Source organism: Rhipicephalus microplus, unplaced genomic scaffold, assembly GCF_043290135.1.
Source record: "Rhipicephalus microplus isolate Deutch F79 unplaced genomic scaffold, USDA_Rmic scaffold_18, whole genome shotgun sequence".
Taxonomy (NCBI): domain Eukaryota; kingdom Metazoa; phylum Arthropoda; class Arachnida; order Ixodida; family Ixodidae; genus Rhipicephalus; species Rhipicephalus microplus.
This window is the reverse complement of record NW_027464591.1, coordinates 5,471,320-5,615,498: the sequence shown is the minus strand read 5'-3', so window position 1 is coordinate 5,615,498 and position 144,179 is coordinate 5,471,320. Positions and strand designations below refer to the sequence as shown.

The 144,179-nt window shown below is 48.8% G+C and overlaps 1 protein-coding gene across 1 annotated transcript; it reads left to right on the top strand.

The window, feature by feature from the left end:
* Positions 1–34,312: 34,312 nt before the first annotated feature.
* On the top strand, positions 34,313–127,125 carry LOC142785099 (acetylcholinesterase-like). The gene is made up of 5 exons (XM_075883517.1): positions 34,313–34,418; positions 35,161–35,956; positions 36,960–37,735; positions 99,026–99,201; positions 126,627–127,125. The coding sequence occupies exons 1-5, from the start codon at positions 34,384–34,386 to the stop codon at positions 126,851–126,853; spliced, it is 2,010 nt and encodes a 669-aa protein (XP_075739632.1). The 5' UTR covers positions 34,313–34,383; the 3' UTR covers positions 126,854–127,125.
* The last annotated feature ends 17,054 nt before the right edge of the window (positions 127,126–144,179 follow it).

The following is a 144,179-nucleotide window of genomic DNA, read 5'->3' as shown; positions in this document are numbered from 1 at the left end:
CCCCTCCCTCGTGGCCGAGGTGCCGGCGACACCGTATTGGCTGACGATGCGGACAAGGCGCCCAGTGTCAACAACGTGGCGCTATAAAATGCCGAAGACGTTTTGTATCACAGGCACTCTTCTCTCTTCGGGTCAGTTGACCACTTCTCCATATGTAAATAAATCTCTGTTGTTCGTTCGGGCGCTTCTTCTCGCTGAATTGTTGGACGATGGATCCTGCGACGGGGCCAGCTACCGAAAACGATACCGGCAGGACCCGGAGTCCCAACAGCGTTGGTGTTGTTGTGTGACGTAGCCAAGCACATGTGAGGTATTCATTGTAAGCCATGACGATGGCGATGACGCTCACGACTATGAAGATGATCACAATGATGGTCTAAAAGAGTTGTGTGCCACCATGCCACGAACCTTGGAGATTGTGAGAGCCTCCTGACCTTGGACACGGGTGTATACTGAGGCGCCTACGAACGCAGATCCACGCGCACGCCTACACGTGCTACAAGTGCGGGAGGACAAAGTGATGGTCCAGTGGAATGTGCACAGACATCGTCTTTGCCAACTTAAGGCTCCGATACCACAAATCAGTCTTAATGAAGGCAAAACGAAATTTGCAACTGAACACAACATACCATTGATGACCAATATACATTGTATATAACCGCACATGCGTTAGTGGTCAATGTCCCGGGAGATTTACGTTAACACAGTATGATCCCACTGCTTCGCCCACTCATCATCATTCCCTTCGTGAATACGCCATGATTTCTTTTCTTTTTGCGGCAAGCTGGTACATTGGCAACAATGGCGCGCGTGTGACGTCGAAATGAAGCGAAGGAACTTGTAGCTAACTGGCCGAATTTCTTGGTCAAGAAATGTGCAAAAAAAACTTTCACGTTGTCTAAGGGTTGTATGCGTAGATAAAAATAAATAAAAATTAATATAGTAATAATTGAACAAGCAGCATAAATCCACTGTACCTCAATTCAACCGCAATCTCAACGGAAAAACAATGGCATTACAAGCACCGTTTGATTCTCAAGAGGTGGCTCTGCATTATCGGCGTCAAAGGAAACCCAAACAGCGGCAAGCCTTCATGATGGTATAGTGCGCGCCGTGCACATGTCACCATAGACAGACACGCATATATGCGGAAAGCTGCCGAACAGGATTCGCGCGCCTGTCGATGGAGATAACTGAACGGCGCGCGCTATACCATCGCGAATGTTTGCCGCTGTTCGGGTTTCATTTGACGTGGATAGTATACATTCGATGAAACCATGGCGCTCAACATACAACCAAGAAAAAGGTTAGGGTGCACACTCAACCTGTCCTCTTTCTCCATTCTTGTTTTTTCAGCGCTGTGCCTTCAATGAATTTACATTATTGGGTGCCGAGAGTCGCGTCCGGGTTCAGTCACCCCGCTGCAAGCGTTTTTACGCAGCATAGTGCTACAAAATTCTGCATTGGTCATGGAAGCCATTCTAACGCTAATTCGGAGAAAGAATTGCTGAATGGACAACATGAACACAAGATACGTGTAGTCGTCCTCGTCCTACCATCTATCGCTTCTAAATGCTAACTGCGAAATGTACCAACATGCGCAATCACTAACATTTCAATCAGTCGAACGTTAGATATGTAGGGTTTAACGTCCCAAAACCACCATATGATTATGAGAGATGCCGTAGTGGAGGGCTCCGGAAATTTCGACCACGTAGGGCTCTTTAACGTGCACCCAAATCTGAGCACACGGGCGTACATTATTTCTGCCTCCATCGGAAATGCAGCCGTTGCAGCCGAGATACGAACACGCGACCTGCGGGTCAGCAGCCGAGTACCTTAGCCACTAAACCACCGCGGTGGGGCAATTAGTCGGAAGTTTTCTCGCCTATACGCAGTGAATCGGGGGCTGTGCCTTCACCGTCTTCGTTGGTCGTGGTCATGCCGATATCTGACAATTATTCTCGTACTGAATACGGGCATGTAAAAAATCTGATAATACCTTACGGAATCACGAATATAGTTGTGAATGATGTAGCGAAGTGTAAAAGTACAAAGCTTCGCGCGACGCTGAGTTTCTGTGGTGTCATCCACAGCGGACAGAGAGAGCATAGCCCTTTCTTTGCTAGAGTTGAAGACTGGTGTAAGGAAAGGACTTAAAGACGCCGAGGAGCATCAAACCAGAACTGAAGAAGACGAGCGGAGAGCAGGTGGCACGAAGGCGACAACAAGAAATGAAGAAGAGAAGGCACGTGCGATTACGAGGCAACTGTGCGCCAATCAGCTGAGGACCTGTGGTGGCCCATAGAGGTGGCGTGCCACGATTGGGCCACGGGCGACCATCACGTGGCAGTGGGCTTTGTGGCTGGGGACGAGCCGAAGCAGCGGCAGACGGGAGACAGCGGGCCGAAGCGTCGGACGCAGGTGATCCAGGTTCCGGCCAGGGAACGCGGCCGTCCACGCTGCTGCCGTCCAACTACCAGCTGGGGCGGCATTGCCGGCACGAGTACTGCATCTCGGGGCACGGCCTGGCCTGCTGTTCTCTTCCTTGCCGAGGGCATCGCGGATCTCGGCGAGGCGTCTCCACGGTCAGCCGTTCGACACAGCGATGAACGTGGCCTGGCTAATGGTCACGGATGCGTCGAGCATCGCGTCTCGGCGCACGCTCTTCGCTGGACGGGCTGGCCATGCCCCGCATGGAGCATCGCGTCTCCGATGCGGGTTGACTGCTCCGTGGCCGCACCCATGCCATCAAGCGCCGGTGTCACGAGAGCGTCGCACTTCGGCAAGGGACGAGCGAGATGTTCTGCCGGGCGAGACGCGGGAGTGCGCACAGAGGAGCACGGAGCCGGGTTAGGATTCAGGGTGGCCGAGGATTCAGATGCCAGGGGAGAGACTGGCTGAATCTAGGATCGCCGAGCGGTGCCGAGCGACGCGCCAGACTCGGACGTGGGCCACGAACTCATGAGCTGCAGGGTGCACCCGAGGGTACCTGGCGGTGCCCTGGCCAAGAAGGAACGTGCGGAAAAGAGAGCTCGAGGGTGGAGGCCACGAAGGCAGACGAAGCAGTGCGCCGCTCGAGAGGACGAGTTCCTGGGAGCGTTCCTGAGCCGGACGTGAGACCCGTACGTGTCGGTCAGGTCGAGCTCCGGTGTGTCTGTTCAAGGTCCAAGGCCGAGACCCGCCGAACGGCTCCTGCCTGGGTGCAGTGGCCGGGAGCAGGTTCGTGGACGAGGCCTACCGGGTGTGGTCGTCGTGAGCCGTGGCCTGATCCTGAACCTCAGGAGTTGCGACCCTGACTGCTGACCGCGACGTCTGACTAAACGGCGCTGCACACGGTAGCGTATTCGTGCGTCGTCAGCCGTTCCACCCATGCCATGAAATAAAAAGTTCATGTTAATGCTTTCTCGTCCGCTATCAACAAACATAGTGACGAACGTCTCCCTTCACCATCACAATAAATGGCGAGCCTGCCAGGATTAAGCTCTCGCGTTACCTCTGAGAGCCTTACGTTGTTTGTGTGTGGCGGACGAGAATGGACGACAAGAGAAAGCTAGTTGAGCTAGGGAAGGAGATGGAACTGAGTGGAGAGGCTTTGCTGGCATGGGTGAGCGCTGAGAAAAAAGAAATGAGGAACCAGAGAGCGAAAGATCGAGAGGAGGCACGTCTAGCAGCACAGGCGGAACATGAGCGTGAAATACCTCGCATGGAGGCTGAAAGGCTCCTCCTCGAAGAGCGACGTCTGTTTATTGTTGTGTGAGAAAAGTTGTTTTCCCCCTAAACAACTTTCTTGAGCAAGGGGATATTGTAAGGAAAGGACTTAAAGACGCCGAGGAGCATCAAACCAGAACTGAAGAAGACGAGCGGAGAGCAGGTGGCACGAAGGCGACAACAAGAAATGAAGAAGAGAAGGCACGTGCGATTACGAGGCAACTGTGCGCCAATCAGCTGAGGACCTGTGGTGGCCCATAGAGGTGGCGTGCCACGATTGGGCCACGGGCGACCATCACGTGGCAGTGGGCTTTGTGGCTGGGGACGAGCCGAAGCAGCGGCAGACGGGAGACAGCGGGCCGAAGCGTCGGACGCAGGTGATCCAGGTTCCGGCCAGGGAACGCGGCCGTCCACGCTGCTGCCGTCCAACTACCAGCTGGGGCGGCATTGCCGGCACGAGTACTGCATCTCGGGGCACGGCCTGGCCTGCTGTTCTCTTCCTTGCCGAGGGCATCGCGGATCTCGGCGAGGCGTCTCCACGGTCAGCCGTTCGACACAGCGATGAACGTGGCCTGGCTAATGGTCACGGATGCGTCGAGCATCGCGTCTCGGCGCACGCTCTTCGCTGGACGGGCTGGCCATGCCCCGCATGGAGCATCGCGTCTCCGATGCGGGTTGACTGCTCCGTGGCCGCACCCATGCCATCAAGCGCCGGTGTCACGAGAGCGTCGCACTTCGGCAAGGGACGAGCGAGATGTTCTGCCGGGCGAGACGCGGGAGTGCGCACAGAGGAGCACGGAGCCGGGTTAGGATTCAGGGTGGCCGAGGATTCAGATGCCAGGGGAGAGACTGGCTGAATCTAGGATCGCCGAGCGGTGCCGAGCGACGCGCCAGACTCGGACGTGGGCCACGAGCTCATGAGCTGCAGGGTGCACCCGAGGGTACCTGGCGGTGCCCTGGCCAAGAAGGAACGTGCGGAAAAGAGAGCTCGAGGGTGGAGGCCACGAAGGCAGACGAAGCAGTGCGCCGCTCGAGAGGACGAGTTCCTGGGAGCGTTCCTGAGCCGGACGTGAGACCCGTACGTGTCGGTCAGGTCGAGCTCCGGTGTGTCTGTTCAAGGTCCAAGGCCGAGACCCGCCGAACGGCTCCTGCCTGGGTGCAGTGGCCGGGAGCAGGTTCGTGGACGAGGCCTACCGGGTGTGGTCCTCGTGAGCTGGGGCCTGATCCAGGACCTCCGGAGTTGCGACCCTGACTGCTGGGTTGGCCGCGACGTCCGGCTCAACGGCGCTGCACACGGTAGCGTATCCGTGCGTCGTCAGCCGTTCCACTCATGCCATGAAATAAAAAGTTCATGTTAATGATTTCTCGTCCGCTATCAACAAACATAGTGACGAACGTCCGTTAACCATCACAACTGGGCTTGTTGGTAAAGCACGACTGTACATTGTGCACTGAATGGACGGGACGCAAGAAACATACACACACAATAAGGGCTTGTTGCATATATCTTCCTTGCGTTCCGTCAATTCCGTGCCTATAAAATCTACGGACTCCTTATCTTAACACAGGGAACTATTCTGGAAGACATATGGCGCCTCCATGTTACTCTGTAAAAGGAAAGGGACTGCGCATGAAAAATCCCTAGGTGCTGAAGTGCAGGAAAGGCAAAAACAAGAAATGGAGAAATACAAAATACGTGTTCTCGACATTTGCAGGTTACATAATGAATGAAACCGGCTTAGACCTTATCGGTTCATTTTATACCTCCCACCAACACGAAAAAAAAAATGTTAGAACTTGGTTCTCTTGTAGAGAAGGAGACTTGAGACACAGTGTCTTCGCAAGATCTGATCGAACTTGCGGAGCCCATTCTACTACGGAGAAAAGTTGTTCCTTATTTGTACACCGCGGCCATTCTAAGATCGGTAAAACAAGCGTTTGGACCGCACACTCTCCCTCAGGTGCATAGACGTACAGCAACTACCCCCCCCCCTCTCGCGCCCCCCTCGGCGACTGGTTCTCTGGGGAAGAAACCAAGGTTCCCAACAAGTGCATAAATAAAAATATCAATGGATTGATGATGTCCTCAAAAATGACCATAAGTCAGCAAGAAAACTGGAACTTACCCAGACTCACTCAAGAAATATATTTTGCACTTTGGACTCGCTAGGACTCTTCCTCACAAAAATGTTCGTTAACCGGACTTACTCGTACTGAAATTCACCAAAATATGGCTCAACTGAACTGCCTCAACTAACGCATCGATCTGAGTCTGAATTAGCTCGATTAAGCCGACTGATCAGCGAGTTTGCCGACCTTTGCAACGGACGTCCTTCGATCCCGGGATTACAGGTGTTAAAAATGCTAAGTAGAGAGTTCTTAGAACGCAACGCCAGATGTTCTCGATGGCTGTCAGGTACCTGCATGGCCATAATCCTGTATTACATGACTATATCCGACTAACTAAAACTGCGGAGCCGTCCTTTGACGCCCCGCCTATATATGACCAAAGCTGAACGGCGCGCACGACGGTATACGTTCGGGTGTACGTATTCGCGGAGCTACAGCCGCAATTATACCCTCCGAACACAGGTTGACACCACGGAGGGACACTTAGAGAATATAAACGCTTATTGTGAGGCAAGTGCACTGTTCGTCCAAGGGCCAAGTTCTGCGATGTACCGGACGCCACGGAAAATAGACCTTTAATTATAAAGTGGTCAACTTAGGATACACTTCGTGCGGAAACAATGCAAGTTTATAACACTCCCCTGTTTGTTTGTTTTTTCGTTCTTTTTCAACGAAAGCTGCGCACGCTGATATATTGCACAGTGAAGTCCACGAATGCTCTCGCGATGCGGAGAAGAGGGCGAAAAGAGATGCTTGCGAGCGAATGCCGAAACAAAACCGCCACTACATGCGATGACGGCGCAGGAGGAAAGGAGTTGCTGCTAAAGCTGGCCGATTTCCCACGCCCTGTTCTCCCGAACGGCCGGCCGGCGATGGCCCCTAGCGAGCGTCATACGACAAGCGCGCAGTACCGGCAGTTTTTCTTTGCCGGAGGCGCAAAAAAGAAAGAAAGAAAGAAAGAAAGAAAGAAAGAAAGAAAGAAAGAAAGAAAGAAAGAAAGAAAGAAAGAAAGAAAGAAAGAAAGAAAGAAAGAAAGAAAGAAAGAAAGCGGCGATGGTGGTAAGGGAGAGTTGTCCTTGCGGGACCCCTGTGTACCGCTTTTGTTTCTATTCGATGACCACCAACTCCTCCTTTTTCGTCTTCTCTGATTTCTTTTCTGTGGCTTTTATTTTTATTTTTTCGCCACTGTCCGTTTCCTCCGTATCGTCGACACCGAGCGACGGAAGGAGTTTTGTCGATTCCGCGCCACGCCTGGCCCATAAATCTGCCGCCTCGATGCGAGCGCCCGTGTGCGAACTTGTGCTCGTACGAGACCTGGAAAAAGAAAACCACAGGGACTGACCGACGTATACCTCGCCGGTGGCGGCTGTTCTGTTCGTTCGCGTGCGCTGCCGTCTTCACCTCCCGAAAACCGGTCGCGGTTGTCGTGGCTGCTCTTGATGCGGCCCGTGCAATCTCGTCCCGGCGTTCTCTTCTCACGAGAGAGCGGAAACCAGAGCGGGCGTTGGACCGCCCCGGACGTGGCGAAAATGCACCTCCGTTTTTTCTAGCCGGACTCCCACACGCTCGTCCATTTCTTTGTCTTGCGGGGATACACAAGCTCAGGTGGGTTTAAGGGGTTCGCCATCGCGTTGGTTTAGTTTGGCGTCGAATCCCGGGCGTTCGGTTTCGAGGTTGCGAGTCGATACACAGTTTGTCCGTTGGTAACACGCTGTGCTCTATTGCACTACGTGTATATGGCACGTCGCCAGCAAGCGATGCTAAAAACCATTAAACGTGCGGGTTAGCATTGTTTGCTTCTTGTGGTCTATTTTCGTTTTTGTTTTTATTGTTTATATATTTTCAGCCGTAATTAGTGCGTTGCTTGAACGCGCAATGCGCGCGTGTACTTATAACAAAACTTAAAATTGCGGATTGGGATAGCCGGTTCAATAGTTACTTACACGTTCCCGTTTATGTACAATGTAAATACACCCCCCCCTCCTTCTCTAAAACTTCCTGTACTTACGGTGGCCCTACATTGCATTAAGACCAGTCCACCTTTAACTAAGTAACAATGCAAGCCCCGCCGTGGTGGTCTAGTAGCTAAGGTACTCGGCTGCTGACCCGCAGGTCGCGGGATCGGAACCCGGCTGCGGCGTCTGCATTTACGATGGAAGCGAAAATGCTGTAGGCCCGTGTGCTCAGATTTGGGTGCACGTTAAAAAACGCCAGATGGTCAAAATTTCTGGAGCCCTCCACTACAGCGTCTCTCATAATCATATGGTGGTTTTGGGACGTTAATACCCACATATAAATCAAGTAATAATGTGATGACGTCACGATGAAATCCCAAATTTCTGGCCTACGATGTCATCATGGTACCATAGGATGGCCTCATCTAATTAAGTTGATACTTTTTTGGCGGCACTAGTGACACCAACAGTCATGTTTCGGCGTTTTACGAGCCATCTAAGGTTGTCACTTTAATTGTGTCTTCACTGACACGAAATACACAAGGCAGTCACTGAGACAGTGCTGTTGCAGGGAAGAAAAAAAAATGGTCACGCGGAATAACGATGCTGCATAGCGAGAAGGTGTCCGGAAAAAGCACTTTGTTACTCCTATACAATTAAGTAATGCTCGAAATGGCCTCTGCCATCGTAATCAAACAGGAAAGCGTCATGGCCGACAGGCCGTTGCCTTCACCTATTCGTTTACGTTGATAAAAAAAAAAGTGAGCGCGTCCTCTACTTTTGCCTGTATGTAAGTGTTGCTTTATACGTTGCTTTTATAGGAGGTTCTACACGTTGCCAGTTATGACTTCTCGACACATGACAACAGAATCCGCCAAACACTGCTTCGCGTCATACAAAACACCAGCCTAACGGCGCACACCTGATACACTAATGCAGACAAAATAGTACGCCTTAAGGGCAAGTTGACGTCGCAATAAAGAAAAGAGCGACATATAAGGAAGCGTGTTTAACCGCTACTACAGGAAACCAAAGATCAATGAGTTGCACCTATGTTGCGCTGGTTTGGGAATATTTATATGACGCTTAATAGGATACTGTAATTACATCCAAGTTCTAATAGTCACGTTATGGTTGCGTATTACTCTTTATAGTGTAAATTATATATATATATATATATATATATATATATATATATATATATATATATATATATATATATATATATATATATATATATATATATATATATATATATATATATATATATATATATATATATATATATATATATATATATATATATATATATATATATATATATATATATATATATATATATATATATATATATATGTGTGTGTGTGTGTGTGTGTGTGTGTGTGTGTGTGTGTGTGTGTGTGTGTGTGTGTGTGTGTGTGTGTGTGTGTGTGTGTGTGTGTGTGACACTAGATATGCTGTCCGCGAAGGCGAAGGCTGGCTGCCTATATACCAATGTCAAGAGAGCGCATACGTAAGAGAAAGCTACGTGAATTTGACCTGCTCTGATTCGGCATTCCCTTCCTTCGAACCAACCGCAATCGTCGTGCCGGATCGACGTCCTGCGCACCTGCCGCGTGGTGCCGAGTCGACGTCCTGCCCTCAAGGACGCCCAACAGGCGAGCAGTGGAAGTGAAAAGAGGCGCACGGCACGTCCTTCGCGGCGCCTAATATTCACGGCGAAACAATGTCTAACGCACGCGCGCGGGCAATCAATTAGCTCTCCCAAGCGAGGCATCGCTCGTCGGCCTGCGGTGCTTAGTTTTTTTTCCCGTCGTTCGTCGTCGTCAGCTATTACCACACACGCGAGCCTCCCCCCGAGGCGTCGTGTAACATGGCGAGAGGCAAAGGAGCTCGCTCACAGCGCCACGATTTGGCGAGTACGCCGCACAAACTCCCCGTCACACACAGAGAGAAGCGGCTCGAACGACTATCCGCATCCTTGTGCTGAAAACGCTCGCTGACAGTGCACGGTTTTGTCGACCTGCTGGTGGCGTGTACCTGACGCTGGAGTAACCACGTGTTGGGTTGCGTTTCTAAGCTGGCAGAGTGAGTACGCGGAGTCGGTGCACGCTCGGATGCGCCAAACTGTCGACGCACGTTTCGTCGGGGTGTTTTACTTTTACTTCGGCGGCGAGCCGTCTTCTAAGCGGCTGACGCGTACGGACGTGGATGGTGTGTGTCCTTCGGGCGCGGCTTGCATCACCGGTTCTGGCCCGTCTTTCAGGAAGACGCCGTGATGACCTCGGCTTCTCCGTCGCCTCCACCTCCTCCTCCTCGGCGGATTGACTGCTCCTCCTCCTTGGCGGATTGACTGATATGCAGTAAGCGTCGTCGTCGAGTTTCACTTTTCATGGTAGCGCACTGCGCTGCCCCAACACGCTCGCTCACCCGACGCCCCGAGAAAACGGCGGGTTTTAAAATAACTGGCTGCGTTGTTTTGGAGCTCCTCACCCGCGCGGGCGACTTCTCATATTGTGACGCGGTGAGACCTGCTCGCATGGGAATCTATATAAACTGCGATTATTATACGCGTGCACAGGGTTCCTCTCGTAATGGGGGTGGGGGGGGGGGAAGGCTCGTTGCAAAACCCGCCCCCTCTCACCATTGTGTCAATGTATGGGGCCGACCATGCAACCCTCCCCAACGAGTAGCAGCACCCTTCTCCCTATTATGACAATGTGCGGGGCTGACCCTGCGCCCCCCCCCCCCCCTTACTTAAAAAAAAACTTGACGTGGGAGCATTCCACACGGCTCCCCCTCGCCATGCGCCCTCCTATGGCTGTGCCTAATGTGTGCACGATTATGCGTATTCAAGATGATAGATCGCAGACTCACACATTTGTCACTTCGGGTGCGTGAAGTGAGACGATCTAAGTGTACTGGTGGCCCTTTTAATCAAATGTGGCAATCTGTGGTTTAGTAGCGTCACATTTTTCTGTTTGTTTAGCGAGTATATAAGTTTAAAGGCGCGCGCTCTCGTTGTTCCCTGACTGGCTTCGCTTGGCTTTCATTTACTGATCATTTCCTGCGCTCTTGAGTTCATCATTTTACATCTGTATATCAATGAAACCATCTAATAAGAATTATTAAAATAGCAACGAGAAATATAGGTCTGACACATTAAAAACGCATGAAACAGCTTGCAACGAAAGTTATCTCAGAGCATACAACCTAAACTTAGTCGCTGTTCTCGCCTGTACAGTGAACAGGCTTTTGTTGAGGCTTATTTTCAAAGTCAAGGCTATGCACTTCTAAATCAGATTTATTTATTGATCGCTTTATTTATTTTCTCTTTGTGTGCACGCATGCATGTGCAGTTGAAGACAGTAGTTGACTTCCGACAGCAGAGATGCTATAGCCATTTCACTCAAACCATTCAGCAGGACTTAATTTTTGTTCGTGCTTTGCGGTTTGAAGGAACGCTGACGACGGAGACACCATTTCACCACGTGAACAAATGTACGAAAAAAAATAAGTGAATGTTAATTCAGCATATTTCGGCGAGCCTACAGCATTAACTGTCCAATCAGTGGCACCGTTTGTGACCTGGGTTAAAAGCACTTGCAAACGGCATGTATCACCAGAGTTCGAGTATACCAGCGTATATGTCATATATTTCGCATGATTGACGCATACAGCTGCTTGATTTTTTTTTTTTTGCTTTGCATTAGCATGCAGTTTAATGCTTTGCACAACGATGGCATTTCATGACGCTGCGGATCACAGCATTTGGCCAGATGCGGAAAGTGCGTACCAAAGGCTGTACACGAATTGCCCCATACCGAGATGTGCGCTCCTGAAGGCACGTTTCTTCCGTACATAGGTTTAAAGAGAACCTTGAATCAGATCAAAAGAGAAAGAGAACAGTCCGGAGTGAAGTCGACACTGTTACCACCCGGATACGCGAACGATTACGTTCGTGGAGACGATTGCAACAGTTCTTTCGTTAACTGTACATTAACTATACGGAAGCGATCGGCGGTCAGCCTTTTTGCGATGACCACAGATTCCGTTTCCAATGTTGTTCGGATTTCATGGAGAGATGTGTACGCATTCTTTTACAGGCGCTGGGTGTAGTGCGTTCCTGACCTGACGCCTAGTGAATAATGGCGTATGTAAGAGCTCTCTCGTTTACATTCCATACGCACGCAACATGTTCAAGTAATCTGGCATGCGTTAACCACTACGTCGCGGGCGCACATGCCGCACCAGGCATAATAGAGCGCGTCTATAAATGTCCCTCGTGCAAGCCTAAGAAAATTAAAAGGTCAAAACCGCTAGAGGGCATGGGAGCTGTCGCAACGTTTTGTCGGCAAAAGCTCGCAGAATCGAATCCCGGCTGGGACGGCCGTTGCAGTTTTGATGGAGACGAAAACTAGAGGTTCATGTACACTTAAGTTTAGGTGCATGTCAAAAAACCCCAGACGGTCGAAATTTCCGCATCCCTCCATTGCGGCGTCTCTCTTATTCATATCGTGATTTTGGCACGTGAAACTCCCAACAATTACTATTAATTAACTGCAAATGTAAAGCCATGATTCGCCTTTAAGCTAGCTCCACCAATCTTTGTACAAGTCTCCTCTCTTTTGGGTGCAATCGAGAGTCCACCACAACACCTGGTTTGTCCCGGAAACATGCTATTTCCCGAGTGGTGTCCACTTGAAAATGAAACTATGAATTCTTACCGAAGACCAATGTCCATGATCATGATTAAATTTTAGAGGTAGTTGAAACAGTAAACATACATCTGGACACAGTGTATGGTAGACTACGGGCAAAGATGACTTCAACAAGCACATAATAAACACCAGCACTCAGTATGTACTCATTCAAAGCGTCGTCATCGGACGAGGAAAACGACCAGGTTAGCGCTACCCGGTAGTAGGAAAATTTATGCCTCTGCTCCCGAGTACACTATACCACATAATGCTTCAGGAACGTGAGATGGAGAGCTCGTTGCTTGGGTCGTGAAAGTTCGTCAACTAGTTAACGGCGTGGCGGCTTGACGAGGTAGTGTGTGAAAAACGCCATAAATTCATTATTTTCCCGCACTTTCTGCCTGGAAGAAAGGTTGTCTTTATAAATTTCAGGGCCCAGTCTTTCAATTTAACTGAAAATCTTGGCGGCAGACATTTTTTTCAGCATCCCTTCAATGTTCTTGTTATTGTTCTTGTTGCCCTTTACTTGTGGCTCATACCACTGTGGGGGATCGGCCAATAATTTAGCGGTCTTACCTGAAGGCCGAAATGCCGATGCGTGTGAATGATTACTCGTCTTTTTTTTTTAATCATGCGATTTTTTTTTCAGCACGGGAACGTTCAAAATTGTCACCACAAAAACAAACTGAGAATTCGTAAAGAAAGTCTGATAGTCTCGACTGAAGGCTTTCTGGTGCGAGCGCCAATTTATGAGCTGGCAAATCATGCCTTAAATATTAGCGACCTTTAGGCTTACCGAAAATGTTACTGTGATTTGCTCTCAGAATACCGTGCTCTCTGCAGTTGTATACTCTGTGAGCTGTTGACAGTGAACAATAGTAAGCTTGTTGCATTGTCTCAGCGAAGACCTGCATACGTGTGCGTCGTGACTTCGCTGAGACAGCCCCGAACGAAAGCGAAGCGTGCTACGTGAATTGAAGTCATTGTATACGCACGTCAGGAAAATGAGAAGACTGATCGTGTGACTGTATAGTGGATGGGCTTCCTCTGCTCTCTACCATCCCATTTTTAGTCCATCCGCCGTAGTGAGCATACGTCATTAGACAAATAAAACGAACCTAAGTTATCTTTGCACGGTCATTCGTGGATTTCTGTGTCATACAAATAATACATAACTCGCGTATTCTTCAGCGTGGTTACTTCGGCAAGTCGGGGAACATGCGCGCCTGTCCATTACGCGCCTGCACAAGTGATCGCTCGGGCCGGTCTATTTTTAAAAACAGTATCAATGCCCGCGTCACTGCGCTGGCCTGCGATGCGTACAGGCCAGCAAAGAGCCTCTTCTTTCTTTTATTTTAAACCTTCATCCGTTTCCCTAGTGTAGGGTAGAAAACAGGAAGCGCATCTCGCTGACCTCCCAGCCTTTAATTCATTTCCTTCATTCTAGTTTAGTAAGCAAGTACTTCATCAACTTGACGATCGTGTATTCGAAACCGTTTAAGCACCACTCTGCATTTCTTATGTGTACGAAATTGCGAATAAAATCATCAGACTCCAAAATTACTCTGTTCTCAAATTTACTGGACACGTTCTATACCTAATCAACCTTATCTTCCTTTTAATGTTTTTCATTCACTTTATACTGCAGCTTTCTGGTCAATAATCTGTAGTAGATATTAGCAGTACACTGTATAGCAAGTATACTAGCAGACTGATCGCAGCTATACAATCGACAGTACAATGGTTACGCCGGATTCTCGACCCTGTTGTAAACATGTGCATACGATGAGGAGCCCGAAAATTTTGCGATATCAATGCATGGGTTTCATCAAAATCCTTGGTCACCCTAAATTCGCGAAAGGTAGTTTTCGTGGCATTCCGTATAAGCGCGATGCTACCGTACGTTTCAATTCCCATTCAACACGTAAGAACCTGCGTAAGTATGATCGCTGTTCGTACGTTTGTTGGGCGTCAAAGGCGCCTTCCAACTGTGCTAGCAACGTCTTACTGCCGCGTAGTACACGTTAAGAGGCGTACGCGAAGTAGCTTCTTATGAATGGGAGAAAGGCGTCACGAGATGACGAAAGAGGCCTGTCTGGCTTGCGTTTGAGCTGGCAGGGCAAACTCAAGTGCGGCGACAACCTTGAAAGCGTCGACGGGCGTAGAACGCCAACAATGAACGTCGCGTCGATAATGGACGAGCTATGACTTAGTAATATTTCAACCGTGTTTATTCGACCGTGCAAATAACGCGTGACTAGCGGGCGTCATAGTTCGACGCGCACACAATGAATTTTCCTTTGTGGAGCGCCATGCTTGCCGAATCAAGGACGCTAACCGGAAAAACATGGTGTTTCGTTCGCTCGAGCTGTATTTGTATTTTTGTTTTGCGTCTCCGCATACGCCGTTCACAAGTGCATCCAGGCCCCGTTGTTTTTTCAGTTCGTTCGAGAAAACTTGGCAGAGCATTTATTTCGCGTGAAACCAGCTATAGTGTGTCAGGGAGTTGGTGAACGATGGCCCGTAAAAAAAGAGAGTGAAATAAAGAAAGTTCTGTCTCCTTGCGCTACCCACGATGGTTTTTCATCTCCTAACACCAACATGACCAACAGTAACGTCGTCAAAGAAAGAAGCTGGCGACACATACAAGTTCCGGTAGTTTTGCCTCCTAAAATCACGCTATGATTGATTGATTTGACTGATATGTGGGGTTTAACGTCCCAAAACCACCACATGATTATGAGAGACACCGTAGTGGAGGCCTCCGGAAATTTCGACCACCTGGGGTTCTTTAACGTGCACCCAAATCTGAGCACACGGGCCTACAACATTCCCGCCTCCAAATCGCGCTATGATTGTGAGGGGCGCTGCAGTGGAGGGCTCCGGAAATTTCGACCATCCGGGGTGGTTGAACTGGCGCCTTAATCTAAATACACGAACATCTGGTGTGCTGCCCTGACTAAAATACGGCCGCTAAGGGCAGCATTTTATCCAACGGCCTTCAGGTCGGCAGCCCCGCACCGTAACACTTGGAACACCACGGCGAGGCTGGTAGCACTCACGTGTACGAAGCCAGGTTACACAAGTGGTTGCGGAGCGCGGACGCTGACCGGAAAGTCTACGTAAATTAGGACGTAACGGTTGTGTTCAGAATATAACCCAGGACCTTGCTGAAAGTGCACGCACCAACAGTTAGCTATGAAAAATTTAATTAACGATTTCATAAAGCTCCGCTTCACACGGATGCTTACATGTGTGTTAAATCAGCATGACCTTAACAAATTACTTCTTTTTTTATAACAGGCGTGTATAGTTTACAATATTTATGTTTCACTCATCTGGTGTGTGTTTGCGTGTGTGTGTCTTTCTGTGTGCTCAGCAATAATTTCGCACATGCGACATTCAGACACATATTCCTTCCGGATGCGCAATCTAATGAGCAACGCAAGACTACGAGTAGTTACGACGTAACTACAGAAGAAGTGACAAGGACAGAAAGAGCGCTACGACAAGGGTATTAGGTTATCACATTCCGGTGACTCATTCTGGGGCCACCGTAACTGCTCATTACGAGTGCCGTAGATGGCATATTGGATGGAAATGAAAAAAGAAAATGAAAGATAATATATAGGTCGAGGCTCGAAGGGGCGTTCGTGGAATTGGTTTAAGTCTTATTGTGAGTTTATACATAATCTTACAAGGAAACGTATAATTGCTGATATTTACGATGTTTACTCGCGATGGCAATGGCTGACACACTAGTGGGCTGAAACCAGTCTCTATCTACTTCGTAGTCTTTTTCTTTCAGGCAGGGACCCTCTACCGCTTTATGCCCCAATCCCACTACTGCCTTGTGGCACTGCCCCGCGGCGTTAAAGCGCCGACCCGGCGCTTGTCACGAAAGGGGAGTGTTGGGTGACTAATAAGGCTTCAGTCTTACGACGTGCACAACAGTGGATGGTGGTGGCATTGAGTGCGCTTCGTCGACGACTCGCTGTATCTCGTAGGTGAGGTTGGTGATCTTGCGCAGGACTTTGTATGGTCCGTCATAGCGAAATAAAAGTTTTTCTGAGAGGCCGATGTGACGACATAGGGTCCACAAGAGTACGAGAGAACCTGGTGCATACGAAACTTCGCGGTGGTGACGATCGTATCAACCTTTCTGAGAGGCTTGAAAAAGTACGAGTCGTTCTCGGGCAATCTGTCATGCTTAGTCGGCTCGCTCTATGGCATCGCGGACGTATGTGACAGGGGACCTTGAACCAGCGGGAAGGAGTGTATCAAGAGGCAGAGAGGGTTCCCGTCCTTAAAGAAGGTAGAACGGGGAATAGCCTGTGGTGTCATGTCTGGAGGAGTTGTAAGCAAAGGTGACGTAGGGTAACGTTGTGTCCCAGTTGCGGTGGTCTGGAGAAACATACATCGACAACATGTCGGTCATAGTGCGATTCAGGCGCTCTGTAAGTTCATTAGTTTATGGATGATATGCCGTAGTGAACTTGTGGTTCGTGGAACAGGAACGTACAAGATCCTGGACAAGGCGAGATATAAAGTATCGGCCTTGGTCAGTAACGAGCTGTCGAGGAGCACCGTGATGCAAAATGATGTCGTGCAGTAGAAAGTCGGCGACATCGGTAGCGCAGCTGGTTGGGAGAGCGCTGGTGATTGCGTAACGTATCGGGTAGTCGGTCGCCATGGCAACCCATTTGTTCCAGGATGCAGAAGTGGGAAATGGCCCGAGAAGGTCGAGCCCTACGCGGTATAATGGTTCAGCAGGGATCTCAAAAGGGTGAAGGAGGCCAGCTGGAAGCGATGTTGGTCGTTTTCGACGTGGACAAAGGTCGCAGCTGGCGACATACTTTTGCACAGAGCGACATAGACGCGGCCAGAAAAAACGGCGCCGTACGCGATCATAAGTGCGGGTGACTCCCAGGTGACCAGCGGCAGGTTCATCGTGAAGCTGTCGGAGAACATCTACACGCAAAGGGGAAGGCACGACGAGAAGGCGATCAGGACCGTTAGGGCGCATGTTGTGGCGGTAGAGAACCCCTTCATGAAGGAAATACAACTTCAGAGAAGTGGGTGGAGCAGCGGAACTCAGGCTTTCTATGATGGGAAGTAAATCCGGGTCGCGGCTTTGCTCATAAACGATATCAAGAAAGTCTGATATTGATAAGACGCAAGCCTCAGTAGCTCTCTCTGTGGCGTTTGGCGGATCCACTGGATACCGTGACAGGCAGCCAGCGTCCTGGTGGAGGTGACCAGATTTATACACGACCGAGCAGGTGTATTTTTTGAGGCGGAGAGACCAATGATTGAGACGTCCCGCGGGATCCTTGAGCGACGAAAGCCAGCAGAGCGCATGATGATCAGTTACAACAGTAAAACTGCGGCCGAACAGGTGCGGGCGAAATTTAGTGACAGCCCAAACAAGAGCAAAACACTCTCTTTCGGTGATAGAATAGTTCTTCTCCACAGGGGACAAAATGCGGCTGGCAGAGACGATGACGCAGTCACGTCCATGCTTACGCTGAGCTAAAACAGCCCCAATTCCGTGGCCACTCGCGTCAGTACGAACTTCTGTCGGTGCGGTCTGATCGAAGGGGGCTAATATTGGCGTAGTCATGAGGGCTGCCATATACATGTGCTGCGCAATAAATCACTGTTTCTCGGGTTGACGCCATTTGAACCACCCATTTGAATCACCCAGAACCACTCAGCAGTGTGTGCGTTTTCCTTATTTTTGTGCTGGTAAATCTATATTAACCGGAAGTCGTTTTCTGAACGGCCCACGCCACAGGTGGGAAAAAAAAACTGGCGTGCATGTATGACACGCGCTACGCTTGGTACATCATTATTGATTTAATCAGTCTTAACGACTTGTAAGATTAGTATTATAGCCAAATGGCCTATACGGATGATCTTTAAGGTGCATACTCTTAGATGAAACATCAAACGCGAAATGTGAGCGCCGTTGTCAACACAAAGGATTAAAAAAACTTCATGTGAACACGTCATCTTGTCACGTCACAGATCGTCGAAATTTTGGGATGCCATGATGGTGTTCCAAATTTTAAATGTGCGACATGTGACGTCTTGTTAGGTGTGACTTACAACGTGTGTCTTGTAAAGTGAGACATGCGATGCCGCATCTTAAGTGACGTCACGATTCGACAGTGTCACATGACACACGTGTTGGCCAAACAGGGACGATCTCGCAAGCACTGCCAAATTATAAGCCAGGAGCGAAAAACTTACAATGCCTTTGATACTGGGGGCAGTGCCAAACCATGTCAGATGGGAAATGAATGAATGAATGAATGAATGAATGAATGCGCTTTATTTGAAGTCTGACAGTTTCCTCTAGGTGAGGTGGAGGAAGAGGGGATTAACCCCTGTCCCTTTCCACTCTCCGTCTATTACGGTATACAGTGGTGCCTCAGGTGTTACACGCTGCGTCCATTATGATGGTGGTGCCTCGGGTGTTAGAAGTGAAGATTGATCGATTGATCAATATGTGGGGTTTAACGAACCAAAACCACCATGTGATTATGAGAGACGCCATAGTGGAGGGCTCCGGAAATTTCGACCACCTGGGGTTCTTTAACGTGCACCCAAATCTGAGCTAGATGTGGAGAGTTTACGGTAGTGGAGAGGTGGTGAATCATACGATCGTCTGAGAGAAGAGCAACACACGGAATAAGGAGCTGGTTTCGTCTAAAAGAATACATCTAATTGATTCTTGAACAGTACCGCTGATTAAGTACGAGCCATGTGAAAGACCTCATCATCATCAGCAGCAGCAGCAACATCATCATTGCCTTAGAGTAGTCCTAGGCGACTGCAAGAGAGACCATGTCGCTTTGTTTTAAATTTATGGGCTCAACCGTCGTGAGTGAACGCGAACAATTTATGAGCTTTTTATGGCGCAACGTCACATCAGAAAGGTCGTGAAAATTCGATTGCATTCGTACATCAGTTTTCAAGCGTACATGACAGTCACTACCATTTTACACAGTGATGGTAATGACAACTTTACTACAGCCTGATATTGTGGCATTAGGTGCATCCACAAAACAATTGTACACACTGCTGCCTATAGCGAGTCTAATTTCTTTCTATCTCTCTCGATGATTTCTGACAGACTCCTAAATATGACGTTTGGGCGCTCATGTGTAAACCACCTTACGAAGATGTCTAAGCGGCGGTGTCGTCGCTTACACAACTGTGTAACAATTTACCCGGCTTGCTGACGTCGCTATTTCGTATCTCTAACAAATAAACTATAGCGATGCGGCTCTCTTCACAGTAAGACGTCAAGGCACGCAAAACAAAGAAATCGTTCGCGCAGGAACTCTAAGGTGGCGCGACATCCGTCAATTGAAGCTAATATGCTTCCAATACTCGCCAGACCGTCGCGGAAGAGAGAGAGAGATAGAAACTATGCTTTCCCCCGCACAGCGCTTGCTTTCGTATACTCTTGCACGTGAGTGAGAACAGACATGAATTCCAAATATAGGAGCGACGTATCGAACGAGCTTGTTTGCAAAGGGACGCAGACGTGGCTTTCTTTTTTTTTTTCTGGTTCGAGTGGCCTTCCAATTGTGCCGCACCTTTCCCTAATACCCTTTTACTGATTTACTTTCAAACCAGCGATAGGGGACACTACAGATGCACAGCCGTACATATCGCGAGGCCCACGGGTTGCGAATCCACGAGGAGGCGCCGCGTGCGGAAAGTTCAAAGGTTCACGCGTACGTATACACTAATTACGCTCGGACAACTTGCGCGTGGCCCCCGTGCAGTTTATAAGAGACCACCGCCGTTGCTAGGCTGCTGTCATTCGTGAACGAGAACTGCTGCTCGTTTGACATCGGTCAACTCCTGCTGCGCGTCTCTTTGGGTTAATTCTGCAATAATTACTCGCCCTAAATTTTTTTTTATAATTTCTACTGAGCGTGCGAACAGTACACTAAGTATGCATCATCGTCCCCCTTTCCTCCTTTCTTTTTTATTTGAAATTCCATTGCCTTCTGTTTCTCATCTCGATCCGCTGCGCTAATTAGAAGAGCTGCCCTCGGGCGCCGCAGACTAATTGCGGTCTTCAACCTCTGTTTTCTTTTTTTTTTCCCAGCAACGTATGCTGTGTGCCTCGTCTGCGAAAGCTATGGAACCCATCCCGCTGTATATAGTGCCACTGACTCCCGGTTCCTTTCCCTGTTTTGTTTCTTTTTCTTTCGCTTTAGAGCGAGGTGTTGCGGCGGATATGCGATGGCAGTCCCACGAGGAGGATTGTTTCGGCGGGACTTTCGATAGCCGCTCGAGCGGCACAATCCTTTGTCTGGTTTGCGTACTTAATGCTCAGTCTCAATAATCACAAGGGGTGCGGACTTATCTTTGGCGATACATGAGTGACTAATAATTTTCATTCTGCGTGACTTGCTCTGCTCGTGTGCTGATACTGTAAAGTTATTAGAACTCTAAGTCGACGTTCGATTCATTTCGTAGAGCGTGTGCCCTGTCGAGGTGTCATCGACCTCATATACGCCCGCCGCTCATTAAACGATAGTTCGAGGAGTGCATTTCAGAAGGTATTTCGTCTGTATTAAATGTTCTAGACAGTCTCAGCCCTAGACATCCATTGTTTTGTATTGTACACCTGACCCTTGCTGTACCTATCACTCACTCAGCCAGTCAATCAATTATACACTCAATTTTTAATACAGACACTGTCGGAGAATAGTATACACAGCAACATGAAGAAATGTTATGGTGCAATATAGTGGGCGTGCACTGAAATTTCGTTAAGCATTCGTTTATAAAGATGGGTGGCATCACTAGCGGTCACCTTTATATCTCTGTGACCACGCAGAGCTCAGTGGCAAATTATCAGACTTTAAAGTTGAGGCCGCAATTAGTGCGTTGCTGAAAACAGCGCTGTTATATATTCCTTAAACATTTTCCGTAAATGACTCGTTTGCCTTCTCATAATAACAGCACTTGTCAAGTACCCCGCCGTGCACGGTGGTCTGGTGGTTAAGGCACTCGGCTGCTAGGACCCGCAAGTCACGGGATCAAAGCGCGGCCGTGGCGACTTCTGACCTTTGGGTCAGCAGTCGAGTGCCACGACCACTTTGTACACCGCGAAAATAAATTTCGCAACGTAGCGCCAGGCAAAATTGATAATAGCAACACCTTTTCCTGGCACAAAGCGAACACTGCCAGCGTAGGGCACCGGACGCGGAAGGTCACGTGTTTTAGAGCGCGGCGCAAGATGAACTGCTGTGCGACCGTTGGTCACCCTACACACGCTAGCTGTCAACTTACGAGATAGCCTACTTTTATAATATGTCCTTTAGAGCATTACGTAATCGCATCCTTGAGACGCGAGAACACCCGGCACTGATTACAACAAACAGCATCGCCCTTCTCTAGGGAGGCAGCAACTGGGAAACACGGGTAGCGATGCGCAGGTGATTCGAATACGTGATGTCAGTAGCACGAACGATCGGCTGGAGAACTCATGTAGGGCGTTATACCTCTCGCGCTATGCGGAACTCTGTATATGGCAAGTGGGGACCAAATTAATGAAGCTGCAGACTGCGGCCTTTAATCAAAGAGGAAGTCTCCAATGAGTGCCAGGAAAAAGAAATAACATACAATGGAAGCGTTAAGTGCCAGAGTTCCGTCTAACCGCATAATATTATAAAAAGTACAATAAGCTTTTCGTGGCTAGATGATACGACGCTGTAAAGGGAGCAACGCGCAAAGACAAAACACGAAGACGTCAAAACAACGACAGCGCTGTATCATGACAAAAGTGTTGCTTAGGAATTAAGAGCTGTATTATACCTAGATAAAAAAAGTTGCACATGACTGCGCATGATGTACACATTTTAGGAGCGAAGCTCGTTAAGGCGTAGGCAAATCCCGTGTTGTAGTAGTCAGCACTATTACTCAGAGCGCTTACTAGATGGCGTCGTGTTGCTCGCACCGCAAGTACTCGGACTGCTCGCAAAGTGGTGCTGCAGCGCTCGCTCCACTCCGATGCGTGCTCTCTTATGATAGGAGACCACGTTCACACTTGCGTTAAAATGCGTTCGCTCTTGGCACGCTTCCTATTTCACCTGCAGTCTGTGGGCTTCGATTGTGAACGACGAAGAGAAGGCGGTGGAGCGGAGATCTCGGAAAATGGCTGTAGCGTGTGCTCGCTGTCTGTACATGATGATCGACTGGGCAAGATTTACGATGGAATCACGGTTTATCGATGTATTTCCGGAGCTTCATCCACTCATCATCATTCACTCCGTGGATATGCTATGATTTTTTTATTTCCTTTTTGCGCCCTCTTGTCTACCGTGGTGGTATAGTGGTTATGGTGCTCGGCTGATAACCCGAAGGTCGCTGGTTCAATCTCGGCTGCGGCGGTCGCATTTTGATTGTCCTTTTTGATGGTTATTATCTATCTATATGCTAGATAACCCATTGTTAGGTATATACGATACAATTAAATAGGTTTTTCCATACGTGGAACCGCAAATTTAACAAAAAATTATCGCTTCCGTGGCACGCCGCACCCCATCAAAATCGCGAAAAAAAAAAGTGCGGCCCTTACACGAGTTATACGGTATCCCAAATCCTCACCATGTTACTATGATATTGCGGCACTGGGGATAAAATAGTAACATGATACAGTATAATGACACGATAATGACATAACATTGCAGCTCAAGATCGCAAAGAAAGATGATAAGGGACAGATTAGCGCCCCTCGGCATGTGCTGTGTTCTTAACGCATCGTTCACTAGAGGAAGTATCGCTCCACGGGGAAGTGCGTGCTCTATGCGCGAAAAAAGTTAGGAGGATTATAGGGGATAGTGGAGGATTATAGCGGACCTTTTTGCGCTACACTAGACCTCAACTAATACATGACATAGTTAACGTGGACAGAGGTGTTTATAGATCAACACCTGTTTGTATCTTACGCGAAAAGTTGCAGAACAATTCTGTTCATTGCGTAAACATCCACGAGGAAAAACGCATCGCAGTGGCTCTGGGGATTTATAGGGAGTAAACAATCAGTCGAAAAAAAGAAAGACGTGTTGTCAGGCTGCTTTGCCCGGGTCGCTTACGAGAAGAAGATAATGAAATAAAAATGGGGGACAACAGACCAAATATGTGCTGCGTCTCATTATGCGTGCGCAACGCGGCACACATTCCAACGTTGTCGCCAGTCAAATCCTGTCCTTGCGATGTTGCAAAAGAAAAGCAAAACAAGACGAACAAAAACATCAACAAAAGACAAGAAATCTTTTCATTTTAAGGCAGCACACACTTTCCGGCTTTTTTTTACGATCTGTTATTATATCCTCCTTCTAATCTCACTTTCGCATTGTGTACATATACGCTCGCCCAGTATTACTACGTGAAGCAGCACTGCAGAGTCGGCTTTCCCCCGCGGTGTACTTGTTACACTGTCCGCGGCTCGATGCGAATACGAGGCGCACACACGTTTCCAACATACAGTGCGCCGGTTAGCGGTAGTAATTAGTTCCACTCTCCTTGCTTCGCCTCGTTCCCACGGGTCTCATAGAGACGGGACGCATATATACGGCCCTGGGTCAAGCGATAACTGAGCCTACGGCCGCGCGGTCTTCTCTATACCGCACTCGCGTGTGCGCGTCACGTACTCGCGCTGCTTTTCGCGCACTGTGCCACCGTTCCTTCCTCTCCACGGCAGTGCCTCTCCGCACATACCTGGTCGTCGGTACCGTATAATAAAGTTGGCACTCGGTCAAACGGCCACTCGGGATCGGGCATCCGGGTTACGATATATCAGAACTACGGCGTTCGCAAGTGCGCCCCGTGGACGTGATGTTCCAGAACGTGCTCGAATTTGGCTCGCATTAATTTTGTTGTTTTTTTTTTCATTAAGATATGCGGCCATTCGAGTTAAGGTTTTATCTTTTCTGGAGGGGCGCAACGTTGACAATAAATATGTAAAAGTCGAAATGGACTAAAGACAGATAATCGCGTGAAGTGGGAATTTCTTGAGATGCGACATAAAAGTTGAATTTGCACCCATACGTGTGTAACGTCTATGCGCACATGGGAGCATGTGCATCTACACCATTCGTGCAGTCTTACTAATGCATACACATGTAAGACCTACCAAAAAAATAAAGAACGCTAATTATAAATTTAGTGCTATTTGGCGAAACGTTGTTGGGAACAATACGAACAATATAATATCTATGCTTGAAGGCGTGAAATTTTCGTAGTTCGTAGCTGTGAATGATGTAGTTCTAAGTAGGGAAGGGATGTTAGCAGGGAAACATTGGATTAATGTATTTATTTCAATTAGCTACGTTTGTGATGTAAGCGTAAATCTTCCTATAAAGACATATTATCTTCTTTTCGTTCTTTTTTTTTGTACTTCGCCTTCTTTGCATTATGGTCCCACTGGCTGCAGGAACGCGCGCCCTCGTGCGTCGCAGCACCATAAGTGGCCATGCGCCACCGCAAAAAGTCGGTCACATCGATCGACTTGTAGCTAATACTGCATCCACGGTCTCAGCATATGACGCTACAAATGTCCAGCCAGTATGTTACCTGGTGTTGGGCATCAATGTCTTCATACTACGCAGGGTACAGAGGCCTGGATGTCCGCGTAGGTGTGTCAGCAGGAAATGTTACTTCGTAGAAATCTGCTTTGTAAAATGGACCCCTTCGACTGTGCGTGGTTGAGTGCCATTGCATGATTGTTGGTGTCGCATAACAGAAATCAATACATTGACAATGCATAAATTTAGCTCGGCAGTAATTGCAAACTAGTTACGCCAGTCAAGCATGTCGTTTAGCGTACGTCTTTATTGTCGTAAAAAGAAAAATTATGTATCTAATTAGGCAGTGTAGTTGAGGAGCGGAGCTGTTCCAGCTGGAGGATCGGTGCTTCGGTGCTACGGTGTAACGCGGAAAACATCGCCTAGCTCTGACGTCAGTGCACGTTGCCTAGCGACCACCTAGCACTTCTTCACCTAGCTTTAACGCAGTGGTGACCCTCGCATAAATTTGCGCAGCCAGAAGGAGTGGGGTGGAAAAGTGAGGGCGAGGGCTGATGTAAGGGCGATGAGGGAAAAAAAAGGGGGGGGGGCAGCATAAAGCATTGCGTAGCCTTGTACAGCTTGTAAAGTGTAGTTAAGCAAGGGAATGGCAAAGCGAGGACTAAGGAGTACTGGCGACAGGGTACAGAGGAGGGAAAAGAGGGGTTGAGAGAGTGAAGCAGAGCAAAACCATGTACACTGTAGCATATTATAGAACGCCAAATGATGGGAGGTGAGAATAAGAAGTAGGGAAATGGGAAAAGGGTAAATGATTCATGGCCGCCTTGCACAGGTTATAATATAGGGTGGGAAAGATAATTGAAGGTACCGAGTACGGAACAAGGAGGTGGGTGAGGCGACCAGCTCCACTGTTTCCTCGGCCGTCATACTACCGGCGGGAAGCTGCCCGAACTTGTTTTTTTGGGCCAATACCGACTTTACATGAAATCTCATGACAGTTAGGCTCTTGTCGCTTTCTCGCGCGAACTCCGCATAGAGAAGGAAGTATGTGCCACAGTTGAAGGAACGCTGGAGCAAAAAACCGCAATTAGTTAATTATTGACTTGAGAGCCATTACAAATAAATAAATAAATAAGGAAAAAAGAAAGAAAGAAAGAAAGAAAGAACGAAAGAAAGAAAGAAAGAAAGAAAGAAAGAAAGAAAGAAAGAAAGAAAGAAAGAAAGAAAGAAAGAAAGAAAGAAAGAAAGAAAGAAAGAAAGTAAGAGAATTGGGGCAGCGCCTTCACCCTGAAATTATGCCGAGCTTCATAACTGGCCCCTGGGCTCTATGCGGAAACACATGCGATCAAGTGTAATAAAAAGCATTGTTGTGAACAGGATTCGAAGAACTCAGGATCGCATAACGACACAATACGTACCAAAAACAGGGCATGTCGCACATTCAATAACACTATTTTTTAGGGGTTCTACAATTTAACCTCTTTAAGCTCTCATTGCACACGCGGAACATACGTGATCGACCACCGCTATATATTGCTGCGTGTACCTTTCCGGCCGCTTGTACTCCACTGCAAGTGTAGCTACTCCACACGGTACCCATGTCTACGCACTTGAGCGTGCGGAATACGCTTGGCACTGCCACACAGTGGGCACTTTGATGTAACGTGCGCAGAATCCAAGCAGGCAATCAGCCCGATTGCTCGCCCCACAACCACCCTCCGTTGTTGGAGGTCCGCGTGACGACGACCGAAAGATGACCCCCTGATGTCCGAAATGGATAAAATAATGATGACAAGGGGAGGACGGTTGAGGAGAGGGTAGAGGTAGTGAAGCGACTACGTGTATATAGTATATACTTCTGGAAGTTCAGAACAACATGAAGTTTGGCGATGTTGGTCAGCATTCATGATAAATGTGGTGTTTCTGCACTCAAGTCAATGCTTTCAAGTTAATAGTTATAATTAGTGGGGTTTACGTCCCAAAAGCACCATATAATTATCAGCTGCACTGTTGCTGAAGCTTCGGTAATGTCGACCACCTAGTTTTTTTTTAACGTACACATTCGCATAAATCTAAGTATACACGGGCCTCTAGCATTTTATCTACATGAAACGCGGCCGCCTAGGCCGGAATTCAATCCCCCAACCTTCGGGTCAGCAGTCCAGCACCCTAGCCACTACACCACCACTCGTGGACAAAACCGCGCGAAAATCAAAGACGTACACCATGACCACTAGACCAGTGATCTTGGTGCCGTCGTGCACCATGACGACTCTAATAGACCACTTGTCATAATGCACGAGTCATGATGCAGTCGTACACCAGGACCACTATACCAACGGCCATGCCGCACAGGTCATGCTGCCATCGTACACCACTACCACTATACCATCAGTTATGGCGCACAGCTCATGGTGCTGTCGTGCACCGCGACCACAATACCACTCTACATGGTCCAGAGGTCATGGCGCAGTCGTGCATCATAACCACTATACCACCTGCTATGGCGCATAGGTAATGGTGCAGTGGTGCACCACGACCACACCACTATACCACTGACCATGGTGCACAGGTCATGGTGCAGTCGTACACCGTGACCAGGATACCGCCAACCATGGTGCACAGATCATGATGCACTCGTACACTGTGACCACTATACCACCGGCAATCGTGCACAGGTCACGGTGCAGTCGTATACCGTGACCACTATACCACCGGCCATGTTGCACAGGTCATGGTGCAGTCGTACACCGTGACCACTATACCACCGACAATCGTGCACAGGTCACGGTGTAGTCGTACACCGTGACCACGATACCGCCGGCCATGTTGCACAGGTCATGTTGCACCACTATACCCCCGTTCATAGCTCATAGTTCATTCGCACACCGTGACCACTATACCGCCGGCTATGGTGCACAAGTCATGGTGCAGTCGTACACCATGACTACAATACCACCAGTCATGGTGCACAGGTCATGATGCACTCGTACACCATGACCACTATACCAACGGCCATGGTGCACAGGGTGCAGTCCTACACTGTGACCACTATACCAACAGCCGTGGGGCGCAGGTCATGGTGCAGTCGTGCACCATGACCACTATACCACGGGCCATGGTACACAGGTCATGGTGCAGTTGTATACCGTGACCGCTATACCGCCGGCCATGGTGGGCAGGTTATGGTGACCACTATACCGCAGCCATGGTGCACAGATCATGGCGACCACTATACCACCCGCCATGGTGCACAGGTCATGGTGCAATCGTACACCGTGATCACTATACCACCAGCCATGGTGCACAGCTCATGGTGCAGTCATATACCGTGACCACTAACCACCGACCTTAGTGCACACGTCATGGTACACTCGTGCACCATGACCACTATGCCAACGGTCATGGTGCACATGTAATGGTGCAGTCGTATACTGTGACCACTTTACCAACAGGCATGTTACAAACCACTATACCTTTGTTCATGATCCACAGGTCATGGTGAAGTCGCACACCGTGACCACTATACAACCGGCCGTGGTCACAGGGCATGGTGCAGTCGTACACCGTGACCACTATACGACCAGCCATGGTGCACCGGTCATGGTGCCCTCGTACACCGTGACCATTATACCAACAGCCATGGTGCACAGGTCACAGTGCAGTCGTTTACCGTGACCACTATACCACCGTCCATGTTGCACACCCATAAATCACCGTTGATGGTCTATAGGTCATGGTGAAGTAGCACACCATGACCACTATCACGCCGGCTATGGTGCACAGGTCATGGTGCTGTCGGGCACCATGACCACTATATTGCTGGCCATGGTGCAGTCGTGCATCATGACCACAATACCACCAGCAAGGGTGTGCAGGTCATAGTGTAGGGCTTCACTGTGACCGCTATACCACCGGTCATGGTGCACATGTCATGGTGCAGTCGTACACCGTGACCACTATACCACCGGCCATGGTGCATTTGTACACCACGACCACTGGACCACCGGTCATAGTGCAGTCATACATCATGACTGCTAGACCACCGGGGTGGGTTAGCTCGCCACTGTGGACTTCTCTGGGAATATTGGAACCGCCGCAAGCGCAGAAAAAATTAATCACCGATGTTTACACGTGATATGGTCACACATACTCTTGATGGTCCCCGAACAATTCACTGGCTGCCTTGCACTCAGTGTGTCGCAGTATCCCAGTGACTGGCACAGCGCAGTGATACTGAACTAGAGGCAGTGCGTTCGATGCAACATGCTGCGGCTGCAGCTTCTCGATGGGAGGGAAAATACAAAAGAAAAATTGGCGTGCAAGGACTTCAGAAATTGTCGTGCGAAGATATGACGGGCGAAGTAACACAGGAGCTTGGGGTCTTATTTTCCACCACACTCTCCTCCTCAACCTCTTCTCTTTCTACACCTTTGATATATTGTACTATAGCAGACTGTGTTATGCTATAATCTCTTTTTCTCCTGCTCCTTACCTTTGCTTCCCTTTCCCACTTTCTTACAATACTATACTACACAAGGTTATGCTACACTTTCTTTCTTTAGCTTTGTTTCATTGTGCTGTTTCTCATTGTCTCTTCTGTCTCCTCTCTCTATTTCTATAACTTTCTTTATATCCTCTTCACGTTTTCTCGCCCATACTAAAACAATCACATGGTTCCCATTAATGTCTGTTCAATTGGCGTGTCTGGATGTAGACGAGTGGTTACGACTCTCACCTTCCGACCGTAGGGTACGCGAGTTCAAATCCCGCCTCGCCAATATTTTTTTTCTTATTTCATTCTCTTCTCCACTTCTCCTCTCATCATACTCCCCCGCCACGCGCGTTGGCAGGCACAAATTGCCCTATAATGTAGAGACCGTTCTTGATGATGACACTTTTTTTCGGCGCGTTGTAGCCGAAGATCCATCGTACACTTGCTACGCTTTTAAAGCACTCGCGTGCTCAGGTTTAGGTGAACGTCGAAGAACACCACCCGAAGTTAACCTAAGGTCAGCCAGTAAACCACACCTGCATGTGTCCTCCACTTGATCTTATTTATTTATTTATTTATCTTCATAAAGTTTCCAGTCTTTATCTTCATAAAGTTTCCAGTCTATATACCGATGGAACGGCGAGGACGCAGTCTCTTGGCCATCAATGCTGAGATAAGTCGGAATGTGGTCGCTACCGTGGGTTTCGATCTCTGTGAACCACCGCACTTTTGAACTTAGGCCACACGACACCAGTGTCAGGTCGGGGCAGCTGCTGTACGTCGTTCCTCGCAGGTATGTCGGGCCACCATCACTCAGAAGCCGCAGGTTGTGGTCTGACACAAACGATATCTGTGAGCGCCCCTTCGAGTGTGTCCTCGAGCTTCCCCATATCGAAAGATGTGCATTGAAATCACCTGTTATAATGCAAGTACCTGGAGTAGCTGCAATAATGTCTGTTAGTCTCTTACAATCAAATAAACTTGCGGGGGGTATATATACGCCAATTAGTGTAAAAGACAACCACTTCTTCTTCAGAGTAATGCACACGTACTCGCTTCGCACGCTCACAGAAGCTCACGGAGCTTGACATCGAATTAGAAAGGCTTCGGGCGTCACGTATACGTGCTGAAAAAAGATACAGGCGTACCAAGTCGATTTTTGACCTCAGAGTAGCAAGGCGTATGCAGAAAAAAATACAGCGCCGAATAGACCAGCTGCAGAATCAAAGATGGAAAAGCTTCTGTGAGTCATTAGACCTACGTAAGTCATTGTCTCATGTATGGAGAGCTGTACAGGGTCATCGCTCAGGCGCCATGCAACGTCACCCCTTTAAGGCCCTCGTACTTCGTCTCAACCGCCGCGAAATCAACGTTGCAGAGGATTTTCGTGCGAAAATCACCGGCGGGACGGTCCGATTATCCGATGTGCTTTTAAGCGATATCCCGGGTCCACGAGATATAAGTATGGATTCTCCATTTTCTATGGAAGAGCTAGAAGCTGCACTAACATTGTGTTGGCGTTCTTCTTCACCAGGGGCCGATGGGATAACATATACGGCTTTGCGTCACTTAGGCCAAGCAGCTAGACGACAACTGCTAAATTTATTTAATCGGTCGTGGGAAGATGGCATCGTACCTCAAGAATGGAAACAGAGCTGTCTTGTGCCACTTCTAAAAGCAGGGAGGTCCCCTCTATTGCTCACATCATACCGGCCTGTAGCTCTCGCCAGCTGCGTTGCGAAACTCATAGAGCGCATGATTCTCACGCGCCTGGAATGGTTCCTTGAATGGCACAACATTTACCCCGACTCCATGGCGGGATTTCGACGAGGCCGTTCATCAATTTACAACGTCATCTATTTGGTGTCATCAGTAGAACAGCAGAAATTTAGGAAACGACTAGCACTTGCGCTCTTTCTTGATGTGAAAGGTGCATATGACAACATTTCCCATCAAGCTATACTAGACACACTACTGTTAATTGAACTGGGAGGGCATGTGTATTGATGGATCCGAAGCTACCTGACAAGAAGATCATTTTTGTATATACTGAAGATGGCCCGACCTCAGACCAGTACACGTGCCGTGGCGTCCCGCAAGATGGTGTTTTAAGCCCAGTTCTTTTCAATCTCTCCTTGCTTGACCTCGCGGAAGCTCTTCCTTAAACAGTCAGTGTTTCAATATACGCTGATGACATCTGTGTCTGGGCATCTGCATTGACACGCCTACAAGTTCGAGCAAGGATACAGAGGGCAGCGTCGCAAGCATCTATCTTCGCACGCTAGGCCTAACAGTCTCAACAGAAAAAAGTGCACTGGTGGCCTTCACGCGCAAGGCGATGACAAGTTACCCGATAACCATTAATGGCCAGCCCATCTCTTACAAGCGTAGCCATTGTTTTCTAGGTGTCATTGTTGACCGCGACCTCTCCTGGAGCCCTCATGTGACTAGCTTGAAAGCGAAACTGGTATCTCTTGTACACGTCCTGAAAGTCATCGCTGGAAAAAGATGGGGTTCGTAATTGAGTTCCATGCTAGAGCTTTACCAAGCACTTTTTATTGGTGTATTGCGCTACAGTTCTCCTCTGCTTGCTAAAACTGGCCAGACAAACATTCAAACACTTCAGAGCGTGCAAGCACAGGCACTACGTGTTTGTCTCGGCCTACCGCGAACTATCTCAACCGCTGGAACAGTGATACTGGCTCGGGATCATCCGGTTACGACTTACGTCACAACCGACGTGCTGAGAGCACATATTCCGCACATTTAACGTATGGTGTTGAGCCACTTGACATTTCTGCCAGAACAATGGCCGCAGGCGTCGTTCTCTAAGGTCGTCATCTCCTACCGCGCTTTGCTACCATCCGGTTTTATACCCTTGGCTCGTTCACCGTCCGCCTTGTGGAGCCTACGACAACCCGACGTGCGCCTTTCCGTCCCAGGAATAAGAAATAGAAAAGTCCTTTCTGCCTTGGCCTTGAAGCAAGTGACTCTGGACTGTTTACACACTTTCTACGCTAACAGAATACACGTATACATGGATGGATCTACCACCCAGACTAGCTCCACCGGCGCCACCGTCATTACATCGTGGCACATCAACATCACCTACAAACTTTGTCACGCGAGCACATCGACTGGTTCAGAAACTGTTGCCCTGCGAGGTGCCATCGAATATATCAAGCAACAACCGGCTAATCGACGGGCAGTATTCTGTGACTCCAAGGCGGCTCTACATTGTCTTTCGTCGGCACTTCGTCGCGGGTCCTGGTATGGGAGATCAGATAAATGCTGCATTATGCGACCGAACAAGGACACAACGTTGTGTTCCAGTGGATACCAAGTCATTGCGGTATATTCGGCAATGACCTCACCGATGAAGCAGCGAACCCTGTGTACACACGTACAAGCTAACCCTGTGTCCGTGCCTTTATCTAGGATTGACTCGGCTAGATACCTCAGTAAGCTGGCGCAGGACATGACACTCCAAAAGTGGCAATTATCACAGTTCGTACATCATCGACTATATTCTCTTGATCCATCTCTACGACTGCGGCTACCATCTGGTCTTTCTAGGAAGGAAGGTACAGTGTTGTGCCATCTGCGTCTGGGCGTCGCTTTCACCAATGCCTACTCATATAAGATAAGGATGGCCGACAGTGCGGAATGCAACGACTGCGCCGTCGATGAGACTATTGAACACATCTTATGTTACTGCCCGGCATACACAAACGAGAGGCTCAAACTGCGCAGTGTTTTAAATCAACTGGACAGAAGTGATTTCACTGTCGAGAAAGTATTGGGACCATGGCACTGCCATTCCAATATGCGAAAGGCAACAAAAACACTGTTGCATTTTCTCAAAAACACCGGCCTGTTTCATCGTGATGGTGAAACTGTTACGCGTCGGCCCAGTCAGGGACCTTTTATCTCCTCCTCTATAACTTTCCTTCCCCTCTGCCCTTCCCCAGTGCAGAGTAGCCTACTGGGGCTCAGCCCTGGTTAACCTCTTTGCCTTTCGCCTTGTGTTCTCTCTTTCTCTCTTTTTTTCAGAACTGTCGAGTATCATTCGTAATAATTATCTGGGCACAAACGTCTCATGCGAGAAATGGGTCAAAAGAATTGTGCAACGAATAACGATGTGGTACGTACTACTTGAGAAGCGAGATGACCAATGAGAAAACATTCTTACGAAACAGAATTTTGTGAATTTGTATCCTCATTTTTGACTAACAATGAATGACGTAGCAGTACAGGGTTTAACTATAAAAGATGAATAAATATAAATTCCCGGACACTAAGCCCTTACGTACGTATTGTCCCTTAGTATGTCATTGGGGAGTGGGAGGCGTACACATCGTCACCCAAAATAATAAGGTCCGTACGCGAGTGTAGCGGCACTGTTTCTTCTAATGTTCTCGTCGCACGCCATGCGTCTGATCTCCCGCTGCTGCACGTGTGGCTTCGATGACGCGGAAGTGTCCAATTCAAACTCATAAGTGGCCGCCTCGCCTACGGCGGCTTCCAGAGATGCGTGGCGACGCTTGGGGACAAGAGGGCGAGGGCGTGTCGAGCGTCGTCGCGTTCGTTGTTTGGGCCAGCCCCACGGCGCGCCGTCGTGTCAGCGGGCGATCCCCGAGCATTCACTTTCGCCGGCGGCGAAAAATCGCGTGGCTGACAAATGTACGACGTCTCGAACGAGACCGAGGCCGCTCTGAAGCGAGTGTGAGCTAGGGAGGGCTGCCGGAACGTCCAGGGTGCGTGTGTGTGTGGCTAGTGCACCGGTGGTCAGCGATGGTGCTTCGTTGTGGCGCGGTGAGCGTGGTTACGCGATGGACTCATTCGTGACGAGAGGTTCGCTTAAACGGTAAGGTACGGTGCTCTACGTTCACTCCTTTATTTGCTACTGTCGGTGTCCCTCGCGACGAAACACGAGTTATAATTACTGCTCAGAAATAAAATACACCTCAATTCGTTTCCCGTCACCTCTCCACCAGCACGTTTTGTTTTATTTTTTTCATAATTTTGTATTGCTGCGAAGAGCAGGACTTAGATAATGAATGTTACATTTATGGGCTGATACTAAAATATTATACTGTGTTGTCTTTCCTTAATATTTATTTTTATGTAAAACGTGCTTTTCCGTGTCTTGTATTCGGGGGAGATATCGTCGATGTGTCCTACGAGCATTTACAGCACCTTTTGGGCGAAGTAAAATGCACCATGTAAATAAGCGTGAGATCCCCTGTCCTTGAAAAAAACGCCGATCGTTTTCGTATCCTTGTTCTAATTTCATCTTTGGTGAATCGAACACTTCTCTCTATGAGAAAGAGAGATTGCGATCGAGGTGCGTCAATGAAATGCCAGAGATGTTAGCCTGGCTATTTTCCAACGTGCTACTCCAGGCGCTGGGGGACGTCTGTTACATATACACTGATACACATAACAGCTCACACTCCCACATGTGCACAGATAACATGGTAAAATGCTTTCGTAGTGAGTGCGCAGCTCGTGTGAAAGCTTTATTAAAGTCCGAACAGCAGTTACTTCGACCTTGTCGTACAGAGTGTCCCAATGTGTATGCTCACGTACGCGCAACGTGCTCGCAGGCTGGCAGCAGGCGCCATGGTGTGTGCCCCGACGTCACTGGCGATGCTGCTGCTGCTCGTGGCCGGGGTGCCCGTGCGGCCGGTCGCGGCGCGCAAGGGCCACCAGCACCAACAGCAACAGCACCACCGGCCCGACCCGCTGCTGGTGCACACGGCCAAGGGCCCCGTCCGCGGACTGGCCGCCGAGTCACCCACGGGCAAGCCGGTCGACGTCTTCTACGGCATTCCGTACGCAAAGCCGCCCGTGGGCCGCTACCGGTTCCGGCACCCAAAACCAAACGACCCGTGGAAAGGCGTCCTGGACGCCACCGTCAAGCCCAAGTCGTGCTTCCAGACGGTGGACACCTTCTTCGGTGACTTCCGTGGCAGCCTTATGTGGAACGCCAACACCAACATGAGTGAAGACTGCCTGACGCTGAACGTGTGGGTCCCCCGGCCTCGGCCCAACGCCAGCCACCCGGCCGCCGTGCTGGTGTGGATCTACGGCGGTGGATTCTACAGCGGCACGTCGACGCTAGACGTGTACGATGGTCGCACGCTGGTGGCCGAAGAGCGCGTGGTGCTGGTGTCCATGAACTACCGCGTCGCTTCGCTGGGCTTCCTCTGCCTCGACCACCCGGAGGTGCCTGGCAACGCGGGCCTCTTCGATCAGCTCATGGCGCTGCAGTGGGTGCAGGAAAACATCGCCGCGTTCGGCGGCAACCCGCGCAACGTCACCCTGTTCGGCGAGAGCGCCGGCGCGGTCAGCGCCAGCATGCACCTGCTCTCACCACTCTCCAGGGACCTCTTCTCGCAGGTAAGAATTCATTTATGACCACTTTTACGCTGCTTCCAAAACAGTTCTCGACTAATTGTCTTGTTTGCGTTGTGATGTTATGAAGATGGCACAAAAAAGTTCTGGTGCTTTGATGCGTAGCACCAGTGTGTACATCAGAAACCTCCACCTCATAGCAACATCAGAATCTTCGGAGCACCAGTGCGAACACCAGTGTATTCTGAAAGTCAGAACACACTGGTTTTCTGATCTGGAATGTAAATATTACTGCAGTAGTGGGATATTGTGCTTTGAAAAATGTCTACGTAATTGTTATACAACTCCTATGGTTGTATCTGACAACAATCACTGTTTTGAATAACAGGCCCGGATTCTCAATCTTCTTTTTAAATTAAGTGAACCCACACGAAAAGATCTGCGTTTGGATCCTTCAATATATTGTGTCACGTAATTATGGCTGTTTTTTAAACAGGGCAAGAGGTGGTTACTTGTGCTCTGTATGCCCTGCAATGATCTTTAAAATTCATTACTCTTTATGTGCATTATGTAGCTGGTACATTCCTTCGTAGCTAGGTGTGATTGATTTGTGGGGTTTAACGTCCCAAAACCACCATTTGATTATGAGAGACGCCGTAGTGGAGGGCTCCGGAAATTTTGACCACCTGGGGTTCTTTAACGTGCACCTAAATCTGAGTACACGGGCCTACAACATTTCCGCCTCCATCGGAAATGCAGCCGCCGCAGCCGGGAATCGAACCCGCGACCTGCGGGTCAGCAGCCGAGTACCTTATCCACTAGACCACCGCGGCGGGGCAGCTAGGTGTGATTACGCACATTATAGGAGGGTTACATGTGTGTACCCGCTATGGTCGTCCATGAGTTACGCCTTTGCTGGACAACAAAAAAAAAGACTGTTGGTTCGCCTACTACTCAGTGGCATGCGGAGAGTGCAAGACGTGCGCAGTTTTAGTAAGGTATGTAGTAAGGTATGACCTTCTGAGCTTCGCCTCCTCGGAACGCGCAGGCGATCCTCCAAAGTGGCACGGCCATCGCCCCATGGGGCGTGCACGATCGGCACACGGCGCTGCAGTCGGCTCTCCGGCTGGCCGAGACGCTGCACTGCCCGCACGACGAGCGGCAGCTGGAGGCTATGCTGGCTTGCCTGCGCGAGCAGGACCCCGAGATGATCGTGAACAGCGAGACGGGCAACTTCGGCGTGGTCGAGTTCCCCTTCGTGCCGGTCGTGGACGGCGCCTTTCTGGACGAGTCACCACAGGAGTCGCTGGCGGCGCGAAACTTCAAGAAGACCAACCTGCTGCTGGGCTCAAACCGCGACGAGGGCACCTACTTCCTCATCTACTACCTGACCGAGCTGTTCCGACGCGACGAGTCGGTCTACCTGGGCCGCGAGGACTTTGTGCGCGCTGTGCGCGAGCTGAACCCGTTGGTGGGCGAGCTTGCGCAGCAGGCTATTATGTTCCAGTACACGGACTGGCTGAACCCGGAGGACCCGATCAAGAACCGGGACGCCGTGGACAAGATAGTGGGCGACTACCACTTCACGTGCTCGGTGGTGGAGTGGACGCACCAGTACGCGCTCTCGGGGTCGCAGGTGTACGCGTACTACTTCACGCACAGGTCGTCGGTGAGCGCCTGGCCGCAGTGGATGGGCGTCATTCACGGCGAGGAGATCGCCTTCCTGTTCGGCGAGCCGCTCAACAAGTCGCTCGGCTACCGGCCGGACGAGCAGGCGCTCAGCCGACGCATGATGCGCTACTGGGCTAACTTCGCGAAGACAGGGTGAGTGCCATCCTTCTTTGTTGGCTATGTCGAAAGTACGCGAGTTGTATAAACTTCGCGTCTTCTGCACGTTTACATCGTTTGTATGTGCGCGCTGTAATTTCCGTGGTGCTCTTGAAACTCGGGTGATCTGGATGGCAGTTTCTGCGAGGGTTGTTTGCTTTATCTAGGGTACAGTTGGAATCGCCTGATTTAAACGGCGTTTGGCAAAAGTGACTGTGAGTTAGTGTTGCCATGTGTCATTCACAATAACGTGGAGTTTCATCCGTTCCTCCTTGAGTCGCTTCCATCTTCACGTAAAGAAATCTCACAGATCTGGGAAACAGGATTGAAGTGGTAATATTTTATTTTTGAAGGCGACTGCACGTATTTTTTAGATATCAAAGCAGGGTTCAGCAGAGACGTCTACATAATTCTTGTTTGTGCACTGCGGGCGTAACGGGTCCCTGTTAGCGCTTTGACATTGCCGGTGCGTCTTTTGAACAGCGGGGCACATATGCAAAGCTCTAGCTATTCCGGTGCTTTAGAACACACTTGCAGTAAATGTCACGCTTAACAAAAACGAGATTGTGGCTACAAGAAACGATTCGACGAACATGACACACCATCCCATCGAGGTAATCAAATGTGTTGCGTCTACGTACCCTGGATTGTTTTGTGTTGTATGGATGTGAATTGCTATGTGAACACCTTGCTCGGTGTAATGTAACGGTGCCCTTTTCCCGCTTCACTTTTTTTATCACCTACGTTCGTGGCCTTATGAAAACGTTCGCGCTTAACTGACACAACGCACGCATTAGAAAAGAACTGTTTTATTATACCAACCATGTTTGAGTTTGGCATCTGCTTCTAAAAATTTGAGTGAACATAGCAGAACGGGCATATTGGAGCTGCATTATGGTATTGTACGCTACCACTACAACCGATGAGATAGAGAGAGATGTGTTAGCCTTTCTTTCTCTCAGGTATACTTTAGCTATTACGAATAGACGACATCATGGCCGTCATAATGACGCATGCCGAAGAATATAAGCTGCACATTTACTTCGATTCGCTTATCTCTAGTGCTACTGTGGAATCTGCGTAACGTTCAACAGCGTCACAACCGCACTTCAACAATAACCGTCTTCGCAGACATACAACCTAGCATGTGCACGTCTTAAAGGTGTTTGTACAAACAAGTCTTGAGTGATTGGTATTAATTGTTTGCGAACGTGGCGAGCTTACGGCAAACAGTGGTGTCACATCCATAACAGAGTTCACGTACACCACAGAGGTGTGTTTCAAGAAGGTGCCTCGAGAAAGGATGAATTATCAGAATAGCGTTACTACTGAGAAGCAACTATAGTATTTGCACAAACTGAACCCTCCCTGAATCAGGTAATGGAATTTCTGGGGCAGCGTCAGCAAGGAACCACTCAATGAAAAATGTGGTCTCCGTGTGTGATTCTGCGCCTAGCTAGCTCACTGGCTGGCTTTCTGTTTATCTTGGTGCGGCCACAGAACCCGCGCCCTCTTGTCTTTCCTAGAAACGGCAGTTTCTGATAGCGGCTTGACCTCAGAGACAGGCACCATCTGCTGATCTGGACCACGGCTTTCTAGACTTCGTTTTTTTTTTGTTCATTTCCCACACTTTTAATGAGGTTAAAAGAGCGGCTGAGATAGATAAGCCTGTACGCTTTCAGACGTAAAATGCTTGACGCATTAATAAATTCTCGTACTGCTTAGTAGTAAACAGCCGCTTTTAACAGCGAGGCTGATTAGTAAATATTTCCTTGTCCAAAGAACGAGTAGGCTATCGTCGTGACAAACAGTAATGTGCCACAGAAATTGGCTAAATATCACTACTCATCATTGCTCCTCTAAAAATAAAGAAGGTTGCAGCTAGCCCAGCAAACGTACCACAGAAATGTGTGTGCCCTGTCGGGAAACTATCGTCATCGTATACGGATGTGGGCCACAAAAAAATGGGGTCGATGACCCAATGTCTGCGGGAATGCGCATGTGTGCTCGCTGTGCTACAAACAGCGACGAGTCCCCGAAATTCGGTCCCAATTTTCATCCGCATTCCACTTATACCACTCAAAGCAATCGGACTCCAGCCACAAGTCTCCAGTCACACGTAATATAATAATAATAATAATAATAATAATAATAATAATAATAATAATAATAATAATAATAATAATAATAATAATAATAATAATAATAATAATAATAATAATAATAATAAGTATTATTATTATTATTATTATTATTATTATTATTATTATTATTATTATTATTATTATTATTATTATTATTATTATTATTATTATTATTATTATTATTATTATTATTATTATTATTATTATTATTATTATTATTATTATTATTATAACAGTTGGGGTTTAACGTTCCGAAACCACCATGTGATGAAAGACGCCGTAGAGGAGGGCTCCGGAAAATTAGACTACCTGTGGTTCTTTTAACGTGCACCTGAATTAAGGTACACGGGCATAAATCATTCTTGCCTGCATCCAAAATGCAGTCTCCGTGCCTTGGAGTGGATCCACGATCTTCAGGTCTCTGGCGCAGACGTGCACCATAAACACTATAGACCACAGTGGCGGCTATTATCAGTCATAAAATGTTTACCGTACATGCGCACCACGTACAAACGCCTCGGACAAACGGCCTTCTCTGCAGATGCGCAACGACGTGGTGCGATCCTATTTCATCTCCTTTTCATTAAGGGATTGCAAAGAACGGACATGCGCGTGTTTATGACAACATTGCTTCTTTCGAAGACAAGCGGTACCTTCATCAAAAAGTCTAACGCCCGCTCTCTTCGCAAGTTTTTTTTTTTCATTTTTTTTTTCTAGCGGAATAAACGTCTTCTACTGAGCGCAACGAAGCGGCCCAGCTGCTTCTTCCGGTGCATCCTCGCAGCATCGTCGGCCCTTCACAGAAGACGGTGCAGATTCTGCAACGGAGCGCGGAGAAATTGCATCCGCGGCAAGCGTCTTGTTGCAATCTTCGTGCGCGGCGCAACCGCTGCGCATCGCCAGCGAACCGAGCCGGGCAACGAGGGGAGGGGCCGTGTGTGTTTACTCAGCGCTCGCCGAGTCGTCGCCTGCGCGTTCCTCCGGACCATGCGCGCCGAACGCCGTGCTTCTGGCGGCGCTGAAAACCGGGCCCGCCTCCCCGATACTAAATGGCCGCGAACGGGTTGTTGCTGCGCCATTTTCAAACGCCCCGCGTCGACGAAGGGCCGTATTGTAATTCACAACTGCAGCGCGCGTCCAGACATGCTCCGTGTCAGCGCCAGTCGTATACGCAGCTATATTACGACCAAATCCCCCCCCCTCTCCCCGCGGCAATAATAACTTCGATTTTCGGAAGTGTGGGAGGCCAATTAACCTAATGAGGGCCGCGCGTGGTTTCGATGAGTTTGAAAAGTGTTCTCGAAGCTGTTCTGCGACATTATAGTCCTCGTGGAAGCGCCAAGAAAAAAATAAACAAACACACCGGAGAATCGTTTGCTCACTTGAAGGTGATGGAGTGGCGAGGCGGGTAAAAAGAACAGTATACAGGACGAGAGAGAAATAAAGGCATTTACCTAAAAGCAAAGTGATTAGCCATTGTATATTCGCTTGCACACTGTTCCAGCTTGAGGCCTGACGTCCTTTGTACAAAAGACCTCTACGAAACGCTATGTGAGCTCGCGTGCACTATCATTTTATAGAAGGAAACGTGAACAGTGCGGCGCCAACCAATTCTGCAGTTTTGCGTTTTGTTTCGAGTAATTGTTGACAGGATGCGAACGAGAAGTCATATAGAGTCATTCGTGATAAGCGAGACCCATCTAGCACCTGTTTTATTGCCACAAAGGTCGGAGCGCGCCTCAGTGTTGGTGTTTCTTTCCGTTGCACCTGTACATGACTGTACCCGTTATTTGGGCATGTGTGCTATAACTTTGCTAAGTGTGTGAGTGGTGCATCTTTGGAATTACGAGACATTTTCTCCTTGAAGGCGAATGCACACAAGCCTGTACCAATGGGCACGCTCTCCGAAGTGACGTCATGAGCTGAACGGCCGATGAGCTCCGCCTTCGGAGAACACTGCGCAATGTGTAAGCGGAGCTATTTAGTTGCCCAAGAAATCGGCGACCATGTTTTGGTTTGTCTGGACGGGGCATCTCCAAACTTACTAACTTATATCTCACTGCACGTACCATATTGCCCAGCGCCTGAAGAACAAACCAGACGATAAACCGGGCTAATCGTGAAGCTTTCTTTCGGAACAAGAACATTCTGTGCGATCCTATTACTGTCTTCAAGGACATCGTGCCTTCCTTACCCGCTCTATCTGTTCTTCTAAGGAACGAAAAGGAGGCTGAAAAGCACTCAGGTTTCGTTTGCATCCGGCGCGTATTGTCGTTGGTTACAGACCCACACATGGGCGTTGAAAAATATGCGTACCACGTGAGGCACCTGCGTCCTCATTCATTTGTGGAACGCACGCGAAGTCCAGGTGCCTGAAGCCACAAAAGCCTCAGAGAGCTCACGCTATAGTAGTCCTTGAGTGTTTCTGTAACAGCGTCAAACAGCATTTTACCGAGTACGAAGGCGAGCGGAAAGTGAGAGTGTCAAGCGTGTACGCATAGAAAATCGTCGAGCGAGGAAAGGGAATTGAGTGTGGCAAACCGAACAGGCTGGGCTGGTGGTCCAAGGCTTCGAAGCGTTCGTGGAAGACAGAGGCAGCCGAGCGTGCTTCCTGTTGACACGGCCGGTTGGCCCCGGGCGCAATTACCCCGGGATGCTCATCACATGCAATCAACCCGACGACCATGTGTGCGAGAAAAAATAATGTTGTTAAGAACGCAAGTGGATGGCAGCGACACCCAAATTGGGAGTCATAAAGCGCGCACGAAGAGGGATGGAAGTCATGTTACGAGCGAGTCATTAGGCGGGGCCTACTCGCTCGCTCGGGCCGCGCACCACACTTCGGTGTTGAAGGGGTGCGCGAATAAGGCGTGGTGGTATTTGCATCATCTCAGACGACACTGTTTTCAGCCGTTAAGCATGATTTGTCTGGTACTTATTAATAAAGAGGCAAGGTTTAATAAATAACCGCGAAACGACAGTGATCACGCAGAAGTGGCCTGGCAGCGTCAGAGCCAGGGGCTAGAGGAATTCAACGCCGCATTGACATATACGAAACGGGGTTTGTGGATTGCGATTTCATCGTGTGCTAGCATTAGCAAATGCTCTCATCGACGACGTGTCGTGTGGCCATCGACCGTGAGAACAGGCAGCTGGTATACCAACCCCGATCACCGCATCAAGACGCGGCCGCCTCTAAACAACGCGTCCTTTATTTTATTTTGAGGCACTGCTCTAAATATAGGGTGCACACGCGTGTTTACTCTTCGTAATCTGCATTTCTTATTGTTCTTAGCTAAGAGTCCTGGCCTGGTTTTTCTTGACAGAAATTAGAACGTGCGTAAGCGTGCGTGCATGTATATTGAATTATTTCTGTCATTCTCCACTTTCCTTGTTGCCAACGTTGCGAAACTTCTTGAACGCTGCATCCCGCCTCACAGTGAGTGAGTGAGTGAAACAACTTTGCTGGACAAGCCGAAAATATCCGAGAGCGTATCGTGACAAAGCGACGCCTACCCTACGCGGTGACACGCTCGCTGGATTCCGTGCCGACCGGTTGTGCCCTCGCGATGTCCGACGTCAGCGTAGCTCTGACCGACTGGGCTGGCCCACGTCACCTCCTGACGCTGATCTCCGACGACAGCGTAGCTCTGACCTACTGGACTTGCCCTACGCCATCTCCTGATGCCGACAATAGTTCTCGCAAGTGGTGCCCCGTCCTCGGACTCCTGTGAGAGAGAGAGAATAAACTTTATTGGGTTCCAGCATGCGGGATTCCCTCCGGCCGCGCAGGGCGTGGGGTTCACCCTATCTCACGTTACACTAGAAGTCCTAATGTCACGCGGGCCTAGACCTCAAGGCCTTCGTGCCCCGTCGCCGCTCGGGTTACTGAGGGTGTCCCCCTTTCGCCTTTGCAGCGCCAGTGCGACCTCGAGCTGCCGGACGGCCCTTCGCTGGTCTTCTGGGTCCGTAGACCCCACACGCTGTTCTACTTGCGGCGGTAACACCGGACCGTCCGCGCTGTCTGCGTCACATCCCCAGAGTATGTGAGCCAGGGTGGCTCTCGCGCTCGCGCACACACTGCACATTTCACTCACGTAGAGTTCGGGGCACACGTGTCGCGCTAGCGATGGGGTCAGCACAGTCTCGGTTTGGAGCTGGCGCAACCTCACCGCCTCCCACCGGGTAAGATCCCTGTGCGGAGGCGGGAAGCCACGCCGTTGCTCCCTGTACCACGCGAGGATGTCGCCGTAATCGAGCAGCTGCTCCTCGCCTTCTTCTTCGGTCACCGTCGTGTCTTCGGAGGCGGGCGCGGCCGCGGTCCGGCACGTGGCGAGACCACGGGCCGCGGCATCCGCCTCCTCGTTGCGGTTCGGAGATCCTGGTATCAGGTCCCTACCCATGTGAGCCGGGAACCATTTTAGCGTCAGCCTCGACTTGGACTCGTCGCTTGCCAACGCCCTAGCAGCCGCCCTGCACACGGCTCCGCGCGAGAAGCTACGGATGGCCGTCTTGCTGTCACTGAGTATTGTCCGCACGCCCGGGGAGCGCGCCGCCAAGGCTATCGCCATCTCCTCGGCCTGGCTCGCGCTCCGCGTACGCACGCTGCATGACGTGACGATCTTGCCCGTCGTTGCGGCGACCGCCGCCGCCACGTAGGCGTCCTTGTTCTTGACTTTGGCCACGTCCACGTAGACGGCGCCCTCGTCGTTCTGATGTTGCAGCAGCAGCGCCCTGGCTCGCGCCGCTCGTCGTCCCTCGCTTTCGCCGGGACCCATGTTCTTTGGCAGCGGATACACCACCAGTCTTCGCATGGTTGACTCCGTGAGTGGAGACGTTTCGTGGTCTTGTTCCTCGGGGGAGGACAGGCCCACTCGTTCCAGCAGCCGCCTGCCGACCGCGGTGCGGCCCAGGCGCGTCAATTGAGCAGTACGTTGGGCCTCGCCGATCTCCGATCTTCGTCGTCTCAACCTACGAGAGCGCAGTTTGCCCAGAAATTGAACGTCGCCTTTTCGAAAGCGGCTCGCATGCCCAACATGCCTATCGGAGAGCACAAAGTGGTTGTGCGGCCACGTGGCGGCTTGCTGGTAGGGAAGACCGATCCGCTCGAGCTACTTCGGGCTATGGCCGTCGCGGCTAGGATGGAGTCGAACGCCTTCCTTGCGGACATCGTGTGTCCGAACGTAGTGCAGAACATTTTCGTGATCGGCGCGGCCAGCGAAGAACGCCTGGGCGATACGACCGCGTGCGGGAGATCGCAATAGGCGGACGCAACTTCGAGATCTTTGCGTACCGCGTGGCGCCGGAGAACACGGCCAAAGGAGTGGTTGACTACATCTCGCAGGCACACTCTGCGGAGGTGATCCACAACGCTGTGGTGAACGAACGCAACCCAACGGTACTGGCAGCGCAGAGAATAGGAAACTCCAAATCGGTAATCATCCTGTTCGAGGGTAACAAAGTCCCCTCGCACGTTATATTCGGGGGCATGATAGTACGGTGCAGACTGTACAGGCAACACAAAGAAGTGTGTCGCACGTGCGGCAAAGTCGGCCACCGAAAGGATGTCTGCCCTAACCCTAACGCGAAAGTGTGCTTCGCATGTGGAAGATCCAACCCGGGTCCAAACCACGAGAAGGAGTGCAGACCGCGCTGCAAGTTGTGTGGAGGCCCGCACGCTTCGGGCACCGGTAACTGTAAGAATAGGTTCAAGACTCCATTCCTAGTCCGCCAGCGCGAGCAAGAGCGCAAGATGGCGGCCGAAAAGGCGGCAAAATCTGCCGGCCAGGCGATCAAAGTCCGGTTTCCCGAAGAAGAGGAGTTCCCCGAACTCGGCGCACAAACAACACGTCACAAGAGCCGCAGCGCGAGCCGGGGAAAGATCAAGGAGAGTGGGAAGAGCAGTGAACGGAAGAGAAGTACGTCACGCAGCTCAAGGTCGTGGACGACCGTGGCGACCGCGCGCGGCGGCGACGGTGACGCCCCTGGCGGGAATGTCGGGGGCGCCCCTAGCGGCGGCGCGCGGGCGGGTGGTGCGCGCGAAACGAACGGCAGACCGGCCATGCCAGCGGCCAAGCAAGCTTCCCCGCAAGGAGAAAGGATGAAGCAATTGGAGAGCACTATCCAAGTACTTCAGGAAACTATCAAGAAACAGCAGGAGACTATCGACAAGCTCCTGGCTGCACAAGAACGGCTGAAGGCGACTCCCACGTGGACGCTAGGATCGGCACCAAAGCCGGCCAGCTTCACGGCGCTGGGCGCCAAGCCACCGGTCGAGAAGATCACGCTACCAACGGCAACATCATCGCCACCGGCTCCACCGAAAACGCCGACGCCGCCGCGAACGCCGACGTTCAGTCCAACACCACTCAAGCTTCGGAAGCGGGCCCCGGCTCCCCTCACCGACAGCGAGGACGAAAGATTCCAGCAAGAAGAGGACATCACCGACCCGGCGTCGCCATCCAGCGGCGGGTTTGACTACGAAACGAGAATCAGGCAGATAAACGCGCGCCTAGTGAAACACGACAGGGAGATCGGCTCCCTCACCGCACGGGTGGGCGCCCTGGAGATCAAAGTCGAGAGAGGATTTGCTGAGGTAAAGAAAGAATTCGCCGAGGTGAAGCAATCAATCGAGGACCTGAAGAAATTCATAGTGAGCCAATTCAACATGATTGGTAAAGGAGCCCAAATTCAGGTGGAAACCCTACCCAAACATGGATAGACGGCCCCAAGGAGATCGGATAGTGATGTGGCACTGGAACGCTAACGGCTACCGGTGCCGCAAGGCAGTACTTCAACAGCACCTGCGGTCGCTTGATCAGAAGGAGCTTCCCGACGTGATAGCGATCCAGGAAACACACGCTGAAGACCCCAAGATCACCTCGCTGCCGGGTTACCGAGCGTACGCCCGCCCGCCGAGCGCCCGCACCTGTGGGAAAGGCGCCGCGCAGGGCGTGTGCACGTTTGTGAGGAAAGGTATCACGAGCGTAGGCAAGGACGAAATCCTAAACTACAAAGACTCCGCCATCGAAGCCAACGTGACGGAAATCATCATTGCGGGCAAGAAGGGAAGAGGCAAGAACAAGGCTTCGACCACGGTGTACATAGCAAATGTATATAGCAACCCACAGCACGGAAACCAAAGATTCAAGACCCTGTTGCACAAGATCCGCGACGCCGCCCACGGCTCTGGGGCCGCGGCGGTCGTCTGCGGGGACTTTAACGCACCGCACGAGGAACTAGGGTACACTCGCACAACGGTGAAGGGAAAGAGATTACTGGAAGACGCCGAGGAAGCGAGCTTCGAGCTGCTCACCGACCCGGCACAACCAACGCGAATCGGAACGTCGACAGCCAGAGACACCACGCCCGATCTTTCGTTCGTGCATCTGCCGCGAGGCGGGACTGCGCGATGGAAGAACACGGGCTGGAATCTCGGAAGCGACCACTACATCGTCGAAGTCACGATACCGCTCGCCCACGCTCGTGTGGTCGACGGAACGACCAAACGACGTCAGCTCCTCACCGATTGGCACAAGTTCAGGGAAGCCGATCTGGGCGAGGTGGACGACGTGGAGAGATGGTCGGCGAGCCTTGTCTCCGCCGCCAAGGACGCCACGACCGAAGTCGAGGTACCGGAGGAAGCCGATCGGGTGGACCCGCGCCTCGCCCATCTCGTGGAGGCGAGGAGATCGCTACAACGAAGATGGAAAAGACAAAGGCACAACCGAACGCTGCGCAAACGCGTCGCGGCACTCGGGAAGGAAATCGAGCGCTACAGCCGCCAACTGTGTGCCCAGCAATGGTATGCCATGTGTAGCGAAGCGGATGGCCAACTCCATAGGGGAGGCACGTGGGCCCTCCTGCGCCACCTCATGGACGAGACCAAGAGTAAGGAACATCAACGACACCGCATGTCGCAGATCCTCCACGCCGCGGCCAACCAGCTAGGCGAAGCGGAGATGCACAAGCGGCTAAACGACAAGTACCTCCCGGCCACAAACCACGTGGAGCATCCGGAATACGACGGCGCGCCCAACCCGCTGCTCGACCGCGAGATCGAGGAGTGGGAGGTGCGCCAGGCAACGAACGCCCTGAACTGTCGCTCAGCCGCGGGACCGGACAAAGTGACAAACAAGGCTCTGCGTAACATCAGCGACGCTGCAGTCTCGGCCCTGACGAAGTACTTCAACGCCTGCTGGACGAGCGGAAGCCTTCCCAAGCAGTGGAAGACGGCCAAGACGATACTACTGCCCAAGCCCAACAAGCCGCCGGGAATAGAGGGCCTGCGCCCCATCTCGCTCACGTCCTGCGTGGGCAAGGTGTTGGAGCACGTCCTCAACAACCGGTGGCAGCGGTACTTGGAGGAGAACGGTCACTACAACGACTCCATGCTGGGATTCCGGTCTCGCCTGGGGACGCAAGACGCGATGTTGCTGCTGCAACGCGAGGTACTAGAGCCAGCCGGAGGCGTTCCGCAGAAAGACAACCGGGCCATTCTCGGCCTGGACCTGCAGAGCGCCTTCGATAAGGTGGAGCACTCGGCCATCCTTGCCTGCGTGGCAAAGCTCAACATGGGCAAGCGCACGTACGACTACGTAAGATCCTTCCTCACTCGTCGCACGGCGAGGCTAGAGGTGGGAGGCGAACGACTCGAAGAGAGGGAGCTAGGAAGCGTCGGAACCCCACAAGGGTCCGTGATATCCCCGCTTCTATTCAACATCGTGATGATCGCCGTCGCCAAGAGCCTTGACGCGCTCGGACCGAAGATCCGGTACTGCATCTATGCCGATGACGTCACGATATGGGCGACGGGCGGCAGTGACGGCGACATCGAGGCCGGACTGCAGGCAGCGATCGACGCCGTGGAGACCACGCTGAGAGACACGGGGCTGAAGTGCTCGCCACAGAAGTCCCAGTTATTGGTGCTCCCACCACCGGGAAGATGGAGAAAGCGGGCCGCGGAAGAAGCGGAACGCAACATAGTCGTCCGAGCCAGCGACGGCACGCCGGTCCCGCACGTCCAGAGCCTCCGAGTACTAGGCATGTACGTGGACGCCCACCGCACGAACGGGACGGCAGCCAACCACATAGTAACGAAGATCGGGATAGCGACGAGACTCGTCAAGAGGGTCACGTCGAGGTCCCGAGGAATCCGAGAAGCGAGCCTCCTGCGACTGCTGCAGGCCTTTGCAGTTAGCCACGCAGCATACGCGGGGGCCTTTCACAAGTGGACGGAAGCGGAGAGGAAGCGAATCGACGCGGCCATCCGCAAGGCGTATGCGGGTGCCATGGGCCTGCTCAACGGCACCAAGACGACGGCCTTGCTATCTCTGGGAGCGCACAACACGCTCGGACTCCTGTGACCGTGTTTCCATCTTTCCCATCTCTCCTATCCCCTCAATAGTCCTCGCTTGCTGTCCCAGCGCATCTCTCTCTCTCTCTCTCTCTCTCTCTCTCTCTATATATATATATATATATATATATATATATATATATATATATATATATATACTTTTATCATTTTAATCCCTCCTCCCTCCCATCCCCTGTGAGCTACTGTTGAGGTGTCGCACCCTGTTGCAGACAGTTACGGGGCTCACTTTTCTCTTCTTTTCCCTCCTATAGCCACATGTCTACCCTACTCGATGCAGCGAGCCATCACGTACCATGGCGTTTAGGTGGCATTTCCATGCTCGGTGATGCGATAAACAATCGTAAGTTTATAAGTACGACGCTACCCGGGTTAGCTTAGCCTGGGATAAGCTTCCTGTTTTACCTGCGCGCCTTGCGAAGAAGCGCGTGTGCAGGGAGAACATCGCCAATAATTACGTTTGCCGGTTCACGCCCACTACGTGACTAGCACGTAATCGTGTTTGCGGACAGGTTCGCGAACACGTGCAAGAAGAACACGTGCAAGAACACATAACAAAGAAAGGGTGTAGGTTCGCTGTCTCACAGACACGTTCGCTGTCATATAAGCAGTGAATGAGTTAGTGCAAGGCACTCGCCGTGTTTCGTATTGAGGTAAACCGAACAGAGGTAAGTCGCCCCCCCCCCCCTGCTCGTTACTCAATTGAACCGATACATAGACTGAAGAACAATAACGAGATGGAACAAGCAAATGTATTTGATTTCTAACCAGAGCAAATATCCGGATTAATAGCTCACCCTGGAGTGTAAGAGATAAGATTTGACGGATAACAAGGAACAAGCGGGGAGAGGGAAACAGGGTACAAGAGCATAAAGCCGCTGTAAATAGCACACGGCAACCTTTGCAAGTGCGCTGGGCCTTTGCACAATTCGCTTTTTTTTTATCGCACAAAACGAACAAGCATGAAGGAGAGCGACGAGGAGACAGCATCGTTCTTTTCGGTTTTCTCGTTAAGAAAACAGAAATAGAGCATGAATTAGCAACATGACCAAGTATACAAGCTTTCATGCCGGTCTGTTCATCGTAAAAACTGCAGAACGCATTCGCGACTCGGTGCTCCAGTTAAGCTGAGGAAGCAAACGGGGCGTACGCCACGCTTGTCTGTTTTAAGGCACCGCTATCATACTACGGAGTCGTCTCTTTTTAACGGGACTTTTTATTTCCTTGGTCGTTACATTTGCATGTGTCAGCGTACGTTGTCATCCATACACCCCTACATCAAAGACCTGAATCACAATGCAGAATATCAGATTTATTACACACATGTGTCATATGCCAAATACTGAAGCTCATTATCTAAGAGGGCAACCAATAGTTTGCTCACGTAGTTGCCAGGTTCCCGCACCATTTCCTCTGCTCCAATAATGTGTGTAATGCGTGCATGTGTGTAATGAATGATATTCTGATTGTGTATGAAATTTGTCGTTTGTTGAAATGCTAACTCTTCTTTTTTTCTTTTCCTGTTTGTTTTATATAAATGCACTGTGTTATAAATAAACCTTAAGTTGATAGTCTGCGCTGGTCCTTCTCTTTTTCCGTTCGTATTTTCTACCGTGCAGTATACTTCGTTCATCAAGGCTCAAAGTTAGTTAAAAATGGTGTATAGTGTTTTTCTTTATTTATTTTTCTACAAATATTCATTTTCGTTAAGATCTGATTTTTGCAGAGCACTAAAATTTTTCACTAATGCACCTACAATGCTTCACACAAGCGAATCTAAAATAGGTGTTGTACGACAAAAATTATAGTTGTTTTATTTCCTTACGTACGTCGGTGTAAAAAACTGCCACTTATGAGTGTGTTTTAACATTAAAAAACACAAATGTGTCTAGGCTACTGATTCTAGCTCCAGTCATTTTAATACCGCAGAGTCACACATGTGAGAAACTTTCTTGAGGCTTGATAGTTTCCGAGAAAAAAGTGCACAAACTCCAAAGATGTTATGAGAAAAAAGCAGAAGTTAAGTAAAAATACAAACGCATTTCATGTCAATATGTCAAAGAAAAACATCTAGAAATAACTTTCGAAACCACGAGTGCCTAAACGTGTTATTTTTTTCTGAAAGACAATAACATTCTCTATCAGGTGACTGCTACATCTTGAAACTAAATTTCCGGCCAAGAGAAGCCTCATTGCACCTTAACGAAGTGATGACCGCGCTACAAACAGTTCGTAGAATCGAGAAAAGAATGTGCCAGTCCTTCAAAATGTAATGAAGCTGTAATGTATCTCATTTCGAGAGTAATTACAGTGCAAGGAAAGACACAAAACAACGAGACTAGCGAGGACGAGCGTTTTCTCGTGTCTTCCCTCGCGCTATAACACACTCGAAATGTAATGCCAGCTAGCCCGTACATACACTTTGCTACAGTGTAATACAGCGACGCCAGAAAACTACCGCCGCGTTCTATTTTCCGCTAACACACACGCCCGCACGAGTGGAAAGTCATCGAGAAAAGCTCCAACATGAAGCCTCCCACGTCCGCGGCCACTGTCGACACATGTGAGGCATACATATGTGGTCACATGAGTCTATGACGAGCTGTCGATAAGCAAAGACGAGGGAAGAATGAGCGTAGTGACTGCGTGAGGGGAGCGAGGAATGGTTTCACGAGAAGATCAGCGTCATCCTTCGCAACAACTATTTAATAACAAAAGCAACGACCATGGCCGCTCTTGTGGAAACATTTACTTGGACAACAACCAACTACCACACATCAGTGGCATTTTGGTACGTGAAAGCGCTGCCGATTGTTCCATCAGTTGTTCCTTGCATGAGCTCGGCGTGCAGCCTCGTTCAAACAAAATAAGAAAAACTACTGTTGTGACCAGGGTGGCTAGATGTCATAACACGAAAACGTTACAGCACACACTTTAAGAGAAAGCCGTCCTTGTCAAAATTAGGGGGACAAAATCACTGCATATCGGGCTTATTTCCGGAATAACTTGCTTAAATCGCTTCTAGCACCAGTATAACTTCAATAGTTAGAGTTCATGGCAGCATTGTACCCTATCAGTACCTTCCGGGCTACACAAATTTTTTCGTTGGAACAGGAAGTTCATAAAATCAGGGTTCCTTAGATCAAGTCTTAACTACATATGACACAACATACACCTTTCTGCATAGTGATCTAGTGCAACATATATAAGCATTTACGTTTAATTAACAATTTCCTTTTCGTAATCTCAGTCAATAAAAAGAGGCATGCGTAGCTGCGTGTGTGCAGTTTGATCCTTAAACTTAAGAATCGCAACGATAGGTCAAGATAGATACACACGGTAGTGCCGTAACGCCTGATTTTGGGATGCTTCACGCATTCATAGACTTGAAGAATCAGCAGCTAAATGTGGGAAGATTACGAGAGAAGGCAAAGCACGGCTTCCCGTTTACTATGTAGGGCCACTGAAGCTCGGAGACACGTACTTCACCAAGCTCGCGGAGCCGTTTATAACGGCTTCAATAAGAGACCGAAGCACAGTAGCAGCTTCCAGGCCTTCCACGGGCAATTAGTTGGGAACCGGCGCTGTGCTCGACGCTGCCGATGTTACTGCGTGTTCAGAGAGTATATAGCTGTGGCTTCGACTGCGCCTTGGGCTCTTGCTCTGGCCGCAGCTTTTGCGGTGCAAGGAAAGCCTCTGTATCCGTGTGCTACGTCGCGTTTTTAACCTAAGAGCAAGACTCAGATGCATTTGCTCAAGGGAACGAAACTAGACGTCACCTGATCTCAAGTACACGACGCACAGTGGTCTCAGCGTTTGCTGGAGTCCGACGCGGCGTAAGGAGCGTTTATTTCCCACGACAGGAACAGTGTCCTGCGAGACGAATGAATAGACGAAAACCATATCTTTGAATATCCTGCTTTCCTTCTGCACCTCAGGGTAGTCATTCGTGTAAGCGTCATGGCGAAAACCGAGGCAACCGGGAAGTATGTAGCGAACGTGATCGCGCACGGTTTGTCTGCAGTTCGGGGTTCGGCGAATCGTGGGCAGACTGTCGTGTTCTCGCACTCAACGGTCTGTATCATTCACACATTTACACATTAGCGCATATAACTTACGTGCCCCGCTCGAGTTGATCCAGCTTCTGTAAAATAAGGCAGGCGTGAACTTTCGTTTTCATATGTAATGTAAATGTAGGCTGCGTTCGGCATCGCGTCCGAACGTATATCTCACGGCTACTCTGACAAGCGCTAATGACCTTGTCGGGTATGTTTACACGTTGTGTGCACATATGCTACTATACGCATACACTATATACTATAAGCATACATGAACGCACGGATTATCTTAAAGGGGAGTCTGACCCCCTCAGCCCTTGACGTAATATCTATACGCCACGATGCAGTGGAACACACTTCGTTGTACTTCCACATCCCTTTTATTGGACTTGTGCAATATTTCAGCATTCGCCTATATCCGACGTTGTACGTCGACTGCCTTGCATAAACAGCTGCTTCAGCAGCATCAGCGCCAGTCGCACGCACCTTAAAGCCAAGGCTTGCTCTCACTTACTCCTAGCTTAATGAGGTCCCCTTTGACGCCCGCCATTACCACGCCCCTTGCAATGTTTTTGCCGTTCTCACCGTACGCTATAGCTGAATAATTCAACGCCTGTCTGGTCGCTTCTTTCTATGTTCTTTTTGTTATTGTAGAAGCTTCACTGACTTCGCTTGCTTGCTACACTGGTTTACGTCGTTGTCAGGCGTCAGTGGCATGTCTGCTTTTACAGCGAGAATGTGATTCGGTGCCGAGAAGCTAACCTTAGCGGTATGGGCAAGCGGGCGCGGAACTACATTCTTTTACCTTGTAATACAGAGAATGCGCCTATCTTACAAAAAGAAAAGATTACAGTTCAGTGACAGAGAACTGCTAAATCATTTCGTGAATTGTATCACTTTTTCGAGGAAAGCAACTTCGATATTATTTTATGTAAAATTAACGAGCTTTTGTCTTCGTGTCCAGCAGATACCTGGTAAAAAATTCTGAATCAATAAGAAGCAATAAATTCCGCCTCCAGTATTGTAATTGAGGACATTAAAACCAAGCGAGTCTCCCCAAATGCACCTTTCGGCGTGATGTTGAAAACCTCGTGTCGCAGATAATGTGTTGTCGGTGTCGGCGGCGTTGGTTGTGAGCGAAAAATTTATTTTCATTAACTTGATAAATATTTCGATATTTATCGAGTCATAAAGTGAGTGGTAATAACGTTACGCACGTTATGTCGTGTCGTGCATGGTATACATGCCATGAAATACATCCGACAAACATCAAAATTGTCGTGAGATAACATGTGCGCATAACTCATAATGCTCGTATGTGTAATATGTCATACGTGGCATTCACGCTGTGGCATACGTGACAAGATGCCACCATGATGTCATCTGGATCATTTGACTGCCTTGATTACCTTGCTACATGTCAGAATGTGTTCTACATGTCACGCGTGCATGACAACAATGAATGAAAGCTCACAGCATGATTGATTATTCATGTCGTGCATCGTATCTGCCTCGCTATATTACACAATTGACATGACGAAAACGCCATGAAGCCGCTGTGTTCGTTTCATTAGGATGGTGCGCACCCGAATGTGATTACATGCATTACAAAACTTCAAGTTATGAATGCAATGCCGTGACATAACCGAGTGACATGATCGCAAGCTGTCATTGTAGTCACCTACCATATATGAACATGCTCGACCGGCCACCAATTGACATCACATGCTGGATGGTATTTTCATGTGTTCTCATAAAAAAAAGCCAACGCTGGGGATTTCCTGGTGTAGAACGAACGCTGGTAAGCCACTTTTCGGTTAGCGTAGTGTAATGGTTCCCAGTATTGACGAACTGTTCACTAGCATTAGCTGTTGTCCGCTAAGTGTAGGCTAGTGTTGGCCGACTGTTGGTTGCCCTATTCATCCTTTCTCCATCATCCATTAACATAATCCACCATTTTGATGCAACGTATTTCATCGTAGCGCTGGGTATTGTCGCGGACATGGTGAAGACAATGTGGGTGTTGGGTCCCTCACCGAATGCAGTACTATTCCGGTTGTCAATATCTCTTTTTTTACGTCGCATCGAGACCACACATCGGGTACTGCGTCGAACAACATACGTCAAATCAGGTTGAGCTTCAGATCGCTCCACCGGAGAATAGCTTCGGAAACGACGTCGGTCGACCAAGTCTGCGCTGTCAGGCGAGAGTTCCACGGTGTATCTAAAGCACACGCCGGTCGGTGAAAGGCGAGGTGGGGAAGGGGGTATTGCTGTTCGGTCGTCCGCAGCATTCATTCGGCCGCGTAATAAAGAAGCAAAGGCGGTAGGAGCCGCTGACTAATGGTGCCGGCCGCCCTTTTCCGCGTCACCGAAGCGTGAGCTGCGGGCTGCTACAAATGGCGTTGCTCTTTCTGTCTTGGCCCCGTGCTCAAAACAACAACGCCCTTTCATTCACAACGTCACCTCCTAAGGCGCGTGTTCTCCTCCCGTGCTGGTGTCCTCTCTACCCCCTCCCTCTCGTGTTCGTCCTATTAGCGGGCACCCTGCGGTCGCGCTGTACTGTCGCTGTTTGGCACCGGACCAATCGAGGCGAGAACGTCATTCGTCACAGCGGCGAGCGCACCGTACACTTGTACACTTCAAGTCTTCTTCGTCTCCCTTACTTTATCGCTTATCCTTTTGCCCCGCATCTTTGCCGGTGTGCGCTACAGTGCTTTGCGTTGCCAAGAAGGAAGGGGGAGGGGGGGGGGGTTAGGACGATCGATTCTATCTGAAAATTTAGTAATCTTGTTTGCATATATATATATATATATATATATATATATATATATATATATATATATATATATATATATATATATATAGTCGGTCTTCTACTCATCCGCTCATCTGTTTCGTCTGCTTTGAAGTGAAGACAGCATCGGCTCTGTCCTAGTAGTTTGAATACACTAGTTTGCTTGGGCTTAATTAACTTATCACTGAACAGTTTTTGTCTTCATTACTAAGGTGTCATATAAAACGGCAATAATTACCTCAGGTGCAATTAGCATGGTTATAATTAGTATTGAGCGACTTACCGTAACCCTAATTAGTATTATCCTAATTATTACATTAGTAAGGTCTCATAAGCATGTTCTCCCTTAGCGTGCTCATGAATAACGTCGCGTAAATTAGCATGGCTTGTGAACACGCGAACTAGCATGCTTTACTTACACGATCCTAGCTTTACATGGCTTCATTAGCATAGTCATATTAAAATTTGGCATAGTTACCTCGGTCCTACCTTGACTTGGCCTAATAAGCTTGGTCATGTCCTGGCCTAACTAGCCAAGTATATTACCCAGCCAAATAGCTAATTAGCCAGCCACACGTGCTTGGTTGCTAGCCGACGATGAATACAACGAAGAGGGCGTGCACCGGCCGAGCCACGCGCTAGAATGTACAGGCCGACCATCATGATAAAGACGTGGCTTCGGGTTTAGCTGTAGTCACAATGCTGTAAGAAGCTTTGCCGGAACTAATCTCAGAGGTTATCGTGCTTATTATTCTAAAGCAGGCTTTATGCCGGCAATAAAGACTTCAATATGAATTTAAACAGCGCGATCACCTTTCAAAAATATCACCAGGATAAGTTTGCGACACCTTTATTGCATGGGTGCACTTCCGCACTCAGTAGAATTTCTAAGTGGAATTTCTTAACTGGAATTTCTGCGCCTGACGTGACGGATTTCAAATTGTATCTTTTTGGAAAGTCGGTGAAACCGAAGTTTTGAGATTTCCTATAAACTCCATTACTTAGGCCTATGTCACACTCAGGGGAATGCGTGCATTATTTTTACCAATTAGGGACGGAGTAGGCCCTGCTATGCGCCATCGAAATCACGGACTTCACGGCGTTTCGTGAGAGCTGTTCACAGTGTCATCTCCTCCTGCATTTTCTGTCTGCACGTTTTTCTCTTTTACATTAGGTGATTTCTCGTGTGAAGCATGGTAATTGTGAAACAGTAATTTAGTAATACGAGAAAAATAGTGTGTGTCTTCAGTGTCCCTCTATAGGGCTCCACTCTTAATAACGTATTTCATACTCTCCTTGGATTGATCGTTGACTCACGTTATGGTTGGGCTGTATACGAAGGAATAAGGTAGAAGCACTTTCGGAGATTAGCATGCGGCGCCGCGAACTGCCGCTTACTAGGAGTAGCGTGAGAAGGGACGCCAGACTAGGCGGCGCGCGTCGTTAAAGCGAGCGTTCTTAAAGCACCGTACGTTCGTCAGCCCCGCGGGAGGCCGCGGGAAAATCGATAGGCCGGGAAATATTGCAACCCGGCTGTTCGTTTGTCTGTATATCGAGCTTCTCATACATAGCGGAGGAAAGCCTCGGCGTTGCTGTAGATCAAACTCGAGTCGCGTTTGATGGAACGGCGTACTGGAATGGGAGAGCGAGAAGCAGCGAGGGACGGTGGCAGTAGAGAACAATCGAGCGTTGAAAGCGTTATGGCAAGCACAAAGACCGCTTTTTTTTTGGGGGGGGGGGGGGGGCGGAGTTTTGTTCTATCGGTCACAAAGTAATGCACCATTAGCGAGAGGCGTTTAAGTGCGGATTGCATGCAAAAGCATGCAACACTTTTAAGTAATGAAAAATGCCAATATTAATGAAAAAATATACTAAAGCCAGTTATGCGCCTGCGAAATATGGGTGATCATCGGAGGTGGCAAGCGAGGGGTGTCACTTGGCCAACGCAGTTGTTTCTTCGCCTTCTTTATTTCATATTTCTTTCTTCACGTTTTCTTCTTCCTTCTTTCACATTTTTCTTTATCTCTTTCTATAATGTCCCCTCTCCTGCTTTTCCTCCTCCTTTTCTGGTCACTTTCCCATTATCCTCCTCACCATCTATCACTTTATACTCACCCTCGCCCTCTATACTGTCCCATGTATCGCTACAATATGCTAAAAAGTTGCTAGGGAAATTTTAGTAATATTATTAATAATATTAATTAGATTAGTAGTAGTAGTAGTAGTAGTAGTAGTAGTAGTAGTAGTAGTAGTAGTAGTAGTAGTAGTAGTAGTAGTAGTAGTAGTAGTAGTGCATCATAGTTGTTGTGGTTGAGGTGAACTGGAGAGAGAGAGAGAGATTAGAAGAAGGAAGAGGAGAAAAAGGAGAAGCAGAGAACAATGGTATCTACGTTGCAGGTGCAGCTAGGCTTTTGGAGCAAGCATGCATTTAAGCGCAGCCATCTCTAAATGGTAACATCGTCGTTCAGTAGGCGTAATCCAACGAAGAACCAAGAAAAGAGGACATGAATTGGTCGAAGGGTCTCTTCTTTGTTAGACGCAACTTCATGAATAAGACCGATAATTAAGCCAAAGAAAGAGTATAGGACATTACTGGTCGCTCTTAAACTTTGGTGTATAGTATAACAATTACACATTGAGATAAAGCAAATGGAAAAGCAGGTGCTGTATTGTCCACTTGACTCGTTTCAATTCATGTCATATGCACTACGAGAAGTAGCCCTCGACTTTCCTTTTATTAATTTTTTCTTTCAAGTTTGGACTCGCCACGTATATGACTCTCCTTAGGCATGCACGTGAGCTCTCTTCGGAGGTCATTATACTCTCTTCAAAGAGTCGTGGTTCTCAAAAAGACAGTTAACGTGTATATTAAAAATGGCCACACACGTGGCAAGCAGGGCTCTCGGAAAAGAGTACTCACTTCTTAGAGCGTAGTGTCACTCAACGATTAAAAACAAATTATGTGCTCTATGCCTTCTTCAGCTTGATTGTCTGCTGCATGAATGAACTAAACGAATAGTACTGCCGGCTTGAGCGTCTGAAAATGAACTCTACGTCAGCCAGAGGCGTTTCGTGCCCACGTTATTTTGACGCCACGACGCACGAAATTTGGAAATCATTCGCGTCAAAGCCCGAGCTGTTAAGAGCCCATGGGTCCTGAATGAAATTGTCGGCCCGCTGACGCGCGTTCGGAAAACATGGATTTGAGAGGTCACTGACGCATCCGCCATTTGGGAACATTGTTATTTATGTAGTTATAGCACTTAGTTCAGAACGCTCGTGAAATGGGGTACCTGCAGACTGGAGGTGACTTCGGCAACAGGATTGGGAGAGCCGGGGAGGGGGGGGGGGGGTAGAACATAGGGATAGAGTATGCACCTTATTAGGGATCGAGTGCGGGACATCGGGATTGAGCCAGAGCTCGCGCCGGGTTCGCGTTAGGCTTTGCACATGCGGGTACAGCGGTAAGCCCCCGTCCGTTCTGTGAATTGCGATTAAACGGTGCTCACCGTTTTCGTGGCCTATTCGCCCGAGGCGATGCGTTGTGCCGCAGTGTGCGACGTGCTCGTAAATAACGGTTTATGCGTCGATCTCATCCGTATGCGAGGGCATTCGAGCGAAGCTGCATGTGACTAGGTGAAACCAAAGTTCGTCTGCACTATAGGTATACGTATAAGAACTACTAACGCGTACGTGCCTCACTGTACTCACCGCTGGCTCAGTAAAAATGAAGAAAACACACGGGCGGCAAGTGGCAAAGAAGATTCTTGGACAGACGAAATCAATAACAGAGAAATTCTTTAATGAAACGTCGGGATTAACCAAGCGATAAACACCGGGGCTGCACGTTTCAGCTAATAATGTATGGGTTAACCATCTGTACGCCGTGCTAGTACGGCGATTTCAGAGCCAGCTGATGTTGACCGACGTCGGCGTAACGGATAGAGCGAACAAGGACGCAAGAGAACACGCGCGGAGTCTGTCGTTGGTACGAACCACTAGCCTCTATAATCTCGCTTTCTTCCTCAATCCCATGCATTGCCCCCCCCCCCCCCCCGGTCGGAGCTCGTGCGCACGCTGGGCTGGCACGTTCACTGCGGCTGGCTTCGCTTGTCACAACGGGGCTGTCGGCGTTTCGCTTGGTTCGGGATGCCTGCAATGCACTCTGTTGCGTGCGTATCACACAAGCGCTCGCAGTCTCTGTGCAATACGTATTTATTTAAAAGTACCCTACAGGCCCCTAAGGCATTGTGTAAAGGGGGTAATAAAAGAAACATTTTGAGCATGTATATTGTACAAGATAAAAAATATACGAGAACAGCATACAAAATGTTATTGTAACCCAAATGAGAATGCATTATGTAATGTCATTGCGTTATTTTCTATACAACAAAAAGAGGCAAACAATACACACTTTCAATCACGACAGCTCCTTTACACAATAATTACTGAACGGATGCGGCACCAGGTGTAATTGCACAAAAATGTGTAAAGAGTGTTACATTATTACAACTGCAGATGGCCAAATCTCCAAACACAGTTGGCGTTGGCCGAACACTAAGCTGGGCTCAGAATTCGCATTATGCACTATCGTAATCGTCGGTGATTTTTTTATATTTTTTTTCAGATAAATGACAACGTGACCAAAAAACTGCGAAGTGGGGCATCATCCACGAGCAGTGATTCAAGAATATACCTGTCATCGTTAATTACGACGGAGCCTTTTGGCAAAGTTTGTTGCAGTGATAGCTCTGCGGCGTTGCGCAGGAAGAAGTAATATTTCCTGCAATCTTTTTTTATATAGAGAAGCGAATAATAATGCAAAGATGACACACGGTGATTGCACGTCAGTATATTGTAGTTTACTTTTATTTTTGCAAGTTTGCTTGGTAAGAATGCGATTGTGATATGACCATTAGGTCGTGTGAGTGTTTGTCCCTCGCTTTCATGATTAAGTTCAAGCCGCTTTTCTGCCTCCTTCCCTATTTCCTGCATGTGCAAGTTCATTTTTGGCTGGATACATTTCCGTGAGGTCAATTATGAGGCTGCATATTAATGTATGGGCCGCATGCACACTAGGTGCGCGAGGCGAAATCGCGCTGACATTAGGTTCCCTTAGTAAACTGCGAATATATGGTATGATATTACCGTACCGTATTTCCGTATCACCATAGTACCATATTATAGTACGGTAGTACCCTATTATACAAAAATGAAGTAATGCGCAATAGCCTTGGCAGAAAACAGCGCTTTGCGATAGATGGAGCAACGCTGGAAGTTGTAAAGAGATATGCCTACTTAGGACAGGTGCTAACCACGGGGTTGAACCATGAGAGGGAAATAACTAGAAGCATGAAGATGGGGTTAATCACGTTCGGCAAGTATTCTCAAATTTGGAATGGTAATCTACCACTAAACCTCAAGAGAACGGTATATAACAGCTGCATCTTGCTGGTGCTTACCTACGGAGCAGAAACCTGAAAGCTTTCAAAGAGGATTCAGCTTAAATTGAGGGCGACGCAGTGAGTGATGGAAATGAAAATGATAGGTGTATCTTTAAGAGACAAGAAGAGAGCAGAGTAGGTCAGGGAACAAGCAGGGGTTAAGAATATCATAGTTGAAATAAAGAAGAGGAAATGGGCATGGGCCATGCACGTAGCGCGTAGGCAGGATAACAAACCGGGGTTAAGGATATCATAGTTGAAATCAAGAAGAAGAAATAAATGGACATGGGCCGGCCATGTAGCACGTAGGTAGGATAATTGCTGGTCATTAAGGGTAACTGACTGGATTCCCAGAGAAGTCAAAGTGACGAAGGGGAGACAGAAAGTTAGGTGGGCCGATGAGATCAAATAAGTTTGCAGGTATAACGTGCCAGCAGAAAGCACAAGACCAAGTTGATTGGCGGATCATGGCAGAGGCATTTGCCCTGCAGTGGGCTTAGTCAGGCTGATGATGATCATGATGATTACCGTACCGCTCCTCCTTTCCTGGTCGTTGACCTTGTACCATTGAAGGCAACCCAACAAGACGATTTCAAAAATTACTATGAAGTTGTCACGCCTCGTCATGGCCAGTCAGTTTAGGCATTGTTAACGAGGAACCTGTCGTCAGGGGGACGCACTGTCACTGCAAATGGAAGAGCGCTACCGCTCTGCCTTACTGTATTTGCGTATAACATCTTCCTTAACTTAATTGCTAAAAGACATTATCATTCATGAGCGCGTAAACGTGTCTGCCTGAATTACGGTGCCTCGAAGTCAGTGCCGTCACCCCCAAGAGCAGGTTGGTGACACCTTTAGTCCAGGAGAGCTCCAACATTGGGTCGAAGTCGTTCACGCGGACGCCAGCTCTTGTTAGGGTGACGTGCAAACTTTTATGATGGGCGCGCCGGAATATTCTCTATATGAGTACTCTTTCATTTATAACGCTTCGCTGTAAAAACAATACAAGGACAACAATGAGCGTAACTAAGGCGTTGAACAATGTCGTGTGTGTGTGTGTGTGTGTGTGTGTGTGTGTGTGTGTGTGTGTGTGTGTGTGTGTGTGTGTGTGTGTGTGTGTGTGTGTGTGTGTGTGTGTGTGTGTGTGTGTGTGTGTGTGTGTGTGTGTGTGTGTGTGTGTGTGTGTGTGTGTGAGAGAGAGAGAGAGAGAGAGAAAGAGAGAGAGAGAGACAGAGAGAGAGAGACAGAGAGAGAGACAGAGAGAGAGCACGTACGTGCCGGTTTTACCGACTTCAAACACCGCTCCTTATTCCGTCGGAACAGAGTTCATACTATCGTGCATAGCGGAACCGCGGAGCATTCGGCTTCGCACCAAACAGAGGTCAAGCAATAAAATTGATCACCGATGTTCATACAGGCTCCATTTTCTGCGCTTATCGATCTCTTGAAACAGGAGCGAGCTTGGTTTGCCACCTCTGCGGGAGACGTCAGCGCCAGACACGAACGCCAGTCTCTGGTTTTCCTGCGCGTGCGTTGAAAAATTCATGAGAGTCTACCTTTTTGTGCGGGTAACAGCGGTGCATATGTAAACGACGTTGTTCGCATTACCTTTGTTGGAATTGGAAAATACGTATTTCCACGCATTGGCGTGTGTACACATCTTTGCCTTTTTTGTTGTTATTTGTAGTTGTTTCATTTCGTTAGTAGGATGAAATACTTCGGGCGTATACGCTGCTCCTATCTCCACTATTTTCATCTACGATACGGTGTCGCAGCAAGGAAAATAGTAATATTCGCTGACGAAAAAAGAGTAAAGAGGAAAGTGTAATCTTCGATGTTAAATAGCTGCTTTTACTTTTACAGGACATCCTGCTGGGTTGCTTGGTGATGTTCAGGGATAAGGATTGACAAGCGCATTGCAAATAAAGAAAAAGGACCATGTAACGAATACATAGGCCATACGGTCAGTACCGCTGCTCTGCGTTTTGGAAAGTACCTTTATATGCTTACCTCATTCCTGAAATGAACAGACGAAATATCGCGGCCGGTTTGTATATATATATACTATTAGTGATCGTGCTTGCGGCAATATCTATCTATCTATCTATCTATCTATCTATCTATCTATCTATCTATCTATCTATCTATCTGCCCGTCCATCTGCCCGTCTGTCTGTCTGTCTGTCTGTCTGTCTGTCTGTCTGTCTGTCTGTCTGTCTGTCTGTCTGTCTGTCTGTCTGTCTGTCCGTCCGTCCGTCCGTCCGTCCGTCCGTCCGTCCGTCCATTCATCCATCCGTCCATCCATACTTTCGTTGTTTACCTATAAGTTTAGCTCATTTAAGTTTATGTCACAATTTCCGCGACTCCAGGGCGGCAACACAATGTCGCTCTGGCGACCGCATTTAAAGCCACCTCTTCTTCCTTATAATATGGCGCCGCCTTGCTTAATTTTTCTGAATGGGTAACACTCCAAAAACGCCAAATAGAAGCGATATATTGACATTATCAGCCAACACATAGAAATCTGCGGCAATGGCAAAGTTTTCTCGCGGTGGATTCAGAAATGAATTAAGAACTTGCCTCTTAATGCTGATCTTTCTGATGAGGGTAACTAAGTGAAATGTTGTGCTTAACACAGTGAGCGTGTGTGATACTGAACTTTAACGCTTTAATGAGAGCGATACAGCGAGAGAGTGACGACGCCCAATGATTACAGAAAGACGAAGACTGAACAAGAACTGCGTGCATATGCAAAGCGATTGTTTGCCACCGAATAGTGTGTTCGCACTGGGATTTCCCTTTAATTGAAGGGCTCAGATTGCGTACGGGCATACGCTAGTCCTTAGATGCGGGCTCAGCCACGCTAGGCGGCTTATATGGGGAAGACCGCCCGACGTCCTTCGAAGGCGACCAGGTAATTCCCCGGTAACATTGAGCCAATAATTGGTCTATGGCACGTTTTGTCGGTTAAATCCTCGAATGCGACTTTTGCCACCGAGGTCGAGGGGCGATTCTGAACGAAACAAATGACATGGAAAGATGAGAGCAGAGAGGAGGACAGAGTAAAAGAGGTTACTGTTAGCATTACGTAGGCAGAACTACTGAGCAAGGCAGGCCCTTAGCCAGGAGCGAGAGAGAGGGGGGGGGGGGGGCAGAATGAGATTTTGATGAAGGGGAGTTTTTTACCGAAAATAAATAACGAAAGTGGGCGTTTTTCTAAAGTACTAAAGGCCAAGTGCTCCCCCCCCCCTCCGAAAAAACGTTGTGGCTAAAGGTCTGGTTCAAGAGCTATCCCTATGCTTAACACATTCGCCTGTTCATTGGTGTCTACACGCCAGTGCCACGAGTGACAAGGTTGACAAGCGCAGTCTAATAAATACGCAAGCGTAGTGTGAATTGCCATCGATTTGCCAAAGAATGTTTAATGCTCACCTCTACAAGTTAAGACAGTCACTGGTGCGACCGAATGGCGCTGGTTACCATGGAAGGTGCTTATTATCAACAAAGATATCGCCGAAAGGGGACTAGCTTCTCTGAAACTTGTCGTTATTGTTTAGCGCTTCCTTCACAAACACGTTTTTTTTCTTTTTTATGTTTTATGACACCACGTTTACACTTTGTCCGAGTCGTAACATGCAAAATTATCAGTATTGTTTTCGAAGGAGGTCATTGAACAAAAAGATTTATTGGAACAGGCAGTCGGTTTTGAGGACGCGATAAAACTTTCGCCCCGGTGATAAAAATCCCCTCGCTTTCAAGCATTCGCAAATATGAAGTCAGATTTACGCGAACGCGGATTGATTGATTGATTGATTGATTGATTGATTGATTGATTGATTGATTGATTGATTAATTGATTGATTGATTGATTGATTGATATGTGAGGTTTAACGTCCCAAAACCACCATATGATTATGAGAGACGCCGTAGTGGAGAGCTCCGGAAATTTCGGCCACCTGGGGTTCTTTGACGTGCACCCAAATCTGAGCACACGGGCCTACAACATTTCCGCCTCCATCGGAAATGCAGCCGCCCCAGCCGGGATTCGAGATTTACGCGAACGCCACAATGACGAAATGAACGCGCAGCCCGCGCACCTAGAGTCACGTGATGCGCGAAGCTTTTACGACTCGCCAATTGGAGTGGTAGGGGTGACTACAAAACAAAAATATATAATCACTCACAAGGTCGTAACCAGGAGATGGCCCATCTGGCCCGTGCCCCCCCCCCCCTGCTAAATATTTTTCTTCGTGGCGTAGAGAGCAAAAAATCGCCATTTTAAGTTGGTGCCCTCCCCGAAATCAAAGAGCCCCCCCCCCCCCCCCCCAGAAAAAAATTTCTGGCTACGCGCTTGATTACCGACGATTGCGACACTGTGTAATGCGAGTTCTGAGCGTACCTTCGTGTGTTGCAGCAAGGCCCACGGTGTTTGAAGTTCTGGCTTTTCGCAAGGTATCGACTACGCTATAAATCATAATTTTGTGGTAGCAGGACGGCTTCACATTGCGCCATTATTCCTCCTGTTGCTGATAAGTGAAGTGTTTTCTACTCATATGTAAGATATGTGGACTTTGTTGATGTTACATGCGGATGATGATGATGAAGAACTATGGCTGAGCACTTCGCAGTCAGTGGGAAGAAATAAACCACACACTTGCTGCGCAATCAGAGCTGCGAGATGACTGGCGGTTATTTTACTCTTCCGCCGCGCTATATTACCTTAGTGAACAAGATTTTTGGCCTGCCATTTTACATGACACCGGTGTATACATGCCACTGTTCACCCTAATTATCCCATGATTCCGATATAGGGTTTTATTGGAAATCGCGAATGGGTTTCAGGAACCATCGTGGCTCTGTGGTGGAATATATTCCACCACAGAGCCACAATGAGTGCTGCATGCGTGGCAGTCATGTATACATGAAATCACCTTCGATCCAGGGGGTTGTCTCACACTTCATTTTTTTTTTTTCGTGTGGGTATGCACAGATAGGGTCCTCAAAGGAACGCCGCTCACTTTCGTATTTTTTTTTCGCTCTGCTTCTCAATAACTGGTGATCTCTAGATCGCGGGTTTCTCACTGATCAGCGTTTTTTTTTTTTTTATACAACCATCTGATCTTTTAGCGGGGTCGTGGCGGTGACCTGTTGTTTCACGTTGCCTTTTCTCTTTGTTGCAATTACTTGAACGCGTGCTTGTAGCAACTAAAGCGTCGCGCTGCTAAGCATGTGGACAAAACAATAATATATGTGCTTTATGTGCCAAAACCACGATATGATTGAGACGTCCCCAGGTGCCGACCGCCAGAGAGAGGGAAAGCCACTCAATCCCACCTCACTTCCCCTCCTTTCTCTACGTCTCAACAACCTATTGCACACAGGGATTCGTGCTGGGGCCGGTAAGTAAATGACGCTACGACCTTCCCTTAATTACTGACGCATTTCATTTAATATAGTGATTGAAAATGGCGTACACACCCGCTGCGCGCATAGAACAACCACTGCACAAAATTATATCACATAAATAAAACACTCGCGACGCGCGACACAGGATACATAAGCAAAAAAAAAAGGCAGCATATCCACGGAGTGAATGATGGAGAGTGGGGCGATGATTCCGTCCGTCCATTCGGTCTTGCTTCCGTCCGTCCATGCGTCCGTCTGTGTGACCGTCCGTGCGTCCATTCGCCCGTCCGTGCGTGCGTCTGTTCGTGCGTCCGTCCCTGCGTCCGTCCCTGCGTTCGTCCATGTATCCGCCCCTGCGTCCGTCCATGCGTCCATCCGTCAGTGCAGCCATCCGTGAGCCCGTCCATGCATCTGTCTGTGTGTCCGTTCGTCCATCTATTCAACACTCCAAGTACCACCATCTCGCATCTTTTCATCATATATTCCCCATATATAAGCACCGCCATCCAGCGGACATTCCAAAGACTAAACGAGAGGTGGCACACGCACACTTTCTTACGGCTTGCGCTTCGGGTCTACTTCCCACTTTTAACCACCTCGAGTTCATGGTATATATTCACTGTATTCATGGCACTGCGGCCCAACGCTAGCTAAACCTTTCTAAAAACAGGGAGGTTATGCCCAGCGAGTATAACGTAGCAACCCTTTCTTGTCAGATAGTGCTCAATGTACATGCCAATGGCTGTTAAGGAGGAATGAGAGACAGGAGAATTCAGCTTTTAGTCAACGCGCACGCTGCGAATTTTTTTTATTGTTCAACAACGCACAGGAGAAATCTCCCACCGGCACCACCATGGAGGTCAAAATGTAAGACTGGTTACACACTACGACTTCTACTACGACTACGAGGGACAAACAGGTGCCGCTATAAGGAGCTTCGCCCCTAATAACTGCGACAATAAAAATCAAGAGTGCAGAGTTCTTTAAGAAAAACATAGCTGAGAAACGGGACTCAGCAAAGAAACACACGAGAACACACAATATGAAGTTATTACATCATAAAATCGCACCATGTCTCAACGGGTCTCCTCCCTTCCCGCAAAGCTCATCTAAATAAAGGAGATGAAGTTCGTCTCACGGAAGGTCCATATTGTCGGAGGCTTCGGAACTGGCTGTTCGAGTCGGGGCTGCAGGGTTTCATAGTGGGGTCGCTGTCCAATTCGTCTCCTGGTCCGTCGCGGTGGACTTCTTTGTGCTCCAGGCGTCGCTGTCGTCCTCTAAGACATTGTCGCCTTCGTCGTCTCCATCTTATGCCTCTCTCATAATCTCTCAATCATTCGCCTCATCGTCTCATACTTTCCTTCCTCATCCTACCGTCCCTGCCTCAGTGATCATCTCATCGAGCCTCTTCGCTCTCATCGCACCACTTCCTTTTCCATTCCGTCTCTTTACTATCTCTCTCTATCATCGCACCGTCTTTGACCGTGGTCCCGCGGTCCCTTTTCGTAGTACCTGACACCGCACTTATGAGGCACCTCCGTGGCACCACGTAGCTTTTAACCAATAGTGATTGTTGACGCGACATATTTTCCTGGCGGTTAGTGTGCGTGAGCTTCGACGACTGTCCCCGCAGCCCACACCAGCTGAAAGCCCTCTCTCAAGCAAAGTAGAGCAACCGAATATGTAGAAGATCTAAACTTAGAGAAGGAAACGGGCGAGCTGTCCGATGAGGCAAGAATTATGGCCGACCAGGAGCTCCAACGCACAGAAAAAGCGCACCGTGTCTATCGGCCGACGCGCAGAGTTTTGAACGCTGCGCTGAAAAGCCTCTGCCGCTCCCGTCGTCCCCGTTTCCAGAGCCTGACGACCCGTTGTCCAGGTCGGGTTTTGACGCCTCCGACCCGGTGTCTCTGCATTCTCTGCAGTTGCCGCTTCCTCTACCTTGAATGCCGCCGGCGGTCATCAGAGGAAGGCACGATAATGAGCTCTGGAGCCGTGGAGGTTGACGGAATGTCAGGTCCAGCCCGGTTCAAGGGCTACAGCAGAGTCACATAAATGGAACCAACAAAAAGCGCTGCGCTGTCCCCCCATGCCATAAACTGAAGGGTGTACACGGCACCTCGCCACTGCAGTGGTCGTATACAAGAGGTGTCGCCCGATCCTGGTGTCAGTTCAGTGTGTCTGCGTGCACTATTGACAGGATTATCCCAGGAACTTCGCTCCGAAATGCGCATTTGTTACCCCGGGAGGTCTTCTTTTTGCCAAGGCGAGGGTTGAATAAATGAACGTAAACATCTTGAGAGGCCCGATGTCCAGTCCGCGTTTGCGGGGACGTCACATGATCATGAGAGACGCTGCAGTGGAAGGCCCCAGATAATCTGACCATTTGGGGTTCTTTAACGTGCACTGACATCGCACAGTACAAGGGCCTCTACCGTTTCGCCTCGGTCGAAGTGCGACCGCGACTGCCGGAATCGAACCCGTGACCTTCGGGTCAGCAGCCGAGCACCCTAGCCACTGTTCCACCAATGCAGGCAAAGCACGTGGATGGTGGTCTGATTCCCATCATTGGAGAAGAAAATGGTCAAGAAGGGCATTTGCGATTTTATAAAGAAAGAATCGGAAAGAAAGAAAGGGAAACCCTACTACCCTGAAACCTGTCTCTCCCCAATTATATATATATATATATATATATATATATATATATATATATATATATATATATATATATATGTGTGTGTGTGTGTGTGTGTGTGTGTGTGTGTGTGTGTGTGTGTGTGTGTGTGTGTGTTTATCAGCGAGTAGCAGTGTGGACGCACTAAACCAACACGTAATATATTAGACCCACGTCTCGGGTTATGCAATCAGAAGGTTTAGCAGAATGGTTTTCCCCCGAGGAGACATAGACATAGTTTGAAGGTAGCCACGCGGTGGCCATAATATATATATATATATATATATATATATATATATATATATATATATATATATATATATATATATATATATATATATAAGATCTAACAGACAGTAATGCCAAGGAATGTACAGGGGAAGTTATTAGAACCAATGGAATGTAAATAAGAAGAAAGAAAAGTGGATGAAAAGATAACCAACCGTGGGCCCTGTAACTTCCCCTGTACATTCCTTGGCATTACTGTCTGTTAGATCTTTCCCTTGTATATATATATATATATATATATATATATATATATATATATATATATATATATATATATATATATATATATATATATATATATATATATATATATATTCAAACTATGTGTACGTCGCCTCGGGGGAAAAACATTCTGCTAAACCTTCTGATTGCATAACCCGAGACGTGGGTTTAATATATTCCGTGTTAGTTTTGTGCGTCCACACTGCTACTCGCTGATAAACACACACACACACACACACACACACACACATATATATATATATATATATATATATATATATATATATATATATATATATATATATATATATATATATATATATATATATATATATATATATATATATATATATTGTGGCGAAGCCTTCGAACAGTGGGTCGTCCTCTCCAGCGCAGTGGGTCGCCCTTTTAGCAAAAAGAAGAGCAGCTCGTGCAGAGAGTCGGTACCCGCATTGACTGATACGCTGCTAGTGGTACTGCCAGATATATCCAATTCTTTCTCTCCCTTCCTCATTCTTGTTAATTTGTTTTATATAATCTGGTTTATCGCATTCTTCTGCAATTTTTCACGTTTTTTCAAAGGAACATTATTATTGTTCCTATCTAATTTCTCTTTATTTTTTAGCAAGCGTTGTAAAAAATGATCTATTATGAGGTACAGTGTGGCCAATCCCCCATGGGGGTATGAGCCAAGATCTCCTAGGAGACAAGACAAGACAAGACTGTCGCTGTCAAGCATCGTCGACAAGTGTCCGCCAATAAACGTCTCAACAATTTGGTGGAGAGTGCTGTGCCTTTCTAACACCTTCGGTTAGCATTCGATGTCCCTGGAGCTTCGATCCCGCACTGTGCCTTCTACCATGCACCAAGACGCCGCACAGCAAACGCTTCCTCCTGCGCCGACGCCATGTTCCGGTGTCCCCCGCATCCGCGACCCTCCTGTCTTCACCGGCGCGGATGGCACCGACGTCGAGGACTGGCTCGCTATGTACGAACGCATCAGCGTCCCCTATCATTGGGACGAGGCAGGTAAACTCGGTAACCTGGTTTTCTACCTCGCGGGTGTGGCCGGCATGTGGTACAACAACCACGCATCTGATTTCCCCACTTGGTCCGCTTTTAAAACCGCCGTCGTCGATGTGTTCGGCCGTCCTGCCGTTCGTAAGCTGCAAGCCGAACAGCGATTACGTGAACGAGCCCAGCAGACCAGTGAGTCCTTCACAAGTTACATTGAGGACATCCTTGACTTGTGCAAGAAAGTGGACGCGAGCATGTCAGAGGCTGACAGAATTACCCATGTTCTAAAAGGCATCGCTGACGATGCCTTCACCATGCTCCTGGCCAAGAACCCTCGCACTGTGGTGGAGATCATTACACTGTGCCAGAGTTACGAGGAGGTGCGGCGGCAGCGCTCGATGACCCGTCGACCACCCTCACGTGACGCCGATTTCTCGGCCTTGTCAACACTTCCTGACCACACCACCTTGCTCGCCGAAATCAAGTCATTCGTGCGTGAGGAAGTTGCCCGCCAGGTCTCTTTACTGGCTTTTGCTTCCCCGCAACGTGCTCAACAGCCGTCAAGCACACTTCTGCCTACCCTTCGCCGAGCCATTCAGCAGGAAATCGCGGAGGTCGTTCCTGAATACCGCCAGCCACCTCCAGTATCTACACCACTCAGTTACGCTCAAGTTGTCGCCAGGCCACCCCCACCGATTCCTGTGACTGGCCCCCTTGGTTACACCGAAACCATCGCCAGGCCCCAGGCCTTCGGAGAAACTGTGCCGCCTACATATCCCGACGTCATCCACGTGCCCCATGTGCCGCCCACTATGCAGTTATATCAGCAGCCGGCTCCCCCATCGCGTTCTGCGACATGGATGGGACCCGCGAACCGATGGCGCACTGCTGACAATCGCCCCATCTGCTTTGCTTGTGGTTGCGTCGGTCACGTAGCACGCGATTGCAATCGTGTGCAGCAACCGCAGGTCACCTCCAATTTTCCCAGCCAATTGAGCCGCTTTCATGACCAACCGCCGCCTACGTCACCGTCGTCCCGCCCCGCTCCATCTACCCGCCGTTCACATTCTCCGCGACGTCGCTCACTGTCACCGATGCGGCCACGTCCACTAGAGGGTGACCAGGAAAACTAGTCGTCGCAGTCCACGAGGCAAGGGCTGCGACGCTGTCGAACTGCGGAAGCCCTCAGGAAAGCCCATCGAACGTGATAGACGTGCTTGTGGATGGTGTTCGTGCATCTGCCCTTGTAGATACTGGAGCCGCCGTATCCGTCATGGACGCGAAGCTTAGCCGATTACTGCGCAAAGTGACCACGCCACTTTCCGGGCTCTCCCTCCGTACAGCCAGCGCGCAAAGCATTCACCCTACAGCGATGTGTACAGCTCGCCTCATGATTCAGGACGTGATGTATGCCGTCGAATTCATCATAATTCCTTCATGCTCTCACGACGTCATCCTAGGATGGGATTTTCTCTCCCGCCACAACGCCGTCATTCATTGCGCACCAGCAGAAATAGAGCTGACACAATTCTCTTCTTTGACGCCGGCCGACAGTCCATCTGCTGCAAGCAAGTTACTCGTCAGGGACGACACGCAAGTGCCTGCAAACTCGTCCACGGCGGTGTCGGTCTACTGCGCAAGTCTTTCCGACACCGCTGCACTCCTCTCGCCATCTCATCGTGTTTTCACCAGAAAAGGCTTGCTGGTTCCTTTCGCGACCGTGCAAGTCACTCACGGCAGCACCACTATTTTTGTTCTGAACTCATCCCCGTACAGTGTTACGTTGGTGCGAGGAGAATGTCTCGGCAGCGTGGAACCCATCGAAGACGCACAAGTCATGGATCAACCTGATGACACGCACTGCCGAAGTTCCAATACGCTTAGTGCTGTTTCTACATCTGTTTCATCATCCGCTGATGTATTCGTTCCTTCCATTGCCGACAACCTTACGCCGGTCCAGCGCTCCAAGCTTCTGGCGCTGTTGGAAGAATTCCGCTCTTCTTTCGATGTCGCTCAACCTTCTCTCGGCCGCACATCCACTGTCACGCATCGCATCGACACAGGCGCACAACCACCACTACGGCAACGTCCATATCGCGTATCTCTCACAGAACGCCGTGTAATCAACGAGCAAGTGGACGACATGCTTCGCCGCGATGTTATTCGACCCTCTAACAGCCCCTGGGCGTCTCCTGTCGTTCTCGTCGCGAAGAAGGACGGTTCTGTGCGGTTCTGTGTGGACTACCGACGCCTCAACAAGATCACTCGTAAGGACGTGTACCCACTACCGCGTGTAGATGACGCGATTGACAGCCTGCAAGGAGCCGAATTTTTTTCATCTCTCGATTTGCGCTCAGGGTACTGGCAAGTACCTATGGCTGAGGACGCTCGACCGAAGACCGCTTTTGTCACTCCCGACGGCTTGTACGAATTCAACGTCATGCCGTTTGGGCTGTGCAATGCGCCCGCCACCTTTGAGCGCATGATGGATACCGTTCTGCGCGACCTGAAATGGCACACGTGCCTGTGCTACCTCGATGACGTCGTCGTTTTCGCTCCGGACTTCTCCACGCATCTTCAACGCCTGCGGCATGTTTTAACGCGTCTGAGTGACGCCAGTCTGCAACTGAACCTAAAGAAGTGCCGATTTGCAGCTCGGCAGTTGACAATACTCGGCTACGTCGTGTCCAAGAATGGAATTCTCCCCGATTCAGCCAAGCTTCGGGCCGTGACCGAGTTCCCCAAGCCGACATCCGTCAAGGAACTGCGCAGTTTCGTAGGACTGTGTTCCTACTTTCGGCGCTTCATCCGAAACTTCGCGTCTATCGTATCGCCGCTCACGAAGCTCCTCGGAAGTAACGGGCCTCTCCATTCGTGGTCATCACAGTGTGACGACGCCTTCACAACGCTCCGTCGTTTGTTGACGTCGCCTCCCATACTCCGCCACTACGACCCTACGGCCCCTACAGAGGTACACACGGACGCCAGTGGTGTCGGTCTCGGCGCTGTCCTTGCGCAGCGCAAACCAGGGTTCCCGGAATATGTCGTGGCGTATGCAAGCCGTACGCTTACAAAAGCTGAGACTAATTACACCGTCACAGAGAAAGAATGTCTGGCAATCGTCTGGGCCCTTATGAAGTTCCGACCTTATTTGTATGGTCGCCCATTTGATGTAGTCACCGACCATCACGCACTATGCTGGTTGTCGTCATTGAAAGATCCCTCGGGCCGTCTCGCCCGGTGGGCACTTCGCCTGCAAGACTACGACATCCGCGTGCTGTACCGCAACGGAAGGCAACATGCTGACGCCGACGCCCTGTCGCGCTCTCCCTTGCCTGACGACAATGCCCACGACTCAGCGTCTCACCTGGCCGTTTCTTCCATTAGCATTCATGCCGTTGCTACTGAACAGCGCAAGGATCAATGGATTACCTCACTGATAGACTTGCTGACTGATCCATCCACTCCATCCACTCGCGCGTTGCGTCGTCAAGCCCACCATTTCGCCGTTCGCGACGACCTCCTCCACCGACGCAATTACAACGGTGACGGCCGCCAGTGGCTACTAGTCATACCACGCAGTCTCCGCTCTGACATATGCGAATTCTTTCATTCTGATCCGCAATGTGCGCACTCCGGGGTATCGAAGACTTACCACCGCATTCGCCAACGGTACTTTTGGCGCGGCATGTACCGCTACGTGCAGAAATTCGTTCGCTCCTGCATAGAATGTCAGCGCCACAAAACTTCAACGCACCTGTCGCCGGTAGGTCTGCAACCTCTACCTTGCCCGGCCAGGCCGTTTGGGTGCGTTGGCATCGATTTGTATGGGCCACTTCCACTAACATCAGCTGGTAACCGCTGGGCCATTGTTGCTGTGGACCACCTCACGCGATACGCCGAAACTGCCGCTCTTCCCGCGGCTACAGCGAGCGATGTGGCCTCCTTCCTGCTCCAACGATTCATCCTGCGACACGGTCCACCTCAGGAACTGCTCAGTGATCGAGGCCGCGTCTTCCTGTCTGAAGTCGTCGAAGCCATTCTCAAAGAGTGCAACGTTGTTCACCGCAAAACTGCTGCTTACCACCCGCAGACGAATGACCTCACTGAACGCTTCAACCGTACGCTCGGCGACATGCTCTCCAAGTACGTCGCCGCCGATCACACAAATTGGGATTCCATTCTACCCTTCGTCACCTACGCATATAACACCGCCCCTCAGAGCACTACTGGCTTTTCACCTTTCTTTTTATTATATGGAAGGCACCCGTCGCACACCATCGACACTATACTTCCGTACAAGCCAGATCCGTCAGAGTGGGCGCCTATTTCTGCTACAGCCAAGCTTGCTGAAGAGTGTCGAGAGCTTGCAAGGACCTTTACAGCGCATGATCAAGAGCGGCAAAAAGGCATTCGCGCTGACACCAGCACTACTGCGCCCACGTTCCTCCCTGGAGCGCTCGTCTGGCTCTCGATCCCTACCACTTCAACTGGCCTATCTTCAAAACTATTGCCCAAATACGAAGGCCCCTACCGTGTCGTCGAACGCACTTCCCCTGTAAATTACTTGATCGAACCCATCGAACCATCTTCGGACATGCGCCGTCGAGGGCGCGACATTGTCAACGTGGAGCGCCTCAAAGCCTACCACGACCCGCTCATAGTAACCAGCTGTTAGGTCGCCAGGCGGCTCCCTCTTCGTACCCGGGGTAGTTGTGGCGAAGCCTTCGAACAGTGGGTCGTCCTCTCCAGCGCCTTCTAGTGGGTCGCCCTTTTAGCAAAAAGAAGAGCAGCTCGTGCAGAGAGTCGGTACCCGCATTGACTGTCGCTGTCAAGCATCGTCGACAAGTGTCCGCCAATAAACGTCTCAACAATATATATATATATATATATATATATATATATATATATATATATATATATATTGTTACGGGGAGAAGGCGTCTGAAAAATGCCTTTACTTTTGGTAAACAGGCAGGCATACAATATGGAGCCCGGTCTGCACGAGCTCGCGCTAAACATCGTCCTCTTTTCTAGAATGTTCATTTGTGGCGCCCCGTAGCATCACCCCCGGCGGCGAAGGCACCGTCTCGGTGCTTGGTTGGTCTGAGTAAAATCGTTTCAGCCGAGTGACGTGAACAACGTCAGAACACGATCGCGCGCTGGTGGCGTTAAGAGGTTCAATTTCATATGTCACGTCGGTGACTTGGCGCACCACACGGTACGGACCCGAGTACGGTGAAGTCAGCTTTTCGCACAGGCCAACTCGCCGCGACGGCGTCCAGAGGACTGTGTCACCTTGACTGAAGTGGACATCACGATGGCACGCGTTGTAGACCTGTCGTTGTCGTTCCTGCGAATCGCTCAGACGCCGGCGAGCAATCTCCCGTGCCTCTAGAGCTCTAGAAATCACATCGCGGGCATATTCTGACGTGTGTCCAACGGCAGGAAGGAGCGTGTCGAAAGGCAACGTAGGTTCTCGTCCGTACAGGAGGAAAAATGGCGAGAAACCTGCAGTGTCATGCCGAGACGTATTATAGGCAAATGTTACAAATGGAAGGGCGAAGTCCCAGTCACGATGGTCGGAAGAAACGTACATGGCGAGCATGTCCGTGATGGTTCTATTTAGCCGCTCCGTGAGCCCGTTGGTTTGAGGATGATACGCCGTTGTGAACTTGTGCTTTGTAGCGCAAGAGTGCAATATGTCTTGGATAACTTGTGATAAAAAGTAGCGACCCCGATCGGTAAGCAGTTGCCGAGGAGCGCCGTGGTGTAATATGACGTCTTCTAGAAGAAAGTCAGCGACGTCGGTCGCACAACTGGTAGGAAGGGCCCGTGTGATGGCATACCGAGTGGTGTAATCCGTGGCGACTGCTATCCACTTGTTTCCGCTCGCCGATAAAGGAAACGGTCCTAGTAAGTCAACACCTACCCTATAAAATGGTTCGGATGGGATCTGAATGGGTTGAAGGCGTCCCGCTTTAAGGGTTGCTGGTTTTTTGCGGTGTTGACAGGATTTGCATGAGGCGACGTAACGGCAGACGGATCGGTAAATACCGGGCCAAAAGAAGCGACGTCGAACGCGGTCGTAAGTTCTTGAAACTCCCAGGTGACCAGCTGTCGGAATATCATGCAACTGTGCAAGGACAGTCTGACGCATATGTTGTGGTATGACCAACAGCAGCTCAGGTCCGTGAGGATGCATGCTGTAGCGATATAAGACGCCATCTTGGAGCAGGAACATACGGAGAGACGGAGGAGTTGTGGGACCACTAAGCCGAAGGATTATATATCTGAGGTGAGGATCACGGCGTTGCTGATCTCAGATGTTGCTAAACGCGGAAAGTGCCAAAACGCAAGTAGACTCATCGCTCTCAGAAAGGTCTGCTGGGTCTACTGGATGACGCGACAAGCAATCAGCATCCTCATGGTGGCGACCTGATTTGTAGACAACCGTGTAGGAATATTCCTGTAGCCGTAGAGCCCACCAGCCGAGACGTCCACTAGCATCTTTTAAGGACGACAACCAGCATAAGGCGTGGTGATCAGTGACAACCGTGAACGGGCGTCCATACAAATACGGCCGAAATTTAGCCACTGCCCAGACGAGTGCGAGGCATTCGCGTTCTGTGATGGAGTAATTTCGCTCTGCTGGCGGTAAAATACGGCTAGCGTATGCAATAACGCGCTCGCAGCCATGCTGTCGTTGTGCCAAAACGGCTCCGATGCCGTGGCCGCTGGCGTCGGTACGCACTTCCGTTGGAGCGCATATATCAAAGTGGCCGAGAATTGGTGGCGTCGTAAGTCTACTCGCCAGTTCAACGAATGCTCTGGTTTGTTCAGGTCCCCACACAAAAGTCACATTTTTGTTAGTAGTTCCGTGAGCGGTCGTGCGACGTCAGCAAAATTCCGCACAAATCTACGAAAGTAAGAACAAAGGCCCACAAAGCTTCGAACATCGTTCGCAGAGGTCGGCACAGGGAAATCTTTGACGGCACGGATTTTCTCAGGATCGGGACGAACACCAGAAGAATCGATAAGGTGTCCAAGGACAGTGAGCTGCCGGCGGCCGAAGTGACATTTCGACGAGTTTAGTTGGAGCCCTGCTTTGCGGAAAACCGAAAGAATTGTTGAGAGACGCTCGAGGTGAGTTTCGAAAGTTGGCGAAAAAACAATGACGTCATCAAGGTACCATAAGCAGATTGACCACTTGAAACCGTGAAGAAGAGCGTCCATCATTCGTTCGAATGTAGCCGGGGCATTGCATAAACCGAACGGCATTACTTTGAACTGATAGAGCCCGTCGGGAGTTATAAATGCCGTCTTTTCACGGTCCAGATCATCAACTGATATCTGCCAGTACCCGGAACGAAGGTCGATGGAAGAGCAATAATTTGCGCCACTAAGGCAGTCAAGAGCGTCGTCTATCCGCGGCAGAGGATACACGTCTTTTTTTGTAACCTTGTTAAGATTTCTGTAGTCGACACAGAAGCGACAGCTGTTATCCCTCTTTCTCACAAGCACAACGGGCGAAGCCCAAGGACTTGAAGAAGGTTCAATGATGTCTCGGGCAAGCATCTTGTCGACTCCTTGCTGGATCACGTGGCGCTCGGTGGAGGAAACTCGATAGGGTCGCCGGTGTACTGGATTTGCATCACCGGTGTTGATCCGATGTTTTACGACGGTCGTTTGACCTAGGGGTCGGTCGCAGAGATCAAAGACGTCTTGATACGACGCAAGAAGGCCACGAAGCGCAGACACATGCTCGGCTGGGAGATCAGAGGCAATCATTCCAGTTATGCAGTCTAGTGTACTGCGCGACTGAATACTTGCAGATGACGGTGTATCCTCTGTTAAGGCCGATATGTGGTAGTCGCCGGCCGGGGCAAGGGTTGCAAGGGATATTCCTCGTGGCAGCACTTCAGAGCAAAGTCCAAAATTCACAATAGGGAGACATGCCACGTTGTTCTTCATTGTGATGATGGTGTGGGGGAACGCAACATTGAGCGAACAGAGTACTGTAGGATTAGGTGAAATGACATAATCGCCGTCAGCCACAGGTGGATCAGAAGAGACGTCGATATACGTCACAGCTCGACAAGATAGGCGAACAAAGTCGGCGGAGCATAGCTTTGGCGGCGCAAGATCAGGAGGGTCAACGGCGTGTGGTAGGACGAGCTGAACAACACCAGCAGAACAGTCAATTAGGGCGGAATGCTCCGACAGAAAATCGAGTCCCAATATGATGTCATGTGGGCAGTGGTCCAGTACGTAAAACAGAACAGTGGTATGACGTCCAGCAACAGTGACACGGGCGGCACACATCCCGGTGACCGCTGGTGTCGCACCATCAGCTACTCGGACAAGAGTGATCGGAGCAGGAGTGAGCACTTTCTTGAGTCGAGCACAAAGGCTGGAGTTCATGACTGATATGTGAGCGCCGGTGTCAATGAGTGCTGCCACAGAAGTACCGTCAACATTTACTTTAATCAAGTTGTTGTGTCCGGGTATCGTGTGTAGAAGAATTTTGGGTCGGGTCGTCGAAGCAGGCTCACCTCTAGGAGCTGCGCCCGTCAGTTTTCCGAGGACTGGTGGTAGGAGGGCGAGGGGGAGCGACGTCGGTTAGTTGAGCGGGACATGCGTCCAGAGGGCGACGGAGAGCGGCTTGGTTGGGCGGGCCTGGATGGCGAAGCATCATCTTGTGCCGTGTAGATCGGCATCCGAGAGCCAGCAGGTGGGCGTCGGGTGTTGGCATAATGCGACCATGGCTGCCAACCCCAGGAAGTGCGGCAATGACGTGAAATATGGCCCACTCGTCCACAGTTGAAGCAGATCGGCCTGTCATCGGAAGTTCGCCATTCTGCCGGGTTCCGGTAACGTGGGCGGTTGTTCGGTCCGCGGGACATACTAGGTGTACTGGGCAGTCGGTAGTCAGGTCGGTTAACGGGGCATAGCGTCCGAAGTCCGGCGTTGGCCAGTTCCTGGCGTACGACACTCTTGATTAAAGAAATCGTGGCGCGAGAGTCGTCAGGGGCCTGGACTTGGTCAGACAGAGGAGATGCTGCCTTGATTTCGTGGCGCACGATGCGCACGATATTGTCGGAAGCAGCAGGGGCTGGTGCCAAACGGGCGTCCTCGCAGGTTGATGTTGCAGCCGTGTTGGGAAGACGCGAAAAGTGTGGAGTGATACGGCGACTTTTCGCGTCTTCGAAGCGTCGGCATTCATTAATAACGTCGTCTACGGTCGATGAGTTTAGATATACGAGGAGATTGAAAGCGTCATCGGCGATTCCTTTGAGGATGTGCGCGACCTTTTCAGATTCCGGCATCTTGTCATCAACCTTCCGGCAGAGGGCGAGCACATGCTGTATGTATGTGACGTACGACTCGGTGCCGGACTGGAGTCGGGACGCTAGTTCTTTCTGCGCAGCACGACGACGCCCGATGGGCTTGCCGAAGAGATCGATGAGTTTCTGCTTACAGATGTCCCAACTCGTGATATCTTCCTCGTGGTTGAAAAACCAAACTTTAGCTGTACCATCAAGGTAGAAAATAATATTGGCCAACATGAGCGTCGGATCCCAGTTGTAAAGAGCGCTCACCCTTTCGTACAGCTGGAGCCATTCCTCCACGTCAGTACTGTCACTGCCCGAAAATGTGCCTGGGTCACGCGGTTGAGTCAGGACGACGGTGCGGTTAGTAGCAGCTGGATGCGGTGCTGTTGGTTGCTGCGTAGTTGGACGAAGCACGCTTGGGGTAGTCTCCGAAGAATCCTCGTGTTCGTCTTGATCAGGCATCGCACAGGCAGCCAAGGAACGTCCGCTGCGTAGAATCGTCGTGGTGTTGACTGTGGGAAGACCCGCACTCTCCACCAAAATGTTACGGGGAGAAGGCGTCTGAAAAATGCCTTTACTTTTGGTAAACAGGCAGGCATACAATATGGAGCCTGGTCTGCACGAGCTCGCGCTAAACATCGTCCTCTTTTCTAGAATGTTCATTTGTGGCGCCCCGTAGCAATATATATATATATATATATATATATATATATATATATATATATATATATATATATATATATATTCAATGCGTTCAGCAAAACATTACATTTTGTTACCCTCACGAGAAAGATCGCCAATAAGTGGTGACTGCTTAGTTCATTCCTAAATCCACCGCGAGAAAACTTTGCCCTTGCCGCAGATATTGTGCTGCACTTTTCTCTGTCTTGGCCGATACTATGAATCTGTCGCTTTTATTGGCGGTTTTAAAGTGTCACAGATTCAGGACAATTAAGCAAGGCGGCGCAATATTATAGGGAACACGAAGTGGCCTTAAATGTGTATACGTCAGAGCGACATTGTGTTGCCGCCGTGGCGTCGCGGAAATTTTGAAATAAGCTTAAATCAGCTAAACGTATAGCAAAGAACGGACGGACGGACGGATGGATATATATATTGTAACGTGGACTGAAGAGCGAGGAAGAAGAAGAGATCAGACGCTCTCGAGGGATGGTGATTCGGCAGTGACGGTAGAGCGCTGACATTTTTCAGTGTAAATAAACCCATCACATCCGTAACAGCTTTGGTGGAGCGGTGCTGGGTGATTTGCCATCCTGGACCCCGCAGCAGAAGTTCTTCGAAGAAGCAGAGGCTTAGCTGGCCTACCCCCGGACAACATCAGCATGAACGACGACACAGCAATCCCGTTGACGTACTACGCTGCTGCATCCACCAGTGCCACCGACACGGCACAAGGTGGCCGTCGACCTCGACAACCAGACTACTGGGCACCTGAGCCACAAATTTTCTCAGGTAAAACTGACGAAGACGTGGACGCTTGGTTAAAACACTTCGACAGAGTGAGCCGCAACTACGAATGGGGCTCACCGGCGAAGCTCGTGAACGTAGTATTCTTCCTTGCCGGGACAGCCTTGCTTTGGTTTGAGAACCATGAACATGTCCTCCCCACTTGGGATATATTTGTTAAGGAACTGAAGGCCTGCTTTGGGGACACGAGTTCCATGAAAAAGAGAGCTGAGCAAACGCTGTCACGTAGGGCTCAGTTGCCCGGCGTGACGTGCACAACCTACATTGAAGAAGCATTGAAGCTTTGCGGGATTGTCAACGCAAATATGTCTGACAAAGACAAAGTCGGTCATTTGTTAAAAGGCATCGCAGAGGACGTGTACAATTTTTTGATAACAAAAGAAAACTTGAACACTCCTTCGATTTTCAGGCAGTAGTGTCGCGCATTCGAGGCGTTGAAGACCCGGAGAATTCTACCCAAGTTCGGGCGCTTGGACAATGTTCCCACTGTCGCAAGTATGGACGTCGCCACCTGCGAAGACATTCCCTTCCTCGTATGTCGGGTAGTTCGAGAAGAGCTCGTACGACTTCAAGCAGGTGACGTTCACCACCAATGCTCGTTCGCCGCGTGCCCCGAACCACCTCCCTACTGGATGCGAGAGCGCCACGTCGAAAACCGACCACGCACAGAAACTGCCGATTTTACCCCGCGGCTTCCGTTTTCCCCGACGGGTCGTGGCCACCACCGGATGTCATCATCTCGACGTGCCGCTGCGGACCTCCGACCGTCGTCAACCAGGCCGCTACCAGAAGATTACTATGCGTCATCACAAAATGTTCCTGCGGAGCACGACCCGTCTCCGCGTACTTCTGCCACCTCTGCTCCTGCTAATGTAAGCCGACAAGTCCCCGTTTGCTACACCTGTGGTCTCCCAGGGCATATTTCGCGCTTCTGTCGCAGACGGCCGCCTGCACCGCCACGTTTTTCGACGTATCCGGCTCGTATGTACGAAACGCCTGTGCCGCCACATTTTTCGACGCACCCGCCTCGTATGCACGAAACCTGGACCTCTCACCCGGCCGACCACCGTCCCCGACAGCAATGGCCTAACGAATTTCGCAGCGAGTCCCCCGCCTCCGAGCGAAGCCTGATGCCGCCTCCGACACGGTCCCGCCGGTCGCCGTCTCCTCGTCGTCGGTCACCTTCCCCGCATCAGCTGGGAAACTAACTGGTGCGACCGATGGAGGTGCGGTCGCGGGACGGTCAGTTTCTCCAATTACTCCTTCTGCTGTGATGTTGATGAACAAAGTGCGTGTGTGTATAGACGGTGTAGATACTCTTGCTCTTGTAGACACTGGTGCTGCTGTTTCGGTTATGAGCCTTCGTTTCAAACATAGTTTCTTGGGTCACAAAGTTATGTTCGCGTGGAATCGTAAAGAAACTTTTCGTGGAGTCGGAGGCGAAGCGTTATGCCCTGTTGGTATTTGTTCAGTTGTACTCACGATTGGTGGACAAAATTTCCGAGTTGAATTCACTGTACTGGCTCGCGCAACTCATGACATCATTTTAGGGATAGACCTCCTTCATGAATGCGGTGCTACGCTTGACTGTGGAACTGGAGAGATTCTTCTGCAAAGTACGTTGCCCGCTGCAATAGTTGACGATTTTCCGACTCTGCCCATCGATGCTCTTTCGTTGTCTGAAGATGTGACGATCCCTGGTCGGACAGCAGTGTTTGTACTCGTATGCTCTTCTCATGTCCGCTCAGGACCCTGCACTGGACTTGTGGAGCCTGATCATGCAAACGCCATCAAGAAGAATGTGCTGGTCCCATGCTCTGTCCTTACAGCCATCGACGGACATGCTTGCTTGTGGGCGCTCAACGCAGCCTCAGAGCCTGTTGTTCTACCAGCCGGATTCAAACTGGGAACGTTCGAGGAGCAGGCCACAATTGACGTCAGAATGGTCTCAGAGTCTCCAGCCATCAGTCAGACTGCGCCCAACTACTCAGCCGAGATTAAACGTATGATCAATAAGTCGTTGCCTTCTTCCGAGCAGAATGTCCTTGAGGAGGTACTTACACGCTACGCGGGAGTCTTTGATTTCGCTCAAAACAAGCGTTGTTCCGTGTTGCCCGAATCCCGTATGCACCACCGCATCAACACGGGAGATGCTACACCGATACGCCAGAAACCCTATCGCGTATATCCGTCAGAGAGGCAAGTGATCGCCGATCAGGTCAACGACATGCTGCAGAAAGGCGTTATTCGAGAGTCAAGCAGTCCCTGGGCAGCTCCTGTTATATTGGTAAAAAAGAAAGACAACTCTTGGCGATTTTGTGTAGACTACCGCCGTCTCAACGCCGTCACAAAGAAAGACGTGTATCCGCTACCAGGCATCGACGATGCTGTTGATTGTCTGCACTCGGCCGCATACTTTTCGTCCGTCGACCTAAGGTCTGGATACTGGCAAATACCAATGCATCCGTATGACAAAGAGAAGACTGCTTTTGTCACGCCTGATGGGTTATTTGAATTCAACGTTATGCCGTTTGGCTTATGCAATGCCGCTGCTACCTTCGAGCGATTCATGGACTCCATCCTTCGCGGTCTCAAATGGGAGATATGTATGTGTTATCTCGATGATGTAATTATTTTTGGCAAGACATTCCACGAGCACAACCATCGGCTTAGCGTTATTCTAGATTGCGTCAAACAAGCTGGTCTCGTTTTAAACGCAAACAAGTGTCATTTTGGTGAGCGTCAAGCCCTTGTGCTTGGATATCTAGTCGACAGGGACGGTATACGACCAGACCCGTACAAAATCAGTGCTGTCCGAGACTTCAAGCAACCGACGTCTGTGAAGGATCTCCGTAGCTTCGTGGGCCTGTGTTCTTATTTTCGTCGGTTTATCAAAGACTTCGCCCAGCTTGCTCATCCCCTGACAGAGTTGCTCCGCAAAAACGCCCCATTCCGATGGACCGTTGAGTGTGAGGCTGCTTTCGAGCAGCTGAAGTATTTGCTTACTTCCGGGCCCCTCTTGCGCCATTTCGACCCGGAGGCACTCACGGAACTGCATACAGATGCTCGTGGTATCGGTGTTGGTGCCGTGCTAGTTCAGTATCACGACAGCCGCCAGCACGTCGTGGCGTATGCAAGTCGTACTTTGACTAAGGCGGAGAGGAATTATACGGTGACCGAACTGGAATGTCTTGCAGTTGTTTTCGCCGTCCAAAAGTTCAGACCTTATTTGTACGGCCGGCAGTTCAAGATCGTCACAGATCATCATTCGCTTTGTTGGCTTGTCGGACTACGTGATCCAGCTGGTCGGTTGGCTCGCAGGGCCTTACGGCTTCAAGAATATAATTATTCTGTGACCTACAAGAGCGGTCGATGTCACGCAGATGCCGACTGCTTATCTCATCTTCCATCTCCGACTGTGGATGCTGATGATGATGATTTCGACAACTACCTGGCCGCAATCTCATCCAACTTCCCAAATTTGGACGTCTTCTGTCACGAGCAACAGCGAGACCCTTCGCTGAAACCAATGATTGATGTGGCTCGTAGCTCTAAACGCGCCACGCCATTCGTGATTCATGACGCCCTACTATATCGCAAGAATTACTCCAGTTATGGTTCCACACTACTCCTCGTCGTGCCAGAATGCCTGCGTCTTGCGGTATTCCAAGCCATGCACGATGACATCACGTCTGGGCACCTTGGATTTGCCCGAACGCTTCACCGTATCCGACAACGTTTTTACTGGCCTCGACTCTGGAAGACCACCAAGCACTACGTCGCAAGTTGTGATGCCTGCCAACGCCACAAACAACCTACCACACCATTGGCCGGCCCACTGCAGCCGGTTAAGCCACCGACATCACCATTCGAAAAAGTCGGCATAGATTTACTGGGCCCTTTCCCCAAGTCTACCACCGGCCGCCGCTGGATTATTGTGTGCGTAGATTACCTGATGCGGTATACTGAAACGATGGCGGTTGCTTCAGCCACATCATCTGATGTGTCATGGTTTCTTCTACACTCGATCATACTTCGTCACGGGGCCCCTCGTGTGGTGATAAGTGCTCGCGGCCGACAGTTTACCGCTGACGTTGTCGAAGAGTTGCTGCGGCTTTGCGGGTGTCAGTATCGCCATTCCACGCCGTGCCACCCTCAGACCAACGGCCTCACTGAGCGCACCAATCGTACCATCATCAACATGCTTTCAATGTACGTGGCAGCGGATCACAAGAACTGGGATGCCGTATTACCTTTTGTTACATACGCCTTTAATACCGCGAAACACGGAGTCACGGGTTATACGCCTTTCTTTCTTCTCTATGCTCGTCATCCCGAAAGTTTCCTTGACACCATGCTTCCATTTTCGACGAACGAAAACGCCAGTGTCGCGCAGACTTTGTGTCGCGCCGAAGCTCGTCGACTTGCTCGGCTCCGAACTCTTACCGCCCACGCTCGCGCGAAAGACCGTTACGACGCAAAACACCCGCCCGTGACTTTCGCTACAGGTGATTTGGTCTGGCTGTGGACGCCTGTTCGAAAGAAGGGACTTTGCCAGAAGTTTCTTTCTAAGTACTCAGGACCATTCGTCATTACTCAGTGCCTAAGTGACATCACTTACGCTGTTGCGAAAGTGACAGCTCAGAACCGGCGTTCGCGCAAGACGCAAATTGTGCACATTGCCCGATTGAAGCCCTACAACAACCGATCGCTTCTACTCGCTCGGTGAGCTTCGTCTGGCCCGGAGGGAAATGTAACGTGGACTGAAGAGCGAGGAAGAAGAAGAGATCGGACGCTCTCGAGCGATGGTGATTCGGCAGTGACGGTAGAGCGCTGACATTTTTCAGTGTAAATAAACCCATCACATCCTTAACAATATATATATAGGCAGGCAGGCAGGCAGGCAGGCAGGCAGATGATAGATAGATAGATAGATAGATAGATAGATAGATAGATAGATAGATGGATAGATAGATAGATAGATAGATAGATAGATAGATAGATAGATAGATAGATAGATAGATAGATAGATAGATAGATAGATAGATAGATAGATAGATAGATAGATAGATAGATAGATAGATAGATAGATAGATAGATAGATAGATAGATAGATAGATAGATAGATAGATAGATAGATAGATAGATAGATAGATAGATAGATAGATAGATAATTATATCAATGATATTTCTGACGTTATCGACGCATCGTCGATTGGTTTAAAGTTGTTTGCGGACGACTGTGTACTCTTTAAACAAATTTCATCCTCAAGTGACCAAAGTAACCTGCAATGTAACCTTGATGCTGTCTCTGAATGGTGTGAAAAATGGTCCATGGAACTGAACTGTGACAAATGTGTATTGCTCCAGGTAACTAACAAAAAAAATGCATTCACGTCCTCCTACAGGCTCAATAACCACACGCTGAAACAAGTAGACGAATATAAATATCTAGGAGTTACTATAACAAGCCGACTAACTTGGTCCAGTCACATTAACAAAATTTGCGCATCGGCCTCCAGAAAACTCGGGTTCCTCAGGCACAAACTAAAAGCCGCTCCTCCACGTGTTAAATTGCTAGCTTATAATTCCGTTGTTAGGCCGCAACTCGAGTACGCAAGCGCAGCATGGGACCCATTCCTTAAAAAAGACATTCACAAATTAGAAATGGTGCAAAGAAAGGCAGTCCGGTTCATCTTTAACAGCTATCATAGCCGAGCTTCTCCATCGCTTCTCATGGAAAACAACAATATAATGACCCTGGAACACAGGAGGCAGGTTGCGCGTCTAAGATTTCTGTTTTTGCTTAATTCCCAACAATTCAATATTAATCCAGGACTTTATATTCAGCCCCGCTTGTCTCGTTCAACTCGAAGCACCCATGAGCACAATCTAACTCCAATTTTTGCACGCACTAATCTTTTTAAGCACTCCTTCTTTCCCCGCACAATCGAGCAGTGGAATAGATTGCCTGTTGATGTGTTTTCGGCGCGTGATGTGTCGGATTTTGAAAAGCGTGTACTTTTTGCAATATTTTAAACATTCACTGTGCCGCTATGTTTCCTTGTGTACTGCTATCTTTTTTTTTTCACACTTGTTGGACTGTTTTCAGAATTGTGTACCAATTTACCATGCGGATTGATGCTTTCTATGTAATTAATCCCTGCCCACCTGCTTGGTCTTCGGACTGCAGTATGTCTTAAATAAATATAATAGATAGATAGATAGATAGATAGATAGATAGATAGATAGATAGATAGATAGATAGATAGATAGATAGATAGATAGATAGATAGATAGATAGATAGATAGATAGATAGATAGATAGATAGATAGATAGACAGACAGACAGACAGACAGACAGACAGACAGACAGACAGACAGACAGACAGACAGACAGACAGACAGACAGATAGACAGATAGATAGATAGATAGATAGATAGATAGATAGATAGATAGATAGATAGATAGATAGATAGATAGATAGATAGATAGATAGATAGATAGATAGATAGATAGATAGATAGATAGATAGATAGATAGATAGATAGATAGATAGATAGATAGATAGATAGATAGATAGATAGATAGATAGATAGATAGATAGATAGATAGATAGATAGATAGATAGATAGATAGATAGATAGATAGATAGATAGATAGATAGATAGATAGATAGATAGATAGATAGATAGATAGATAGATAGATAGATAGATAGATAGATAGATAGATAGATAGATAGATAGATAGATAGATAGATAGATAGATTAGCTGGAGGGGGCAAGTGGAGTTGGTGTTTGCCTGAGCTTTTCATTTCAAAGCAGGGACATATTCATTTGGGTCGCAGTAATAGTTGATCGACTGCAGTGGCGAGGAGGCCGCACACTTAAACAGAAGGGGAAAGAGGGCGCTTCCCATAATGCTTTTTCGAATGGCGACTGAAACATTGTTCCCGCGACTTCTATTTTTTTTTTTTTTTTACACAAAGAGAGCACTTGGGGGTTCGTTCAATATGCGGCGCTAATTGCATTCACGGCAACGCGCTGATTTCACCGCGATTGTTTTGTGTGCACCGTTTGTTTGTCTTATTCGTCGCGTACTCATCGAAAAATTAGACTGTTTATTTGTTTTCTTTCTGAGTGAAAGGGGAATAGGCTCTTTCACTTCCTACTTTGTGCATTTCTTTCATGCGCTTCGGCGCCTGATGGCTATGGGTCTATTTTGCAAACACATGTCTGCAGCAATCACATTAGTTCCAGTTTATCTGTGAAAACTATGTTGAAGACGAAAGGGTCATGCATTTACGAACCGCTATATTGCGGGCTTATGTCTTGCGCCATGACATTCAGTGCTATGGCAAAGGTGCGACTGAAGTGAGCAACACTTTTGAATGCATATTTCCGGAAAAAGTACTGTAGGATTTGGTGGACCCGATAAGGTGGTATTTCGATCGAGAAATCTCGTTAATCTATGCAATACAGAATGACAGACCAAAATAACAACCAGTCATCACACAATGCCGATTGCGCAGCAAGTGCGTGGTTGAATGCTTGTGTAGCGACTGCTAAGTGCTCGGCCATGTTTCTTCATTGACAGCGGCCGCATGCAGCATTAACAAAGTGCGCACGATATCTTACAGATGGGCAGCGGGGATTTCGCTTAACTGCAGAAAGACAAATAATGGCGTAGTGGGTGCTATCCTACTTCCCAAAATTCACGATTTATGGCACATAGTCGACACCTTGCGGAAAGCCATAACTTCAATCACGGTGATCCTTACCCCAACATGAAGGTGCGCTTGGAATTCGCATTGGGAAGCATGACAATCGTCGGTGAAATTTTCGGGGGCACCACGTGTGCAGAATATATTGACCTTTTGAAAAAAAAAAAGGGGGGGGGGATCCTTAAGTTCCTCCTTTAATAGTGCCTACTTCAACAACTTAGTGCATACTTTTTATTGTTTGAAGTTACCCGAGAAGTTTAAATTGTGTACTACTGTAATGTAATCGATAAACTTAGTGATCACGTGGTCATAAAGGGTGGTGACGAGCTTCGGGCTGGGTGGAGCCTGCGCGCCGTCGCTACGAGCGCGTCGGTATGTGGACGGCGCCTACCGCTCTTGACAAACATGGAATGTATCTGAAGACGCCTCACTTTAGTTGCTCCCGCTACGGTGATCGTGCTAGCTTTTTTTTTTTTTTTAAGAAAATGGCGAAGGTGGCGGAACGAACGTTAGCACGGGGAAATGTGTGGACCATTGAGGTAAGCGGACCCGACATCTGTGGCAATTTCCGAAGCCTTAAAGCGACACTGAAAAGCAAAATGAGCTTTCGCGTATTAGTAAAGTGCTATTTCACAATCTTGAAAACGCCACTCTTACGACGACACGATGTTCGATAAGCGAGAAAACGCGTGAAAATAAAATATGGGAGGAGACGCCATCGTGAGATTCCCGAACGAAACACTGTGACGACATAAATTTTGAAGGCGTCATCTGGAACGTACGTAGCTTATAATCGACAAAAATGAAGTACATTTTTGTCTGTGGGTGCCATAGACCTTTTTAACATCTCGGATTCTATTCCACGTTTGGAGAACCGCCGAGGAACTGATCTCAAGTACTTCTTGGTTGTGACCGCCTGTGTGTGTGTGCTGTGTACGCGCTGATGTGTGTGTGGGTGTGACATATTCTCTCTTTCTTTCTCTCTACTTTTTCTCCCCTTCTCGCTTCCTCCCCTCCCGCGTACGGTAACAAACCATTTACAACCATGCTTAACTGGTTACAACCGGTTAACCTCCCTTTTTTTTCTTTTCTTCTCTCTCTCTCTCTCTCTATCTCATAGACCTAGTATACGAAGTTTCAGAAAATTTCACCAAGCCAATGTCGTGAAGTTAAGAAAAATGCATTTAGAAACTTTTGACGTCACGCGCGCAGATTTTGGCACGAAATTCAAAAATGAAACTTCAACCTTGATTTTCTCCGTTAATAATAAACTTATGGCAGGGAATAATGTGGCATTAAAGTTCTCAGAATGTAGCTTGTCAATCTAAACGATGTCGTTGTTTCTTTTTCGAGTCCCCTTGAATATACGTCATTGAAAGCTAACTAGACGCGACCAGCTTTCCAGTTACTCGATGGTTAATGCGTACACAAAGATCGTCTTCATGAGTGTAGCGCTCAGTTGATTCTGCCCTGGTGCTTCATGTGCTGAATCGTTTACGTTTTGCAACTGGCATCATACTTATATTGTTATGCTTTGGGCACTTCGTGTGCGTTAATGTACTGGGTGTTTCAAGAAATGTGCCCAATATTATTTAAAAATCACAAAAAAGAAACCTGCGTGCCTGCGAGCTACCTTCAGTGTTCGGTTTACTTAGGCAGAAGTCATCTTCAGATGTGGGCAAACATTCATTACGGCAGTAATTACATAAATTAAGAAAATTACCTTTTTAACCAGTTGAAATAGCTGATCAAGTCCAATGGGCGAACTAAAGTACTTCCTGCGGATAGTGCACAACAGCTTTGAGGTTTCGGAAAGGCGGCCACTGGTAATCACCGCGGAGTGATGAGCTCTGGCCAATTTAGCTTGCGAAACCTAAACCCCAAACAGCGCATCTACCATTCACTTCGACGATGCCCTCAATGACGACACTGTTTCCCTCGCATTGGGAGAGAAGAATAAGCGAGCGTCGATAAGCGGCCACGAAGTGAAGTGTCTAGATTGACGGTTGATAACGGCGAGGGAGACAGTATCGTCATTGAGGGCGTTGTCGAAGTGAATGGTAGATGCGCTGTTTGGGGCGCGCAAGGTAAATTGGCCAGCACTCACAATTCCGCGGTGATTACCCGACGCTGGCTTTCCGAAATTCCAAAGCGGCTGTGGAATATTCGTAGTAAGTACTTTAATTCGCCCATTGGACTCTATCGGCTGTTTCCACTGGTTAAAAGGTTACTTGTTTTAATTTATGTAATTATTGTAAGCACACATCTGAAGATCACTTCTGCCAAAGTAAATGGAATACCGCAGGTAGCCCGTAGGAGCATCCTTTCTGTGATTTTTAAATACTATTGTACACATTTAGTGAAACATCCTGTATATGGTTTCCGCACACATTTTGCATCCACAACCGAAGGAGACTCACATAAGCGGTTTTCCTATAACACCTGGGTTTGACTTGCTTACGCTTTTCTATTGTCTTCGCCTAATTTTCTTACGCACAGTAGCTGCTTAGTACGTTTAGCGCTGCTAATCTGGAGCGTGGAGGGCGTGGGTTCGACTCCTGACCACGGCGGCCGCATTTCGACAGAAGGGAAATTTAAGACACATCCACGTGTTTTGATTTCGATGCCCATGAAATAACCCGGTGGGGAGGTATTTCAAATTAAATTGGATTGATTTATTAATTAATATGTGTGGTTTAACGTCCCAAAACCGCCATATGATTGAGAGATGCCGTAGTGGAGGGCTCCGCAAACTTCGACTACCTGGGGTTCTTTAACGTGCACCCAAATCTGAGCGCACGGGCCTACAACATTTCCGCCTCCATCGAAATGCAGCCGCCGCAGTCGTGATTCAATTCTGTGACCGAAATTAATGTGGAGTCTTTCACGAAGGATTGACCCATAATAATACAGTACGTGTATTCCCAGCAATTAGTAATTATTATCAATTTATTTCTCTTCTTATCGAGGTTACCTAATTATTACGAGGACTTTATATACCCGTAACTTTCATTTTTTTAAAACGTGCGTTATGGTATTTTGAGACCACTGTGTTCAAAATCTTGCCGCTGTCCTACACAAAAACCAGAAACCACCAGAGTTTGTGGTGATATCTCGTTTATTAACGACATTCCTAAGCTTGCGAAAGGTTCTTATAAAGTTAGACGTATAGTTTGGCCACAACACCACCCTTTCCGCCCCGATTTTTCTTTTCCCCCTCCCGCTGAGGCGCTTATTAGACGAAGTATTAACGAAGCATTAATGAGACGAAGTATTAACGGACTCCTGACACCAAATTCGGAAATTTGAGATGCTTGTGCTGTTTGATAGTCATGCACGCGGGGCCAACTCTGACCGAATATTAGTAGTGAGCGTAGCCTAGAAGATATCTTAATTCGGTTTTAAAGTAGGGGTGCGTACTCTTCTGAGTATTCAGGTGCAATCAACATTTTCTGTGGTTTCAAGACTGGGACTCCCCCTGTGACGTTGCAGGGCCAACATTGCGGGGTGCGCACATTACCCCGACTGGCACCCGGTGAGGACTATTGTCTGTCACCCCTCTCACTATGTTGTCAGGCTGCTCTCAAGGTGGTTTTGACTGGTTACGCCAGGAATTCTTTTCTTTTTTTTTTTTTGAGGAGGACATGCTCAAAGCACTCACATCGTTTCGTTTTCCAGCGCAAAGCGATCACAGGCGCTGCTCCACTGTGGGTCATTAGTTTCTTAGCGCATTTAGGCAGGCGTTTAGAACTGACGCAATATCGTTTTGAATAAACGCCACTAGCATTAATTATACGATGCGTTAGAGCATTTACGATATAATTTCAACATTACCAGACGGAAAGCTACAAACCACTGTTAAAAATTCACACACAAAGCTTTCGCTGTCAGGGGTCCTTTAAAGAAGCCCCCCCCCCCCCACCTCTCCTCTGTGTGCACGCCTGTGATAACATTCCTTAACTCCCTGGACACACCGAGAAAAATATTCGAACGACAGCAATGGACAATGGCTACGAATGGTACAATGCAACGACTTGAGACCGAAATCGGAGTACGAACAAAGCTCTCCAGCTGCTCGGGGCACAGTCGACGGCGGCCTTTATTCCACGCTAATGCATGTCGCTCCCAGCGCAGCCGCATTGTCTCGGCTGGAAACAAAGGCCGTCTGCCGAGATTCTATGCATAATGTATCCTGCAGTGCAATCGGTGGCTGTCGGGCGGCCCTTTTGTTTCCTCCTAACTGGCGCGCCGGTTCTCCGAAAAATCACGCAGTGAACTGCGTGAACGAAGCCGACGGCAAAACGAAACCATACAATGTCGTTTCATCGCATACAGCGCGAGCCCGGTACGTTAGCATATACGTATATACTTCCTAATATTGTTCAAGTAATTACCACATATGCAAACGCCGTGCTAAAGACGACCGCGCCTATTTTGTGACTCGCGCCATCGCTCTCTGGTGGAACAAAAACGCTGCGTTTCCGCCTCCTTAGCGTGCGCCACTATATATATATATATATATATATATATATATATATATATATATATATATATATATATATATATATATATATATATATATATATATATATATATAACCTTGAGTTCGCGCGCGTACACGTGGTGCTTGCCGGGAACGTGGTGTTCGTTTCTTCAATACTTTGTGCACACCCGTTCCTTTTTTTTTTTTTCGTGTGCCGGCTTCTCGTCGCCACTCTTCTCCGCCTATTTCTCGGTCCGACCTTTTTTTACGTTTTCTTTTTCGTAATCTCCGGACGCACGCCATCGTGGCGCGCTAAATGATGACGCTGCGTGCGCACCGAACGAAGAACGGCGACCGGGTGACTTTCAATCATCGGAGGGTGGTTCATACCTGCAAGGAGTGACGCGTTCAAGAGCAAAAAGAATAAGAGGAGAGATTCAGGAGAGGAGATGACACCATCCTCAACCTCTCATCCTATTGCTTACTCGCGTCACACCTTTCCCGTCCGAATTATTAGTTCCCGTGGCGTGAAGTATGCGCGCGTATCCTCCTACCTTTCGGTTAGCAATCACTGAAATGTGGGCGAGGCCAGTCCCCCCCCCTCTCTCTCTCTCTCTCTCTCTCTCTATCTATCTATCTATCTATCTAACTATCTATCTACCTCTATCTCTCTCCTTTTCTGCCCTTCACTCGCTCCCGGCCTCATTCCCACCCCTTTTCGGGAGCATATCTTGGGTACTGCTAATGCTACATCCGAGAGTGACAGAGCGTGAAAGGAGGGGAAAAAATGGGGAGGGCACCACTCACACGCCCGGTGTTATTGGAAAGGGTCGTAGAAAATAGCGATGCTATCAAATTCCGACCCTCCGAAGGAGTGGGACGTGTAGCGGCTACATAGAAAGAGAATAAATGATTTATTTGCGACCGAGGAAGGAATGTTGGTGAGTGGGTTCCTTAGTCCGGGATCCCATTGGCACGGGCCGCTGTCCTCGCTCGTCTCACAAGGGCCTCTTGGGTTCGGATCTGAGCTGGACAGAACTTCCTCCCACCCTACAGTGTTCTGCTGTGCTCTGGGTTGTAGAGGGGAATTGTGTGGGCATTTCCGTACCATGTAGCACAAGGTGGCTGTTTTAGTGGCGCAGAACCTGCACTGTGGTGCGTATGTGTCAGGATCTATCTTGGAGAGTATGTATGGATTGGGGTAAGACAAGGTCTGCAGGCGACGCCACGCTATCTGAGATTCTACATAGTTGTTATAAACGTACGGTGGAGCACTTCCTTTATCGCAAAGGTCTCTAACCCAAAGCAACTGCCCGCAGACACGAAACCCTCCCGATGAGCCCAGATGGTTATTGAAGAGGGGGGCGGGGGAGTTCAATGTTGAACAAATTGTTAGTTAACCTTGCCGTTTCAAAGAAAGCTTTTCGCGCATCTCATATATAGATAACTTCTGAAGGTGATTGGACATCAAGTTAGGAGAAAAATAACGATGCCACTTTCCGAATTCAGTGCCATCTGGAAATTCTGCTCCATGGTTATGCTTTAACACATTGTGACCTAAAGGGGTTTCTCACGAAGGAGCGTTTGAGACTATTCACGTCTACGTAGCTATACTGACAAAGAAAAAGAAAGGAATGAGATGAAGACAGTCACGTGTGCAAAATGCCGGTCGTGAAAGGTCCGCGGCAGCATTCTTTAGACATTTGCTTCATCGCATAAAATCATGCGTGATGTACCAAATTATTGCGTTCGAGAATCACTTGCCACAGGCACTATAGAAGCACTCTCCAGGCAACAGTCGCATCATTCCCTCCTCGCTCCCGTAATTACTATAAGCACACTTGAGGGAACTCTGGCACTAGTGTCTATGGGAGCTGCGATTCATGGCGCCTCGGCGAGCACGGGTATGATAGGTAGTTGGACTTGTCTAATCATCGTACTTTCGGCTTCCGTTTCCGTTCGACTTCGCGTGGCTTGGAGCCGCTTTGTCACGAGACGACAATCAGCAAAGGTTTACCAGTTATGTTTCACCACCTTAATATTTTACGCTGGTCATTTCTAATCGGGTCACGAAGTTCAAAACGGTGCCTTCTTTCATTCGAAACAAAACCAAACAACAATAAACAAAGCCGCAAGTGCGTTAGAAGCCCGCAAGCATGAACACTAGGCAAATCTACGTACTGCGCATCATTCCCTTGGTCGCTGAACGATCCCAGCGCCAGAGTCCCCTCTAGTTAACTTTGCTCGCTCCTCCCCATTGCTTTCACTCATGACAGCGTCGGCGGAGTTCGAAGTATATACACCTTGCTAGAATCTCGTCGTCCGAGTAAGGCAACAAAACAGAATAAATGATGAAAAGAGACAAGCTAGCCAACGCAAGGAGGTTCACCATACACTCGTGTGGTTTTCTACCCTGCACGGGTGATAAGAAATTGATTGCCGCAAAATGGAAAATTAAAAGCATATTTAGGTAGAGTGTGAGAATAGTGAAGACAGAATAGGCCCAGAAGGGACACGGATGAGCGCTGAACTCATCAACGTAAAGCAGAAAAAAAATATGAACATTGCGTTGTTGAAAATGAATTTAAAAAGCAACATAGCGCATACCCGCTATTGGCACTCGTGCTGAGTAGATAGGTGAACTCCTTGTCCGCAAGAAACAACAGCGCCTCACTTACGCATAAATCTATCACTCGGTTTATGTGGAATGCGCACCTCTGTTAATTATCTAGTCGTCTAAGAACTGTGTTTCTGGACCGTATTTATGCATCGACCAAAACAAAAAGAGTAGGATAGACAGAATCCCGTGCACACTTGCGGCAGCACAAGTGTACAGGCGCGCCTGCCAGCTCAGCTGGTCTCACACCTCCACGTAGTGCAATGGTCGCCAGTTTTTCATACCTTACACTGCCGGAATAGAACGAGAGACTCTCTGACTCTTGCGCGCACATTGTCACATCACTTTCAACGTGGCCATATGGTGGGGTCATGATCTTTAACGTAGGACTACGAGCTCCAATCTGATCATCATTATCATGTCATATTTGTTTCCTCTCACAACTGCAGTATACGGCGCCCGGGCTTGTAGCACTTGGACATTACACAGAAAGTCGAGGAGACCCAAACAAATTGTTCTAACTATCTTGCAATGTTAATATGATTGCGCAATAAACGAAAACGACCCGACACCTAGCGCTCTACGATGAATACGTAAGCAAATGATCTTTAACATACAGCGAGAAATCCAGCCAACTGCATGCCATCGCAGAGAGAAGTTGTCACCCCTTTTGCTGAACATTACATTTTCCTCCCAATTTCGGGCGAAATTTCCACTAATCATTTACCCTTAGCTGGCTCATGACAAGTGTCTCTGCTCGTGCGGGCACCGACGAAACGACCTCAAGTGTCGTCGCCGTCATGTCGTGACTATCACGTAGCGTCTTGGATGCACCACGGCTGCTCAACAATGAGGGCAACGTGAAAGCGAGAATGACCCCCGTAGACGAGCGCACGATTTTCTGCGTCGAGAAAGGAGAAGCGAGTGACGCAACGTGGCCACTCCCTCTCACACTCATATACCTCCCATAAATTCCTGTTGTGCAAACGTGGGTGTAATAGCCCAGTGCAATCAAGAAAAAAGCGAGTGTTTAGTTCCGTCGTAATGATAATGACCATCAGGTCCGAAGGCAGATATCCTCCTCCCTCTCACGTGGAAAGTTCTTTCCCCTTGGTCACGAGCCCCGCATTAGCGAACGCCAACGACAAAGGGTTCTTTGATGAATAAACTTTGATAAATAAGAGCCTGCAGAAACTGGCTTTCTTGCACTAAGCATCTTATTTCGGCGAAGCCAACTTTACAAAACCTGCGTAGTCTTCAGTTATTAGTTTCAGAGCCGCTTTGCAAATAGTCGTCGGAGAATTTAAAAGGAAAGTAATAAAAGTGTGTGTGTGTGTGTGTGTGTGTGTGTGTGTGTGTGTGTGTGTGTGTGTGTGTGTGTGTGTGTGTGTGTGTGTGTGTGTGTGTGTGTGTGTGTGTGTGTGTGTGTGTGTGTGTGTGTGTGTGTGTGTCGATTAAAATTTAGTACAGTATTATAACTGCAATTACCGCGATGATCCGAGATACCGCGCTCGATCAAGTGTAATCACTGGTCTCAATACAGCACAAGGTAAAAAACTATACCATGTCAGAAAACAAGAATTATTCGTCCCATCGTTTACGACTGCGCTAAAATACCGCAGCACAAACTTCGTCATGTACACGCGCCCTAGATAGGCATATACTGCGCATACCTGATTTTGTGTATTCCCTTTATAGGCAGCGCTGCATCTGATAATAAACGCCTATTGAGACACCGCCCACTCTCGTCCACAATCATGGAGAACCGACTTCAGTCAGATAAATGTAAAGTGAAGCAACGAAATTGCCCATCCAACCACATATGCGTAACATCACATGGGTGACGCCACGAAGGGAACGTGTTACAGGGCGGGACACTTTTAGGGGGAAACATCGCGTTAGTATTCAAGAGTTGATAGCAGCTGGTGAACACCATGGAATTCTGATACCTTTTTTTATGAGCATGATTGTTCGTCATTGTATGAGATACATTTCTGCACTGATGAATAAGAAATGTTGTGCTTGCACCGGCTCGGAAGTACACTAATGAAACGCTTCAAAACAGGGCAGTCGACCTTGTCTAAATTATGCTGTATGTGTCTTAAACAGATAGACAGGCTTGTGCAAGTACAGTTAGAACGTTACAAACACGTGTGTGCACATTAACATAGAATGACCCCTCGGGAGGGCACAATCTGACCACGTGTTTGTACGCAGGAACCCCAGCCTGTCCGAGGAGGGCCACTGGGAGCGCATCTATTGGCCCGTGCACACAGCGCACGGCAAGGAGTACTTGACGCTGGCCGTCAACTCCAGCCTGGTGGGATACGGCCACCGGGCAAAGTATTGTGCCTTCTGGCAACAGTTTCTACCTCGCCTCGTCAATCTCTCCGGTGGGTATCTCTACGTGCTGATCTTTTTCATGAGTCAGCATTTGTGTGCTGCCATGCTAAACTTGCCTGTACAAGCATCATCGTTGCCCCCACCACTACCACCACCACCACCACCTTCAGAAATATTCAGGTTTTTTTTTAGCAGTAGCAGTCACGCCGCACAGTAAGTACCGTACCGGCTTCGTTGGTTCATAGCTTTCTCAGCCTACAAGGCCTTTTAAACAAGGCTTCATTCTCTATAATCACGTTACGCTAACCACTGTGCAGCTCTCGTGGCGAAAAGTTCTTCAGAAAACTGCGGGTCATCCACCATGGTTCGGTATTTTTGTACTTGCCGTATACAGTAAACCGGCATTGCTAAAGCACTTTACAATAATATTTTATCTTCTCCCGTATTCCGGTATAGGAAAAAAGTGTTTACGGAATACCGTGTTGCCGGACGAAGGTATCAACATTAGGTGGTGTTTTGTGCAACCAAACTATACGCGTGTATGTTTTTTTTTCTAGTGTCCTTGAGGAAAAACGAGTTTTAGAAAACATTTCATGTTGTATTAGGCTACTGGCGAGAATCGACGACATTAGAGAAGTAGAATGTACCAGGTTTTTACAGTAACAATTTTATGCTTGTCTGGTTGATCTTGGCCATGGTACCGCTTACTCGGTTTCTCACGCTTACGTGTACAGTATGCGGTGTAACACTGGTGCTAGCAACTTTTTTGACAAACTATAAGACTCTCCGTTATGGAGGCGATCAGCCGAAGGAATACGGCTTTTGCGAGTGAACAGCTTTTAAGACACTGTTCACAGCGATTCACGGTTGTCTACCCGGAAAAGCGTTCCTTCTCTCTCCTTCCGAGCAGTCGCCCCTAACTATATCTGCGTAAAACTCGTGCTTGACCCAGTGTGCTTGACATGCTTGAAGTCAAAGGGTTGCGCAAAAACGAGACACGTTCACAGGTGAGGACTCAGGGACAAGCGCAAACCGGCCTGTCCGAGGACGGCCTCCCGAGGTTGCGCGACCAGTCTCGGGAGGCCCTCCTCCCGAGGTTGGTTCGCACTTGTCCCTGTGCTCGCGCAACAGGGGCAAGCGCAACCTTGCGCTTGTCTCTCTGACCTTGCTTGTGAGTGTGTTGTTTACACGTAGCCTTTCTATTTCAGATATTTCCTGCATGCTTCTTTTTTCCCATCACGCTCTGCTTCGGAATTTCTGGGCTTTGTGGAATGCCACAATATACAAAAAAGTGGCGGCATTTTGTACCTACCATAGAGGCAGAGATCGTAGCAGCCGACCGGTGCAATAAAGAGCTGACAACGCGGAGAATTTGATGACGTGGCGGAATTTCACTCTGTTTCGAAACAGTGCAACCCAGCTGCGTCATTGTGATGTAAACAAAGAAAGAAAGTGCACCGCCATGTCCTCCGCTGCACAGGAAGGAAGGAAGTTGCACTTCCGCTTAGTGGTGCCCATGATACTCGTCAGTTCACCTCTTACCACGGCGGCGTATGGCATTGACGTCCTGAGCAACGTAGCTCGCGGTGTCTTGAGGCACTCGAGCTAGCCCCCTCGTGGGGAGCCTGCGGTCTTAGCGAAGAGCCGAGCGGATCTTCAAAGGAAATAACGGATCCGCCCAGTCTCCTCTGACTTCTTTTTTCTCCCTGTTTAGTTCAGTGACTCCGTTGGCTGACTCTGTCCCTCCTTCTTCTCAGTTTTCTTTAAGCCATACCACGTTTGAAGCCAGACTCCTGGCCTCGCTTTGTATGCCTTTGTTCTTCGCCGGTTCGCAGTGACCCTTTCTGTCTGAACTCAGAAAAAATATCATTTTTTTATCTGGAATCAGTTTTCTTTGTGCTAATTGTCATAACATTGCAGCAACGTTCGCGACTGTCTCATTCTACCTTTATTGTTATGCGCCATTTCAGTTTCGCGGTTGCCGTCATACCAGGACTTCTCTTTAACTTTATCTTGTCGTTTTCTTTGTGTAATTTCCTCTAGCAGCAGCTGCCTTACTTTTTACGTCGTTTCCTTCTTTCGTCCGGGTCACATAACAGGGATGGCGGCCATTCTGGCTCTTCCGTGTATTTACAGTTTTCGCTTCCCAACAATGACTGCTCATTAGGTCTACCGGAAGCTCGACCGCGTTTCGCTTCCTTCCTTTGGAGACCATTCCATTGGCCTGGGGATACTTATTGGACGTTATGATACGCTGACTGACTATTTTTTTTATTTGTGAACAAGAACGCCCTTTATCTCTTTTCCTGTCTTCTTCTCTCTCGATCCGTGCCTGTCATTTTTGTTTTCTCTCAAAACTTCAATTCTATCGCACAATGTCTCAATTGTGAAGAGGACCGTGTAACGCGGGTGCGACATGTCTGGTCGAAGTCGGTGGTAGCGTGGGCAAGGTTTCACGTTCAAGACGATGGTTGTATTGTCCTGCCACGCAGCTATGGCCACCACCCATAACACAGCCCAGTGAAGGACACACTTGCCTGGTAGCTATGGGGAAAAACAGTCATCAATATTCAACTGTGCCCTAGTCCTCAGTCCACGCTATAGGAATCGTCGTGGCATACCAACTAGCCCAAGCCACCGCCCTGCCAACCCTACGTTAAGGGAGGAGAAAGGAATGTAAAATACTAGAAAAACGAAAGAGAGGAAAACAGATGCGCGTGCACACACAGCAGCGTTTAACACGTGTACCACAGAGGCTCACCCACTAGGCACTGCTACAAAGTGCGGTTCTGCTGGGGGGATATCTAATCCGTGATTACTATCCATTAGGAGAGCCGAAAATACACGGAGGCGATAAAAGCGACGGTGGATGTCACGTGGCTCTTATTACCACCACTGTGCGCTCACACAGCTAGGTCCGGCGCACTGCTTCTCTGACGATCTCCGCAGCGAAGACCTGCGTCTGATCGCTGTGAGTGTTGAAGTCACTGATAAGCACGATGTTCACATCCCTTCACAGCGTGCCTACGCCATCAGCTCGAAGCGCACAGCACATGGTGTGGGAAGACTTCACGATGTACGACGTGTGCGATGTGCGTGATGTGCAAGACTTCGCGATGTGTGAAATCTTGCAACCACCATTGCCGCACCGTACCACGATAACGTTGCGGACGATTCCGGCCGCAAATTGCTCACGCTGCGTAATTAATCAACAAAGTCTGGTTGTGGAAGACAGTTAGTTCCTTTGTGGGTAAGGAGCACGTCTACAGAATGGGAAAATTACGAAGGGAAGATTACACCACCACCATTTGCGATAAGCACTTGACACGAGAACGGTAGCCGATTCCGATAACGATCACATTACGGACCAATCCTAGTTCATACCAACTGCCAACGCTTTAGTGTCAAAGCCACGTTATGATTATGAGTGGTGTCGTAGGAGAGGCCTCCGGAAATTTTTTCCACCTGGAATTTCATTAACGCACACCTAAATCAAAGTGCACGGGCCCCTTGCATTTTCGCTTCCTTCGACAACACGGCTGGAATCAAACGCGCTACCTTCGAGTCGGCAGCCGCTCACCGTATACAACCCCTGTACTGCACCGCCGGTAAGGATCAATCCTACTCAGCTGCGCCGCAGCTGTCGAGGCCAGAACGCCATTACATAAGACAGCGGTTTCACGTGCTCTTTGAGCGGCACGCAGAGCACGAAGCAAAAACGCAAGGTGTTCGAAGAGTGCCACGAATACCTGTCGGAGAGCGTAGAATGCGTGCAGAGAGAAAGATAGAAATACATAGTTCCTTTCTTTTGCGTAGGATGGCTTTTCGCCAAACGCCCACCACTCTTCTTGGCCGCCCCCGCGTTCCCTTTCGGCAGGAATCAACGGCGCGGCAACGAAAGCCCTCACACCCTCCGTCAAGTTCCCGCCGTTCCTGTCATCGGACCATCGCCGCTGCTCGAAATATTACGACCCGGCGACTCGTTAACGGTGTTCACTCCGTCTGGTCGCCCGGGCTTTGCCTCTCTCATCCTCGCAGTGCAGCCCTCCCACGAGCCATCACGCGAGATTGATGACGGCGTCATGTGTCGGCCGTCGGTGATATCCTGACGGCGGCGGCAGAAAGCAGCCATGCGTGTCCGCCGATGAACCCCGCCTGAGTATACTATACCAATCGCCCACACATTTTTCTCATAGCTCTGTCGTCGTTCTCAAGAAAAAAAGAATTATCAGCGGCGTACGTATATCTTCGTGGGCGTAGGCTACCTTACACCACCACCTAAAGAGCGGTGAAGCTGGCTTCGCAAAACTTTTTTTCAACGCAAGAAAAGGCAAAACCTGTCAAAATGAGAACAAAGTTAAACGAGGCGAAGAGAACATTTTTTTTTAAGAAACCACGGTCGTTTGCTCACCCAGTGTGAGAGACGAAGGGTTGTTAGCGTGGGAGACGCTGCGCTTGAGTGTGTTCGTGTGGGAGACGTTAGCTCGTAAGAGCGTATGATCCAACGGGGCGAACTTTCTCGAAGCACATCGGGGAAAGGAACGCCTTAGTCAGCCTGCTCTATATGGGGGCCATGGTTCGGCCGGCGTACTTTCATTTTCTTTCTTGTCTTCTGAACTTCTACGCCTCTCTCCGCTGGATATCTCTCGCTTTGTCTTCCCTACCTTCCTCACTCTCCCTCACTCCACTTCTTCCATTCATAACTCTCCCTCACATAACAGCTGCCGTGCCTCCATCGAAACCACACCCTGTCATCGTCAATCTGCTCATCATCGTCGGCACTGACCCCGACGCCTCTCCCTTTATGTACGTGAAGTGTTCGTGTTGTTTTCTCGTTTTGTAGCGACTTTTCTTCTTTTCTTTCATTCTCTTGTTTCCTCAGCAGCCAGGGTAGAAGTTGCGTGACCTGCAGTTTTTTTTTCTTTCTTTCGCACCGATGACTTTTGAAGAAAAAGTATTGACTTCGGGATGATTGATGAAGCCGATTGTCAAAGAGCGGGCAGTCAGGACGTATAGGGAAAAGTGGGACGTCGTTCAAGGTTCATGTTTGTCTTGGTCGCCGACGAAACACAGTGATAAGGTTCGTTTGGACGTCGAAATTTCACTGAATTTTATGTTCCAGCTCTCATTGTCTCCCCGGTGCGCATTCGCAAATTAAAGTCAGAACACGTTACAGTTGTTCTCGTTGTTATTGCTGTTTTTAAGGTGAAGCCTTATATTTCTCATAAAGCACCAATTTTGACAAATGGTGGTGTCTTGCGTCCAGCGGCGTAGGGACGAGCGATGCCAAAAATCTCATAATTGAGGCGATGTCACCACAGGACGTCACAATGACGTCAAAGCATAGATCGGCGAACACTCTCACGAGCCGACTCACTGAGCCTCAGTCAGACTTAGATAAAGCCGTGAGTCTGAGTGAGGCCGGCTGAGTAATATTTTCATGATTATCGAGTGAGTCATGTCGAGGGAAATGTTTGTGAGTTTGAGTTCGAGTGGGTTCTGCACAAGGAAAATTTTGGCGAGTCTGAGTCCGAGTGAGTCCAAAAGCGCGGAATACATTTTTGAGTGAGTCAGTGAGTTTCACTTTCTTCTGCTGACTTAAAGTTCTATGTAGTGATTTTCAGCACGACTATCGGCCTTACCTGTATTCACGTTTATACTCACGTCTACTCACAGGTGCTCCAAATCAGTGTAGTTGATACATCATTTCAGTATTTATTATTTAAAGGCGTGAATGACGTATAGGGGGAGTGTACATCCTGCTCCCCCTCTCCACAAACTCTTCCAGGGAATTTCTTTATTATTGTATCTCGTGATGTCACCTCTTTCAAGAAAAACTAATTTACTCGTTTGGAAGCCCTTTTTTTCTCTTTTTCGAAAATGCTATGCCAAGCGACACGAAGAAGAGCATCGATTACGTGAGATATTGGTGTTAAAGAGCATTGGCATCACGATTGAAGAAGATAATTCTTGGCTTACAGACTCATGAGTCGGGTCACTCGAACTCGCTCAGACTCAGACCGAGCCGTGAGTCTGAGTGAGTCCGGGTGAGTAATGTTTTGGTCAGTTTGAGTCCAAGTGAGTCCGGCTGAAGAAAATTTTCGTGAGTCTGAGTCCGATAGAAACCCAGATGTAGACAGACGCGGCAGCTCTGCTTACAAACGCAACAGCGACCCAGAAAGTCTAGTGCAGAAACGATTGGATCAATTCGAATCAATAATCCAAGAACTAAAGCAGGAAAATGCAAGGTTAAGAAACGAAATTGCCACGTTGAAGGGGGAGGCCCCGACAGTTCCCTTTCCTCCTCCTCCTCCAATTAAACCCGTCGCAGCCGACGCGGCTGCTAGTACAGCTGAGAGAGTGGAGGAAGTCATGGAGGCTCAAGACGCGCACCCCGCACCCACCAAACGTAAGGCACTTGACCCGGAACAATTCGACGTCAAATCGCAGAAACGCGAGGAGAAACTCCGCGAACGAGTCGATAGACTCGACGACAAGGTAGACGCTATGATGACCCAACACGTGCAGCAAACCGCGCAACTTAACAACGCAATCGCTCAGCAAACCGCACAAACCGAACAGTTGAGCATTGCAATATCTCAGCTCACAAAAATGGTCGCGACGCTGCAAACGCGCATAGACAATATCGAAATGCGACTTCCGGGCGCAGTGGGTCGCCCAGTACGAACGACTGGGAAACCGTACTTTAGGCCGTTACCCGACGAAGAGGCGCAGGATCAGCCGGACGGCAAACCATAACACGTACAGTCACCATGGCTCGACACGAAACCACACAAACACAACGCCCACAACAGCATAACACACGGAACACGTTCACTATCTGGCAGTGGAACTGCAGGGGGTACAGGAGGAAACGGGCGCTTCTCCAACAATTCTTACGTAGCCGGCAACGACCGGACGTAATACTATTGCAGGAAACCAATGACCCGGTCAAGCTGGCGGGGTACAAATCTATAGACGAAGCTGTGACCGCGGGAGCCCCACCGGCCGCTGCAACGCTAGTGCGACGCAACCTCACCGTGGCGCAACGCGAACTTATGAACGTTAGCATACCGCATGTATTCATAGAGCTCATCCCGACGAGAGGGCGCGGCCCCGGCCTGTTTGTGCTGAACGTGTATAGCAGACCCAAAGCCAGACACCGCTTTAGCACGTTACTGCGAGAGGCGCGCGAGGCAGCTGCCGACGGGCCCTTGCTCATCGCGGGCGACTTCAACGCGCCCCACGCGGCGTGGGGGTACGGCTACGAAACGCCAAAAGGTAAGCGCCTTTGGGACGATGCGCAGAATGAGGGCCTCGAGCTCATCACAGACCCTTCCGCGCCTACGCGCAGGGGCAACAGCGTATGTGCAGACACCTCACCCGACCTCACATTTACCAAGAACGTTGCTAGCGCGCGATGGCACAATACACAGGAGGACCTGGGTAGCGATCACTCAGTGATCGAGATCCAGGTCGACGCTGAACCTCACCACCGCGTTCATCGGGAAGGTACCAAGGGCAAGAACCACCGGCTGGTGGATTGGGACGCGTTTCGCAAAGTCCGGAAAGAGCAGAATCGTGGCAGTGCGGCTATTGAGGATATAGATAGCTGGACTGCGACGCTCAAGGGGGATTTAGAAACGGCGACGCGGGAGGTTCCGCCAGAAGCACAGCTCGAAGTGGTAGACAGCAAACTCCTACACATGTGGGAAGCCAAGCGCAGCCTGCAAGACAGGTGGAAGCGTCAACGCCACAATCGAACGCTGCGCAGACGCATAGCACGGCTAAGCAGGGACATGGAAGAGCACGCGTTACAGGTATGCAAAACGCAATGGGAAGAGATATGCAATGGGATGGAGAACCAGCTGGGACGGGCCAAGACGTGGCATCTCCTCCGGCACCTCTTGGATCCAGAGGAGACAAAAACATCGCACGCACATAAGCTTAACAAGTTGCTGCACGACTACAAAGGCACCCACGCGGACTTTCTAGATGACGTGCGAAGCCGTTACTTTCAGTCACGTAGCCCCCTCGCGCACTCGGCATACGCCTGGGAGGGTGAGGGTAACGCGGAGCTAGACGAGGACTTCAGCGTTGCAGACGTGAGGGCGGTGCTGCACAGGCTCAACACAAAGTCGGCGCCAGGCCCGGACGGGATAACCAACAAAGCGCTACGTAACTTGGACGACGAGTCGATAGAACAACTGACGGCTTACATGAACGAGTGCTGGAATGCGGGCGCTATACCGAACTCGTAGAAAACGGCGCGCATAATTATGATCCCCAAACCAGGCAAACGAGTACAGATTGACAACCTTCGACCGATATCCCTGACATCCTGCGTTGGTAAGGTCATGGAACATGTGGTTCTCGCTCGCCTTACCAACTACCTCGAGGACCGAAACATGCTCCCACACACGATGCTGGGGTTCCGTCGTAACCTTTCCACGCAGGACGTTATGCTTCAACTCAAGCACAATATCGTAGACAATCCCACACGATCCACCAAAGCGATACTCGGGCTCGACCTCAAAAAGGCGTTCGACAACGTTAGCCATGCTGCGATACTTGAAAGTATACGAGCGTTGGGACTGGGCGAGAGAACGTACCACTACGTACGGGATTTTCTTACGGGCCGCCGAGCCCGATTAGCGATCGGCGGACTAGAATCGCAGGACATATACATGGGTTGTACGGGCACGCCGCAGGGCTCCGTAATCTCGCCCATGCTCTTTAACCTCGTGCTTGTCGGATTACCACGAAAACTCGCTGAGATAGAAGACCTCCACCATAGCTTGTACGCCGATGATATCACCCTCTGGGTTGCCGAGGGAAATGACGGCCACGTAGAGCAAACGCTGCAGGAAGCCGTCGACGTGGTGCAGGACTACCTTCGCGACACTGGCCTCGAATGTTCCGCCGCTAAATCGGAGCTCCTGCTCTATAGACCCTCGCGCAGGGGCCGTAAACCCAAGAACGCCGATTCCGCATTCGAGTGCGCATATAGAGAAATTAATGTACGCACATCAGGCGGCGCTGTCATCCCACAAGTTAACACCATTAGGGTACTGGGCTTGCGCCTGTCCGCCAACGGCCACAACGGCGAAACCGTTCGCAGACTAGAGGGCGCGGTCAATGAAACAATCCGGTTGCTGAAACGAATAACAAATCGGCATAGCGGAATGAAGGAAAGCAATACCATTCGCCTGGTACATGCTTTCGCTATGAACCATATAACGTACGTCGCCTCCTACCTCAAGTGGCAGGCGACTGAACGCACCAAACTAGATTGTCTCATCCGCAAGGCGTACAAACGCGCAATCGGATTACCGGCCAATACCAGCACGGAAAAATTTCTCGAGCTGGGGTTGCACAATACTCTAGATGAGATAATCGAAGCACACAACATCGCCCAGTACGAACGTCTGGCGAAGACCAGAACTGGTCGACACATCCTCGAGACACTGGGTATCAACTACCATACGCAGCGCGGCGAAAAGGTCGGGATACCCAGACGTATTCGCGAGCGCATCGTCGTTATGCCGTTGCCTAAGAACATGCACCCGACACATCACATCGGTCGGCGCAACAGGCGCGCCCAAGACCTTGAAAAGAAATTCGGCAATAGCAAAGACACAGTTTACGTGGACGCGGCCCGTTACGACTGCCACCGCGGCTTCGCGGTCGCGATCACGGATCATGTAGGAACTTGCGTCACGAGTGCGACGATAGGCACGGAAGAGACGGAGGCGGCCGAAGAAGCTGCCATAGCCCTCGCAATAGCCACCACGGACGCCGAAGTGATAATAGGCGACTCGCAGGCGGCGATACGCAACTACGCCAGCGGCCGGATCTCCCGCGAAGCGGCCCGCATTCTCCAAATTCACGAACGCAACATCTGCCGCAAAAACGACAGTTTCCTCGTATGGACCCCCGCCCACACGGACCCTCCGCTTGCGGGCAACGCGACTGCCCACGCCGCGGCTCGAGGACTTACACGCCGAGCTGCGACGCCTGCCGACAGTCCCGATGTCTCGCACACTTCGACAGCGATGCGGGAATGGACGTGGGGGGATCGCATGACCACTTTCAGAGACATCACGCAACACTACAGACTGAACAGATGCAAATATCCACCACCCCACGCCAAACTAAACAAGAAACAGCAGGTTGCCTGGAGACAACTACAGACACACACGTACCCGAATCCGGTGATCCTTCGCCTCTGCTACCCAGGCATTTATACGTCCGACGCGTGTAAGGCGTGCGGAGCCAGAGCGACGCTGCAGCACATGCTGTGGAAGTGTACCGGTAACGCGCAGCAGTCCCCTACGAACCCGGTAGACATGGCAGTCTCGAACCGCGAGGCGCGATGGGAGGCGGCTCTGCTCAGCCATGACCTTGCCGAACAACTGTGGGCCGTCCGGCAAGCCCAGGATGCCGCCCGGGTCCAAGGACTCGAGGCCGTCACCTAGGCCGGGGTGCTTGTAGCCCCACCCCGCTCAATGACGCCGGACATGTTCAATAAAGTTTTTACTCACTCACTCACTCTGAGTCCGAGTGAGAGAAAAGCTCAAAATATATGTCAATGGGAGAGCCTGAGGGAGCTTCACAAGCTTTGGCGACCTATCCGTTAGAGATCTCCATAATTTGTGACATCGCTATGATGTCATCAGCGTCACCACGACGTAACGTCCCATGGAGACATCACAGCGCATCGTAGCTTGGTAAAACGCTGTCCGACCACGGAGGCAATGCAGGCGACGTCCCTCCGATCTTTGAGGCAGTGCAAGACCATGTTTGACGCAGAATGATTTCGAAGGGTAGCGGGCAGCATCAATACACCGGCTGAGATGGTAAAAGAAAGGGGCTTTCGCGTTTGAGTCGTCTTAAATGAAGGCGTAAGGACCCCATGAGTTGGTGCCAAGAAACTTGGTGCCAAGAGATTTTGTCTTTCGCCGAATATTAAAAGTTCCGGTCGATAAACAGAAAAAAAATATATGTTGCCTTTCACTGCAACACCAATTGCATGGATGTGCATATTCGAGGAGATTTCGTCGTCGACGCCCCCTTATATATCCTCACAAAGTAAGGTATAGCCCTAAAGCCGTCTTTTTTTTTTCAAAGCGCACGACCCGAAGAGAATTCAAACGTGTGACTCCTAGCTCCGTGACGCGGCGCTTTAAACCTTTTAGCCACGAATGTGTACATTATCAAGCACACTAACGGTGAACTACACCATTTACCGCTGCTGTTGCACAGACCACTGAGGTGCTTCAGTAGGGCAGAGGCTTGTTCACTGTCACCCGCGAGATGGACCAAAGAGTGCGCTTTAAAGTCCCAAATTAAACTAAAGTAGCGCCAACCGCACACCTTCGCCTCTACTTCCTGTCTCAGCTTGCTGCAGCAGTGCCCCTATAGCGTCTTGCAAGAAACTACGGACGCAGGCCACGGCCTCCAAGATTGCGGGCGCGCGACGGGTTTCTCTTCGGCCGTCCCAATCGCACGGAGCGCGCGTGGTTTCCAAAGGTTGGCGTGTCGCGCTCTTTTTTCCGCACCGCGGCGCTCTTTCTATCGGTCGAAAAAGCTGCCGCGCTGTTGGCGAAGCTTCTATGCGGCGAGAAAAAATTGGTTTTTATGCTTTTATATAACTTTGTGTTCGTGCAAGAGAGGCAAAGTGAACGCTGGGGTGTTTTATTTTCAGATGGGGTTTTTATTTTGCTGTAGATTGGCGCCGCCCATAATAGAGCAGTTAAAATTGCTATGCCTGTGCAAGAGATCCACATGTACTCGAAACTATACTTCGAAGTTCACGGCCTTTATAGTATGAGGGGGGGGGGGGGGGCACTGGCGAAAAAAAAAGTGGCAGCCCGATCCTTTTTTTGTTCTCCAGTAGTCTACCTCGACCAGTATTTGGTTTTCTGAAAGACGCCGTACGGCCGCATGTGCGACCCTTTGATTTGGATGCAGTTGAGATAACTGTAAATGAACACGATACTGATATTGCCATTGTGCTACCAAATCATAATCAAAAGACAGATGACGAAAAAAGGGGACAATGATAACTCAAGCACGTTCACTGTAAAAGACGTAGGGAGTAAATTCAGGTCGGCTAATCGTAGCATTTCATAATATATCCGGCAAAATTACTTATCACATTAATAAGTGACATGATCAGCGCACCTAATAATCTAGAGCGTAAGCGGCATTAGGTTGACCACCTGGTAAATACCGGTACGTGATAAAATAGTACAGTGATCTGTAACGATCGGAGGGCAATGCGATTCAACGACAATAACTAACCCAGTCGTCACCCACATACGCGTCTCCAGTAATGGGGAATGCTAGGATGCCTCTGCCACAAACGAGATAATACTTACTTGCAATGATCTATATAAGAAAAATTAAGCAGTTGACGTGCTTTTATTTGCCAATTAGACCAAAATAAAAGCAGTAACAGAAAAAAAAATACTTGCCTTCAATGCAGTCAGAAGATTTGTCGGTGATTTTGCTCACACGCGAGAAAAAAAAATCATGTGCACGCTGAAATCCCACGCGTTCTGCTTTCTGCCGTGCTCTCCGCCGCTCGAGGAACCCACATTAAACGCGCCCCTTCGCGGTAGCCGAGCGCGTGAGGCGATACTCGCTGGTTTTGCTGGGGAGCGCGGCGATTGGGACGGCCGGAGAGAACCCCGCCGCGCGCTCGCAATTTTGGAGGCCATGCGCAGGCATACCCTCTCCCGGCGCACAAGGGAGGGTAAGCCGGGGTCGTCGTGGGAGCACAAGAAAATGCAGTACCGAGGACAGACAACATGGCGCTTGTACTACCAAGGCTACCAAGCAAGGGGGTGGTGGTGAAAACATTTAATAACCATTAAATGGTTACAGAGAGGTGATTGGGTTGGGGCCTTATTGGCCTCCTACCCTCACAGCACTAGGTGGAACCCCTATTCCGGGGCTCCATTGGCAAGCAACGCCGCCCGCGCCCGTTGAACCAGAGCCTCTTGGGCCTTCAGGTCTTGACAGCCGAGCAGGGCCGCCTCCCAATCCTCTCTCGTGGGATTGGGGTTGGGGGGGATAGATGGATTAGACTGGCACACCCAGACGATGTGAAAGGTGTCAGCCACCTCACCACAGAACTGGCACGTGCCATCAAAGGATGAATTGAAATGTTTTAGCACCGCCGGGCACAGTACAGTATTGGTAAACAGTTTTAAGAGGAGGCGCTCGTCAGCGCGATGCAGTCCCTTACAAGGGTCTGGATAGCGCCGGTGCTCCTCCTTGTAGTAATTGGTAATATCTTTGAATGAAAGGGCCGAATTGTCTGATTGCGAGTAGGCTTCCAAAGACAGGGAGATAGCCCGGGAAAAGAGTGCGCGGGCGGCCTGATCGGCCTGTTCGTTACCCCTGAGTCCTTGGTGACCGGGTGCCCAAACCAGATTTCGCGGAGTTGGATTAACGTATCGGCAGCTAGATTCCAGTATGCGCTGAGCAAGCGGTGAAGCCCACCCTAGCTGATAGTTCCGACAGGCCCCTCGTGAGTCGGTGATGATATGTTTAGAAGAGGGATAGGTGAGAGCCAGAGCGATGGCAATCTCCTCCGCGTGTGTTGCGCTGTAGGCTTTGAAAGTGAGCCCGTTTACGGTGTTTGCGTTGTGTATGACTGCGGCAGTATACCACCCCCCATGGTGCGGGCCGGCAACGTCCACGTAGCACACGTGTTCCTCTTGACAAAAGTGTCGCTGCAACGCTTCCGCGCGCGCCTGGCGGCGACCACTGTGGTTTTCTTTGGACATGTTGCGTGGAAGGGGTCGGACCCGGAGGGCGCGTCTCCAAGGTTCTGGCACTCTCACCCTTTCCTCAATATAGTAATCGTGTTTGATGTGTATTCGGTCCAAGAGGCGGCGACCGGAATGGGTCTGTGCAAGGCGCGTGTATTGGTTAACGAGGTGGGCTTCTCGAAGTTCCCGGTAGGTATTCACCACGCCTAGGGCCAGAAGTCTCTGGTTGGACGTGGTGATAGGGAGGTCGAGAGCCCGCTTGATAACTTTACGGTGGATGACCTCGAGTTGATCATCCTCGTGTTTGCGTAGGTGCAAGTAGGGAGTCGAGTAGAGTATTCTACTCGTTACGAAAGCATGGGCAAGCCGCATTGCATCCCTGCTTCGTAATCCGCCCCGCTTGTTGGAGACCCGGCGGACCATACGGCCCACCTGGTCTCCCACCGTGCGAAGTTTGGCTATTGTGGTGTCGGCCTTGCGTTGGTGGTGTATGAAGAGGCCAAGGACCCGGATCTCCTTGGCCTCACGGATCGGTCCCGAGGGAAGACTGATATGGAGCTGAGTTGTGTCCTGAGGGGAGGGACGTACGTGCACAAATTCTGACTTAGCCGGGGCACACTGGAGTCCGCAGTAGGTTGCGTAGTCGTCGACTACAGTCGCTGCTGCTTGCAGGCATGACTCCATGTGACCCAGGTTACCTTGCGTGGCCCAGATCGTGATATCATCCGCGTAAAGAGCGTGATGTATCCCTGGTAAAGAAGCCAATTTGGGGGGAAGATGAAGCATGGCTATATTAAATAGGAGGGGAGAGAGGACCGCGCCTTGAGGAGTTCCCCTCGAGCCGATGACGTAAGGCCCATGTTCCTCATCTTGTATGCGTATGTAGGCTTGACGGTCTGTAAGAAACTGTCTAACATAATTGAATGTTTTATAACCACAGTTGGTCTGACTGAGGTGGTCAAGGATTACCTCATGCTTCACGTTGTCGAATGCCCCTTTAAGATCCAAGGCCAGGACTACCTTGTCATTGTGGGGGCATTCAACAGGATCTAATATGTCATGGTGGAGCTGTAGAAGTATATCCTGGACTGACTTCTGAGGGCGGAATCCAAACATGGTGTCCGCAAAAGTGTGCTGTGTTTCTAGAAACTCGGAGAGTCTGTCGCGCACCATCGTTTCCATCAGCTTGCCGACACAAGACGTGAGGGAGATGGGGCGAAGGTTCTCCACGTTAATAGGTTTACCTGCCTTCGGGATGAAGGTCACGAGAGCTGATTTCCATTCAAGAGGGAGAGGAGTTTCTCCGTCCCAAATGCTATTGATGTATTTGAGGAGCGTGGCGTAGGCTGCGTCGGGAAGATTGGCCAACAGTTTGACCGTAACCTGGTCACGCCCTGGTGCAGTGCCACGCTTCATCTTGCGTAAGGCCGCCTGGAGGTCGTGGAGCTGGAACGGGGTGTCCAACTGCGTGTTCTTTTTGCCTGCATAGGAGTATGCGGCCGTCCGGGGGTCCTTGGTGGTGCACAGGTATCGGTCCCTGAGCGTGTTTGCCAGCTGTGTTGTCGTTCCTGTAAAGTTGTGCATGACCTTATGTAAGTGACGTTGAGTTTCCGTGCGTGTTTGTGTTGGATCGATGAGAGCGCGAAACAGGCGCCACGTGTTGCGACCAGACATCTGGCGTGCAGCCGTGTTGCACCTGTCCACCCAGTTAGTGTCGGCTAGCTGAGCAGCATATTCCGCAGCTTGCTCCGTGAGTTCTAGGATGCGTTTCTTGAGGCGTCTGTTATGTTTCTGTTTTTTCCATCGTTTGGTGAGGCTGCGGCGGGCCTGCCAAAGATGGAGGATGTGGTTGTCCACGTCCGTTTGAGTTTCCGTGAGCTGTATCAGCTGTTCGTGTTGTTTCAGTGTAGACGTCAGTGATTTAGACCAGGTGTCGTATCCAGACTGGAGAGGGTCTACAATAGGTAGAGTGGTGCGGAAAGTTGTCCAGTCTGGGATACGAGCTTGTGTAAGTGGGCGTTTTAAGGGACGCATGTACACGGTTGTGTTTAATACACAATGATCACTACCGAGAGTGCCCTGTGTGTTCAGCCAGTCGGCATGGCGTATGTTGCGTGTAATTGTGAGGTCCGGGCAAGTATCTCGTTGAACAGAGTTGCCTACACGTGTTGGGCTGGCGGGATCAGTGTGGAGGGTGAGTCCAAGTGTAGAAAGAAGTTCCGCAAGCTTCCTTCCACGCGTGTCCTCTCGTGGGTAACCCCATAACCTGCTTGGGGCATTGAAGTCGCCGACGATCAGGAGGGGGTCCCGTCCTGCCACCTGCATAGCTTGTGTGAAAGTTGCGCTGAACGTGACGTTCTTGAGCTTTGGGGGACAGTAAATGTTTAAAATATGAACAGGTGGGTCAGATCGCCTTATAGGCAGCACCGACACCATCGTGTATGGGAAAGGCGGTGTTGTGGGGAGTGTGACTTCCTGGGCAGTATATTGCTTGTGAACAAGTATACATGTCTCCGGGTTGTGTTGAAATGTAGTGTAATTTGTGAGTTTGACGTCCGTGCCGGGTTCCTGAAGGGCAACCACGCAACGAGGAACTCAAAGGTCTCAAGATAGAGGCGGAAATGAGCCCGCTTCTTGTGGTTCTTGAGACCTCTGCAGTTCCACTGTGTTAGTAACAACGGCTGAGTTGCTCTGGCTCGCGACCTAGGGTTGGAGGCCATGTTCGGAGATAGAGGGTGGGGTTGTGTTGGTAAGATTACTCAGTTCACTAGCACCCTGTGCTGACGTACTGGAGTCTTCAGAAAAGTCCGACTCATCTGGAGTCACTCTGTTAAATTTTGAGGGGCGATTAACGTCCCTAATTGGCCCTACGCGCTTGAGGACGCGTGGATTGTCTTGTATCCACTTTTGGATAATGTGAGTTACTGTTTGTGTCACCTGTGCGATGACAGTCTCCATATGACGCGCGATGGTGTCGTGGATAATTTTGGGGAGGTCGGCCAATTGTGTTTCTATTGCATTCACCTGGGTCTCCAGGGCCGCGACGCGACTCTCTACAGTAGTAGGAATCTCCCTGTCTGTTATATTTTCCTCTTCGTCGCTCAACGAGGGCTTAGTAGTGAGATTGGTTCTGAGCGAGTCAAGTTCGCTGGCTAGTTTTTCATTCTGAGATCGCAAAAGGGCGAGCTCATGCCTGAGTTTTTGTGTTTCGGTAGTGCTTGTGGCAGAAGAAGGTGGAGAGGAGAGAGAGGAGGGAAAGGAGGCGACCTCCACCCAACTGCCTACCTTGGGTTGGTTGCGTGCAGCGTTGCCAGATGGAGCGCCGAAAGCTGGAGATTCCGCCTCGCCAGGTGGTAGCGTTGCCGTTGCTGCTTTGCCAGGAATTGGCGCTTTGCCAGTTGACCGGCGCTTTGGTTTTGTTGGGGTCCCCGATGTCCTGGACCCTGGTTGCTGAAGCCTGATGAATTTTTCAGTGCATTCGCGGGAGCTGGTGAGGTGCGGACCCCCGCAAACTATGCACGTTGGGTTGCATTCGTGGGGGGCCATCCCCTCAGGACCAGCGCCCACGTTTTGGCCACAAAGGCTGCATCTTTCGGTGACCGGGTTGGGACAGATATCCGCCCGGTGCCCCAGTGCACCACAGCGGTAGCACGCTGGCACTGTCTTCTTGTACTCCCTGACGGGAGTCAGTTCTGCGTTATAGTGGACGAAACGCGGAACGTTCCTTCCCGCGAAAGTCAACACAGCTACGTTGGAGTTCCCCAGCTTGCGCGCATAGACTAGTTCACCGCCACGCCACTGCACACTATGTTTCAGAGACGCACTGGTTTCGAGGTTGTGCACAGAAATCACGCCGCGACACACATCACCGGTGAGCTTGAGGTGACCGCGAAGCGGCAGCGGTCCTTTGCTGGTGTTGATTTGAAAGTCCGACAGCAGTTTCTGAACCACCTCGTTATTCTGCGTGCCACAGATGATGATGTTTTGCTCCCAATTGGGAGAAATGGTGATGTCATTCATGTGCTGCCTTCCGATGAGTTGGGAAATGGCAGCGCCGAGCTCACCTTGTTGAAACGCTGCCTTGAGGGCTACTGTGATGCGTGGCTTGAGCACGATCACGTAGTCACCAGGATTCATCCTGACCGTTGGTTTCGGCGTCCACTTGGAGACTGGTGAAGTCTTTTGTGGAGCTTTAGGAGATGGAGCGCGAGCGTCTCCAGTGGCTGAATTGTTGAGAGGAGTTTTCAGTGCAGACGCTCCTTCCGCGTTTCTTCGGCGGCGACACCGACCCTCGACGAGTTGAAAAATGTCAGCTTGCTCCGCCGAAATGGTGGATGGGCCGTCGTCTGATGGATTTGTCGGGATATACGACCACGACAGAGTCGTAGGGTCGTAGCCACGTTGTTCAGGCAGCGCCATGTTGAGGAGTTGACCGAGCGGCGTCTCCGCATCCAGCAGCGGCGGAGCCGCCGCCGTGAGGCTTAGCTCGTTCGCTACGTTGTGATGCAAAGTTGCTCGAAGTGGCCGAAAATTGGGCGTACCTGGGTAAGATCGGTGTCTCCAGATTCTTGCTGACTTGGCAGATGCAGTCACACAAGTTTTAGAGCAGCCACATTGAAAAGAGCACGGTTCCAGCCGAAAATCGACGGAGCCGATGAGCGTCGCGTCCGATCACTTCGCGAAGCCGACGCGTCAAGCAAGGGGAAGAAGAGGAGCTCGCCTAGGTGAACACGGGCACGAACGGCGCTACTTTAGTTAATTCTAGGGACGTTAGCTTTGAAGAGCGTCGCCCCGCCTGTTTTGCGTCGCGGACTCGCAGTGCATGAATGGAAGCTGGAGTGGACCAGTGCGCTTCTGGCTCCGTGCGTTGACCTACATGGCGTGGTCGCCTGTGCTCGCGCGTGCTTAACAGGAGGATCATAGCTTTTTACGTGTTGTACAAAGCTATGAGGAATTAAATCCCGGCTGCGGCGGCTGCATTTTCGATGGAGGCGAGAATGCTGTTTGCCGGTGTGTTAAGATTTGGGTGCACGTTAAAGAACTGGTCGAAATTTCCGACCAGTTTGGAAAGTTTGGTCGAAATTTCCAGAGCCCTCCACTACGGTGTCTCTCATAACCGTATCGTGGTTTTGGGACGTTAAACCCCACGTATTATTGTGTTGTACTCTCATCGCATAGTTTTCATTGAAGCCATAGGCTGCATGAAGGCAACTTTGCTCGCTACAGCGGCTGTGTTTGCTGCAAGAGGGAGCTAGTAGCCCTTACGGGGAAACCATGGCTTTCATATTATGCCATTTCAAGTTCCTAAATAAGTCTGCCTTGATCTGACCAGTTCTGAGTGAACAAAACACAAGTGGTGCAAACACTGACAAACACGCTTCTACCAAACGCGACAACCGTCGGCGTGGAACAACGCATTCGTCTAGTGTCACGACATGATTACAGAAGGCAATGCACCGCCCCTTCCCCGCCTTACACCTTCGTGCCAAAGCTATATGCACCTGCTTTTATATACCTATTTCCTAAATGCTATATACCACTTCTTCCACTTGTCCGTACCATCTAATACGCAAAACACGAACTCTCTGATTCACTATGGTATACAATGCGAAAGAACGTCTGCTCCATTGGGAATGGTGCCAATGGCGTAGTATACAATTCTAACCACCGTTATAACCACGGTGCTGCTTCCGTGACCTGCGGGCACTGGGGCACATCGTAAAGTTGTATTGCAGTATCGCCAACCTGACACAAGGCATTTTTTCGCTGTTGTTATTGGTCTATCTTCGGCAGCTTTCCGTCGTGATCGCGAACCGTGACATGCATGCCATGGTTCCCGATACACTAGAGACGCGCGCATCCCTCCTCATTAAAGAAAAAAAGAAGAGTCACGCCATGGGAAGAGAGGGTGCTGGATATATCGGGCCTGAGATTCGCGCAGCAGGGCACAGTGTGGGCGCGTCACACTCCATCCGCCACAGAAGTGAGCTGGAAAGGCACTGGAGAACGTCAGGGTTGTCCTTGCAAGTGCAACCCGCGTGACTCTTCTACAACCCGCTGGACCCGGATTGATCTCCTTGCGCTTATGCTATTACGATGTTTTCTTTAACTTTGGCCTTGTATTCATAAAGCGCAGGACCGAAAGGACGCGCGTGCGACAGCTCCTGCTGCGATGCGTCGTTGTGTTCGATGGTTCAGCTCGAGAAAAACGAATCGCGCATATATATATATATATATATATATATATATATATATATATATATATATATATATATATATATATATATATATATATATATAATGAGATATAACAGACAGTAATGTCAAGGAATGTACAGGGGAAGTTATTAACATTAATGGAATGTAAATAAGAAGAAAGAAAAGTGGATGAAAAAATTACCAACTGTAAGCAGGAATCGAACCTACGACCTTCGAATTACGCGTTCGATGCTCTAACCACTGAGCTATTACAGCGGCACTCCCTCCATCCACTTTTTTGGGTTTTATCTGTGAATTTAGAAGTAGGAGCGACAGTCAGCGCCATCTATAAGCCAAACAACGAGTGTGAAAACACTCTTATGCGCATGTTTGGCGTCACGTAGCACGTGAACTTATTATGAGCGGGCAGCTGATTAATTGTCCCTCTTATACAACCTAAACACACCAAGTCTGCCAGTACGAGACCCTCGTTCAATGAAATAAGGGAAAGAAGTGTATACCTAAGGGCTCGTTTTCCGTGTTTTTAACACAATAATAATGAGATATAACAGACAGTAATGTCAAGGAATGTACAGGGGAAGTTATTAACATTAATGGAATGTAAATAAGAAGAAAGAAAAGTGGATGAAAAAATTACCAACTGTAAGCAGGAATCGAACCTACGACCTTCGAATTACGCGTTCGATGCTCTAACAACTGAGCTATTACAGCGGCACTCCCTCCATCCACTTTTTTGGGTTTTATCTGTGAATTTAGAAGTAGGAGCGACAGTCAGCGCCATCTATAAGCCAAACAACGAGTGTGAAAACACTCTTATGCGCATGTTTGGCGTCACGTAGCACGTGAACTTATTATGAGCGGGCAGCTGATTAATTGTCCCTCTTATACAACCTAAACACACCAAGTCTGCCAGTACGAGACCCTCGTTCAATGAAATAAGGGAAAGAAGTGTATACCTAAGGGCTCGTTTTCCGTGTTTTTAACACAATAATAATGAGATATAACAGACAGTAATGTCAAGGAATGTACAGGGGAAGTTATTAACATTAATGGAATGTAAATAAGAAGAAAGAAAAGTGGATGAAAAAATTACCAACTGTAAGCAGGAATCGAACCTACGACCTTCGAATTACGCGTTCGATGCTCTAACCACTGAGCTATTACAGCGGCACTCCCTCCATCCACTTTTTTGGGTTTTATCTGTGAATTTAGAAGTAGGAGCGACAGTCAGCGCCATCTATAAGCCAAACAACGAGTGTGAAAACACTCTTATGCGCATGTTTGGCGTCACGTAGCACGTGAACTTATTATGAGCGGGCAGCTGATTAATTGTCCCTCTTATACAACCTAAACACACCAAGTCTGCCAGTACGAGACCCTCGTTCAATGAAATAAGGGAAAGAAGTGTATACCTAAGGGCTCGTTTTCCGTGTTTTTAACACAATAATAATGAGATATAACAGACAGTAATGTCAAGGAATGTACAGGGGAAGTTATTAACATTAATGGAATGTAAATAAGAAGAAAGAAAAGTGGATGAAAAAATTACCAACTGTAAGCAGGAATCGAACCTACGACCTTCGAATTACGCGTTCGATGCTCTAACCACTGAGCTATTACAGCGGCACTCCCTCCATCCACTTTTTTGGGTTTTATCTGTGAATTTAGAAGTAGGAGCGACAGTCAGCGCCATCTATAAGCCAAACAACGAGTGTGAAAACACTCTTATGCGCATGTTTGGCGTCACGTAGCACGTGAACTTATTATGAGCGGGCAGCTGATTAATTGTCCCTCTTATACAACCTAAACACACCAAGTCTGCCAGTACGAGACCCTCGTTCAATGAAATAAGGGAAAGAAGTGTATACCTAAGGGCTCGTTTTCCGTGTTTTTAACACAATAATAATGAGATATAACAGACAGTAATGTCAAGGAATGTACAGGGGAAGTTATTAACATTAATGGAATGTAAATAAGAAGAAAGAAAAGTGGATGAAAAAATTACCAACTGTAAGCAGGAATCGAACCTACGACCTTCGAATTACGCGTTCGATGCTCTAACCACTGAGCTATTACAGCGGCACTCCCTCCATCCACTTTTTTGGGTTTTATCTGTGAATTTAGAAGTAGGAGCGACAGTCAGCGCCATCTATAAGCCAAACAACGAGTGTGAAAACACTCTTATGCGCATGTTTGGCGTCACGTAGCACGTGAACTTATTATGAGCGGGCAGCTGATTAATTGTCCCTCTTATACAACCTAAACACACCAAGTCTGCCAGTACGAGACCCTCGTTCAATGAAATAAGGGAAAGAAGTGTATACCTAAGGGCTCGTTTTCCGTGTTTTTAACACAATAATAATGAGATATAACAGACAGTAATGTCAAGGAATGTACAGGGGAAGTTATTAACATTAATGGAATGTAAATAAGAAGAAAGAAAAGTGGATGAAAAAATTACCAACTGTAAGCAGGAATCGAACCTACGACCTTCGAATTACGCGTTCGATGCTCTAACCACTGAGCTATTACAGCGGCACTCCCTCCATCCACTTTTTTGGGTTTTATCTGTGAATTTAGAAGTAGGAGCGACAGTCAGCGCCATCTATAAGCCAAACAACGAGTGTGAAAACACTCTTATGCGCATGTTTGGCGTCACGTAGCACGTGAACTTATTATGAGCGGGCAGCTGATTAATTGTCCCTCTTATACAACCTAAACACACCAAGTCTGCCAGTACGAGACCCTCGTTCAATGAAATAAGGGAAAGAAGTGTATACCTAAGGGCTCGTTTTCCGTGTTTTTAACACAATAATAATGAGATATAACAGACAGTAATGTCAAGGAATGTACAGGGGAAGTTATTAACATTAATGGAATGTAAATAAGAAGAAAGAAAAGTGGATGAAAAAATTACCAACTGTAAGCAGGAATCGAACCTACGACCTTCGAATTACGCGTTCGATGCTCTAACCACTGAGCTATTACAGCGGCACTCCCTCCATCCACTTTTTTGGGTTTTATCTGTGAATTTAGAAGTAGGAGCGACAGTCAGCGCCATCTATAAGCCAAACAACGAGTGTGAAAACACTCTTATGCGCATGTTTGGCGTCACGTAGCACGTGAACTTATTATGAGCGGGCAGCTGATTAATTGTCCCTCTTATACAACCTAAACACACCAAGTCTGCCAGTACGAGACCCTCGTTCAATGAAATAAGGGAAAGAAGTGTATACCTAAGGGCTCGTTTTCCGTGTTTTTAACACAATAATAATGAGATATAACAGACAGTAATGTCAGACATTAATGTCAGACATTAATGTTAATAACTTCCCCTGTACATTCCTTGACATTACTGTCTGTTATATCTCATTATTATTGTGTTAAAAACACGGAAAACGAGCCCTTAGGTATACACTTCTTTCCCTTATTTCATTGAACGAGGGTCTCGTACTGGCAGACTTGGTGTGTTTAGGTTGTATAAGAGGGACAATTAATCAGCTGCCCGCTCATAATAAGTTCACGTGCTACGTGACGCCAAACATGCGCATAAGAGTGTTTTCACACTCGTTGTTTGGCTTATAGATGGCGCTGACTGTCGCTCCTACTTCTAAATTCACAGATAAAACCCAAAAAAGTGGATGGAGGGAGTGCCGCTGTAATAGCTCAGTGGTTAGAGCATCGAACGCGTAATTCGAAGGTCGTAGGTTCGATTCCTGCTTACAGTTGGTAATTTTTTCATCCACTTTTCTTTCTTCTTATTTACATTCCATTAATGTTAATAACTTCCCCTGTACATTCCTTGACATTACTGTCTGTTATATCTCATTATTATTGTGTTAAAAACACGGAAAACGAGCCCTTAGGTATACACTTCTTTCCCTTATTTCATTGAACGAGGGTCTCGTACTGGCAGACTTGGTGTGTTTAGGTTGTATAAGAGGGACAATTAATCAGCTGCCCGCTCATAATAAGTTCACGTGCTACGTGACGCCAAACATGCGCATAAGAGTGTTTTCACACTCGTTGTTTGGCTTATAGATGGCGCTGACTGTCGCTCCTACTTCTAAATTCACAGATAAAACCCAAAAAAGTGGATGGAGGGAGTGCCGCTGTAATAGCTCAGTGGTTAGAGCATCGAACGCGTAATTCGAAGGTCGTAGGTTCGATTCCTGCTTACAGTTGGTAATTTTTTCATCCACTTTTCTTTCTTCTTATTTACATTCCATTAATGTTAATAACTTCCCCTGTACATTCCTTGACATTACTGTCTGTTATATCTCATTATTATTGTGTTAAAAACACGGAAAACGAGCCCTTAGGTATACACTTCTTTCCCTTATTTCATTGAACGAGGGTCTCGTACTGGCAGACTTGGTGTGTTTAGGTTGTATAAGAGGGACAATTAATCAGCTGCCCGCTCATAATAAGTTCACGTGCTACGTGACGCCAAACATGCGCATAAGAGTGTTTTCACACTCGTTGTTTGGCTTATAGATGGCGCTGACTGTCGCTCCTACTTCTAAATTCACAGATAAAACCCAAAAAAGTGGATGGAGGGAGTGCCGCTGTAATAGCTCAGTGGTTAGAGCATCGAACGCGTAATTCGAAGGTCGTAGGTTCGATTCCTGCTTACAGTTGGTAATTTTTTCATCCACTTTTCTTTCTTCTTATTTACATTCCATTAATGTTAATAACTTCCCCTGTACATTCCTTGACATTACTGTCTGTTATATCTCATTATTATTGTGTTAAAAACACGGAAAACGAGCCCTTAGGTATACACTTCTTTCCCATATATATATATATATATATATATATATATATATATATATATATATATATATATATATATATATATATAACGGAAATAAGTGTGTACATAAGGGCTCGTTTTTCAGTTTTTTGACGCAATATCAATGAGATCTAACAGACAATAATGCCAAGGAAAGTATAGGGGAAGTTATTTAGTTAAATGTGAAGTTAAATGGAAAAATTAAAAGTTAGTTAAATGTGAAGAAAGAAAAGTGGATGGAAAGATAACTTGCCGTGGGCTGGAACCAATTTGGTTCCTGCCCATGGCAAGTTATCTTTTCACCCACTTTTCTTTCTTTCTTCACATTATATATATATATATATATATATATATATATATATATATATATATATATATATATATATATATATATATATATATATATATATATATATATATATATATAAAGAGAGAGAGAGAGAGAGAGATTTCGCGTCTTCTGCGTTCATGAGTAACACGAGTGCGTCCCCCTTTAAAACTGAAGGAGTAAGGCCATTTGCCTTTCCATTACCAAGAGCCGCTCCCTCTCTCTCACCGTGCACATTTCGCTCCGGTCACTGCACAGGTGATCGATACATAAACGAGATTGGGAAATCTGGTGACGTCAGGCGCGTCGCACGGCCCTTCCTGCGCGAATGGGCTTCATGGGTGGACGTCACCACCTGTATGCGCAGTGTTCGATCTGTCTGCTTTTTGTGCAATATACCATCCTAACACCCCGCACGTAACCTTTCGTGGATGCAGTACTCAGTTTCCCTTTTCTACATACGCATAGTATTCAGACCAACTCCTGAGATGCCCGATCAAACGCAAAAGTGGCCATCGGCATCAAAATTGAATGACTCAGCCTTACTTTTCTAAGCGTATGCGGTGCAGGTGTGCAAAGGGTGTGGCGGTGTCTTGCACACTTTTTGCCACCACCCCTCAATACATAAGCTTATAGTGCAAGAAGAACGGCACAAGGTGGATGGCTGTGATGACTGTAAGAAAGAATTAAAGAATAGAGACACCGTGGAGCCCCATACAGTTGCGCCTTGCGTAAGGCGCACTTATGCGGGGTATGCGGAGATCATTTATGAACAGGGACAGATCCAGAGGGAGGCTGTATTAGGAATCGCCCCCCCCCCCCTTTTCAAAGTCTGTGTCAACACCTCGCACCCACCCTTTCTGTCACCAATTAGGATAAATGAGAAACCACTGTGAGCACACATTAACGATAGCTATGCTATGAAGTGTTCTTTCTGCTAGTAAAAACAAAAAGTCATGACCAAGAACCCTTATCCAATGTTACTTCAGGTGACCGCCCCCCACCCACTAAAATGAGTCGATGGATGCACCTCTGTTCATGAGGGATGCACTGAATGAGCATTTGTGGAGAAAAAAACAAGTCGGAGACAACTCAATAGAAAAACAGACGCTGGTATTACTGAGGGACGTTAAAAGATATGCCAAGCAATATAGGTTTCAAGTTTCAGTATATTTTATGCTCCTCCCTCCCTACATTTAGGTTATTGCGTATTCTTCCTGTTAGGTTATTGGTTATTGATACACATGCTCGGGAGGCCCAAATTTCGAGTTCCGACAATCTCAGGCGTCTTGTGTTGAATACCATGCACGTATACCTAGAAGGTTTTGGGGCTTATAAACAGTTCAAAAAGCGACGATTCGATGTTCTACGCAACTGAAACTGGGAAAGCTCGAGGTTCGAGTCCCACAGTCGGCCTGTTGTGGGTTGGAGTCATGGTTTTCCATGTATTTAATACGGGGCCCCACACATATTCCTATTGGTCATGGTTTCCGACGAAAACACGGGGAAGCCGCCCGGGAATGTTTCACAAGAAAATAATGAGAAGCTTGCTGCTATCGTCTTTCGCTTAGTCGTTGCGTGCTCCATTTGGTGAACTGCATCATTAAAAATATGATGACCTTGTTATATTGTACAGCATTCCTGCTCCCAAATGAACTTACAAATCGCCGTTCCGAAGCTTCGCCTTCCTATGGATATAGGAAGGTGAAGATTTGTCGCGGTACACATTGCGTCAACACCCTGCTAAAGTGACTAGGCGACCGTGGCATAGCGCTCCTAATCACGAGGGCGCAGATTCGATCCCCAGTGCGAAATGCACAATACGGCCGATCACTTTCAGATGCGTGTCAACAGCCCGACATGGTCGAAATTCGGAGTCCCCAGCTTTATGGTGTTCCTCATAATAATCTACGTCTTGCACGCCGTATTATCTTGTATAATCCACTGTCTGTTTACAGTCCCTTTCAGAGTTTGGTTAACGTAAGTGAAGCATGTTTAAGCAATGGTTTATTGTCAAGCCTTGCCTAAATGTACAGTGAGTTTAGTGGTTTTAAAGCCCACTGTTTGTTTGAGGTTGATTTGATGATTACGACGGTTATGGTGATGATCGTGGTGGTTGCGCTGGTGGCGGCGGTTGTTGAGGCAACTATGATTACGATGAAACCCGGAGAAGGATTTCGGGAAAAAATTGAATACCATGCGATTCGCTCGACTCTTGGCCAATTCACTCGAGAGGATAGCTGCCACTAATCTCAGGATTATCAACCACCATCATAATCATCATGTCTGTGCGGTTAATGACGTAATCCCGCACTGCTATTAACGCGTATGTTCTCACTATGTGCGCAGAAAACCAGCCCAACATGTCGGCCACCTGCACGAGCGAGGCGTCCTCTGTGCGGGAGGTCTCTGGGTGGACGCTGCTCCTGTTGACACTGCCTACGGCGCTGCAACTCCCGCCGCTGCTGCTGTCCCTGCTACCTCTGCCCCTGGCGGCGGCGGACGCAACTCTCGCAGCGGCGGCGGCGGCGACCACATCCACAACCCTGTTCCCTCGCCGTAGGATATGGTGCTAACTGTTTACGCGCGGGGGGGGGCACGACACCTCGCAGACACTGCTCGCCGAGCGCAGACAACAACTCAACGTCAACCGGTACACGTCGGCTATAGGTCGCCCTACCGGTGCGTGTTCACCCAGTGCGATACCCTTGCGTCTCCCGACAATACGTGGACCCTTTGGTTTGTGTTCATTTGCGTTGCTCTTCGGCGGGACGTCACATTGCGAGCTCGTTGCGAGTCCGGCCTCAGCCGACCTGCTGCTGGTCCAGACAAGCACTCGATTCATCGCCCTTGATGACCAGCGTCGCTGCACCACCGAGCATCACGCACACGAAAGCGGATCAGCTGACTGCAGTCGCAGTCGGCTTCGCCGTTCGTGGACCTGCTGTGGATAGGCTGTGGATCGTTTGTCTGCCTTGCGTATTCTTTCGTTCATTTATGTCATTCGTATTTTTTTCTACCATTCTGCTTAGCTGGGCAGCAAAGTATGTTCACAACTCGTGGCTGAGGAATGCCTCGACAGACGCTGAAAACGGCTGGTGACTTGTTTATCGCTTCACAATCACGATGACCTCAGTCAGATTCTTCGCTCGCTCCCCAAGAATATTATAGTTCGGAAGTTGCCTCTTCGCTAAAAGGAAAAAAAAAAGAATTGATTTGTGGGGTTTAACGTCCCAAAACCACCATATGATTATGAGAGGCGCCGTAGTGGAGGGCTTCGGAAATTTCGACCACCTGGGGAGGAAAAAAAAAAGAATTATGCTTATACCAGTTTCAATAAGTCTTCGTTCAGGTGGCATATTGCGTACTAAGCATCATAATTGGCCTGCGTATGCAAACGCGCTTTAGCTGCATTTGAGGAAATCTTTATAGGGACAAACAACTAGCGCGTTTGAGCTTCGTCAAATACATAAGTACGTTTCAGGAACGACGATCAGGCTGTTACGTTCCGCAGAAATGGTCTTAACACTGACTCAAGCGATGTGACTTTGCTGACTTTTTCGAAGTATGACTCCGCTCTGATTCTTTCAAAAGCGCGTCAGCTGTCAAACGAAAATCGGTAAGTAGCTCAACCTGTACAAACCACAGGATTTTCCGCTGCATCAATGGCTACGCATCAAGCTTTCGAGGACAAAATTTATCAGTAATACTCAACCAGTTTGGCTGGTTTCGTACTGTAGCAATAAATACCCACCTGCAGTTGATATAGCACCCTATGCATTTACGCAAGACTAAGTACAACACGTATGTTGTCGAGGTTAAGAGCATTTTAATTGCGTTGGCTTTATGATATTGGCTTACCGCACGGACGTTACACGGTTGTTCATTGTGACGCTTCTATAGCTTGGAACCGCTTCTGGCTACATTCAAACAACAACTGCATTTGCGGACACCCAGCTTCCGTCTTACGCGGTCATCACTCTCGCTTTAATTAGCATTCGTTTAATAACCATCGCTTTATTAAATAGTCGCGCCGCATGTTCACCGATTGTTGCCCTCTTTTAGAAACACTGCCCAACTCCACCGCACTCTTTAACTCTTCGAGGAATCAGAGATGCCGCAGCCACCTCGTCATAAGCCAATCTCGGCTGACGTTATCGGATAGACCGAGTGTTCTGCAATTCCTTCCCCGGATATCGGCGCAGCCCTTAGCGAAGAGCAGTGAAAGACCTGGCGTAGGAAAGCAGGTCGGTGAACAAGCACAGCCGCCTTAGTGATGACAGTCAGTGAGTGGAAGCGAGGAGAGAGTGTCCGCAACAGACTTGGCTGAAGATCAACACTTGATAATAACTTGTCGCCAATTAAAATGTGACGTACGTTAGCGCCCACACATTGTTTTCATATATATCTATCTATAGTTCGTTTTCGTTTTGTGTTCTTCAAGGCCTGACGCGTCTGTCGGCGTACCCGCGGTGTCTATGCATGCTCCCAAGCTCGCCGTAATCAACTCGCTGTGTGGCCGGCGTTGACCGCCCACCAGGAGTTGTTCAAACTTCTTCCACTGTTCGCCGGACGGGTCCTTTTATGCCATTCACCAAGAAAGCGAGGCAGGAAATAGAAAAAAAAAAAGAAATGTTACGGAAAACAGAGCGTTAAGGAAGAGGCTAGCCTTTAAGCCGGGACCTGCTCAGGTCGTTAGCTTTGACGTATAATCGAGCATCATGATATATGCTTAACTTCCAGTGTCCTCGTAACTTGAATCTCTTGGCAACTGTCACCCCCCACAAATGAGATTATGATATAAGCGGTGATGTATAGGGTCGAAACTCGAGAACCACTTCATGCCTGATAAGCTGTCGCCCTGATAAGCTGTCGTGTTCATGGTGGCGCTGGAAACACTGTAGACAGGAAGGCGAGATGGTATCCGGTATATTTACGTCGCGAGTACGGGCGTGCGTTTCCTCACTTATCGCTGCAGTGGTCGTTCGAGACGTTACAACCATGAGAACTGGAATAGTTCACCAGCCAAAGACGGATCCGACTTTCAGTTTTCCGAAGACTGATCGATGACTGCACTATGCACTCCTGGATGTACTGATGAGACTGCAACATTACCCCTTCACAATTAAACAACGCCAAAAGAACACAATGAACAAACACGTTCACCACCTCTTATTGATCGGATGGATCGTCGGATGGTTTTCTGGGCTCAAAGCACAGCTCTTTTTCGTAACGAAATTAGTAGCAGTTGTGACGGGATTTCCAGCAAAAGAATCCCGAGAGCTTCACACCTCGCACTTCTTTGTACTCTTTTATGGCCCGTAATCTTACGAAAAGAGGAGGGAAGAGCAGGCAGAATTCATCTTCCGTGGTTTCGACCACTCCCTGGATCCATTTCACCTCAACAGTTCTGGAGACCGGGGAACGCTCGCAGGCAACAACAATTAGTGAAACGTGAATCCCCTCGCCGTCGAGCGCTGTGCCTTCCGTCCACGCAAACACACTGACAGAGGAGCCGAGTACGAGTGCGCTTGCTGAATCGTGTCGAAGAGAAACTTGATTAAAAGGCCCAACGAGTTACTCAGATGTTTCGGCGAATACAGTCAGGCATTTACTTAGCCTTTAGTCGTGTCCCCCAAGACAATCTTGTTCAATTTCGCCTTGAATAAAACAAACCAAACCAAACCAAATATCCCAGCCCAGACGGCCACGAGCTCTTGGAATCATGAAGGATCCCCCAGAACGCTGGTCTTCGAGGACGCTGGTGATCAGTGAAGTTCCTCTACGTGTGTATGCTTCGAGGCTGCGTCCCCGTCTGCAACGCCCCCCTGGTTCACAATCTCATAAGTTCCAGCGTTGCCCCGACCTTCGAGCAGTTGCATTTGTTTGGGGAATAGAACTCCAGGTAACGAAATATCAGGACTACTGGGTTTACAAACATTCGCATTCACATCTGTCGCTGCGCGACCACCACCAACTCGTCCAGCTTCTTGTGTGACAGCGGAAATTTGCATGTCTTGAACGGGAAAGAGGAAGACATGGTCACGCTCTAGTGTCTCCGGTGGTCTTGCGCAGTATCCGCTCGATTTTGCACCTTTATCCGTGTTTGCTCTCCTGGTAGATTCAAGAATAGCTTCACAGATTTCCTGTTGAGTCCCTCTTGTCAAAAAGAATCTGAAAAGTGGCACCTACTTTTGAACGAGGTTGTAACAAAGACGTCCACAAGTATTGACACAACAGTTCCACTTCCAATTACCTTCACAACATTACGTTAAAACGTGGCAAGGAAAAGTAAAATATGTTAACGTTTAATACGCATAAAGAAAGATAAATGACTCCTTGCCGCAGCCAGGCTCCGTGATAGTTCGAGCTCGAAGGAATGCACTCTTTTTGCTCTGTGCTGCTCTGTTTTACAAACTCCTGCTCAGAACACACGTCCATCGTTCTCGCCTTTTAAACCCTTCGTTAGAAAGCCTTCGTACGAGACGCCCCTAGTATTCTCCACCACTTTCGCGCTAAATAGAAGCGTTGAAAGAGAAGACTGATCTGTCAAGCTGCTACGGAGCATTAAAGTCTGAATCCTCTTCATCTTCTCTGTTCTCTGGCAGCAAGAAAAAAAAATATTAGGCATGCGAACGAGACGAAAAGGTGTGAGAGATACCAAAGCATGTGATGAGGCAGAATATTCGAATGCTGTGCGTCATTAAAAGGTGGAATGAAAAGCAAGGCACCCAGCACACACAGCAAGATCCAAGCGTCATAGACGTCGCGCTCAGCTCTGTGGGCAAGATCGAAGTACCGTGCTGAGCCATCTGACTGTAAGGGGCAAGAGGATCAAGCGCTTTTGCACTCCTCTGGAAAGTACAATCGTCCAGAACGAGCGACAGTGTCAAGTGACGAACCTGTTGAAACCTCGCTCTTTGCTCCTCGAAGATTAAAAAAAAAGCATCTGTTGCCGTTCAACACTCTTAGGCAGTCGAATGCGTGAAGCTATGATTCCTTCTGCAGCCCTTCCACTTTCAAACAAAGTAAGAAAAGAAAAGACAAAGGAAACAAAGGGGCCAATTATTCTTTCCGACTCGGAATCGGTATGTTCTTCTATAACGAGGAACCGCGGGAAAAGAACACTTTTTTTTTTAGACATAGGCACGAGAGCCTGTGAAAGCAGACAACTGGCCCTATACAACGCACGCAGACTCGCCGAGAACTTTTAATTTGCAAGAAAAAAGGGGGAGAGAATGAGGGTATGCAATTTATCATTCTTCGCAAGCAGTCCGCGAAATTAAAAAAAAAATCTCATTTGGACGTGCAACCTAGCGAAGGACACCCGCGGGCAGAGAAGAAACGGCTGCCCTATCATATCTTCCTACCGTGTTTTTTTTTCCTTCTTGCTCAAAAAAAAAATCGCGCACCTTTTTTTTTGCTAAACGACATTGGACAGCCTTTTTTTCACGTCACCAGTTACTGGTGTTAATTTCTTTGTGAGAACTTTCGTGTATTAAACTTTGTCAAAGCAAGCTTCAAAATGCCTTGTCTCCAACAGAGTCTCATTAGAATCTGTTTTTATCATCTCCTTCACTTTCTCACTTGCTGTTTATGTTTATATCTCACTTGTGAACAAAAATTATCAGTGAACTGTCTCAAAAAAAATTTTTGCTTGATTTTTTTTTCATCCACAATGACAGAGAAAGGAAGCGCAGTTGCCAAGGGAGAAGAAATTTTCGACGGCAGTTCTTTGGCAGGCAGCTTGTTACGAAAATTGTTTCAACCAGAATTCTTCACTACCGAATTCATTGGATGTAGTTTAGGAGGTAATGTCGTGTTGCAAATTTCGTACACAAGACTTGGTGCATAAGGCCGCGATGCATCTTTGAGCAACCACCTTTAAGTACAGACAAGCTCGCAAAAATGGGCCCTAGCTATGGTGCATGCTCTTGCGCGGTTGCCGCACGGGATCAGGACTAAGCCTTACTGAGGACACGATAAACTAAAAGTACGCGAAGCAACGTACAAACGCGTGGGTACCGGCCTATCGGCGCAGCCGCAGAACGTTGCTGCAGAGAGCTTGCAACAAAGGCGTTTCTACTACGCGAGTCTCCCGACTGTACAGTGTATGCATATAGGTAAAACATCATCGCACGTACCATATCTCCTCACCGTGAGTCTCCAGTCCCAAACCCCTCCCTTTCCCCACCTGGACACATCATACCATCTGTCTTTAATATTTCGTCAAAGCGTCATACCTGCCAGGCTTGAGGGGAGAGACACAAAGATAAGCGTTTGTTGCTAGGGCTATGACATCTCTCACACAAGGAAACCAACCGTACCCCGGTGTAACCTGTATCCTCTCCACGCCCTCTCTTTCTCTCTGGTGTCTTCTATCATCTTCGGGTTCTCGCCCCGTGTGCGCATGTGCCGTATGCTTGTGTAGACATGCGTAGTGCGTGCATGCATTTCGCGTACGTAGAAAGGAAGGAACGAGGCCAATTGTCGAGGTGCGTTCCTTCCGTGCGGCTGCTTCGTTTTATAGCCACTGTCTGCACGGGGAGGTGCGATGCTCGGGCTTGTGCAGTCTCTCTCTTTCTCCCCCACTCTCCTCCCCAACGTCCGATTTCCACGTTATAGTTGGCCAATCCCTTACTTCAAGCAGCCTCCGCTAGGGAGTGCTCTTGAGTATAGCACGTTGATGAAGACTAAACAAAGCACCGTGTCACCGCTGTTACTCTATGAATGCGTGATGCAGTTTTTTTGTTTTTTAACGGTGATCGCGGATACAAGCTGTTGCGTGACTGATTCTCGAGTCGTTCGTTTATAGCTATTCGCAGGAGAAGCGTCAGTGTTCCACATATATCTAAAGTATGCCAGTTGGGCCAAGTCGTCCCGCGTCATGAAAGTGTCTCTCGTATTAATTGTGGAGGCTCCCAAGAGTGTGTGAGATGCTTACCAGGTGATCTCAGATATCATTCTCATAACGTGTCAGTGCGCCGAGAAATCTTGATGACGATGTTACATTTTTTTCTGTGTTTTCTTTCACAGTTTTAGGTGATAGTATAGTGCCTAGAATGTGACGATACTCTAGGCACCATACTGACAATTTCACGGCATGTGTTCCTTAACAAAACGGTCCCCAAGTTGCAATACGAGGCAAGTTGTAGGAGGGCTTTAAAGACAAGCGATCAAAAGAGGGCATTTTGTACAGTTGGTGAATTAAGTTTCGACAATAGGTCTCACTAAAGCGTGCAATCACCGTTTCTTAACGAAGAACCTGAAGGTGCGGGTCCGAAGTTCTTATCGTGCATACTAGTGTTACCTGATGGACAAGCTTTTTTTTTTTGCTGCAAATTAGATCTTTTTTTGCCTCTGTGGGATCGTGCTTTCACGATAAACACGTAAGCACTGTTGTTTTGTGCTATAATATTTCTTTATCGCAATTTTGTGGGGGGAAAACTAAAATAAAGTAACAGAGCTGCGGCGAAGTTCCACAAAATAAGAAGGTCCAGACGTTCGATGGAAGAAAAGGTCGCTTGGTGCGTTGTACACTCTACACGTATTCGTATCCGAGTAGATTCTGTTCTTGTTTCTATTTTTTACTTATTTTCGGTGCGAGCGCAAGGTGCATTTCGAGGGACATATCGTACTCGTTGTACATAGAAGTATATAAATATATATAAATATATATTATATATAAATACTATAATAAAGTATAAATAAACAAGTACACGCTATTATAACGTTACTATTTATGCACACTCGTGGATCTATATAGTTGCTCCGAGACAATCGCATTAACTCTATGTATACCAAGCTTGGCCCTTCATTTCTTCAACGGGTTCAGGGTTTTTCTTCCGGAAGATGTTACGAGGTAAAGCCAGCCTTGACGCGAGTGGCAAGACTCGAGAAAGCAGCAGCATTTCGACGATAAGACGCGGCCGCGCGCACCGGCCTCCGTTTCAGCGCCGACCAAAACACCACTGCCGGCTCGTACGAGGGGTACATGGCTCGTCATTCAACGGATTCAAACATGCGCAGTAACGATGCCCTATACGTCAGAGCTTATTTATAGCCGAAAGCATCCGGGCTTTTCGTTACGACCATCACTTATTCTCCCTCAAGTACGATATTTCCAATGACCATTCGCGTTTGCGAAGCTAGGAAAGAAAGAGCGCTGAACACGAAGGCAAGAGTATAAGCAAACTGATCGGAGTATCACGTGAACACTGGTGTCCCTGCTTGCGCTCCCAAAGGAAGCAGAGTTGCGCCTATTTTTCTTTTTTTTTTTACCTTCAGCTGCGAACCACCGGTTGTTATCACGTGCTGCAACGTCGTCAGGTATATGCCCGAGCAGTGGCGCCGCTATACGAACGCACTAGACGGATACACTCCTGCCAGTGTGTGGGTGGCTTCTGCGTTCTAATAGCTTCGGAACAAAGTGGACGAGTTACAACGCGTAACCTCACCCCATTAGGACGCATTGCGTTCATACTATTGGAACATTGGTGGACTGCACGATAGATAGCGGCATCAGCAGCAGAATTCATCGCGTAACCGCTCTTGCACAGACGTGCACACTCGCACTTCTAGAACGGATAAGGGTGGCGTGTAGCACTGTATCTTGCGCAGTGTAGAGAGACATACTTAACGGTAAAAAAATAGGAGCCGTCGATTAATGAGCCTTCCATAAAACGTGTTTAAAGACATGGACAACCATTCGTCAACGTAGTTTTGACAATACGTGTGACGGGAGCGAGGAACGACCGAAAGGAAACCAAGATGCGGCGTTGCGTCTTCTAAATAAATAAAGGCCACGGCAAATGTGCGATGACGTCGCGCAGATTGAACGCAGGCAATCTCTGTTGCCGCTTTTTCTCCGTGCAAAAGTGCGATATTCCGCGTCCACGGAGGCGCCGTCTAAGTGTACAGCTTTAATCGGACGAATTATTGCTCGCTTGCTGTTCAGTTTGCTTTAGCGTGGTAAGGATTCGTTGCTAACATTTGACACACATTTTCTGCTTCTGTTACTAGGAGTACGTCTCTCCGTATTCCGAATTGTCGATAAACAGTACTCCTAACGTACGAGGCAGTACGTTTTATTTCTTGCAATGTTTTCAAGCAATGGTTCCGTGTTCCGAGTGTCAGCAACACGTCTCAAAAAGAAAAGAAAGTGTGTACCGTTTGTCCCCTGACTCCATGTGGCATGGCGGCGAGCTCACTAAAAGTTATGCTTTGAAAAAAAAAAAAAGGGGGGGGGGGAGAAGGCCGTGGTTGTGCACAGAGGCATCAGACAAAGCGACGCAAAACCAACACAATGAGTGCAACTCGGTGGCTCCGCGGACCACTTCGGACACTAGCCATTAATTACCCGGCACCCTCATGAAGAATAATTGCTTGAGAGTTACCGGGCTTGATGAGCGGCCCACCTTCGTACGCGATATCTAAGTCAGAGGAGTCGCCAGCGTTACAGAGCTGTAAGAAAAAATAAGAAATCATATGTCAATGCCATGACGTGTTCCTTCAAAACCCTTACTAGAAACTATACCGCACTCTGCCGTCGTGCGTCCCTGCGCGTTTTGGATTCGCGTCAACGAATAGAAGGTACATTTTCTTCAGTGATCGACGCCTGTTGTCTCGCCTAGTCTTGTTGCGCATGTAAGCACCACGGAACCAGTGGTTATCGTACATAAGCATCGTAAAGGGGCAATGGAACCTCGCCTGACTCGACCCTCACAAAACAAATACGGCGGAGACGTCCGTTGCGTCGCGTCGAGTCTTAGACCAACGCCTCCTAGAAAAACTAGGCCTGGAACGTCACTCTCTTTTAAATTGGGAGCCTCCTGCCAGCACGCAATCTCTGAGGCCATCCCTCGTGCCTTGTGTTGCGACCGGCCGCCGCATGAGACCGCTAGCCTCCGTACCGCTCTGTCACTTGACGTAACCACCGTTCTGTCACGTGACATCACGGCTGCTGGGAGGCAACTGTAAGAACATTGCTTTGTTCGCAGGGGGCAGCCGTTGGAGACGCTTGTCTTCGTACCGAAGGAGGAGGGTGAAATCAGAGGGTAGGGCAGCGTGTTCACGGCTCACGTTCCAGGCATAATTTTTTTTAGGAGGCGTTGCTTAGACGTACAGGCGACGCGAGTTCTAAAGCTCTTTAGCAAGGTCGACGACGAAGCGCCACCTCTAGCCGGTCAACGACCTACAAACCCGCGGCGTTATTGCCGTGTCCAGCGTTCTCGCTAAGTACGGTGCAGTATAACGGCGCTTGGATAGCGTTGATATGAAAACACCGATCGTAATCGAGCTGGCGCTGAATCGAGGAATGAAAACAGAGTAAGCGTTCATTACCTGACCTCGCTGTCTTTTTCACCACGGTGAGCATTGTTCGAGTAGAACAGCATGAAGTATAATAAAAAAAAGCGAACGACAATCTTTGAATTCCACTCTCTATATCTTTTGTATGCAGGCGGTTTTTGTCAGCGTGCTCTTTTGAGGCCGTCTCCAACATCGCTGGTTGAGGACAGTCGTACGAGCGAGCGGTCTTTCTTGCCTTTTTTTATTCCTCTTTCGAAACGTATACGGATCTTATTTTTCTTCGCTCTTTTTATCTTCGCGTTTTTCGTGAGAAAAGCTTTTACTGAACTATATGCAGTTTTACATGGCCACAGAGAAGGAAGAAGTGTAGAATACGCGGAAGCCGGTGTTGAAAGTAGTACAACAGGGATCCGCCCCCTCCATCCACTCGCACACACGATGATAACACACGTATACACGTAGGATAAAACGTGTCTGCACTTCCAGAACGCATATAGTTCCTGAAACGAAGTACGCAAAATCTTTGTAATGTTCACACTTCCTATTGAACCTCCCTTTTTTTCTCCTCCACTACTCGACGGTATGCCGTAGCTACTTGAAGTACAGTGTAGTGTATCTTGGTAAGAAAGCATGAATTACTGCTTCGCATGTGTTTACTATTGATATATGGTGTATGCTGTAGACCAAGATCGATCGTTATGAGCACTTGTTGACTGCGGTACGCACTATGTAGTTTCTGCACACGTACAACCCACTCCCATAAGCGACGTTGCCGCATGCGGGGCTCGCGACGTGTACCGATTCCGTTTGCTGCCATTATTTGTGTACCGTGTGAGGTGGTACATTTCAGATTCACTCAGTGTCCTCGAATGAGGCCGTTTAATGGTACACGAAAAGAGCACGCAGTTCTTGACTGTTGAAACCCGGAGCTTTGCCCAGCCCAGGTCTCAGAAAGCACACTGCTGCCAGAAACGAGGCGTTTCAATCGTCACATGTTAGAAATATACTGCAGGGCAGCATATGCAGCTGCAGAACTTAGGATGTGATGGAACGAACGGCAACTAACGGTGGCACTCGCGAAGAGTACAGTGAAACTAACCCGTATGTATCTATAAATATCTGGCAGTCGAGACACCATATTGCTGCGACTATGTGAAGTTTCGAAAGTGATGCGGCGGAACGATACTATTAATGCCTTGTTTTAAGAGCATGCCAGGAAACACTCGTTCTTTCTGTTTCTCATTCAAATTTACCCTGCGTGCTGTATGTCTCGTAAGGTCCCTTCTTTCCGGTGAAGACGAATTTGCGACTGTGTGTGTGTGCGTGTCTGTACGTGCGGTTGCGTCTTTCGTCTGCGCGGGTGTTTTGTGTGCGTGAATAGTATAAACGTTAGCACCTGTGCCTGGACCTCCTTTCACGCACACTTTTTTTTTGTTCATTTCGTTTCCTCTCTTTTCATTTATACTTCGCGTTTCTCCCTCCCAAAGACGTTGTAAGTGTAGGCTGCATTTTTAGATGTTCATGTGTCTGGTGCAAATGAAGCCGCGAATCAAGGAATGATCATGCGAGAATGGTGCTTGTGTACAGAGGCACCATTCCTTGTTGCAGATACGCCGGGATATGATCACAAGAATGAACCTGCTTGCGCACTTTCTGTTTCGTTTTTGTAGGGCAGCTTGACCTCTTCGGCTTGTTTGAACAGGCGGTGTATACCAGCACATCTTGTGACACTCGTCAACTTAATGCAAGATGCTTAAGCATGGCTATGTGTGTTGCGAGCCCACACCCATAGGCCTCCCCCGCGATCCTATCCCACCCACCCTCTCGCTATTCCCATCTTTGAATCATTGTGCAAAGTAACAATAGAGTCTGCGTGGTACAACTTAGTTTAATCCAATACCTCTCTGCTCTGCGCGAAAGCAGCGTCCATTTGCGGTCGTCATTGTAAACTACGTATAGGTATACTGACGATTCGTTTGCACAAGGTCACGGAGGAGCTAGGGTTCCCACGCCGCACGCATGGACTGAGTGCCGAAAACGCTTCGACTCTCCTTTCTACGCGTCAGTTTTGCTGCTAGCAAAGTTATGCACATCAATGTGCACCTCCCGCGCAGTTCGTACCGCATAGCTCCACGCCTTCTACATGGAGGTAGTTGTTAATCGAACCCTCGTCGTTCACTGTCGAAAAGCGCGGACGTTCCGTTACGTTTTGAATGGGTGTGAATGTGCTTGTGTCTGTCAACAGTTACTCGTTTGATGTCAGGCGACGCCGAAAACGGTGCAAGGGGGCTCTCTAAATGCAGTTGAAAAGGAAAGGATGCATGCAATTAAAAATAGCAGAGGGGGGGGGGGGGCGTATTGCTGAGCGAAGGTTATCTGTTGCCCAACGCTGAAACAAAGTAACATTACCCTGAACATGCACAACGGGACCGGTGTTCCTCAATGATGAAGTGTGTGAGTGTGCCGTTCCTATTCCTTTATACAAGCGTCGGCGTTCCCTTTCAGGTGACGTCAAAGCGAACGCAATGTCGCCAAGGGACACTTCCCTCTGATCGCTGATATTGTTTTGTTCACCCGATCCGTTTCTTTTTCTGCACAATAGTCCTTTTTCGCTCTGCCCTTTCCTCGAAAAATAAAAGAAACAAGTACACTTGGTGATGTCTCCCTTCATGTCGCCGCCTTGGTCCGCATGCGACCGCAATCTTGCGGCTGAATTAGTTTTCCTAGTTTTCTTGTCACATGTGCAACGTCTACTGCGGAAGACTAAAATAATAAAGTTCTTTAGCGTCGGGAATCTCTGTAGCCATTCCGTCTCCTTTTTATTTCGTGCTTTCATGGTCTCCACGCTTTCTTTTCTTACTAATCGCCCCCAAAAAAGTACGAAGGAACAAGAGCTTGGGGACGCAATTCTTTGAGGTTCCCGGCACTTAAATTCTCCAATAGAGAGTTCTAGCATATGGGAAAGCTTTATTGACAAGCGGTACCGGCACCAAAGCTCTCAATAGAAAAGTTAGTACCGAGCAACCCTACATTCGTCTGTGCGTTCTTTCTTCTCTGAGCCAGTCGCTCGCAAAGAAAGTACAAATGAACAAGACTTTGCGTACGTCGCAATCTGCCTGGGGTCCTGGTCCTAAAGCTTTTTGATAGAGGTTTAGATGCTAACACTCTATAACAGAGTTTAAGTGTCGGGTACCCCTAGTCGTGGCGTATGTACGTTCCTGCATTCTTTCATGCTTTCCCGCTTTCTTCTCCTCGCCAATCGCCCCCAAAGAAAACACAAAGGAACAAGAGCTTGCGTATGGGCAAGTTGCTTAGGGTTCCGGCGCTCTAATACACCTTTTCACAGGAAGGAAAAAACACCACCATGATGGGCTGTGCACGGGAGTCCAAAGACTAAGGGCGCAGCGTTGTCAGTGCATTTTCGAGGGGACGTGCCAATTTGCACAGCCCAAGGAGGGCTATGGCGGTGCCCAGGGAGGCGTTTATGAAAAGGCGAGTAGAGAGTTTTAGACAGAAACTCCTTGATGAATGGTTTAGACCCTAGGACTTCAATTTGAGACACTAGTTTTAGGTACGGGCACCCCCATAACGTATATGCGCGTCCATGAGTTCTTGCGTGCGCTCCCCGCTTTCTTCTCTTCGTCAGTCACCTCTAAAAAGGGTACAAAAGAGCAAAAGCTTACGAACACAATCACCTTGGTGTTCCCGGCGCTAAAACTTAACTAATAAAAAATTTTAAACACAAACTATCTAATAGAGAATTTCTCATTGCGAGCTTCAGCGTCTGATAGACAGTTATTTAGTGAGCGATACGCCTAGTCAGTTGGTTTTCCACATTCCCTTCCTTCGCCAGTCGCATCCAAAGAGAATACAAAGGAATAAATGCTTTCGAATGAGAGCTCCCTGGAGTCCCGGCTCTATAACATTATAATAAAGAGGTTTCGTGCTGGGTACTCGTGGTCGTTGAGTACCCGCGTTTTTGCATTCTTTAATGCTCTTCCCACTTTTTCATATTCTATTCGCCCCGAGGGAGAGTAACAAGAAGCAACAACTTGCCTTCGTTACTGGCTCTTAGGTGTCCCTCTCGTCAGTTTTAGTGCCGGAAAGACCTATATATATTAATTGGGTTTCCGCAATCGTGCGTTCTTTCGTGTTCTCCTCGATTTCCTCATTCCCCAGAATTGGGAAAGCACAACGCAGTGCAGGAACTGACAGATGCACGCGTACTACCACAGTACCTTCGTCTCGCTGGGTCGGAGGCAGAGCGGCATATACTCGATTCACTTCGAATAAATATACAAGCATATACTACAGAATCTGCCTCACTCCCTCGTGACATGCACGTCACACTTGTGAAATCTCTCCCCAACAACTTCCACCCAGAATACCACCAATTCCACTACGTAGCGCGAGCACGAACTCTCTATAAGGCATATGACACCTTAGAGGATGTGCCCTGGGTATATTCCTCGTGTGATCTAGACCGTTCAGTAGTTCATTCCATTCATTCAATTCTTCGACCAACCCTGTACCTTGGAGGAGGAGGAGGAGGAAGTTGCTTATGCGTTAGTGATGGCCAATACCAACGCCACTTACATACTTAGCGATTCCAAAACAGCAATTCTGAACTTTGCCCGTGGCCGCGTCCATCCTCCTTTTATTTTATTATTATTTATTTATAGAATACTGCAGACAAAAAGTCCAAGCAGGGTGAGCATACATGAAACACTAAATAACAGAATGAAACAAGGTTGCAAAGCGTTTTTTACACAATTTCTTTGCTATAAGACAGAGGGGTTATGGCTTTAAAAAAAAGTAACAGTTGAACAACAAGGTGATAATACAATTCAAGGAAGTCATGGAAGAAGAGTATTTGCACAAATGGTCAAGGGCGTTGAGGAAATGCTTCGGTTAGTTTATTCCAATCATCTATTGTGTGTGGGAAGAAGGAGTACCGAAAAGTATCAGTCCTTGCGAAGATTGGCGTTAGGGAATGAGGATAGTGGTGTCGAGTGGGTCTGCTTAACAAGGGGGATACGTATACTGCGGTGTCTAAGGGTAGCCTGTGGTTCACTATGTCTGAAAGAAACTGTAGCCGACATTTCGTGGGAGATATTGGAGGTGTGCGCCGTAATTTCCGATAGGCTTAAAGAACTTGTGTGAGTACTGGTTCACTCTGGCTATCCCGGAAATGAGGCCACCGATAACATAGCCCGAGGACTTATTATCCGGGCAAATGGCGATCCCAGTCTAGATTTCTCAAGAAAGCGGGCACACACGTTCTCTGAACTCACCCAAAAATCATACATTGCCCGTCGTGCCCTCTCAACCCACGTCTTTCTCACTTGCAACAAGTCATGTGGAGGCAACTTCAGGCGAGAGCTCTTCGCACTCCTCCCGTCCTATTCCCCTTCCGCCCCATTTCTCTGGAGTGCACTCTCTTGGGAGAGTCACCCGCCACCCTAGACCACATCATCTTTGGCTGCCCTGCCGATCTTCCCCCGCAGGGGCAGCGCGCCGTCAACACATGGGAAAAATGGGAGGCCCTCCTGGCGTCCCAAGCTCACTCACCTTGATAAAGTTTTTTTCCTCCAGTCACCCCAAACCTGAATACAAAGGCAAAAGAGCTCGCGTAAGCAAGCTTCTTGGAGTTTCGGGCACTCTCTAATAGAGAGTTTGAGCACCCGGGACTCCAAGAAAAAAAATAATCACCTCCAAAAGTAATAACCGCGGGGTGATGAAATCTGGCTAATTTATCAGGTGAAAGTGGAACCGACACACCGAACAGCGCATCTACCTTTCAATTTGAAAACGCCCTAAATGACGGCGATGTTTCCCCCGCCGTATCAACCATCGATCTCCACACTCCACAGGTAAGCGACAACGGGAATCGGTGGGGTTCTGACTTCGTATCAGGGCAGCATATAACACGCCACCGCGAACTGCCTGCGGGACACGAGTTGCCGATCCTTGACGTATACTGCTTTTGTCGATCTGCAACACGAACCTCCCTGTCCTTCCTCTTTCAATCCTCTTCCTCCTCCTGCAACACGAACAAGCGAATGTGGACCAACCATGCTCTCTCGCACGAGTGTGACGTCATTCGTCTCTCTTAAAATACGCATTACCATGCATGTTTTATTACGATTCACTCGGATTTCACCCACAAAGACCGAAAGCAACGCTGGGCGCAGGCCACGCAGCAGTGTTTGAGCAGCGTCTTGATAACTCGAGGTCATATAGGACACGAATAGTCTCGAGCTTATACGCGGCCACCAGAGATAGTGCTGGAATCTTCGCTAACGCATGTATAAAAGCTGGCGTGCTGTACCGCTTAGCGGATTATCGGCCGCCGACACTCCGTTCGCCGTTATCTGTATTGTGTACTGATGTAGTTTTTCCATTTCCCGGCCACAAGTTTGGCCTTAAACAAGCCGACTGCTCGCTCCGTCGGCATCACGACCCTAATATATTGTAAAAGTTTACTGGTAGTGTATCTTATATTTTGCAGGCGAGCAACTGAATTGCCCGGAGAGCAAAAGAACTGAAGCTAAAGAGCGCTTTGGCACGTGCTGTTTACTTCCAACCGAAAGCCCAGTTTCGGTCTTGCCGACGAAACAAGATCACTTTGGTACTTTCATTTAGGAGCTTGCCCGCCAAACTTCTCAGTATGTTCGGGACATGTCTCTTGGCGTGTACGCTGGAGGCCCAGCTGTGCAATGTGCCCACCACGCGCCCATATAACTTTCATGAAGTACGGAATTCGAACCCGCTATGCCACTATGCTGATAAACGAGGTACCCACTACACATCCGTTATGCACTATGTGCAATTTGTTCTGCAAAGAAGGCTCGTCTACAGCTGAACCCCGAAGTGAGAGCCCATGAAGCAGAGGCGGCACGCAAGCGGTGGCAAGAGAACCTCTACTCGGGACCTGTACCAACCTTTCCAACTTTCAACTGCAACCACTAATTCAAGATCTCCTCACCACCTTCTTCACCTACCAAAAAGTAGTTATATTCAAAAGAAAACTTCTCCAACAGCTTTGTAATCAATAATGTAATCCTTGTATATAATTGCATAGGTATGTAAATGATTTCATCTTGTGTATATATAAGTGTACAACACCAACACCCCTATAACATCATATCACGTCAACGTCCCGAAACCACCATATGATTGCGAGAGACGCCGTAGTGGAGGACTCTGGAAATTTCGACCACTTGGGGTTCTTTAACGTGCACCCCTGAGCACACGGGCCTACAGCATTTTCGCCTTCTATGCCGGCTGCGGCGGCTGCATTTCCGATGGAGGCGGACATGCTGTAGGCCCGTGTGCTCAGATTTGGGTCCACGTTAAAGAAACCCGGGTGGGCTAAATTTCCGGAGCCCTCCTCTACGGCGTCTCTCATAATCATATGATGGTTTTGGGACGTTAAACTACACATATCTATCTATCTATCTATCTATCTATCTATCTATCATTTTCGCCTTCATCGCAAATGCAGCCGCCGCAGTCGGGTTCAGGTCACTGAAGAATTCGACTGAATTTAGTGTTAGCTTGTCCCCTGCATTGTCAGGTCTCCCTCTTTGC

Bases quoted from the DNA above. Each gene is read 5' to 3' on its own strand.
- LOC142785099 (XM_075883517.1), top strand. From the start codon at position 34,384: ATGGACTCATTCGTGACGAGAGGTTCGCTTAAACG. The intron at 35,957-36,959 runs GTAAGAATTCAT...CGGAACGCGCAG, and splicing joins CCAGGGACCTCTTCTCGCAG to GCGATCCTCCAAAGTGGCAC. The intron at 99,202-126,626 runs GTGGGTATCTCT...CTATGTGCGCAG, and splicing joins TCGCCTCGTCAATCTCTCCG to AAAACCAGCCCAACATGTCG.